Source organism: Phyllobates terribilis, unplaced genomic scaffold, assembly GCF_046119375.1.
Source record: "Phyllobates terribilis strain yellow unplaced genomic scaffold, ASM4611937v1 Scaffold_9__5_contigs__length_417890890, whole genome shotgun sequence".
In the NCBI taxonomy this organism is placed as follows: domain Eukaryota; kingdom Metazoa; phylum Chordata; class Amphibia; order Anura; family Dendrobatidae; genus Phyllobates; species Phyllobates terribilis.
The window spans coordinates 382,722,426-382,866,604 of NW_027362769.1; the positions used below are offsets into that span (position 1 = coordinate 382,722,426).

At 48.6% G+C, this 144,179-nt stretch overlaps 1 protein-coding gene across 2 annotated transcripts; it reads left to right on the top strand.

Moving 5' to 3' along the window:
- Window positions 1-8,171: 8,171 nt before the first annotated feature.
- Window positions 8,172-95,705, top strand: LOC141162424 (NXPE family member 4-like). Of its 2 annotated transcripts, XM_073648534.1 has the most exons (6): window positions 8,172-8,529; window positions 52,610-52,726; window positions 60,655-61,376; window positions 61,917-61,978; window positions 93,807-94,025; window positions 94,807-95,705. In XM_073648534.1, the coding sequence occupies exons 2-6, from the start codon at window positions 52,637-52,639 to the stop codon at window positions 95,349-95,351; spliced, it is 1,638 nt and encodes a 545-aa protein (XP_073504635.1). In that variant the 5' UTR covers window positions 8,172-8,529; window positions 52,610-52,636; the 3' UTR covers window positions 95,352-95,705. The 2 variants fall into 2 exon arrangements, with proteins under 2 accessions (XP_073504635.1, XP_073504636.1); XM_073648535.1 differs by lacking the exon at window positions 93,807-94,025.
- Window positions 95,706-144,179: the final 48,474 nt, after the last annotated feature.

Genomic DNA, 144,179 nt, shown 5'->3' on the forward strand with positions numbered 1-144,179 from the left:
CAGAGGGCGTGCTATAGTGATGTCATCGCACACTCTGCGCTGAGACGTCACAATGCTCAGACGCAGAGAGGGAATGATGAGGGAGTGAGCGTCAACTAGTGCTCCCTCTTCCATCACTGTTTAATTCTGTCCAGGATGCTGATACAGATGACAGTACGATGTGGGGAGGAGGCAGTGCCCTCGACTCATGGGCCCCATAGCAGCCGCGTGGTCTGCCGCTGTTGGCTGTACGCCTCTGGATGGGAATAGATGGCTGTAAGGATACAGACATACTGCCCACGTGTTATGTGGTGTAATGTGAAATATCATGTGTAATGTAATACGTGTTAATGATATTATCTTTCCCGAGTTCCCCAGACTAGAAGCTCTCGGCTCTGTGTTCTCTATGAGAGTCGCTGCCAGACTCCTATGAAGTGCTGGAGATAAGTAATTTAAAGTGGTGATGAAAGTCCCATTAAAGATCTGTGCGGTCAGAATCCCTCCTGCATGAGATGGCTGATAACAGAGAAAAATACATTCTATGCACTTGTCCTACAGGAAGCTTCTTCTTATCTTTAAATGACTGATAAGAAAACAACAGTTTGCATTTACTTTTTGCATTAAAAGTATAGAATAGTAAGTTCCTAATCCACTCGGCACAGCCATAGGCGGATTATAATGAGGACTATCTGGGCTACCGTCTGCGGCCCGGGGGGCCCTTGGCCAGATTGCCCTCATTATAATATGTGTGGCGCAGCAGCGCCAATGCGGCACACACAGGCAGGCAGAGGCGGGGGGCACCCGGACCGATCCCCCAGCAGCGGCGCAGGGCCGCTGCTTCTTCTTCGACCGGGCCAGCACTACACCTGTTAACGTCCCTGGGTGCTTGTGCTAGCCCAGCGGCGTCACAGCTAGGAGACACGGCCCTGTGCGCGGCCGTGTCTGCTAGTGTGACATCACACAGTGTGCGCCCTGCACTGCTGCACTGGAGAGGAGCTGGACAACGTCTGGATCCGACCCTGGGGGATGGTGAGTGACCTATGTGTGAGTGTGTGTGCGCATGCGTGCTTGTCACAGTGTGTGTGTGAGTGTGCAGGCAGATATCATTGTGTGATGTCTGTTTATATGTATTTTTGTGTTTCAAATGTGTTTATGCGTGAATGTATATGTCTGTATATGTTTCCTGTATCTGGGGGGCGCGGAGCGGCCTCCTACCACTGTATCTGGCAGGCGCCGTGTGGTCTCCTCCCGCTGTGTATAGATGGCTACGTGCGGCCTCCCGCTGTGTATAGATGGCTACGTGCGGCCTCCCACTGTGCATAGATGGCTACGTGCGGCCTCCCACTGTGTATAGATGGCTACGTGCGGCCTGCGCTGTGTATAGATGGCTACGTGCGGCCTCGCGCTGTGTATAGATGGCTACGTGCGGCCTCGCGCTGTGTATAGATGGCTACGTGCGGCCTCCCTCTGTGTATAGATGGCTACGTGTGGCCTCCCGCTGTGTATAGATGGCTACGTGCGGCCTCCCGCTGTGTATAGATGGCTACGTGCGGCCTCCCGCTGTGTATAGATGGCTACGTGCGGCCTCCCGCTGTGTATAGATGGCTACGTGCGGCCTCCCGCTATGTATAGATGGCTACGTGCGGCCTCCCACTGTATACAGGATGTGGTAGGACGACTCGCTCGGCCACTTCCGGAAGTAGGCTCAGGAACCCGGGTTTTCTTTGCAGGCTTTATTAACAGCATAAAGCTCTGCACTCCTGAAAAATAAATACAGCCTTACTTGGCTTAACAACAAAACGAAAGATAAACTATAGCACAGTCCATATATGTGTGTGGGTCGCGCACACAGGTTATGTCCAGCCTTCAGCTCCCTCCTGAGCTATGGCTGTCCAGTCTGGAGACCTTGCCTCTCCAAACACAACTCTCAGAAAAAAAACAGGGCTGAACATTTAAACGATGCTCAGCCACACCCTGAGGTGGAGGTATGGGGAATGATGTCCCTCCCATCACTGTGATTCCCCTAAAACCATGCCCTTTAAGTGAGTTAACCCACCAACATATAACTTGCTGGTAGAAAGTCCATTGGTTTCAGTTCACACAGGCTAGCAACCTGTGCGACACATACCACCCCTCATAAGTCATACCAGTGACTCTGTCACATATTCCTCCCCTTTGCCCAAATCCTGGGGTTTGGGCACCTTCTGATACCAGACAGGGAATTCTAGAAAGGGCATCAGCGTTCCCATGTAACTTCCTGGGCCTATGCTCTAGTGAAAGTTGAAGTCCTGAAGAGCTAGGAACCATCTAGTTACCCTGGCATTTTTACCCCTCTTTTCCCTCAACCATCACTGTTGCTACTGGGCTGGCGAAAGGGTCTCCGCTATCGTGACATCTTCCACCTGGCCTTCGGGAGTGGCTCAGAGGCAAGGAGTTCCCATGGGTTCCCGATCTCGCCATGGCTTGAGCAGGTTTACATGGTACACCTGGTGTGGCTTTCTTCGGCCAGGCTGGTAGACTCTGTAGTTCACTTCACCGAGCTTCTCCACTACCTCATATGGGCCTTGCCACTTGGCCAGAAACTTGCTTTCAACGGTGGGAATGAGAACCAGAACACGATCCCCAGGTTGGAACTGTCTCAGCCTTGCCGACCTGTTATACACCCTCGCTTGGGCTTCCTGCGCCTGGAGGAGATGTTCCTTCACGATGGACATCACCTTCGCCATTCTCTCCTGTAACTGGGTGACATGTTCAATGATGCTCCGGTGGCGTGTAACACAGGTACATTAGATGCAGTGACACAGAAACACAGAGTAGCCAGTACAGGGTTAATAAACAAGGGGGAATTTACTGAACAGGGTCAATCTCTACGCAGAGAGAAACAGGGGAAATATGGAGACAACAAGGGGAGTAGCAGGTAACAAACTATAAACGACAATTCACATTTTGGATAGATGTAGCAGAGTCGACACGGTTGTAATAGGCAGTTTTACACTTAGCTGACTCTTGTTCCCAACAAGGCAGATGCCGGCTGATGCCGGTGTTGTTTTTCTTCTGGCTTCCCCGCCTAAACAATGCTCCATCTTCTGGCGGCAGCGGGCGGTCTCCGGTTTGACCCGCTGAGCCCCTAGTCCATAACACTACACCTCACTTGCTCGGCTCCATGGACCCTGCGTCTCTTCTCCCTCTAGTCGGGCTTGACTCCCACTGTCAATTGCCTGCTTTCCCGCGCAAAACTCCTTTTTCTCCCTCTTCCTAAACACGCTTCCAGCTCCCTGGTCACCTGACCCCTGAGCTCTGGCTCTGGACACGCCCCCAGCTTCCCGGTCACCTGACTCCTGTGCTCGCAGACTGTCTTCCCCCTGCAACCAGAGGCACAGCCCCAGCAGTTCCGGATCCCTTGTTCTGAAAGTACTTACACCCCGGTCTTCCCCCTTACAGGGGCGTGACCTCGGCTTCCTAGATTTCCTTGGCGATGTCTAGGAGACCTCTTGGATGCAGTCCATACAGGAGCTCAAATGGAGAGAAGCCAGTGAAGGCCTGAGGAACTTCTCTGACAGAGAAAAGCAGAAATGGGAGCAGGTAGTTCCAGTCTCGCCCATCCTTTTCAACGACCTTCTTGAGTATCACCTTTAAGGTTTTATTGAAGCGTTCCACTAAGCCGTCCGTCTGCGGATGATAAACTGAGGTCCGAATCTGGGCAATCTAAAGGACTCTGCATAGCTCCTTCATCACCTTGCTCATGAAGGGGGTTCCTTGGTCTGTCAAAATCTCTTTTGGCAGACCTGTCCGAGCAAAAATATGAACTAGCTCTCGGGCTATACTTTTACTGGACAAGTTCCTTAGGGGTACCGCTTCGGGGTACCGGGTCGCATAGTCCATGACCACCAGGATGTATTGGGGCCTCGGGCCGATTTAACTAAGGGACCCACAAGGTCCATGGCAATCCTCTCAATGGAAACCTCTATGACAGGTAGTGGAACTAAGGGACTCCGGAAGTGGGAGGTGGGCGCGGTTATCTGGAAGGTGGGGCAGGACCTACAATAGTTTAAGATTTCCCGATAACATCCTGGCCAATAAAACCTCCTTATTATTCTCTCCTGGGTTTTCTCAACCCCTAGGTGTCCCCCTAGAATATGTGAGTGTGCCATGTTTAATATCCTCTGACGGTATGAACCTGCAACTAACAGCTGTTCCACTACCTCTTCACTTTTTAGTTTGGTCACCCGGTATAATAGCTCCCCCTGAACTGCAAAGTGTGGGTACCTGGTGTCCGCCCCCAGCTCTTGAGCAACACCATTACAAACAGTAACATTATCCCACGCCCCTTTCAAGGTCAAGTCCTGAACCTGAGCTGACCCAAAGTTCTCTCCAGGCACCTCTAATTCAGGGAGGTCGACCACCTCAGACCCAGTCTCGTCCTCGTCGCCGACAAGGACACATAGTGGGAACTCATCCACTTCCGATGTTGACCGGGGTATTTCTCTTTAGGGTCCCGGCTTTTAACCACGGGACTCGGTCTGGATCCCTTCCCCCACAAGTCCCAGAACAAGGGAAAATTGCGCCCCAAAATGAAGGGATGTATCAGGTTCCTGACCACCCTGACCTCATGGGATTGGGGGCCACAGTCTGTTCTGACTGTCACTCTGGCCACCGGGTAGTTCTTGGCGTCCCCATGTATGCAGCGGACGCCCACAGATTTGGTAGGGATCAGCTGGTGGGGAAGGGTGGCACTGATTAAGGTTACCAGACTGCCAGAATCCAACAGCCCCAGGACCATCACTCCGTTAATGGATACGGTACATGCCTGCAGGCCCTCGCTGGTTTGACAGGCCACACTGCAGGCTGGGTAAGCATAATATTAACATCATCTGCCTAGGCTGCAGTCCATTGGCTCAGCAGACGTATGACACTGGGCGACTACGTGTCCCGGATTGCGACACTGCCAACAGATCACATCCTTAACAACAGTCCTTGCGGCACCTTCAGTGGAAGTGGGACGCCCACCCAGTTGTGGCTCTGAACCCCTTCCGTGGTGAACCCGCCCCCTTTTGGGCACTCCAGTAGGGGGAAGTGATTATGTAGGGTTTCCCTATGGATGTTTCGACCACTTGGTACCTCTCTACCAGGCCAACAAGGTCGTCCGCATTCCGAGGGTCACCCTGGACAACCCAGGTCTGCACTGGCCTGGGTAGGGAATGGATGAACCTGTCCATCACCACACACTCAACCATCTGGGCAGGAGTGGAAGACTCTGGCTGCAGCCACTTCTGGGCTAGATGTAACAAGTCGAACATCTGTGAGCGTGGAGGTTTGTCGCCAGCATACGCCCAGTGGTGGACCCTTTGCGCTCTGACAGACATTGTCACTCCTGAGCGTGCCATTATCTTGGTTTTTAATTTCGCGTACTCCTTTGCGTCTTGTAAAGTCAGATCATAATAGGCTTTCTGCGGCTCCCCGGTCAAATATGGCGCCAGAACCTCCGCCCACTGCTCCTGAGGTAATCTCTCCAGTTCCGCCACCCTTTCAAAAACAGTCAGGAACGCCTCAAAGTCATCCCCCGGGGTCATCTTCTGTAAGGTTCTCCTTACCGTTTTCCTGACGTGTGCATCCTCACCTGGATCCATTTGTCATTGCTGCTGCTGGATTTGCTGCATCAGTAGTTTATTTGTCTCCTGCTGCTCCCGTTGCTGCTCTCTGTGCTGCTTCTGCTGCTGCTGCATGCTCTGCTGGGTCTGCTGCATGCTCTGCTGGGTCTGCAAGTGCAGTTGCTGCATGCTCTGCTGGCTTTGGGCCAGGTGCTTAACAAGCTCCTCCATGCTGCCGGACTTCTCTGGCTGGCTGGCGGCCTTTACCCAGGACATCCACTGGTCTCTGTGGCAGGTACACGTGTTCCTGGAATCTTGCACGCACTCTCGCACCAACTGTGGTAGGACGACTCGCTCGGCCACTTCCGGAAGTAGACTCAGGAACCCGGGTTTTCTTTGCAGGCTTTATTAGCAGCATAAAGCTCTGCACTCCAGAAAAATAAATACAGCCTTACTTGGCTAAACAACAAAACGAAAGATAAACTATAGCACCGTCCATATATGTTGTTTGCACGTCGCACACAGGTTATGTCCAGGATTCAGCTGCCTCCTGAGCTATGGCTGTCCAGTCTGGAGACCTAGCCTATCCAAACACAACTCTCAGAAAAAAAACGGCTGAACATTTAAACGATGCTCAGCCACACCCGGAGGTGGAGGTAGGGGAATTCCCTCCCATCTCTACGTCATTCCCATAAAACCACGCCCTTTAAGTGAGTTAACCCACCAGCAAATAACATGCTGCCAGAAATTCCATTGGTTTCAGTTCACACAGGCTAGCAACCTGTGCAACACATACCTCCCCTCATATATCATACCAGTGATCCTGTCACAAGGAGGATTATGTGGCAGCTCATATTGTGTGTAGGGTCTCACACTGTATATAGGGGATGTCAGCATACTTAATTGTGCTCAATATTAAGTCATACAATTAATGTACAAAAATCATTATAATACACTGTGTTCCAAATTATTATGCAAATAATATTTTCTCAGATTTTCCCAAATTACCTATATGAATTGCAGTCATTGTAATTTTCCAGTCAAATAACTATTAGCGTACAATTGAAATGTTTTTGTACAAACTGCCTATGATAACAGTATATTTTTTAAAAAATAAAAAACTCAAACTGCACTCAAAATGCATGTTCCAAATTATTATGCACAGCAGAGTTTTCAACCTTTTCATTTTAATAAAGAACAAAAAAATGGTCATTTTTGAAATTATAAGCATTAGCAGGTTATTACAAACTGAAATCAAACAGTTTTCAACTCAAAACTTTATTCTAGGTGATGTTACATTTGCACATAGGACCATTTTCGAAAGGAGCTTCTGAACTCTCTCGTCCATTGAATTTGTCAGGTTTAGGATGGTTTCTGCTTTAATTGTTTTGCATGAGGACAGAATACCCTCCCAGAGCTGTTGCTTAGATGTGAACTGCCTCCCGCCATCATAGACACTCCTTTTGATGATGCTCCAGAGGTTCTCAATGGGGTTGAGGTCAGAGGAGCATGGGGGCCACACCATAAGTTTGTCCCCTTTTATGCCCATAGCAGCCAGAGATGCAGATGTGTTATGTGCAGCATGAGACGGGGCATTATCATGCATGAAATGATCTCGATGGTCCAGATGGATGGAGTGGAGGATGGCTGGTTGATGGACACCCCATGCAAACACGGCTACGGCGCTAACAAGGAGGAGGTGGAGTAATGTTTTGGGCTGGAATCATGGGGTGAGAGATTGTCGGCCCTTTTAGGATCCCTGAAGGGGTAAAGATGAACTCCATAATGTATGTTGAGTTTCTCAAACAGCACTTCCTTCTATGGTTCAAGAAGAAGAACCGTGTATTCTGCAGCAAGATCATTTTCATGCATGATAATGCCCCGTCTCATGCTGCACATAACACATCTGCATCTCTGGCTGCTATGGGCATTAAAGGGGACAAACTTATGGTGTGGCACCCATGCTCCTCTGACCTCAACCCCATTGAGAACCTCTGGAGCATCATCAAAAGGAGTGTCTATAATGGCGGGAGGCAGTTCACATCTAAGCAACAGCTCTGGGAGGGTATTCTGTCCTCATGCAAAACAATTGAAGCAGAAACCATCCAAAACCTGACAAATTCAATGGACGAGAGAGTTCAGAAGCGCCTTTCGAACAAGGGGTCCTATGTGCAAATGTAACATCACCTAGAATAAAGTTTTGAGTTGAAAACTGTTTGATTTCAGTCTGTAATAACCTGCTAATGCTTATAATTTCAAAAATGACCATTTTTTTTTCTTTATTAAAATGAAAAGGTTGAAAACTCTGCTGTGCATAATAATTTGGAACATGCATTTTGAGTGCAGTTTGAGTTTTTTATTTTTTAAAAAATATCCTGTTATCATAGGCAGTTTGTACAAAAACCTTTCAATTGTACTCTAATAGTTATTTGACTGGAAAATTACAATGACTGCAATTCATATAGGTAATTTGGGAAAATCTGAGAAAATATTATTTGCATAATAATTTGGAACACAGTGTATATTAATATTGTGCAACATTAATTTCATTTGAACTATCACATGATCTATCACAGGGGATCATGTGACATGTCACGTGATACATCAGGTGTGTGTGTGGTGGGGGGGGGCCTGCGCCTTCTAAACTGCCCGCAGCCCTTGCTACTCTTAATCCACCCCTGGGCACAGGTCATACCCGGCAACGATGCGTTATTAGTACTCAGGCTCTGTAATTTACTGTCTCCTCTCTTCTCACTGGATCTAAAAAAGCTTCTACAGAAACCTACCTGCTGTGAAAGGTGCAGCGGACTTATCACGGAGCAATTAACACTTTCAGTACTGCAATTATCTCTGCAGGGTCCTATTGGAGCCACCGGGTGCAGCGGACTTATCACGGAGCAATTAACACTTTCTGTACTCCACTTATCTCTGCAGGGTTCTCTCGGAGCCACCGGGCGATTAGGTCAGTTCTGGAATTCTTTATTTTTTATTATCTTTTGCTATTTTCTTTGGAGCTAAGTTCACTTGGGAAAGGGGAATATAGATACGTAAGGAAGAACAGTGATTGCAGTCATTCTTCTATAGATGAGAACATTTAGTGTCTTTCTCTGTGTCTTTTTCTATAATTTTTTTGTTATTTTTTAACATATAGTATGCTGTTTTATATCTATTTTTATTGTTTTTATGTGTTTTTAAATTATGTATTATATTGCTCATGTTTTTAGTACCCATGGAACATATTTACTAAGAGAAAAACTTAATATAATTTGTTGCTCCCTATTATCGGCCATCTCAGGTTTAGGAGACGCCATAGGCGGATTATAACGAGGGCAATCTGGGCTACCGCCCAGCACCCGGAGCTCCGGGGGGGCCCTTGGCCAGATTGCCCTCATTATAATATGTGCAGTGCGGCGGCGCCAATGCGGCAGACACCGGCAGGCAGAGGCGGGGGGAGGCCCCGGCCGCTGCATCTTCTTCGGCCGGTCGTGTCTGCTAGTGTGACGTCACACAGTGTGTGCCCTGCATTGCTGCACCGGAGAGGAGTTGGACAACGTCTGGATCCGAGCCGGGGGATGGTGAGTAACGAACGTGTGCAGGCGTGTCACAGTGTGTGTGTGTGTGCAGGCAGATATCATTGTGTGATGTCTGTTTATATGTATTTTTGTATATCAAATGTGTTTAAGTGTGTATGTATATGTCTGTATATGTTTGTGTGTATGTGCGTGACTGTGTGCGGCTTCCTCCCGCTGTATCTGGGGAGCACCGTGCAGCCTGCTCCAGCTGTATCTGGGAAGCGCCGTGCATCCTCCTCCCATTGTGTATAGATGGCTCCGTGCGGCCTCCCGCTGTGTATAGATGGCTACATGTGGCCTCCCACTGTGTATAGATGGCTACGTTCGGCCTCAAGCTGTGTATAGATGGATACGTGCAGCCCCATGCTGTGTATAGATGGCTATGTGCGGCCTCCCACTGTGTATAGATGGCTACGTGCGGCCCACTGCTGTGTATAGATGGCTACGTGCGGCCTCCCACTGTGTATTGATGGCTACGTGCGGCCTCCCGCTGTGTATACATGGCTACGTGCGGCCCCCTGCTGTGTATAGATGGTTACGTGCGGCCCCCTGCTGTGTATAGATGGCTACGTGTGGCCTCCCACTGTGTATTGATGGCTACGTGCAGCCTCCCGCTGTGTATAGGTGGCTACGTGCGGCCCCCTACTGTGTATAGATGGCTACGTGCGGCCCCCTACTGTGTATAGATGGCTACGAGCGGCCTCCCACTGTGTATTGATGGCTACGTGCGGCCTCCCGCTGTGTATAGGTGGCTACGTGCGGCCTCCCGCTGTGTATAGATGGCTACGTGCGGCCCCCTGCTGTGTATAGATGGCTGCATGCGGTCTCCCACTGTGTATAGATGGCTACGTGCAGCCTCATGCTGTGTATAGATGGCTATGTGGGGCCTCATGTTGTGTATAGATGGCTACGTGCGGCCCCCTGCTGTGTATAGATGGCTACGTGCGGCCTCCCACTGTGTATTGATGGCTACGTGCGGCCTCCCGCTGTGTATAGGTGGCTACGTGCTGCCTCCCGCTGTGTATAGATGGCTACGTGCGGCCCCCTGCTGTGTATAAATGGCTACATGCGGTCTCCCGCTGTGTATAGATGGCTACGTGCAGCCTCATGCTGTGTATAGATGGCTATGTGCGGCCTCATGTTGTGTATAGATGGCTATGTGCGGCCACCTGCTGTGTATACATGGCAATGTGCGCCCTCCCACTGTGTATAGATGGCTATGTGTGGCCCCCTGCTGTGTATAGATGGTGCCGTGTGGCCTCCCACTGTGTATAGATGGCTACATGCGGCCTCCCTCTGTGTATAGATGGCTACGTGCGGCCTACCGCTGTGAATAGATGACTACGTGTGGCCCCTTGCTGTGTATAGATAGTGCAATGCGCCCTCCTGCTGTGTATAGATGGCTACATGCGGCCTCCTGCTGTGTATAGATGGCACCTTGCGGCCTCCTGCTGTGTATAGATGGCTACGTGCAGACTCCCGCTGTGTATAGATGGCTACGTGCGGCCTCCCGCTGTGTATAGATGGCTACTTACGGCCTCCTGCTGTGTATAGATGGCAACATGCGGCCTCCCGCTAAATACAGATGGCACCGTGCGGCCTCCTGCTGTGTATAGATGGCACCGTGTGGCCTCCTGCTGTGTATAGATGGCTACGTGCGGCCTCCCACTGTGTATAGATGGCTACGTGCGGCCTCCTGCTGTGTATAGATGGCTACGAGCGGCCTCCTGCTGTGTATAGATGGCTACGCGTGGCCTCCCGCTGTGTATAGATGGCGCCGTGCAGCCTCCCGCTGTGTATAGATGGCTGCATGCCGCCTCCTGCTGGGTATAGATGGCTACATGCAGCCTCCCGTTGTGTATAGATAGCACCGTGTGGCCTCCTGCTGTGTATAGATGGCACCGTGCGGCCTACTGCTGTGTATAGATGGCTACGTGCGGCCTTCCGCTGTGTATAGATGGCTACGTGCGGCCTCCCTCTGTGTACAGATGGCTATGTGCGGCCTCCCGCTGTGTATAGATGGCTATGTGCGGCCTCCTGCTGTGTATAGATGGCTACGTGCGGCCTCCCGCTGTGTATAGATGGCTACGTGTGGCCTCCTGCTGTGTATAGATGGCTACATGCAGCCTCCTGCTGTGTATAGATGGCACCGTGCAGCCTCCTACTGTGTATAGATGGCTACGTGCGGCCTCCTACTGTTTATAGATGACTACGTATGGCCTCCCGCTGTGTATAGATGACTACGTATGGCCTCCCGCTGTGTATAGATGGATACGTGCGGCCTTCCGCTGTGTATAGATGGCTATGTGCGGCCTCCCGCTGTGTATAGATGGCTACATGCGGCTTCCTGCTGTGTATAGATGGCTACGTACGGCCTCCTGCTGTGTATAGATGGCTATGTGTGGCCTCCCGCAGTGTATAAATGGCGCCGTGCGGCCTCCCGCTGTGTATAGATGGCTACGTGTGGCCTCCTGCTGTGTATAGATGGTTACATGCGGCCTCCCGCTAAATACAGATGGCACCGTGCGGCCTCCTGCTGTGTATAGATGGCACCGTGTGGCCTCCTGCTGTGTATAGATGGCTACATGCGGCCTCCCACTGTGTATAGATGGCTACGTGCAGCCTCCCGGTGTGTATAGATGGCTACGAGCGGCCTCCTCCTGTGTATAGATGGCACCGTGCGGCCCCCCGCTGTTTATAGATGGCTACGCGTGGCCTCCCGCTGTGTATAGATGGCGCCATGCAGCCTCCCGCTGTGTATAGATGGCTGCGTGCCGCCTCCTGCTGTGTATAGAAGGCTACATGCAGCCTCCCGTTGTGTATAGATAGCACCGTGTGGCCTCCTGCTGTGTATAGATGGCACCATGCGGCCTCCTGCTGTGTATAGATGGCTACGTTAGGCCTTCCGCTGTGTATAGATGGCTACGTGCGGCCTCCCGCTGTGTATAGATGGCTACGTTCGGCCTCCCGCTGTGTATAGATGGCTACGTGCGGCCTCGTGCTGTGTATAGATGGCTACGTGCGGCCGCCCGCTGTGTATAGATGGCTACGTGCGGCCTCCTGCTGTGTATAGATGGCTACGTGCGGCCTCCTGCTGTGTATAGATGGCACAGTGCGGCCTCCCGCTGTGTATAGATGGCTACGTGTGACCCCCTGCTGTGTATAGATGGCTACATGCGGCCTCCCACTGTGTATTGATGGCTACGTGCGGCCTCCCGCTGTGTATAGGTGGCTACGTGCTGCCTCCCGCTGTGTATAGATGGCTACGTGTGGCCCCCTGATGTGTATAGATGGCTACATGCGGTCTCCCGCTGTGTACAGATGACTACGTGCGGCCTCCTGCTGTGTATAGATGGCTACATGCGGCCTCCTGCTGTGTATAGATGGCACTGTGCGGCCTCCTGCTGTGTATAGATGGCTACGTGCGGCCTCCTGCTGTTTATAGATGACTACGTATGGCCTCCCGCTGTGTATAGATGACTAGTTATGGCCTCCCGCTGTGTATAGATGGATGCGTGTGGCCTCCCGCTGTGTATAGATGGCTATGTGCGGCCTCCCGCTGTGTATAGATGGCTACATGCGGCTTCCTGCTGTGTATAGATGGCTACGTGCCGCGTCCTGCTCTGTATAGATGGCTACGTGCGGCCTCCCGCTGTGTATAGATGGCTACGTGCGGCCTCCCGCTGTGTGTAGATGGCTACGTGCAGCCTCCCGCTGTGTATAGATGGCTACGCGCGGCCTCCTGCTGTGTATAGATGGCTACGTGCGGCCTACCGCTGTGAATAGATGACTACATGTGGCCCCTTGCTGTGTATAGATAGTGCCATGCACCCTCCTGCTGTGGGCAACATGCGCCCTCCCACTGTGTATAGATGGCTATGTGTGGCCCCCTGCTGTGTATAGATGGTGCCGTGCGGCCTCCCACTGTGTATAGATGGCTACGTGCGGCCTCCCGCTGTGTATTGATGGCTACGTGTGGCCTCCTGCTGTTTATAGATGGCTACGTGCGGCCTCCTGCTGTGTATAGATGGCTACATGCGGCCTCCTGCTGTGTATAGATGAGTACGTGTGGCCTCCTGCTGTGTATAGATGGCTAAGTGTGGCCTCCCACTGTGTATAGATAGCTACGTGCGGCCGCCTGCTGTGTATAGATGGCTACGTGCGGCCTCCCGCTGTGTATAGATGGCTACGTGCAGCCTCCCGCTGTGTATAGATGGCTACGTGCGGCCTCCTGCTGTGTATAGGATGTGGTAGGATGATTTGCTCGGCCACTTCCGGAAGTAGACTCAGGAACCCGGGTTTTCTTTGCCGACTTTATTAGCAGCATAAAGCTCTGCATTCCAGCAAAATAAAAACAGCCTTACTTGGCTAAACAACAAAACGAAAGATAAACTATAGCACCGTCCATATATGTTGTTTGCGCGTCGCACACAGGTTATGTTCAGGATTCATCTCCCTCCTGAGCTATGGCTGTCCAGTCTGGAGACCTTGCCTCTCCAAACACAACTCACTGAAAAAAAAATAGGACTGAACATTTAAAAGATGCTCAGCCACACCCTGAGGTGGAGGTATGGGGAATGAAGTCCCTCCCATCACTGTGATTCCCCTTAAACCAAGTCCTTTAAGTAAGTTAACCCACCAGCATATAACATGCTGGCAGAAAGTCCATTGGTTTCAGTTCACACAGTCTAACAACCTGTGCGACACATACCTCCCCTCATATATCATACCAGTGACTCTGTCACAAGGAGGATTATGTGGCTGCTCATATTGTGTGTAGGGTCTCATACTGTATATAGGGGATGTCAGCATACTTAATTGTGCTCAATATTAAGTCATAGAATTAATGTAAAAAAATTACTATAATATATTAATATTGTGCAAAATTAATTTCACGTGAACTATCACATGATCTATCACAGGGGATCATGTGACATGTCATGTGATTAATCAGGTGTGTGTGTGTGGGGGGGGGGCGTGCCTTCTAAACTACCCGCGGCCCTTGCTACTCTTTATCCACCCATGGGAGACACTATTAAGCCATGTAATTATTTTGGAAACTTTTCTTGTTATTATGCTTTTAAAAAAAAAAAAAAATGTATTCTATTTTTTTACTGTTTTTTTACTGCTGTTTTTATATGATGTATGTGACATGCAGAAGTAGTGCTGTTGCTTCAAAACCATCCAGCAACTGTAAGCGTTAACACAGTCAGAAGAGACAGGAAGTGTTGTGCTTCAGAAGCATCCAGCAACTAGATGGGTTAACACAGTCACAGGAGAAGGGAAGTGTTTAGCAGAGCCACAGGGGGATTGTGGGGAATGTGTTTATTAGTCTGGCTGGAGCCTAAGACAAAGGTGGTGTGTGATCTGTATCTCACAGAAGGCTAGTGAATTGAATTCAGGTCAGGAGGGAAGCTAAAAATGGGTCAGATAGACTCCCTGAACTAACAGTGCAGAGTATTATCGGGCAGGTAGATAATGACTGGAAGGAACTGTGTCACAGGGATCATCTCCCTCATCAAACCCTCCCCCCTCCATCTCCATGCAAGATAAAGAATGCTGTGTACCATTGTGTCCTTATGAAGGAAAAACCTGTGGTTGTGTATACATAGAAGTGTGCTGCTAAGAGATCTAATCTGTGCTGAATTATACTACTGAAGAGATTGTAATACTGTGCCTTGTGAAGAAACTACTGTATTGTTACTGGAGCTGGTTGCTCAAGAAACTCAGAATGTATTGTAATGAAGATTGTTGCTGTAATATCCCTGAATTGCACTGGCTGTGCTTCAGATTAAATTCCACTGTTAAACTGTTGAAAAAGACTCTTGTCAGATGTGTCTGGTCAGCAATTGAATCTATCGTGTGCCTGAGAGAAGCTGCCGTCTATGGTCGCCCTGAGTAACGGTTCCCCCAGGATTCCAAAGAATTCATGAAACCCGTCTCACCCTATCTGAACCTAGCGGTGTGCGTGTAACACTGATCCTATGTACAAGAATATAACTACTATAATACTGCCCCCTATGTACAAGAATATAACTACTATAATACTGCCTCCTATGTACAAGAATATAACTGCTATAATGCTGCCCCTATGTGCAAGAATATAACTGCTATAATACTGCTCCTATGTACAAGAATATAACTGCTATAATGCTGCCCCTATGTACAAGAATATAACTACTATAATACTGCCCCCTATGTACAAGAATATAACTGCTATAATGCTGCCCCTATGTACAAGAATATAACTGCTATAATACTGCTCCTATGTACAAGAATATAACTGCTATAATGCTGCCCCTATGTACAAGAATATAACTGCTATAATGCTGCTCCTATGTACAAGAATATAAGTACTATAATACTGCCCCCTATGTACAAGAATATAACTACTATAATACTGCCCCCTATGTACAAGAATATAGCTACTATAATACTGCTCCTGTGTACAAGAATATACCTACTATAGTACTGTCCTGATGTACAAGAATATACCTACTATAATACTGCTCCTATGTACAAGAATATAACTACTATAATACTGCTCCTATGTACAAGAATATAACTGCTATAATTCTGCCCCTATGTACAAAAATATAACTACTAAATTACTGCCTCCTATGTACAAAAATATAACTACTATACTTCTGCTCCTATGAACAAGAATATAACTACTATAATACTGTCCCTATGAACAAGAATATAACTACTATAATACTGGCCCTATGTGCAAGAATATAACTACTATAATACTGCTCCTATATACAAGAATCTAACTACTATAATACTGCCCCCTATGTACAAGAATATAACTACTATAATACTGCTCCTATGTACAAGAATATAACTACTATAATACTGCCCCCTATGTACAAGAATATAACTAATATAATACTGCCTCCTATGTACAAGAATATAACTACTACAATACTGCCCCTATGTACAAGAATATAACTACTATAATACTGCTCCTATGTACAAGAATATAACTACTATAATACTGCTCTTATGTACAAGAGTATACAGTGGGAACGGAAAGTGTTCAGACCCCTTTAAATTTTTCACTCTTTGTTTCATTGGTAAATTCTAAAAAGTTCATTTTTTTCTCATTAAAGTACACTCTGCACCCCATCTTGACTGAAAAAAACAGAAGTGTAGAATTTTTTTGCAAATTTATTAAAAAAGAAAAACTGAAATATCACATGGTCATAAGTATTCAGACCCTTTGCACAGACCCTCATATTTAAGTTACATGCTGTCCATTTCCTTGTGATCCTCCTTGAGATGGTTCTACTCCTTCATTGGAGTCCAGCCGTGTTTAATTACACTGATAGGACTTCATTTGGAAAGGCACACACCTGTCTATATAAGACCTCACAGCTCACAGTGCATGTCAGACCAAATGAGAATCATGAGCTCAAAGGAACTGCCCAAGGAGCTCAGAGACAGAATTGTGTCAAGGCCCAGATCTGGCCAAGGTTACAAAAGAATTTCTGCATTACTCAAGGTTCCTAAGAGCACAGCGGCCTCCATAATCCTTAAATGGAAGAAGTTTGGGACCACCAGAAGTCTTCATAGAGCTGGCCATACAGCCAAACTGAGCAATTGTGGGAGAAGAGCCTTGGTGAGAGCGGTAACGAAGAACTCCAAGATCACTGTGGCTGAGCTCCAGAGATGCAGTAGGGAGATGGGAGAAAGTTCCACAAAGTCAACTATCATCGCAGCCCTCCACCAGTCGACCTTTATGGCAGATTGGCCCGATGGAAGACTCTCCTCAGTGCAAGACATATGAAAGCCAGCATAGTTTGCTCAAAAATACATGAAGGACTCCCAGACTATGAGAAATAAGATTCTCTGGTCTGATGAGATGAAGATAGAACTTTTTGGTCATAATTCTAAGTGGTATGTGTGGAGAAAACCAGGCACTGCTCATCACCTGCCCAATACAATCCCAACAGTGAAACATGGTGGTGGCAGCATCATGCTATGGGGGTGTTTTTCAGCTGCAGGGACAGGATGACTAGTTGCAATTGAAGGAAACATGAATGCAGCCAAGTACAGAGATTTCCTGGATGAAAACCTCTTCCAGAGTGCTCTGGACCTCAGACTTGGCCGAAGGTTCACCTTCCAACAAGACAATGACCCTAAGCACACAGCTAAAATAACAAAGGAGTGGCTTCAGAACAACTCTGTGACCATTCTTGACTGGCCCAGCCAGAGCCCTGACCTAAACCCAATTGAGCATCTCTGGAGAGACCTGAAAATGGCTGTCCACCAACGTTTACCATCCAACCTGACGGAACTGGAGAGGATCTGCAAGGAAGAATGGCAGAGGATCCCCAAATCCAGGTGTGATAAACTTGTTGCATCATTACCAAGAAGACTCATGGCTGTACTAGCTCAAAATGGGGCTTCCACTCAATACTGAGCAAAGGGTCTGAATACTTATGACCATGTGATATTTCAGTTTTTGTTTTTTAATAAATTTACAAATTTACAAAAATGTCTATATTTCTGTTTTTTTTTCAGTTAAGATTAAGAGAAAAAAATTAACTTTTTAGAATTTATCAAGTGACTGCAATGAAACAAAAAGTGAAAAATGTAAAGGGGTCTGAATACTTTCCATATCCACTGTAACTACTATAATACTGACCCATATGTACAAGAATATAACTACTATAATACTGCTCCTATGTACAAGAATAGAACTACTATAATACTGCTCCCTATGTGCAAGAATATAACTACTATAATACTGCCCCTATGTACAAGAATATAACTACTATAATACTGCTGCTATGTACAAGAATATAACTACTATAATACTGCCCCCTATGTACAAGAATATAACTACTATAATACTGCCCCTATGTACAGGAATATAAATACTATAATACTGCCCCTATGTACAAGAATATAACTACTATAATACTGCTCCTATGTACAAGAATATAACTACTATAATGCTGCCCCTATGTACAAGAATATAACTACTATAATACTGCTCCCTATGTACAAGAGTATAACTACTATAATACTGCCCCCCTATGTACAAGAATATAACTACTATAATACTGCTCCTATGTACAAGAATATAACTACTATAATACTGCTCCTATATACAAGAATATAACTACTATAATACTGCCCCCTATGTACAAGAATATAACTACTATAATACTGCCCCCTATGTACAAGAATATAACTACTATAATACTGCTCCTATATACAAGAATATAACTACTATAATACTGCCCCCTATGTACAAGAATATAACTACTATAATACTGCCCCCTATGTACAAGAATATAACTACTATAATACTGCTCCTATGTACAAGAATATAACTACTATAATACTGCCCCATTTGGAGAAGAATATAACTACTATAATACTGCCCCTATATACAATAATATAACTACTATAATACTGCCCCTATGTACAAGAATATAACTACTATAATACTGCCCCCTATGTACAAGAATATAACTACTATAATACTGCCCCCTATGTACAAGAATATAACTACTATAATACTGCCCCTATGTACAAGAATATAACTATTATAATACTGCCCCTATGTACAAGAATATAACTACTATAATAGTGCCCCCTATGTACAAGAATATAACTACTATAATACTGCCCCATATGTACAAGAATATAACTACTATAATACTGCCCCTATGTACAAGAATATAACTACTATAATACTGCCCCTATGTACAAGAATATAACTACTATAATACTGCCCCTATGTACAAGAATATAACTACTATAATACTGCCCCCTATGTACAAGAATATAACTACTATAATACTACCCCCTATGTGCAAGAATATAACTACTATAATACTGCCCCTATGTACAAGAATATAACTACTATAATACTGCTCCTATGTACAGGAATATAACTACTATAATACTGCCCCCTTTGGAGAAGAATATAACTCCTATATTACTGCTCATATGTACAAGAATATAACTTGCCGGTTCACACGCGAACCATCATTTGCTTTCTTAGGCTATGTTTTCACGATGAGTTTTTGGTGAGTTTTTAACTTTTTACACTTTATATTTTCGAAAAAATGCATGTAATCTATTTAATTAAATGGGTGCAGAAAATCAGCAAAATCAAAAAGTCACCAAAACCTTTCATTGTGGAAGCCTCGATCTGAGTCCCGTAGATTTACATTGAAAAAGAAGAAAACGTGACATCTGGTCCACACTTCTGATGTATTGTGTTCTAGCTGGTCACAATTGCGGTCACAAGATGCAGTTAAGGATTGGAGCAGCTCTAGAAATGACAGAAGACAGTGATGTGTAAGTATTTTAATGCCCATATAGTGCACACATTACTGATGGTGTTCTTTAATATCACTGTCCAAATGTTGAGGGAGGGCACCAACGTCCCTTCACGGTTGACGAAGTGAGTGTCAAATTATTATGTTGATTGCGCAATCCAACAGGGAACCAGACGGAGGCAGTGCTCTGTATGGGAGGATTCAGAGAATCTCTAATCCCGTTTATTTCTACTTAGCATTTTATATTGTTTTGAGTATATCAATAACCAATCACCTACAGCCATACTACAGGCTTGAACCAATGTTAGTACAATTATTACGGAAACACACATATGGTCATATTATCGTTAGTTCGGTGCATGGTGGAAAGTTACAAGGTTATACATCCCGGCTCAGACTAGCTAGATAGCAGGAGCGGGGTGTTTCATGGAATGTTCCTGAGAGAAAAGGTTAGTGTGGGAAAGTTGCTTGTGAATCAAGAGGAAAGAAGGAAAGAATGTATGTTATGCAAAGAGTATAATAACTTGATTTTGAAGCAAGAAGACAATGGAGTTGCCATAGCATGAATATTAATATGTCCTTTACACAAACACCTTGAGAAAACACCAGTAAAAAAATAGAAGTAAAAACACCATAAACTTTTCTGCTGTTTGCATAAAACACAGCTAATCTTTCATGACTTTCTCCATAGTTGTGACGTATTTTAGAAACTTGTTACTACTTGTTCAACTATGGAACGTTACCAAAAAGTGTGCTAACATTTCTGGCACAAAGTAAACTGATAAGTGGTGTAAACTTACATTTTTTTTAAGCTACTTTTTTTTTGTTTATTGGTATTCGTGGCTCTTGAATTCTGCACAATATAAAAAAATTTTCTTTATGTTTTGTCTTTAACGCATTTTGTAGCTTTTAAGAGCAAACAAGAAAAGATAAAAAATATCAGACAGAAAGAAAAACACTCCAAAGGGTACTTGGAGTACATTTGTGCAAAAATTTTCCATCTTTAAAAAAAGTCAAAATTGATGAATCAGACAGAAACTTCCGGAAAACAAGATACATGTGCACCTTAGCAAACAAAAACATAACAGTTGAAAATATATCATAGACTTAAAAATAAAGGTGCAAAAAATAAAAAATATTTGGCGCAAGTTAAAAAAGGGCTAAAACCTAGACCTTTTGGCAGATTTTCCTTCTGGATCTGCGAGCAGATAATGGCGAAGGAAACAAAATTGCTGCAAGGTTTAACAAATCTCAAAAAAGCGCCGAGATGAAATTTACGCAGTGAAATTGTCATTTTAAAATCTGCTGCCTCTGATATTTTATTTGCAGATTTTTATCATTGGTATCCAAAATGGATATTTGCAATCCTTTTGAATGTGGAAAATGCCCATTGAAGTTTATGGGGAATAATATTTCGTTATGAAATGATTACTACATTCATCTGGTCGCAAATTGTCTTCGAAATTTTCCATTTAATTTAATTATCTGGATTTTTATTGGAGATTCCAGGAAATCTTTACGTCGTATAATCATATTAATTTGCATGTTGTCTAGTTGTGCCAAATACCTGGCCTTTCACTGAGCATTTAAAAAAAAAAAATTGGCCCAACTTAATTTTGCATTTGCGCCTTTTTTATTTTTTATTTTTCTTTTTTTTTTATTTGCACCTTATTCTTTTCAAACTTGTGCCTTTTTTAAAGTTTGCTTTGTGTTCAAATGTTTTTTTGTTTTTTTTATGTTCTTCATTGTGGGTGCGGTGTTTCTTTTCCAAATGTTTGCGACTTATTAAAAAGTTAAAATTTTTTTGCGCATCCAATTTCCCTTGAAGCAATTTTGTGTACGTTTTGGAATTTTTAGCAAAAATTTTTGCAACATTTTAGTTGAATATTTGACTTTTTGAACAAAAAAAATATTGCAGAACAGGTTAAGCAGAAAAATAAAAGCGCTTTTTTGATCTTGCACAGAATTCATGAACCATGTGCACCGTTATGAAGGATTTGGCGCAAAAAAAAAAGTCAACAAATAGCACAGGAGAACAAAAAGAAGGGTCCCATTAACTATTGTATTTGCAGCTGTTTTTTAGCATGTTTTTGCTGTTTTGCGCCATATTCATCTTTCCATTGACGCCTTTTTTTAAAGTCACTTTTTTATGTGGTTTTCTTTTTTTTTTTTAAGTTCACCATCCTTGGCAGCATTTAGAGTTTCCAAATATATTCAGCAAATTTAATAGTGACTTTTTGAAAAGGTCGCAATTTTTTTACGCAAATGTATGCCAATCCCACCCCCACAGTAAGTTTATGTAAGCCTGAATTTTTTGCACAAATTTTGTAACATTTAGCAGCACATGTGACTTTTTGCATTTTACATTTTTTATTTTGCACAGAATTTATGATCCGTGTGTGCCTGCTGAAAAATATGGTGAAAAAAAACGTCAATAAAGTCCACAAGAAAAAAAGAAAAATGCAAATGAAGAATCGGGCCCGAAATGCTGCGTGATAAAATGTAGACCCCAATTCATCAAACAAATCTAATATAAAACAGTTGGAAATGTCGCAAATTTTGAAACTTATTGGGCCTAACTTATTGTTTGCGATATTTCAAAGTAATTTTTCTTTCTTATTTTTTTGTCTTGTGGTATTTGCTGAACTTTTTTTTTGCCCCAAATTCATCAAAATGAATCATGAATTTTGGGCAAACTAAAAAATCATTATTATTTTTGTCTGTAACCTGTTTTGAGACTTTTTAGTGCAAAAAACGTAGCAAAATTTGTGCAAAAATGTCAGGTGTAAATAACATTATTCCGGAAGGGGGTAAGGGGAGGGATTGGAGTACATTTGCGACAAATCGTGCGACTTTTCATAAAGTCCTAAATGATGAATAAACCAAAAACATCTTAAAACTCTAAATTCCATCCACAGTGGTGAATTAGAAAAAAATAACAGGGAAGACATAAAAATGTGACCTTAAAAAAGGCGCAAGTAGAAAGTTCAATGAAAAACTCAACAAGAAAAAATGTGCAAAAATAATAATGAATTGGGCCAGATTTAAGCCATGTCTACCATTTGTTTATATATTTTTTTAAGTGGGCTTAGCATTGAAAAGGGCATGGCTGAGCCGGACCAAAACAAATCATAATTTACGTAAAATGAACTCCATTCCAAGACTGGAGTACACTTCTGACAGCTGAAAGATGTGCCAAATTCGTTAATATGTGCACGCCTCTTAATGAATTTGGCACATTTCACTCCCCCAGCGTGCCCTTCATCAATAATGTGCACAATGGAAGACTTGATAAAACGGGGCCTTATGTCTACAGGAAGATCTGTTTTTGCAGTCCATAGCAACCAATCACAGAGCAGCTTTCATTTCAAATCCTGCTTCTGAAAAATGAAAGCTGCTATTGACCCACCCCTGGGACGTGGGGTACTCGGTAGCCAGGCTGGTCGATGCTGGGGGATGTCACAGTGGCGGTGACCCACTCCGTGACCCAGGGCGGTCAATAAAAGGGGGTTATTGAAAGGGAATATAGTTTTTATATATAATGTTCGTGACGCCACCTGTGGTATGCGGCTATATGGAGCCGCTGCTACGGTGCAGATCCTCTGGAGCTGATGATGACGCAGCAGAGTTGGTTCAGCTCTCCACAGGCAGAGCTTAGCTCCAGGGCAGGAAGAGTTGATGTGATAGATGTTGCTGTGCAGTGTAGTGCAGGGGATGGCGCAGATAATAACTAGTCCACAACTTAATGGCGGTTTCCTCTTAACTTCACTTGCGGTGGTTAGGCAGACCGGGGCACGGGTACTAGCTGGTAGTAGAGGTCCGGGCAGCCTGGAAGCAAGTTGGGAATCCACCTCGCCAGGTGAAGTTGGAGGCCTTCCCTTTGCGCTAATCTCTTTGGCCCTGCTGCTTATTGCTACGTTGCGGCCCTTGTCCCTGAGTAATACGTCTTTGTGCTCACCAGTATGGCAGGCAGCTCGGGCCTTCCTGGAGTGTCGCTCCCACGTGGCAGTGCTGGGCCCTATGTGCTGCTTAGCCTCCGGGTATCTGATGGGGCCAGGAGACCTGCAGTCTCCTGCCCTCCGGTTTCTGCTGCTGGGCCTTCAGTGCCCCACAACCTCGGACTCCGGTGTCCGGTTCTTCTGCGCTTCTCTCTGGGGTGAGCTGCCGTGCAGCTCCACTCCCCAGGTCTTTCCTCTTCACTGTCCTGTCTTCAACTCCTCTCACTAACTCTAACTAACCCCACCCCCAGATCCCAGTTGCTAAGGGGAGGAGCTCCCCTTGCTGGTCTGGAGCCAGGAAAGTGTTGCATGCTATTGACTCGCCCCCTGGGCCTTGGGGCACTCAAGACCGGGCTTCAGGGCAATGCTGGGAGTAGTAGTGGCGACCCGGTCCCATGGCTCAGGGTGGTCAGACCAGTGGTAGTCTACTATGTGCTTTAGGTAATGTCCGACTACGCCACCCGTGGATTGCGGCTATCATGAACCGCCGCTGCAAGGCAGTCCCCTGAGGCTGATGGTGTGTGCAGCTGAGTTAGTATAACTCCCCACGGGAAGAGTGTAGCCTCAGGGCAAGGTAGTAGATGGTGGGGGTGATGGTGCAGGGAGTCCCAGTACCGTTAGTGCTGGCGAAGTAAGAAGCACAAAGACAACATGTTGCAGTCCAGGGTCTTTTGCTCACAGTTCGTATACTCCAAGCCACTTCTGCACAGGTAGTGACTGCCCGAGCCGTGCCGTGTCCACCAGGTGAGGGGCTCGGTCAACCCCCAGGCAATTCCGGAGTATGGCACAGGATTCCCTTTTATCCTTCCTCTGGCTCATGCCCCACCAGTGACCAAGCTTTTGTCCAGCTGCCGCGGATCTATGCGGGTAAACGTGGGCCCCATTTCCCGCTATCCTATATGGTGCCTTCCTAGCAAGGTTTAGTAGGGGGTCGCACCAAGTAATGATCACGACCTCCGGTTCTTGGCTGAGGGTAGTTTCTCCTCCACCAATTTGGGATCCAGTACCCTTTTCTCGCCTGACCCGTCACCCGTAATTTCCTGGGTCCTTAGGGTGCCTTCTGCCTTCTTGTTCCTGAGCCCTTCTACACTTTGGGTGCTTCTCTTCCTTTTCTGTTCCTTTCTGTTTCTGTTCCTTTCTGTTCCAGTTCTCCTCTCCTCTCTGGCTCCGGCCTTCACCCTAGGCCTGCCAAGTGGAGCTGGGCCCAGACTGAGCCACAGCTCCCTGTCAGCCCTCTCTGGCTGAACTCCTTCTCTCACTGAACTCAACCCAGAATTAAGATGGTGCCCACCTTATATACCCTCCCCTAGTGTGTGAGCTCAGGTGACCTGCAACCAATGAGCTCCTACCTATGCTCCAGAAACCGTCCCCTTCTGCTCCTACATCACTGGGTTTTCCTCCCCCCTCCCCACTCCAGCGAGGGACATAGTCTGTCGTGCCTGCATTACTGTATAAATGGGAGCACCGTTGAGCTGTTCCCCGGAAATGGGATGTGTGTGATGCATGCAGCTAACTGAGTCCCGGTCCATACTACATCCTTACCCGGGAGTGGAATATCACACCTCTGGCAGAGGTGCAATACCCCTGTAGTGGCCGAACCCTCGGGGCGCTACACTAGTATACCTGATTAGGGGACCCCTGCTTGCTTCCAGGCATGGCATCACCCCTTGTGAGGGAGGCAATGCCACTGTGGCAACCGGACACCTGGGGTGCCACACTATGTGATTGGTTGCCATGTAGAGATGAGCGTTGTTCTACTCGAACTGTTCACCAATCTCAAATTCGAGCTGTTTTGGGCGGTGTTCGAGCCGTTCGGCGAACACGAACGATTTGAAAAAAATTCGGCTGTTCGAGGTTATGTTCGATAACTGTTCGTGCACCAAAATCATAACTGGATTTTTTCTCAGTAATGCTGAAAATTAATGTTAATACGCAGTTTGAGTGTACAGCGGGGCGGGGGGAGGGGCAGGGGATGGATCTCTGCAGGAATAATGAAGATCTCCATTTTTTTTTCTCTTTCCTGCATTTACAGTGGGGAGGTGCAATCTGTCAGCCTATCAGCAGCGCACACACGGAGCGAAGTGCTTTTTTTCACACAAGCAAGGGCATGTGTCATTGGCAGTGTATGTCACATGTCCTTGCCCTATAAGACCCAGCCATTTTCCCCGTCGCCACCATTTTCTCACTGCTGCAGCTGCGTGTTAGACGGCACCGCTGTTGCTGTGTGCGCTATACTTTGTTAATTTCAAGCCAATTTTCGCACAAATCTACAGATAGCTTGGGAGTAGGGAATATTTGTGATTGCAGTCCTTTTAAGGACTAGGTTACAGCATTTCCTACGACTTTTATCAGGCAGGTCTGTGCTCTTAAATAGATAGGTTGGGAGTAAAGACTAATTGTAATTGCAGGCCTTTTCAGGACTAAGTTACATCAGTTCCTATCAGTTTTTGCCAGGCAGGTCTGTGCCAGTGCTGTGCAAGTTTTTTTCACAGCATTTGGCTAAATCTAGCCAAGCAAATCCTTTTTGGCCTATTGCAGAGTGTGTTAGTCAGTGGAGTAGCCTATCTGTGTTGCAAGCTACACCACCTGTGTATAGAATACAAATTTTTTACTGCAACTAGTGAAGTAAAACCTTTAGGGCATAGCATCATTCTATTAGTCCATCTATACTGACCTCCATCAGGTTGCAAATTGAATATAATTTTTTTCTGCATCTAGCTCTGAAAAAATATTTGGGCTTCAAGCAGTGTGTGGGACTTGTTCTATTAGTCCATCTATACTGACCTCCATCAGGTTGCAAATTGAATATAATTTTTTTCTGCATCTAACCCAGCCAATAGTTTTGGCCTAATACCACAGTTTGGCCACTCAGCTCTGCTCGGTTCCCATCCATTGTTTTTTTGTGCAAACAACTCCAGAGTTGTGAATAGAGATGAGCGTTGTTCGACTCGAACTGTTCGCCAATCTCAAATTCGAGCTGTTTTGGGCGGTGTTCGAGCCGTTCGGCGAACACGAACGATTTGAGAAAAATTCGGCTGTTCGAGGTTATGTTCGATAACTGTTCATGCACCAAAATCATAACTGGATTTTTTCTCAGTAATGATGAAAATTAATGTTAATACGCAGTTTGAGTGTACAGCGGGGTGGGGGGAGGGGCAGGGGATGGATCTCTGCAGGAATAATGAAGATCTCCATTTTTTTTTTCTCTTTCCCGCATTTACAGTGGGGAGGTGCAATCTGTCAGCCTATCAGCAGCGCACACACGGAGCGAAGTGCTTTTTTTCACACAAGCAAGGGCATGTGTCATTGGCAGTGTATGCCACATGTCCTTGCCCTATAAGACCAAGCCATTTTCCCCGTCGCCACCATTTTCTCACTGCTGCAGCTGCGTGTTAGACGGCACCACTGTTGCTGTGTGCGCTATACCTTGTTAATTTCAAGCCAATTTTCGCACAAATCTACAGATAGCTTGGGAGTAGGGAATAGTTGTGATTGCAGTCCTTTTAAGGACTAGGTTACAGCATTTCCTATGACTTTTATCAGGCTGGTCTGTGCTCTTAAATAGATAGATTGTGGGAGTAAAGACTAATTGTAATTGCAGTCCTTTTCAGGACTAGGTTACATCAGTTCCTATCAGTTTTTGCCAGGCAGGTCTGTGCCAGTGCTGTGCAAGTATTTTTCACAGCATTTGGCTGAATCTAGCAAAGCTAATCCTTTTTGGCCTATTGCAGAGTGTGTTAGTCAGTGGAGTAGCCTATCTGTGTTGCAAGATATACCACCTGTGTATAGAATACCAATTTTTTTACTGCACCTAGTGAAGTAAAATCTTTTGGGCATAGCATCATTCTATTAGTCCATCTATACTGACCTCCATCAGGTTGCAAATTGAATATAATTTTTTTCTGCATCTAGCTCTGAAAAAATATTTGGGCTTCTAGCTGTGTGTGGGACTTGTTCTATTAGTCCATCTATACTGACCTCCATCAGGTTGCAAACTGAATATAATTTTTATCTGCATCTAACTCTGAAAAAATATTTGGCCTTCTAGCAGTGTGTGGGACTTTCTCTATTAGTCCATCTATACTGACCTCCATCAGGCTGCAAATTAAAAATAATTTTTATCTGCATCTACCTCTGAAAAAATATTTGGCCTTCTAGCTGTGTGTGGGACTTGTTCTATTAGTCCATCTATACTGACCTCCATCAGGTTGCAAACTGAATATAATTTTTTTCTGCATCTAGCTCTGAAAAAATATTTGCCCTTCTAGCAGTGTGTGGGACTTGTTCTATTAGTCCATCTATACTGACCTCCATCAGGTTGCAAATTAAAAATAATTTTTTGTCTGCATCTAGCTCTGAAAAAATATTTGGCCTACTAGCAGTGTATGGGACTTTCTCTATTAGTCCATCTATACTGACCTCCATCAGGTTGCAAACTGAATATATATTTTTTCTGCATCTACCTCTGAAAAAATATTGGGCGTCTAGCTGTGTGTGGGACTTGTTCTATTAGTCCATCTATACAGACCTCCATCAGGTTGCAAACTGAATATATTTTTTTTCTGCATCTACCTCTGAAAAAATATTGGGCTTCTAGCAGTGTGTGGGACTTGTTCATTAGTCCATCTATACTGACCTCCATCAGGTTGCAAATTAAAAATAATTTTTTGTCTGCATCTAGCTCTGAAAAAATATTTGGCCTTCTAGCAGTGTGTGGGACTTTCTCTATTAGTCCATCTATACTGACCTCCATCAGGTTGCAAACTGAATACAATTTTTTTCTGCATCTACCTCTGAAAAAATATTTGGGCTTCTAGCTGTGTGTGGGACTTGTTCTATTAGTCCATCTATACTGACCTCCATCAGGTTGCAAATTGAATATAATTTTTTTCTGCATCTAACCCAGCCAATAGTTTTGGCCTAATACCACAGATTGGCCACTCAGCTCTGCTCGGTTCCCATCCATTGTTTTTTTGTGCAAACAACTCCAGAGTTGTGAATTAGTTAACCACCAAAATGAGTGGAAAAAGGCCTGCTGCTGGTGGAAAGGGGAATAGGCGTGTTGGGAAGGGGAAAAAAGGTTGTGTCCGTGGGGTAGGTGTTAAAGCAACAGTAACATCTGCAGAAGAAAGACCATCTTCCAGCCAAACTAAAATGTCTACTTCTTTTAGCGGACAATGTGATAAGATCCCTTTCTTACGGCCACGCCAATCGCTACAAATTCCAGATGAGGCACAAAAACAGCAGGTGCTTCAACGGATATCAAGTGCTCCTTTAAGTGGGCTCTCCTCCACATCAACTTCAACATCACAAATACTCCAGTCCTCAAAGGTGTCATCCCAATCGCATTTGCTTCCTCACAGCTCCCAAATCTCCAGCTGCCCGTCTGAGTATGAGGTAGAACAGATGGTTGAGTCTGCAGAGCTGTTTACTCATACTATAGCCTGGGAATCAGAGGTCGACTCCAGCGCTTCTGTGAATCAGACGAGGAAATGATCTGCACTGATGCCCAGAATCTTTATGAGTCGGATCCAGGACCAGACGCAGAAGGTTCTGACCATAATGTAGACCCTCGTTCCCAAACTGTAACTCCTGTTGGTGGAGACAATGAGGAAGACGATGATGAGACTCAAATACCTGATTGGAGCGACAACTTTAGTTTTTTGTCAGGGCAGGAACAGGTTGGCTCTGAGGACGACGGGTGTGATAACGCACAGGTTGATGATGATGAGGTTGGAGATCCCACTTACTGTCAACCCACAGTCAGCCAAGAGATGAGGTCAGCAGAGGAGGTGGAGGAAGATGCTAGTGACGACGAGGTCAGGTTGCGCCTTCCTGGACAGAGACGTAGTACTGGAAGCACGTCAACAACTGCATCCTCAAACACAACTCTGCCTCTCACCACAAGTCGTGGTGGCTCTTCAGGTCGCATGGGTGCTAAGCCTTGCATAGCCTGGGCATTTTTTCAGATCGATAAAGATGACCCAACTCGTGTTATCTGTAACATTTGTCAGCAAAAGCTAAGTAGAGGCCAAAAAATACATAGTTTGAGTACTTCATGCATGAACCGGCACATGGACATGAAGCATAAGTTGCAGTGGGAAGCTCAGTGTGCTACAATGCGGTCTAGCCGGCCGGGCCAACCACCGTCTGCCATATCTTGTGCATCCGCGGCCTCTTCATCCTCTGTGACTGGGGGGACAGCAGTCACACCTGTTTTGGGGCGCAGACCTGCCACCTCTTTACCCGCAACAGCCAGCGTGATTGGCAGGTCATCATTTTCTTTGGAGGTGGTAACACCAGCTGGTGTTGAGCGCTGTCCGACATCGATAGCACCACCTTTGGATCAAGGCAACCTAACATGTCCGCCTGCATCTTCCTCACAGACCGGCAGTTTGCCGGGGACACCCTTATCAACCCCGTCTAAGCACAATAGCCAGCCCCCGGTCCCTCAGATGTGGACAAGTAAAAGACCATTTCCTCCTAGCCATGAGAAAGCTAAGAGGTTGAATTTCACCATCTGCAAGCTCTTGGCTACAGAAATGCTGCCTTTCCGCCTGGTGGACACAGAGGATTTTCGAGACCTTATGTCCGTCGCAGTGCCCCAGTACCAGATGCCCAGTCGGCACTACTTCTCAAAGAAAGGTGTGCCTGCGCTCCACCAGCATGTCGCACACAACATCACCGCTTCTTTGAGAAACTCTGTGTGTGACAGGGTGCATTTCACCACAGACACTTGGACGAGTAGGCATGGACAGGGGCGTTACATGTCGCTGACTGGGCACTGGGTAACTATGGTGACAGCAGGACAAGGGGCTGCTGTCCAAGTCTTGCCGTCCCCACGAGTTGTGCGTCAATCCTCTTTATGTCAAAGTTCCTCCACTGCTTCTGCCTCCTCAACCTCCTCTCGGTCTTCCACCTGCACCCAAAGCCTGTCTGGTCATGCCACAAGCTTTCTAACTGCGCAGAAGGGATCCTGCACACCTCCTTACTATGCTGGCAGTAGGGCTCAACGTCATCAGGCGGTTTTTACTTTGAAATGTCTGGGAAATGTGAGTCACACAGCTGAGGAGTTGTGGTCAGCTCTGGAGAACCAATTTCATGAATGGTTGTCTCCACTGGACCTGAAACCAGGGAAGGCCATGTGCGACAATGCTGCAAACCTGGGTGCGGCCCTTCGCCGGGGCAATGTCACACACGTGCCTTGTATGGCTCACGTGTTGAACCTGGTTGTCCAGCAATTTTTAGCCCACTATCCCAGACTAGATGGCCTTCTGCAGAGGGCACAGTCGCTGTGTGCTCACTTCCGCCGTTCGCATCCCGCAGCTCAGCGACTTACATCTCTACAGAAGTCGTTGGGCCTGCCACTTCACCGGCTAAAATGCGATGTGCCTACCCGGTGGAATTCAACTCTGCACATGTTGCAGCGACTGTGGCAGCACCGACAAGCCCTGGTGCAATACGTTCTGACGTATAGCCTGGGCCAACGAGATCCAGAGGTGGGGCAAATCACGCTGGAGGAGTGGTCTCAGATCAGGGACCTATGCACCCTTCTGCACAGTTTTGAAATGGCGACGAAGATGTTTAGTGCTGACGATGCCATTATCAGCATGACTATTCCGGTGATTTACATGCTGGAGCACATGTTAAACAAAATTCGGGGTCAGGTGGTGGCACAAGAGGAGGTGGAGGAAGTAGAGGAGGAGGAGTTGTATGCGGAAGGGCTAACATCTGAAAGGTCCAGACGGTCGGCAGCATCAAGGCGGCAGGCATGTGAGGGTGGGGGAGATGGTTTTACCAGGGCGCATGGTAGCAGCCAAACTAGTGAGGAAGGTGCAGGAGCCCAGGAAGAAGTGGAGGATGAACTGATGGAAGACTCATCAGATGAGGGAGACCTTGATCACATTTCTGTTGTGCGAAGTTGGGGGGAGAGGACAGAGGAAGGAAGCATGATTGTTACCTCGCCACCAACACAACAGGGACTTGGTGCTCCTGGATGCGCAACACACATGAGTGCCTTCTTGCTGCACTACCTGCAACATGACCCTCGAATTGTGAGAATTAGAAATAATCCTGACTACTGGGTTGCCACACTGTTAGATCCCCGGTACAAAAGTAAATTTGCAGAAATTATTCCTGCCATAGAAAGGGATGCACGCATGCAGGAGTATCAGCAGAGACTGTTGCAGAATCTTACATGTGCTTTTCCACAAAACACCAGTGGTGCACGTAGTGAATCTCACAGTTCCAACTTGCCAACCGTGGGACCGTCAAGTGTTCAGCACTCAAACCATAACAGAACCACAGTATCTGCTGGTAACATCAATTTTGCGGAATCATTTCACCACTTTTTTAGCCCATCCTTTGCAAGGCCACAGGAGACAAGAAGTCTGACACATAGTCAACGCCTAGAGACGATGGTACAGGAGTATCTCCAAGTAAACATTGAAGCCATGACTGTGTCACTGGACCCTTGCTCTTTTTGGGCTTCCAATCTGGATAAATGGCCGGAGCTAGCCACTTACGCCTTGGAGATCTTGCCATGCCCCGCAGCCAGCATTCTGTCTGAACGTGTGTTCAGCGCTGCTGGTGGTGTGCTGACAGATAAGCGCACGCGTCTCTCCACTGATAATGTAGACAGACTCACGTTCATAAAGATGAACAAATCATGGATCCGAAACGACTTTTCTACCCCTGTGTCATCCTGGGGAGAGTAAAAGCTTGATGATTGGTTAAAATCACCCTACCAACCGTTTTAAGCTTTCAAATTACTAATCATGTTTATCTGTATCTTGGCTGGAAAATAATTTGGGCTTTGTAGCAGTGTGCAGCACTGATCCTATTAGGCCATCTATACTAAGCTCCACCAGATTTAAAATTAATAATAATTTTTAGCTGCATCTAGCCCGGAAAATAATTTTGGGGCTCCGAGATGCGCAAGACACATAAGTGCCTTCTTGCTGCACTACCTGCAGCATGACCCTCATATTGTCAGAATTCGAAGTAATCATGACTACTGGGTTGCCACACTCTTAGATCCCCCAAACTTTTCGATCAACCTTTTCATTTTAATAAAGACCAAAAAAATGGTCATTTTTGAAATTATAAGCATTAGCAGGTTATTAGAAACTGAAATCAAACAGTTTTCAACTCAAAACTTTATTCTAGGTGATGTTACATTTTCACATAGGACCCCTTGTTCGAAAGGCGCTTCTGAACTCTCTCGTCCATTGAATTTGTCAGGTTTTCGATGGTTTCTACTTCAATTGTTTTGCATGAGGACAGAATACCCTCCCAGAGCTGTTGCTTAGATGTGAACTGCCTCCCGCCATCATAGACACTCCTTTTGATGATGCTCCAGAGGTTCTGAATGGGGTAGAGGTCAGGGGAGCATGGGGGTCACACCATAAGTTTGTCCCCTTTTATGCCCATATCAGCCAGAGATGCAGATGTTTTATGTGCAGCATGAGATGGTGCATTATCATGCAAAAAAATGATCTTGCTGTGAAATACACGGTTCTTCTTCTTGAACCATGGCAGGAAGTGCTGTTTGAGAAAATCCACATACATTATGGAGTTCATCTTTAGCGCCTTCAGGGATCCTAAAGGGGCCGACAATCTCTCTCCCCATGATTCCAGCCCAAAACATTACTCCACCTCCTCCTTGTTGGCGCTGTAGCCGTGTTTGCGTGGGGTGTCCATCAACCAGCCATCCTCCACTCCATCCATCTGGACCATCGAGCGCTGCACGGCACTCATCCGTGAACAAAACAGTTTTGAAATCAGTCTTCATGTAATGTTTGGCCCACTGGAGTCGTTTCTGCTTGTGTGAAGTGGATAGAGGAGGTTGACAGGATGCAAACCTCTGAAGGACCCTGCATCTTGTTGTTCGGGGGACGTTGGAGGCACCAGCAGCTTCAAAAACTTGTCTGCTGCTATGACAAGGCTTTCTTGCCGCTGCTCTTTTAACCTGACGTAATTGCCTGTAGGAAAGAGTCCTCAATTTGCCCTTATCAGCACGCACACGTGTGTACTGTGAATCAGCTACATACTTCTTGATTGCCAAGACACTTCATCCTGATCATCGCACAATGTTGATTGTAGTCATGCCTTGACCTAAACACTCTACAATTTGTTGCTTCTCAGCAGCCGACACATCCTTTTTCTTTCCCATTTTGGCAGAAAATGTAGGCTGCTTAATAATGTGAGACAGCCTTCTTATGTAGTCTTGTCATTCATTGGACACACCTGCCAAACTAATTAGCACAGGTGTCTGCAATTGCTTACAGTGATATAAAGAGCCCTGACACACATCACCATCAATGAGTTTAACTGACAAACAAACAAATTCTTCCCTTATCACTCCTAAACACTTTTTGCATAATAATTTGGAACGCAGTGTACATGTGCTTTTCCACAAAACACCAGTGGTTCACGTAGTGAATCTTACAGTTCTAACTTGCCAACCGTGGTCTGTATGGAGTTGTTCAATAAAGGGCCCAAAATTAAGATAACATAGACGGGAGAGGTCTCTATGAATAGGAATTCCTAAGTATTTGATACCCTGTGAGGGCCAGGCAAAGGGAAAGTTGGACTGGATGGAATCCTGTATGGATTTGGGGAGGGAGACATCGAGGGCCTCAGACTTCGCTGCATTGATTTTAAAATTTGACCATGTAACAAAGTGATCTATTTCAGCCATAACAGCATGGATGGATATATGTGATTGAGTGATATATACTAGGACATCATCAGAAAATAGAGAGCACTTGTACTCGGTGCCTCCCACCTCAATCCACCTAATATTGGGGTTATGGCGAATTGATGAGAGCAGGTGCTCCGTCACTAGGATGTATAAGAGAGGGGACAGAGGACATCCCTGCCTTGTCCCATTGGTGATTATGAAAGGTGATGAAAATGTTCTGACGCGCCCCCTGGGCCTTGGGACTCCCGGAGCCGGACCCTTTTTGGTGGATGCTGGTGGTTGTAGTCTTCGTGGCGGCGACCCGGTTCCGTGGCTCAGGGCGGTCAAACCAGTGGCGGAACTATTTATGTGGTTTTGATGTTTAAACGTCCGACTACGCCACCCGTGGATTGCGGTCAGAGTGAACCGCCGCTGCAGGGCAGAACGCTGAGGCTGGTGTTGTGGGTGCAGCAGAGCGTAGCATAACTCCCCACGGGAGGAGTATAGCCTCAGGGCAGTGTATGCGGAGGATGGGGGAGATGGTGCAGGGCAGCAGCAGTAACGACACGGAGTCAGTGATGCAGTCCAGGGCCTTTACTCACAGTTCTTATTTTCCAGACCACTTCTGCAGGTAACGGCTGCCCTTGTCGTACTGTGCTTACCAGGTGAGGGGCTCAGACAACTCCCAGATAACTTTGGAGCGCTTCACAGGACCCCCTTTGTGTGTCCTTTGTCTGGCCTTTCTTACCAACGCTTCTGTCCAGCTGCCTCGGGCCTCCTCTTGGTAAACTTGGCGCCAGTTTCCCTGACCCTATGTGGTGCCTTCCTAGTGGGTGTAGCGAGGGGCTGCGCCACATAAAATGTCACAGCCTCCGGTTTCTAGCTGAGGGTCGTTTCCCGCCTCCACTAGTTTCGGGGACCGGTCTCCCCCTTTGGCCTGACCCCTCCACGCAGGTGGATTCGGGCGTGCGGTGGTGACTCGCCCGTCCGCACCCCTGGGATCCCTTCGTTCCTCGTTCCTGGAGCCTTCTCCGCTCCTCTTCCTTCCTTCTCCCTCTTCCAGGCCTGGGCCTCTGTTACTAGGCCCGCCTCCGGAGCAGAGCTCATGCAGAGCCCCTGCTCCCTGTCACTTCTGCTCAGACTTCTCTGCACTGAACTAAGATGGTGCCCACCTTTTATACTTCCTTCTCAATGCACCCAGGAACTGCTTCCTCCCTGCTCCTGCACTACAGGGTTCCCCTTCCTCAGTGTTCCCTCCCCCCACTCCAGCCAGGGACAGGGACTGTTGTGCCCATCTCAGGGGCATATTGGTCGCCCTGCCCCACAGCAATGTGGTGTAATGCATGCAGGTGTCGGGGTCCTGATCCACACTCCATCCTTACCTGAGAGTGAGATATCACACCTCTGGGTGAGGTGCAATACCTCTGTAGCAACCGAGCCCTCGGGGTGCTACAGTTCCATTTATCTTCAGCCTAGGTGACGTATTGCGATACAGGGCTGTGATTTTGGCTATAAAAGGGACCCCTAGACCCCTACCCCAAGCTTTTTAAGAGAATAATATATGGCGTTCCAGGAGACTCTATGGAATGCTTTCTCAGCATCCAATGAGAGTATCTAATTACAAATTTTTAACTGCATCTGACTCGCCCCCTGGGCCGTGGGGCACTCGGATCCGGGCAGTAGGGAACGATGGGAGTAGTAGTGGCAACCCGGTTCCGTGGCTCAGGGTGGTCAGGCCAGTGGTAGTCCGTTATGTGCTATTGATTATGTCCGACTACGCCACCCGTGGATTGCGGTTATTAGGAACCGCCGCTGCAAGGCAGACCACTGGGGCTGATGATGTATGCAGCTGGGATGGTGTGACTCCCCACGGGAATAGTGTGGCCCCAGGGCAGTATAGTGGATGTTGGGAGTGATGGTAGTGAGAGTTCCAGTGCTGATAGTGCTGGAGGAGCAAGGAGCACGCAGACAACAGGTTGCAGTCCATGGTCTTTACTAGAACAGGTAAATTGACCCACAAACAGTCCCAGCTAGGAGGGGACCTGGATGTCTGAGAGCAACGGGGAAATTGGCCCTGGTCAGGGTGAGGATGTAGGCCTACCATGCTTTCTGCGCTCCTTCTGGCTATCTCCTCCTTATAGGGTAACAGCCCACGTTTCCGAGCTCTCCATGTACTCTCGCCTGTATGGCCTGCGACGTGGGTTCCTTTCTGCTCCCAGCCTTTACGGCTTTGCCGGTCCCTTCTGTTGTGGCAGGGCCTCCAGGCTTCTTAGGCCAAGGAATATACAGTCCCCTGCGGACTGGTTATCTGCTGGGGGATGTGGAATCCTCCCAGCCTCAGACACCAAAGTCAGGTAAATTAAGTCCATTATCTGCCAAGACAGGCTCTCTTCGCCTCTTGTCTCTGGCTTGTGGCTCTCCTCCTGCCACACTTCCTCTTAGGTGCAATACAACTTTCTGTCCCTGCTCTGCTCCGGGACACGTCTCAGTGCTGAGACAGGCCATCCAGTTCTCCCTAACCCTGCCCCCAGCACCAGCTTTTATAGGGGCAGCCTGCTCCCCCTACTGGCCTGAGACAGGAGGTACTGCATGCTAATGTTCCCCTGACTAGAGAACCTCCCCCTTGCTCTCAGACACAGCTTTATTACATTTTGTGGCATCCAGGCCAGGGTGACACATTCCCCCCTAGTAAAATTTAGTACTCCGGGACTAAACAATAAACAGAGACAATATGCATGACCATAAAACATTATCAGGAAAGTGATGCACAAATTGAGTTCTTAAGGTCACAGTGTGGTCTGTGACCGGGTGTCCATATCACCAATACAACGGGGAGCCTTAACCAGGTGGGGGTCTGTCCTACCCCAAGTCCTTCACAGTCTTAGTTCATTCCTTGGTCAGGCTCCGAACGCAGTCCATACAAGGTCCCGGTTATAAAAAGTCCATAACCTGTGAGTCCTTACGGTAGCTGCAAGAAACTGAAACACAGAATTACCAAACAGGCATGTAACTTGGCAAACAATTCAACATTTGGCAACAGGGTCATTTACAATCTTAGTACACTCTATATTCTCCAGCGAGCGGGTGTCTGCCCCTTTGTGCTCCTGGTTGACCTACGTAGCCCACTGTCTGGTGGTGGACCAACCTGGCTTTCCCCACTAGCGTTAGGGGTACAGCTACTAGCTGGGTGTACAGGTAGGGCAGGCAGCTGTCTGCGGGTCCTTTGGCTTACCGCAGGCATGGCAGGCTCACTGTCAGCAGAGGGTTGACTCTCCTGGGCTGCTGGTACAGGCTCTTCTGCCTCTGGATCCGCTTGCTCCTCTTCACCTTCCGGCTCTGGTGTTGGTTGTTGCTGTGCCGGTTGCAGGAAATGCAGGACGGGTACCACTATGGCATCATTTATGCGAGTCCAGGACTGAGGGAACTCTCCGAGAACGGTGCTGATCATTTCTTCCTTGTCCTCTGTGGGTTCAAGGTCACTCTGATCCTCTTCTGCACTACGGAGTTGCTCGGGGCACCTTTTGAGGTGGTCTCTGGAGACGACACTAGTGGTTTCTCCTCCGTCCTTAGTGCTCACGCACACCTTCGGGTTGTCGTGGTCAGACTGCAGTACGGTGTAGGGTTCCCTTTCCCACTGGTCGTCCAACTTATGTAGCCTTCTCTTCCACTTCAGGACTTGCTCACCAGGTTCTAGGGGACCAGCAGGGGCGTGTTGGTTGAAGAGTTTTTCTTGCCTCTCTCTCACCTGGGCCAGGCTCTTCTCCACACTCTCCTGTACCTTCTTGTACTGCAGTTGCCTTTCCGTATCCCAGTCCGCATCCGGGGAGGTGTCCTCAGGTATTAGGACTCCCATCTCCAGGTCAACGGGCAGCTTACCTGGTCTAGCTCGCATCAGGTAAGCCGGGGTGCAGTTTGTAGCATTCACCGGGATATTGTTGTATAGGTCTATCAGGTCCGGCAGTTTTTCTGGCCACAGGCTGCGTTCCTCCAGGGGCAACGTCTTCAGCAGATCAATGACTATATTGTTCATCTTCTCACACATCCCGTTGGTTTGGGGGTGGTAAGGCGTTGTACGAATCTTCTTACAGCCATAGAGGTTGCAGAACTCCTGGAAGATTTCAGCCTCGAACGCTGGACCCTGGTCTGTCAGGACCTGTTCCGGATACCCGTGTGGACGGCAGAAATATTGCTGGAAGGCTCTGGCCGCTGTTTGGGCTGTCAAGTCTTTTACCGGGACCACCACGAGAAAACGGGAATAGTGGTCCACGATTGTCAGGGCGTAGATGTACCCTGACCGGCTTGGAGCCAACTTGACGTGGTCTAGAGCTACCAGCTCAAGAGGCTGCGTGGTGACGATGGGCCTCAAGGGTGTCTTCTGGCTGGTGCGGTCCTTCCTCCTTAGGTGACAAGGGCCACAGTCTCTGCACCACTTTTCTACAGCTCCTCTCATGCCGACCCAAAAGAACCTTCCTCTTAGCAGGAACTCCAGTTTCTTCCAACCGAAGTGTCCCGCTCTGTCATGGTAAGCCCCCAGGACCATAGCTGCATCCCGCCTTGGGACCACGACTTGCCAGGTCAGCTCGTGCGTCCGGTGGTTAACAATCCTTCTGCACAACTTGCCTTCGTAGAGGAACAGCTTGCTCTTCTCCTTCCATAGCTGCTTGGCTTCCTCTGGGGCATCTGGATCTAGGCGGGCGTCTTCCCGGGTCAGCAGATTTTTCACCAGGCGGACTGCAGGGTCACTATCTTGGGTCTCGGCCCAGCTGTGGTGAGGTAGGGGATTGATCATCACAGTTGTTAGATCCTCCTCCTTCACGCGGTGAGAGTGTTGAGCGGCTCCATACCGGTGAAACGCGGGGAGTTCTACCTCCTCCAGCTCTTCTGGGTCTTCGTCACCCTCAGGTAAGTGAGGCATTCTTGATAGGGCGTCCGCGTTGGCATTGGTTTTGCCTGCCCGGTACTTGATCACGAAGTCATAGTTGGAGAGACGGGCCATCCACCGCTGTTCCAGGGCACCCAGTCTTGCATTGTCCAGGTGTGTCAACGGGTTGTTGTCCGTGTACACGGTGAACTTTGCGGAGGCCAGGTAATGCTTGAAACGTTCCATCACGGCCCACACCACCGCCAAGAATTCTAGCTTGAAGGAGCTGTAATTCTCCGGGTTCCTCTCGGTGGGCCTCAGCTTCCGACTGGCGTATGCGATCACCCGTTCTCTGCCCTGTTGGTTTTGGGACAGTACGGCTCCCAGTCCCACATTACTAGCGTCTGTGTGGAGAATGAAAGGCTGGCCGTAATCAGGGTAGGCCAGGATCTCATCCCCCGTGAGGGCCATCTTTAGCTGGCGGAAGGACTCCTCTTCTGGTTTATCCCACTTGAAGGGTGGCTTTTGACTTCGGGACTTAGACTGTCCGATCAGGAGGTCCTGCATAGGAGCTGCCATCTTAGTGAACCCGGGGATGAACCTTCGGTAGTAGCCTACCAACCCGAGAAACTGTCTCACCTCTTTGATGTTCGAGGGGCTTGGCCAGCTCTTGATTGCCGTGACCTTGTCAGGGTCGGGGGCCACTCCTTCCGCGCTTACCACGTGCCCTAGGTACTGGACCTTTGGTTTCAGCAGGTGACACTTCGATGGTTTTACCTTCAGGCCATAGCCTGCCAGGGCTTCGAACACCTCGGCCAGGTGCTTTAGGTGGTCCTCATAGGTCTTCGATCACGTCGTCCAGGTAAAGGAGGACCGTCTCGAAGTTTCGGTGCCCTAGACAGCATTCCATCAGCCGCTGGAAGGTCCCTGGTGCGTTGCAGAGCCCGAAAGGCATACAGTTGAACTCGCTCAGTCCCATCGGGGTGGTGAAGGCGGTCTTCTCCTTGTCAGCCTCTGCCACAGGAACCTGCCAGTACCCGCTAGTAAGGTCCAAAGTAGAAAAGAAGTTAGCTGATTTTAGTGCGGCTAAAGACTCCTCTATTCTAGGCAGCGGATATGCGTCTTTGTGGGTGATACGGTTGATTTGTCTGTAGTCCACGCACATTCTCATGGTGCCGTCTTTCTTTTTCACCAGAACCAAGGGGGCTGCCCAGGGGCTACAGCTATCTCGAATGACCCCAGCTTCTTTCATTTCTCTTAGCATGCCCTTTGTGTTCTGATAATGTGCAGGGGGTACAGGCCTGTGTCTCTCTTTTATTGGTGGGTGGCTCCCTGTGGGGATGTGGTGTTCTATCCCCTTTACTCTGCCGAAGTCTAGCGGGTGCTTACTAAAGACTCTCTCGTACTCCTGTACCACCCGGTAGACTCCTTGTTTTTGGTGCAGGGGAGTGGAGTCAGCACCCACATGGAGTTTCTGGCACCAGTCCTCCTTTTGTTTCTGGGAGCCATTACCCTCCGCCTGTGAAGATGGAGGCAAGGGTTCCACGGCCCTGATAGCTTTGTGTTCGACAACAAACAGTTTGGCGAGTGTAGCGTACCTGGGTAAGTGTACTTCCCTCTCCCCAATGTTGAGGATGCGGATGGGCACCCTCCCATGACGGACATCAACCACCCCCCTGGCTGTCAAAATGGTGGGCCTGCTGTCTGAGTACAGGGGTTCTACCATGGCTTGGTAGTCTCTACCTCTCAACCCGATTGCAGTCCGACACCAGATCATCATTTCACTTTTGGGAGGCATGGAAATGGGGAATGGGTCACTCAGTCTTACGCTACCGATCTCACCACCAGACAGTTCTACCTGCTGCCGTCTCATCAGGGCTTTTATCTCCTTGTTGAGGACTCTCTGTTGGCTGGAACTAGCATTCACCGCCACCTGTTGTAAGATTACAATTACCTCTGAAAGACAATTTTCAATCACGTTAGTACCCACAGTTATTTTAGGGTGACTTTCACGACTGTCAATGTCCACAATAATCACTCCCTGTGCCGGTAGTTCAACTTATCTTAATGGTCATCTCCTTGAACCCCATCTGCGGCACGGGTAAGCCATTACTGGCTATGATGCTCAAGTTACTGTCTGGATACCGTGTGATATCAGCATCAGTCCAATACTGCTTGAAAAGTACATAAGGGATTGTGGTTACTTGCGACCCAGTATCCAGCAAGGCGCTCATGGGGATACCGTCCAGCACCACGGGTAAAACCGGGCGCCCCCCAACGTACTTATCACACCAATTATAAGGGCCTGGTGATCTTATGCCTGGGGGTCGGCCCTCTGACCTAGGTTGGACCCGTTTAAATTACAGTACCTGGAAATGTGTCCGGGCTGGTTGCATCAACGGCAAATGGGCTGTCCATCCTCTGCGTAGCGGTCTGTGGGCCTCCCTCGGAACGACGGGATCCTCCTCTGTCGACGCCATGGGACATCCTCCGGACTTGAAGCCAGCTCGATGGGTCTTGACGGGTCCACTTGCAACGCCTGGACGGTTCTGGTCAACGCCGCGACACTCCTGGTCAGCTCTTGGACGTGGTGGTGCAGGTCTTTCGACGGGGCTTGGTTCAGGGCCTGTGCATCAGCCCCCACGGGGTCCATGGAGAAGGGCGCCGCCTCCTGGTGGTAGGTGAGAGCAGGGCGCCGGGGGTTTATGGCGCCACTGGTTGCAGATTCACGGAGCACCCTTATGGCCCTGTCCTTAAATTGAGCAAAGGTCAGGTCGGGGTTCTGAAAGAACATGAGGCGCAGTTGGGCTCTGTGGGCGCTAGACAGCAGACCTTCTATGAATTGTTCTGTTAGCAGTTTATCCGTTTCCTGCGCACTGCCAGGGTCAGTTTGTTGAATAGCCCTCAAGGCTTCCTGCAGATTTAGGGCATAGTCTCTGATGCTGTCCTGTGCCCGCTGCTTACATCCATAGAACCTCATTTTAATCTCAGCGGAGGTACGTGTGTCAAAGGTACCCCGCAGCCGGGCCAGAATACCCTTCACAGTCCTTTTCTCCTCAGTGGGCCATGATTTTAGCTCCCTTTGGGCTGCGCCAGTTAACTGTCCTGTTAGTATGCTGACCTTCTGTTCCTCTGTCAGGGGGTAAACGTGGAACAAACTGTATAGCCTTTCCTTGAAGTCAGTTAGGGCATCGGGCTCCCCTGAGTATTTGGGCAGCCAGGCCGCTCCAGGGATGTAGGGCAGGGAAAAGGGCATCACCGCTGCTGCAGCTGCGTTGGTGGTAGTGGGCGCCTCTGTGTCCGACATCTTCCTCCCCCCTAGTTAAGCGTGGCCTACCTTCCGACGATCCTCTTCTGTAGGCCGCGGCTCCGCTGCTGCTGCTATGGACGAGGACCTGGCGTCGCGTCCTGATGACGTCAGCGTCGCTCTCTCTCCCTTCCAGGACCTTGCACAGCGTCGGTGCGTGGGGCGGAGCTTCGGATCTCACGCGGTTTTGACGTCCACGCCCCTCTTCTTCCCGCGCGGCATCCTGAAGATGGCGTCCGATGGTGGGAAACAGCTGCGGATGGCGGGAAGACGGCAGAAGATGGCGGGAAACGGTCCAAGATGGCGTCTGATGGCGGGAATCTGCTCCAGATGGCGGGAAACGACTCCGGACGGCAGGAAACTTCGCCACAGGTAAGTTACAAAAGTCTTTTTCAGGCACGCAGTACCCGGTGGTTGCGGGCACGAAATCCTGCCGACTACGCCAAAGCTGACTCGCCCCCTGGGCCGTGGGGCACTCGGATCCGGGCAGTAGGGAACGATGGGAGTAGTAGTGGCAACCCGGTTCCGTGGCTCAGGGTGGTCAGGCCACTGGTAGTCCGTTATGTGCTATTGATTATGTCCGACTACGCCACCCGTGGATTGCGGTTATTAGGAACCGTCGCTGCAAGGCAGACCACTGGGGCTGATGATGTATGCAGCTGGGATGGTGTGACTCCCCACGGGAAGAGTGCGGCCCCAGGGCAGTATAATGGATGGTGGGAGTGATGAGTCCCAGTGCTGATAGTGCTGGAGGAGCAAGGAGCACGCTGACAACAGGTTGCAATCCACGGTCTTTACTAGAACAGGTAAATTGACCCACAAACAGTCCCAGCTAGGAGGGGACCTGGATGTCTGAGAGCAACGGGGAAATTGGCCCTGGTCAGGGTGAGGGTGTAGGCCTACCGTGCTTTCTGCACTCCTTCTGGCTAACTCCTCGTTATAGGGTAACAGCCCACGTTTCCAAGCTTTCCGTGTATTCTCGCCTGTATGGTCTGCGACGTGGGTTCCTTTCTGCTCCCAGCCTTGTACGGCTTTACTGGTCCCTTCTGTTGTGGCAGGGCCTCCAGGCTTCTTAGGCCAAGGAATATACAGTCCCTTGCGGACTGGTTCTCTGCTGGAGGATGTAGAATCCTCCCAGCCTCAGACACCAAAGTCTGGTAAAGTAAGTCTTTTATCTGCCAAGACAGGCTCTCTTCGCCTCTTGTCTCTGGCTTGTGGCTCTCCTCCTGCCACACTTCCTCTTAGGTGCAGTGCAACTGTCTGTCCCCGCTCTGCTCTGGGACAAGTCTCAGTGCTGAGACAGGCCATCAAGTTCTCTCTAACCCTGCCCCCAGTACCAGCTTTTATAGGGGCAGCCAGCTCCCCCTACTGGCCTGAGACAGGAGGCATTGCATGCTAATGTTCCCCTGACTAGAGAACCTCCCCCTTGCTCTCAGACACAGCTTTAATACATTTTGTGGCATCCAGGCCAGGGTAACACACATCTAGCCCAGGAAATACTTTGTGCCTAGTAGCAGTGTCTGCTAGTCAGCGGATTATCCCAGCTGTTAAGCAAGCTACACCACCTGTAGTTTGGCCACTTAATTTTTTCAAAGGAAATGCTTCGGGACCCCGGGATACTCAGTGAAGAGCATCAGGAGGCACCCGAAGGCATAGGGGCTGGGACTGGCAGTAGGATGCCTTGCGGTGGACAGCCAAGCTCGATCCTTATAAAAGCTTTTTAACTGCAGCAGCTTTAGTGGATGCTACTGGAGCTGGAATTACGCGGCTGCTGGCATGAGACTTGCCCTCCAATAGATCCTTGTAAATGGATTTAAAGTGTATTCATTCAAATTAGAGAGACAATTTAAATTAAAAAGCTTAGAGCTGCCTCCACCACAGGGGGGGCTCGCTCGACCCATCAGCAGACAGGCACCAGTATTGGGAGAGGGGGGCTGGCCGTCAGGGTCCACCGCGGCTCTGGCACAAACCTGGCGACACGGAGGTGGCACGGGCAGGAACGGACTGGCCGTGTCGGCTTCTCACTTTTTGGATTTTAGAAGGGCATGACATGCCTATATCTGTGTCTCCCCCTCCTTTTACTCCTCCACCTCTTTTCTTTTCTCATGACTATATGTACTTGTCACTTTTCCATGTGTTAGTTGTGTCTTCTGAGCAGTTTGTCAGCTTTTGGACACCTTTGAAGGTGTTTTCTATGTGTTTCTATGTGTTTTTGTTTGCCTGCCATTGGTTTTAACGGTGTTCGAAGGTGTTTGACGAACAGTTCGGCGAACACACGGGTGTTCGACGAACCGAACCGAACTCGAACACTACGGGGGTGGCTCAACACTATTGCCATGGACAACAAGGACAGTTCCTTCTTTAGACAACTGCGGCCTAGTATTTTCCTAGATTTTATAGACAAAGCCAAAGTGGATTCAACAATTATGAGAAATACTTCTCTCTTTTTTCGTAGATCCACTTCTGGCTTTGGCTCAAATGACTATATAAAAAAAAAATTCAGTTACCATCGTTACCGAATTTCTGGGATTTTCATAATATTTCGGGGGCATTCTCAGCAGATTTTGGGTTGACCAGGACTGAAAAGGAGCGTGATTTGTGGAAGTTCTGTGTGGTCTCTCTTTCGGCAGTGTCCGCCATTTTGAGGGAGGCACAAAAGTGTTGTCAACTATGCTTTAGTGCCCCGACTCAAGAACCAATGGGGTTGCGCTTAAATCAAGTTTTCAGAGCTTGAGACAGAGGCACCTGATGGAGCCACAATGTGAATACTGCCCAATCTTTTTTTCACTTCATTTGCTTTTTTTTCTATATTGTGGGTTTTTTTTTAACAATATAAATCTATATTATGTAGCAAGCACAGAAATATACAGTAGTCAAGACAAATAAAAACACTGAATCTTTCTTCAGACCTAACATCTTGCACGATAGCCTTCCTGCGAGTCTGAGTTTCTTGTCCCACTTCTTCAGGCCATGTATGTGGTATCAGATGGAAAACCTCCCTCAACCACCTACAGTTGTTTCCAATGCAACCAGTCACTCACCACAGCAATACTTGCAAATTTGGTGACGACATAGTCTCCCCTCTACACCACTGTCAGTGCAGAGATCTGGAGCTGCTTGCAACCACTTTTTTCCTGTCCACTACTCCTCAAGTCTACTACAGTCCTGCTCATCGTTTTTGACAACCATGATGTTAAAGTACATAATGTGGAATATTTCCTGAAAAAAATGAATCAAGTGAAAGTTTTTTTTGTATAGCGCACCCGTGTTAAATACAAAAGAACAAATGATAAACAAATGAATGATGATTTCAGTGTTTTAAAAAGCCACACGGTAGGCCCTGTTCCTTTGTCTCAATGGTGAAGACAAAGGAGCTGTCTGAGGACATCAGAACTGCTATTATTAGCAATCACAAGACTTCCAAAGGGTATAAGGCCATCGCCAAAGTCCTTAGTATCTCAGTTTCATCAGTGCGCAGTGTTATTAAGAAGTTTGCCAAGCATGGAACCGTCAGAAACCTCCCTGGACTTGGGGGAAAGAAGAAAATTGACAAGAGATGTCTTCGAAAGTTGGTGCGAATGGTGGAAAAAACACTACACTCAGAGTATAATTTGTTTACCAAAAAAAGGGGAGTAGAAAAAAGTGTAAATATAAACCCTTTAAAAGATTTTTATTTTTAATTTAAATTTATTAAAAAGCACCACAAATCCCAGGTCTATAGTGAAGAAAAAAGTGAGAATATAAATGTCTGCTCAAATGCTCAGAGACATAGAATGGTATAATCAGAGCACATAAATGACAAAAAATAGGGAAGCAAAGATTTAGACAGTCAAGATTATCCCTATATCGGATGATTATTGTGATGTGAAAGATAATAAAGGCCACCAAAATGATCGAACACTCAAGTTGTGCACAATTGATATGATCAGAGTTCATGTAGCCAATGTTGACAGGAAAACATTTATAAGTCCTACCAATAATAGTCACCCCTATGGCAGCCAATTATCGTGTATAAATCGATTGCACAAACCACAACATAAATGTCTGATTCAATATTCATAGCCAATAGATGGTATCGTCAGAATGGATACAAGTGGTATAAACAGGGAGACAGATATAAAACCTGTCAAAGACACTATCCCTGGATATACCAATTATTATGTTTTAGATGCATATTAATAATACAATAAATATTTATAAAATCCCAGGTCATAACACAATAAATGGGCCTGTGTCTCCCTAGGATAGAAGCCAGGTTGCACCTGCCTAACAGCGGAGGTTGGCACCCTAGTAATACAGGATTTGGAGCCCCCGGTCCTCGGCGGCTCTCCTTCGCTTGTCCTAGTTGTCCCTGCTAAATACAACAATAAAATGCTAGACTACAAAATTCCTATACTAGGAGATATACAACCCCTGGCAAAAATGATGGAATCACCGGGCTCAGAGGATGTTCATACAGTTGTTTAATGTTGTTGAAAAAAGACAGATCACAGACATGGCACAAAACTAAAGTCATTTCAAATGGCAACTTTATGGCTTTAAGAAACACTAAAAGAAATCAAGAAAAAAATGTGGTACTCAGTAAGGGTAATTTTTTTCAGACCAAGCAGAGGGAAAAAAATATGGAATCAATCAATTCTGAGGAAAAAATTATGGAATCACCCTGTAAATTTTTATTTCCAAAACTAACACCTGCATCAAAATAGATCTGCTCGTTATTCTGCATCTAAAATGAAGTGATCACACCTTGGAGAGCTGTTGCACCAGGTGGACTGACATGAATCATGGCTCCAACACGAGAGATGTCAATTGAAACAAAGGAGAGGATTATCAAACTCTTAAAAGAAGGTAAATCATCACGCAATGTTGCAAAAGATGTTGGTTGTTCACAGTCAGCTGTGTCTAAAATCTGGACCAAATACAAACAACATGGGAAGGTTGTTAAAGGCAAACATACTGGTAGACCAAGGAAGACATCAAAGCGTCAAGACCGGAAACTTAAAGCAATATGTCTCCAAAACAGGAAATGCACAACAAAACAAATGAGGAACGAATGGGAGGAAACTGGAGACAATGTCTGTGACCGAACTGTACGAAACCGCCTAAAGGAAATGGGATTTACATACAGAAAAGCTAAACATAAGCCATCATTAACACCTAAACAGAAAAAACAAGGTTACAATGGACTAAGGAAAAGCAATCGTGGACTGTGGATGACTGGACGAAAGTCATATTCAGTGATGAATCGCGAATCTGCATTGGGCAAGGTGATGATGCTGGAACTTTTGTTTGGTGCCGTTCCAATGAGATTTATAAAGATGACTGCATGAAGAGAAAATGCAAATTTCCACAGTCATTGATGATATAGGGCTGCATGTCAGGTAAAGGCACTGGGGAGATGGCTGTCATTACATCTTCAATAAATGCCCAAGTTTACATTGATATTTTGGACCGTTTTCTTATCCCATCAATTGAAAGGATGTTTGGGGATGATGACATCATTTTTCAAGATGATAATGCATCCTGCCATAGAGCAAAAACTGTGAAAACATTCCTTGAAAGAAGACACATAAGGTCAATGTCATGGCCTGCAAATAGTCTGGATCTCAATCCAATTGAAAATCTTTGGTGGAAGTTGAAGAAAATGGTCCATGACAAGGCTCCAACCTGCAAAGCTGATCTGGCAACAGCAATCAGAGAAAGTTGGAGCCAGATTGATGAAGAGTACTTTTAGTGTTTCTTAAAGCCATAAAGTTGCCATTTGAAATGACTTTAGTTTTGTGCCATGTCTGTGATCTGCTTTTTTTCAACAACATTAAACAACTGAATGAACATCCTCCGAGCCCGGTGATTCCATAATTTTTGCCAGGGGTTGTATAAGCACATCAAGATAGAATAGAAAAAAAAGCACTTATCATATCAGTTGATAGTCATTCATGATACACTGCACATCTACACGTTTCGCCATATGCTGGATCATCAGGAGGCTATCTTCAAGTATTGGTATGATGCCCAGATGATGTGCAGTAGTCAAAGGCCCATTGTGGTATTACATGGTCCAGAGTATGGGAGTTAAATACCTTTAAACAACACATAAACGCGCCCCCAATTGTTGCCATGTGACAAGGTCCCATGTGTAATCCTGTGACTACCAGGTCCTGGTCTCTTATATTATTCCTATGTACTGCGGGGATAGGGCAGATCACATGTCCAAGGTGCCCTCTTCTCCCCTTAATGTTTCCCCACCACCCTAGGGGGCATGATACGGAAGAGTCCTGCCAAGGATGTCCAATACATTGGACCGCGTGCATGAATTTTTCCACGCGTTTTACGCTGGAGCGCATGCCGCGGCCGGAAGTGACGTCATATGAAAGGGGAGGCAGTCAATCTCCTGCGTTCCACGCTGAGGCACAGACAGAAACGCTTCCAGCGTGGCAATGCCTGATGCCTACGTGCCACGCTGGAGCGCACACTGGAACCGGACATGGCGTAAGCCGGAACCGGAAGTATTGTGCACCTATGCGTTCCACGCTGGAGCGCAACCAGAGGCGAACACAGGCTGTCACTTTGGGATGCCTGTATATCGCACAGGGGCGTATAGTGGAGAGCCAGAGGGTGCACAAGTCAGATGGGGGATCAAAGTTCACCACGTGTAGAGGAATGGGACATGAGAATAACAACCATTAGAGGACAAGATTTTAGTTAACATATGTGTCTGCTGTGTAGTAATTTATTCTAGTAAGATCTGGCCTATTGTGGTTATTTAAGCAGTATGTGGTGATATTATTTACACACTGATAGATATTTTATTTTGGCACTGTATGGTAAAATTGTTTAGGCAGTATATGGTGGTATTATTTATTTATTTCGTTTTATTCATACCAATATTTTTCAGCTCTGTAAAGATATCATCATCACTGTCCCCACGTACTGAAAAACATTTACCTGTGGTGGGTATAAATATATATATGTAAGAGTATTGTAGAGGTAGGCCTCATAAACGTACTGTAAAAATTATGAAAGAGGGCATCATACACACACTGGAAAAATTATAAGCGAGGGTCGCATGATGACCCTCTAAAACTTATGAGCGAGGGCTGCCTGTTTACCCTCTAAAAATGATGAGTGAGGGCTGCCTGATGACCCTTTAAAAATTATGAGTGAGGGCCGCCTGATGACCCTTTAAAAATTATGAGTGAGGGCCGCCTGATGACCCTCTAAAAATTATGAGTAAGGGCCGCCTGGTGACCCTCTAAAAATTATGAGTAAGGACAGCATGATGACGCTCTAAAAATTATGACTGAGGGCCACCTGATGACGCTCTAAAAATTATGAGTGAGGGCCGCCTGATGATCCTCTAAAAATTATGAGTAAGGGTAGCATGATGACCCTCTAAAAATTATGAGTAAGGGCAGCATGATGACCCTCTAAAAGTTTGGAGCATGGGCTGCATGATAACCCTGTTGATATGGTGGAGGAGGACAAGAAAAAGAAGAAACCATGAACAGTATACCCTTTTTTGGGTGGGAAGGGGTGCATGGGAATGCACCTGAAAAGAAAGGACCATTTGAATTGGCTTTATGTGTGTCACCCAGGGGGAATATAGGGGACTCGGTACCCGGGCCTTTTACCTTGTTTAGGAGATCACGGCAGTCGGCTCCCGGGCCCGTACTCTGGGTCTCTCTTTAAAAAGGGGTTTTAGTGTACAGTTTTGTCTCGAGACGCCACCTGTGGTTTCTGGTAATGGTTACCGGCGCTGCTGCAGACCTCTGGGGGTGAAGGGATGGCAGCTGGGATGTTTCTGCTCCCCACAGGCGGAGCGGGCCCCCGGCACAGTGTAGGTGCAGATGGTGGTGATGCTGGGGCTTGTGGTGCAGGAAAGATGGCGCAGCAGGAGTAACTGACAGAGACAGGGGATTCACTTCAGTACCTTTACTGGTGCGGATGTCAGGTACGATCCAGGGTACTCGGTAGGAAGGGTGCACTTCAGGACTTCTCCCCAGTGAGCGGGTATAGGGCGTCCTGGTCCGTGTCTCCCTCTCTCTAAGCTCCTGGCCAGCCTGCAACTGGGCCTAGCTTCTGTGTCGTGCTGTTCCTTTACCTGTCGCTTGGTAGTAGGACCTTTTTCTGGCAACCACTATCCCTGGACGCCGGGGCCTTCGTGGTTCCTAGTCTTGTCAAGGGTTTAGCTTCAGGTCGACCAGGGACTTGTAGTCCTCCTGGTATGCCGGTGATCCCTACTGGGTATAAAGGACCCTGTAGGCGTGGACCCGGTGTCCGGTTTGTGTCTTGGGGTGAGCCTATGATGCTCCTCTGCCCCCTCAACTCCTCTCTCCTCTCCTCTTTGCCTCCGGCCACACTCGGGGCCGTCAATGCAGCAGCAGCAGACGTGCTGCGTCTTCACTGCTCTCAGTGGCAGCACACTCTTTGAACAACTAACTGAACTGCCTGGCTCCACCCTCCATATATATATATCCCTAACGGGCTCCCTCTGGTGGTATGAGGTGGAAGGGTGGAGGTGTTTGTTTGTAACGAGGGCCTCTTGTGGAGAAGTCCATCCATGCACCCTTTTGGGTCCTGTGGTACCTGTGAACAGCAGGGTGCCACATATGTCCCGCTGCTGTCATCCAGTTAAGAAGTCTGGGCCCACGACCTTGGCCTCTGTGCGCACCATCAGCAGCATGTCTACTTCCTTGTCCCTTACCTCACGCCCTACGAATTTTTAATTAGGTATATAATATATGCCTGCAAACTTTCCGGTATTAATAGGGAAAAGAAAATATGTAGTCCTGAAAAGGACTTTTGTTTTTAGGTTGCAGCAGCAGTATACCTTTAGAAGGACTGCAAGGCAATAAACCCTGCCTATATGCCTCTAATCCAAAACTATCCCTCCTCCACCAGCTATCCCTACACTGAATGCAGGTAACAGCAGTATTACTTGAGAAGGGACAGTATGTAGCCCTGAAAAGGACTTTTGTTTTAATGGTGCAGCAGCGTTATACAAGTACCACAATAACAATTAAACACTGCCTATATGCCTGCTCTAATCTAAGCTCTCCCTCCGAGATCAACTCTCCCTGAACTGCTTCCAGGGGACAGTGTGCCGAGCATTGTGTCACCGGGTCTTATATAAGACCCCATGACGTGATGCGGCCGATCAATCATAGTAATGGCAGTAGCCAACATGGCTATGACATTACTGTGTATTGCAGCAATCCCTGCATATTCATTGGTTGTTTAATAGCCGTGAAACATGCAGGGCGGGGACTCGAGCATAGCGCTCGAGCACCCGTGATACTCGATCAAGTAACAAGCGTACCCGAGCACACCAATTGGGTATCAAGCAGTGATGAGCACGCTCGCTCATCACTACTAATGACCAAGCCACCATATTGCCCTGTATTATGTTGACACTATTACATTGTTTTATTTGAGTACTGTATGGCAGTATATTTTATGCACTATGTGGTGGTTGAATACACATATTATTTCTAGATAATGGTTGGCAAGACTGTATTGTTGGTGGTATTGTTTCAACATTTTATGGTTGTACTATTTAGACACTTTTAAATGATATTATTTTTCAATTGTATTGTATTCTTACAGCATTATATGGCAGAATTATTTAAGTTCAGTTACATAGTATTATTTGGCAATGGTATGGTGGTATTGTTTCAATATTCTATGGCGCTACTATTTGTACATCTCTAAATGGTATTATTTTGCAACTGTATTGTAATTTATGAGGGAGTATATTGCGGTATAATTTGAATACAATCAAGCAATATTATTTAGCAATGATACGACAGTATTGTTTTACCACTTTACGGTGGTATTGTTTTAACATTATATGATGGTACTATAGAGGCGGCACATTTAAATGGTATTATTTTACAACTGTCTTCTTTTTTAGGCAGTATATAGCAGTGTTATTTGGATATTGTTAGATAGTATGATTTGGGAACTGTATGACGGTATTGTTTGACAACTATATGGTGGTATTGTTTCAACTTTGTATGGTGGTACCATTTAGACACTTTTAATTGGTTTAATTTTGCAATTGTATTGTAGTTTTTTTTTAGGCAGTATTTGGCGGTACTATTTGAATACAATTAGGAATTAGTTTTTGGGCCCTGTGCAAGGATATTGTTTGACCACTGTATTTTGATTGTTTTGGCACTATTTAGTAGTATTCTTTAGACCTTGCTGGTGTTAATACTGTATGTAAGGTAGCCCCTGCATGGTTTTACTGTATGATGTACAGTGTATACTACTGTATATAATTTGCACTAAACTTTCACAAAATTCTCTCGCAGGGACTCCATTATCTTTCCCCTTCCCTGATGGCTCTAATGAGGAACAAAACCATTACGCCATTGTTCTTAGCTGCCGTTTTCCTGCTGAGCTTGTTCTGGTACAAAAGCAAGTTCCAGGTGAGGAATACATTGTATGCTAAATTGTTCCTGCGCACTCTGTGGCACGTATCCCAACCTACTATATATCCATGTGACTGTAGGTCGTGGCGGTAATACTCATCCCATACTTTGTAAGGTGCTGAGTCCCATTGGCTTAAGCAGGAATGAGCTGCAATAAAAATTCTGTGAAACTTGTTCATTCATTCCAATTCCTGCTCATTCCGGGCTCATGAGTCCAGTGGGCGGTCCTAATAGTGATTGATGGTCTTCTTTGTACCAGTATACCTATAGAGAGCATTTTATTACTTTAAATATCTTTTTTTTTCTATTCTTAAGAGTCTATTTAGGGATTGACAACTATTTATCTATTTAACTATTGAAAACTATTCGCCCGGCTTTGCTCAGTACATGACTTTACTAACTCTCCCCTTCCACTGTCTGACCACAACCTTCTTTCTTTCTCTAACAAGAACTGTGACTCTACTCAAGACCCCCCCACTTTCCACACTTATAGAAATTTACGCGCCATTAACACCCAGAAATTTATGACAACGTTGCAATCATCATTGGCCCCAATCTCCTCCCTCTCATGTCCCGACTCTGCATTGAAGCATTATAACAAAATAATGCTATGCGCCCTGGATGAAGCCGCACCTCCTACACAAAGAAAAATTCGGCACAGACGGCGACAACCCTGGCACACGCCTCAAACACGTCTTCTCCAGAGGTGCTCCAGGTGTGCTGAAAGGCTGTGGAGAAAATCTAATCTGCCCGAAGATTTCCTCCATTATAAATTTATGCTTAAAATCTATAACTCCACCCTTCACCTCTCCAAACAAACCTACTTTAACAACCTCATAATCTCACTTTCCAATAATCCTAAACGCTTCTTTGACACTTTTCACTCTCTCCTTAATCAAACAACACAGGCCCCGATCACCAACCTCAGTGCTGACGATCTGGCCAATTATTTCAAAGAAAACATTGACCATATCCGACAGGAAATTTTCTCCCAATCCCCAAATGTTTTGCATGCTCTCCCCCGCCACATTGTATCTTGCTCACTCTCTGACTTCGAACCAGTCACGGAAGATGAAGTGATCAGGCTCCTTGCTTCCTCTCGCCCTACCACCTGCACCAGTGACCCTATTCCCTCACATCTCCTTCAGTCCCTTTCTCCAGCTGTCACCACTCACCTAACTAAAATTTTCAACCTCTCCCTCTCATCCAGTATCTTTCCCTCTTCTTTTAAACACGCCAGCATACAACCATTACTTAAAAAACCATCCCTTGACCAGAACTGCACGGCCAACTACAGACCTGTTTCCAATCTTCCCTTTATCTCTAAACTCCTTTAACTCTTGCTCCACTCTCTATAATCCGCTATCTCTCAGACAACTCTCTTCTTGACCCTCTACAATCTGGTTTCCGCTCTTTACATTCTACTTGAATCTGCCCTCACTAAAGTCTCTAATGATCTACTAACAGCTAAATCTAATGGTCACTACTCCCTGCTGATTCTCCTGGATCTCTCCGCAGCATTCGACACTGTGGATCACCAGCTCCTCCTCACTATGCTCCGCACTATTGGCCTCAAGGACACTGTTCTCTCCTGGTTCTCCTCCTATCTCTCTCACCGCTCCTTCACTGTGTCTTTTGCCGGCTCCTCCTCCTCTCTCCTTCCCCTTATTGTCGGGGTTCCTCAAGGATCAGTCCTAGGCCCCCTTCTTTTATCCTTATACACTGCTCCTATTGGACAAACAATCAGCAGATTCGGTTTTCAGTACCATCTCTATGCTGATGACACCCAATTATACACCTCTGCTCCGGACATCACCCCTGCATTACTACAAAAGACCAGTGATTGTCTTTCCTCTGTCTCTAACACTATGTCCTCCCTCTATCTAAAACTGAATCTGTCAAAAACTGAACTACTCGTCTTTCCTCCTTCCACTAACCTTCCTGTGCCCGATATTGCCATTTCCGTTTGTGGCTCAACCATTACTCCCCAGCAACAAGCCCGCTGTCTTGGGGTCATACTTGATTCAGATCTTTCCTTCACTCCTCACATAAAATCACTCGCTCGTTCATGTCATCTACACCTCAAAAACATCTCAAGAATCAGGACATTTCTCACCTTTAACTCGGCAAAAACTCTTACTGTAGCTCTTATTCATTCTCGCCTGGACTATAGCAACCCTTTACTAATCGTTCTCCCTCTTACTAAACTTTCCCCTCTTCAATCCATCCTGAATGCAGCAGCCAGGATCATATTCCTCTCCAACCAATACACCGATGCCTCATCCCTGTGCCAGTCATTGCATTGGTTAGCCATCCAGTATAGAGTTCAATATAAACTTATCACTCATACCCACAAAGCTCTCCACGATTCAGCACTGCCATACATCTCTTCCCTCGTCTCAGTCTACCACCCTACACGTGCCCTCCATTCTGCTAATGACTTAAAGCTAAAATCCTCCATAATCCGAACCTCCCACTCCTGTCTCCAAGATTTCTCGCGTGCTGCGCCAGCTCTTTGGAGTGCACTACCCAGGACAATTCGATTAATTCCCAATACTCACAGCTTTAAGCATCCCCTAAAAACACATTTCTTTAGACTGGCCTGTCGCCTTAACATACTTGTCTAACTGTCCCAGTTTGGCCCATATCAAAATTTTCTTCAAAATCATGTTCATACCATCCATGCACTGATTAGCCTCTGTCTGTACTGTACACATACTGGCTGGCGACCAGTTCATGTAGTGTTATGTACTTACCCTATTTAGTATATTAAGGCTGTATTATACAATATATGTACATTTTACCTTTTGTGTCCACCCCCCCTATTTCCTCATAGACTGTAAGCTTGCGAGCAGGGCCCTCACTCCTTTTAATATCTGAGTTATGCTTATTTTGTAATGTCTTTTTGTCTGTTCAAGCCCTCCCCTAAAATTGTAAAGTGCAGTGGAATATGTTGGCGCTATAAAAATAAAAATTGTTTATTTATTTATTTATTGATGTACTAGATGGTGGCCCGATTCTAACGCATCGGGTATTCTAGAATATATATGTGGCCGACCGGGCGCAATCAGCACAGCGGTGTTTAAATTTGGCGCCAATAATGCTGATTGGTTGCGACCGGCGGTCGTGATCAATCAGCAGAGCGGTGTTTAAATGTGGCGCCAATAATGCTGATTATTCGTGACCGTTAACCGCGACCAATCAGCAGAGCGGTGTTTAAATTTGGCGCCAATCTCTCTGATTGGTCGCGGCTGGAGTCCGCGACCAATCAGCAGAGCGTTGTTTTAAATTTGGCGCCAAAATCGGTGATTGGTCGCCGCCGCTATTTAAATGTGGCGCCCAAATCGGTGATTGGTTGCGGGCAGCGGCCGCGACCAATCAGCACAGCGTTGTTTAAACTTTGCGCCAAGATCACTGATTGGTCGGATGCGGAGACCGCGACCAATCAGCGAATCGTATTGGTGAGGACCGGGGATCGGAATCGTATTAGTGAGGACCGGGGAGCGCCACTGCCTGTGCGGCTACTTCCACTGTGAGAAGCCGGGAGATGAGCGACTGCTCGCAGAAGAAGTATCCCGACCCGCAGCGCCGCTCCCCGGTCCTCCCTTGACACGCTAGCCGCTGATCTCCCGACAGTAGCTGCATGGTGTTACTAAGGTCCGGACATTTGTGTTCAAAATCGCTGATTGGTCGCGGGCGCTGCCTGCGACCAATCACTGATTTGGGCGCCAAATTTAAATATCGGCCGCGACCAATCACTGATCTTGGCGCTACATTTAAACACCGCTGTGCTGATTGGTCGTGGACGCTATTTAAATGTGGCGCCCAAATCGGTGATTGGTCGCGGGCAGCGTCTGCGACCAATCAGCACAGCGGTGTTTAAATGTGGCGCCAAGATCGGTGATTGGTCACGGGCAGCGTCCGCGACCAATCAGCACAGCAGTGTTTAAATGTGGCAGCCAAATCGTTGATTGGTCGCGGGATTTGTGCGCCACATTTAAATAGCGGCCGCGACCAATCACCGATCTTGCAGAGACATTTAAACACCGCTGTGCTGATTGGTCGCCGACGCTACCCACGACCAATCACCGATTTGGGCGCCACATTTAAATAGCGTCCGCGACCAATCAGTACAGCGGTGTTTAAATATTGCGCCAAGATCGGTGATTGGTTGCGGCGAGAGATCGCGACCAATCAGCGAATCGTATTGGTGAGGACCGGGGAGCGCCGCTGCCTGTGCGGCTACTTCCGCTGCGAGAACCCGGGACATGAGCGGGCGCTCGCAGCAGAAGTATCCCGACCCGCAGCGCCGCTCCCCGGTCCTCCCTTCACACCCTAGCCGCATGGAGGTCAGCGCCGCCGGCGGTCGGGAGATGAACGCCTCGCACCGTTCATCTCCCGGCTGCATCGCTGCTGAGCTCCGTCCTGCAGATGAGCCGCTAACGGCCGCGGCTGATTGGCCGCTGCCGGACCAATGAGTGACGCGGGATTTCCAGGACAGACAGACAGACAGACGGGATAAGACGATTATATATATAGATGAATATAAAGTAAAGCTGTCAATCAGTAAGAAGTACCGCCCACTGGACTCTCAAAATCTGAATGAGTAGAAGATGAAAAAAATTACAAATTGTAACAAATCTTTTGCCACAAACTGCAGATCAATTTGCTCTGTTCTTCCCGCTCTATAACCTGACCACATGTCCAATGCGACAAGTTCCCTTTAAGGCTCATGCACACTGCTGTATTACAGCTGTATACAACCTCCAAGATATATAGTGACATTTTATTACATCAAAAATATTTGGACGCCATGTTACGGTACGTAAGCATTGCTCCTAGAAGAAAACATCTCTCTATTGCGGTGCCATACAGAGCAGCATGTGGTGGCACACAGAGTGCCCACAACTTGGAGCTTCCCGGAGTTGGTTTTTCTCCATTCACCTTCTTGTACGCGGCTCCGAGGACGGGACACTCTGCATTATATATTGTACAGACCATATTACTTTAAGTCGCCATTACAAGTAATTTATGGCATAATGCGGACTAAGATTACTAAACGCAATGAAAGTACAAAAAGGTCAATGTTGTCGTAACGCAACCACACCGAAAACCAAGGAGACGAACATCACTTCCAGGGTGATGACTGACACAAGTACAATGAACCTCTCACAATTACTTTGACTAAACATTTTTTCAAAAGGTAAATAAATAACCAAGAATAGAAAGACAATCCTCAGTAAAATCATCAAAAGTTCAAGGTATGGAAAAAGAGAGCAAACAGCTCTAGCATGGAGGTGGAGCAAACCCAACAGTCTTTATATGATCCTCAAGAGCTTTGCTCTTCTAGTTGAGACCTCAGAGAAGTGAGAATCAAAAGACTTAAGCCTGCCATATGCCTTGGATGGCTGTACCCCAAACCATCGTTTGCCCATCTCTCTCATACAGAGGAGCACTCTCTCCAAATGCTCCTGTGTTCTCTTCAAGAGAGCTGCTGTCAGGCATATCCAATGGCAGCTTATGTCAAGGAGAACAAAAGACTCAGTTGTCTGAAATAAGACATGGTAGACCCTTCTCTACCCCTACATCATCAGTTCATACACATCAGACTGTTGGCCGAATCCATTGATATCGGTGGCTTTGGTCAACGTTACTGTAATGTGTATGGGAGGGTTTAGACTGGCCCAGAACCCTTACCCATTACATATGATGAAATGCGGCAACAAAGTAGTGGAACAAAGTTGGTAAATTTGCGCTGCTGGTCCAGTAGATCAAAAGATGATGTAGAGATGTCAATATGCTTTTAATTTCGTTTTGAAAGCATTTTGAACTTAGAAACCTTCTTCCTCAGGAGAACCACAATGAAACATGTTCCTCTCAGTAGGCACATGGCTTAGTGCGTAATCACAGCAATAAAATGGTGGAGGAGTGCTATCGTCCATGAGTTTCTAAGAACCATAAATGTATCCAAAACTGAAACTATAATTAGGGGACAGATTTAACAGTTGTGACGTCACAAAGGCTCTGGCATATGTGGTGGATTATGGTGCCACCTTAAATTCCATAAAGACAATGGTGTCAATGGAAGATGGTAAGTTCTCCTTCAATGGAAGTCTTTAAACAGAGGCTGGACAGAGATTTGTCTGAGATGGTTTAATGAATCCTGCATTGAGCAGGGGGTTGGACCAGATGACCCTGGAGGTCCCTTCCAACTCTACCTTTCTATGTTCAAAGGGGTGGAAATCTGCCGAAAGCTATCAACTTTAGCATACAAAAAAATCGACTGATTTTTGTCCAGAAAAGAAATGGATGATTTTTCATCTGCATCTTGACATCCATTTTTCTTCATCAACAATGGATACAATTTACAAGACCAAATACAGTTTCCAATGTTAACAGTTTCAATTAGAGATGATCGGATCAATTCGCGGGACTCCGCTCCAGTGTCCAGGTCAGCGGTACCTGGTGGCTAACTGTGAGTCCTGCAAATATTCTACCTTCTGGTGTCACACTATCATCTTTACACAGACAGACCACTTTAGAGATACAAACAACCTCGCCTTTGACATGAAACCAATTTTCAGTTAGGTGATATCAACTCTTGACACAGTAACATCTTTGGTGACTTAATGTCCCACGTGCCACCTGCACGCAGCTCTAAGGAGGAGACGTTCTATATTTAACATCCATTACAAACACTGTTACACATAAACTATGGCATACATACCTATGTAACGGAAATGCATAATAGTCAATTCTACAAATATCCCGCAGTACAGTAAAGTCAATGTCGTTGTAACCTAATCACGCTAAATGCCATGGAGACACATATAACCTCCAGGAAGATAAATTACACTGACACAATTCACCCTCACAATCATCTTGACTAAACTTTTAAAAAGAATAGAAGGATAATCCCTGGAAAAATCAAAGATCAATGTACAGAGAATAGAGAACAAATAACATTAGAGTTTAGGTGGACAAAGCATAATACTCTGTATGTTCCTCCAGAGCTTAGCCTTTCTAGCAGAGACTGGAGAGCAGTAGTAGTCCGAAGACATAGACTGACCAAGTGCCCTTACCCATTACTTATCGTGAAATGTGTCAATTTCAACAGGGACATGGCTTAGTGTATAATGGTGCCAATAAGGTGGTGGAGAGATGTTAAGGTCCACCTGATAGCATGAGCTTCTAGGAGAGGTACATTTATCTAAAGTTGAAACTATAATCGAGGAGCAAATCAAAAAGAAAAAAAATGTGCAGTTATGGAGTTTTCAAAGGTGCATTTCTGTGCCTCTTTACCGTCCATACAGACAATAGAGTGAAGAGGTGGACATTCATTTCAGGGGAACTGACCTTCTAACGTGCATAAAATGGGTAGCCAACATTCTTTCGACATACGTTGGACATGTTGAATATCAAGAGAGAGAGATCTTACCTTACCATCCTCCTTTACAGTTCGCTATGCCGAGTGCCTACAATACCCAAAATGATACTAAGAGGTTGACATCAACCCAAAATTGTTTATAGAAGAGATGACGTCCAACTTTATTTGTAGTTATTAACAAGCTGGACCTGCATTAGTTGTTATCAACACAGGCACAATCACATCCCTAGGGGCTTACAGTCCCACCTTCTACTCCATGCATAAATTGGTGCCGAAAATATACAGATGCCAAAACTGTGTATAGAGGAGAGGACATTCAATTTGACTGGTAGATTTTGACAGTAAAGTAGTCCCATATTGGGTTTCATCAAAATCAGACATGGTGGTGACACTTGAACCAACTAGCCCCATTGTATTTCTCCCTTGTACCTCGCATAGTATGCAATAGGTCAATAAAGCAGTGTAAACCCTATATCAAGTGGTCATGTTAATCTCAGTCCTGTGGTGTCTAAGCCTTCTTCTTCTTTCATATTTGCAGGTCTCCCTTAGATACATCATCGGAAACTGTCGTGGTTCTGTTAAGATAGAACAGAATGTAACTACGACTGAAGTGAGACATTTTTATCTTCAGTCAGAAATTAATTCAGTCTTTGAAAAAATCCAAAATATCATTCCAAATATTACGTTTAAAGACTTTAAGAATAGCACGAGTGGGAAGAACAGTAAGGTGTCCATAGTCAACAAAAAGGAAAGGTACTGTCTTGGAGAAGACCTTGTGGTACAAATTGATATGTACGATCACCAGGGTATCCGGAAGGCCTATGGAGGAGACTTCATCAGATCAAGACTCTTTTCTCCAACTCTTGGAGCAGCTGTGTCTGGTAGAGTGGAAGACTTTCAAAATGGATCTTACCATATCCATTTTCCATTACAATGGGTCGATGATGGTCAAGCCAAGGTTTCCATTCGACTGTGGCATCCCAGTGAAGCAATTGCAGCTCTCTGGAGAGCACGACATGCCAGTCTTGGGGTTCTTGGTTTCCAAGGAAGATATGTATACCTAGGCAAGGATGCTATCTCTACCTGCGGTTTCCAGTTGAAGACAACCAAAAAGGTGTGCGAGTACAGAGATGAGCTTTACGAAGAAGTCTTCTACTGTATCAAGCCTCAGAACTTTCCATGTGAATGTCTGAATAACATGAGGGCTGTGGACCTACACGTGTCCTACCTTACATCGGGGGAGAAGTCACTATTTCAAAGGTATGATCTAAAATCTTTCATCAGGTTCTGAGTGATAACTTACAGAGCTAAAAGATGTTATTGTGCCTATAAAATACCCATTCAAAGCCAGAAAGAGTCAAGCCATTTCCCTCAAAGCATAAAAGGGAGGTTTGTCATGAAAAGACCTTGAAGAGCAGTTTGGGATGCTGTTCACTGGGCTAATGTCATTTATATAGTCTAATTGTCACCCAACTGCTCCATGGGCCAATTTATCTTCTTGACCCCTCAAAAGTGTATAGGTAGAGAATAGAGGAGAGGGGTTTACAAAAATTTAAGCCCCTCCCCTTTACTGACGCTGTTTACGGGTGCAACCTCTTAGGGAAAATGGCTTGGATCTTCACATAATAGAGCCTCGACCCTTTGTGATGTCAAATTTGTGATCCCCCAAATTTTGCAATGCCACAGCTGGGAGGTCCCTGGGAATAATTTCACAATCTTTTTATTTCTATTTTAACAATGGTTTATTATTATTTTTCATAATATTGATGGAACGACTGGTATCTTAATAATTTCTTAAAGGTCTAATGTTGGGGTGGAAATGGCCCAAAGTTTGGAGACCGTTGTGGTTACCGATTGTGGAAGTAAGTCATTTGTTAGATTGTACTTGTTTCTAGCTTAAGTGGATTCTTTGGTCAATTAACTGATTAATTGGAGTAGGACTGGCAGCACTTAACGTGTATTAAAGGGAATCTATCAGTAGGTTTTTGCAATTTAATCTGAGAGTAGCATAATATAGAGCAAGAGAGGGTGATTCCAAAGATATGTCACTTAATAGGATGTGTGATATAGTTTCAAAACAATCAGTGTGTTATCAGCAGGAGATTATCACTGCAGGACTACATGTCTCTTGCCAGGCAGTCCAGTTAATCTCTGTAACCCCGCCTCTACCACTGATTGGCAGGTTGATGACAATTCACAGTGTACACAGGAAGGGGTGTGGGCGGGAATATACACAGCCCAGAAGTCTTAGCTCTATTACATCTACATCAGACAAAACAAGTATTCTATCAAAACTACAGCAAGCAGTCCAGTAAGTCAGGGTTCCCCAACTCCAGTCCTCAAGGCCCACCAACAGGTCATGTTTTCAGGATTTCCTTAGTATTGCACAGGTGATGGAATTATTGCCTGTGCAGGTGATGCAATTATCACCTGTGTAATACTAAGGAAATCCTGAAAACATGGCCTGTTGGTGGGCCTTGAGGACTGGAGTTGGGGAACCCTGCAGTAAGTGATACATTACTGGAATCAGGCTCTCTGTCTCTACATTATGCTGTTATAAGATTCCATATCAAAAACCTACTGACAGATTCCCTTTAAGACATTTAGGCATGATATATATTAAAAAAAAAAAAGTCACATCAGTTCACCCTGTCCAGGTATCGTTCAATCTAATAAGGGTGCGGTGAATGGACAGAGAGACCATGGGTGAAAATGATCAGGAAGAAGGCAGGACGACAACAGCAACCGCAATGGAAAGGATTCTAAAAACATTATTTACTAGTAACTATTAAAGTATCAAAAGGGATATTTGATTAAGAGCCTTAGTGCTTGAAACGAGTAGGATAGCGTGTTTGTTTTTATTTTTTCCCTTTTGATATTTTAATAGTTATTAATAAATAATGTTTTTAGAATCCTCTCCATTGTGTTTGCTGGGTGTCGTCCTGCCTTCTACATGATATAAAGTGTTAGCAGAAACAATGTCTTTTTTATCCATTGATTAGCAAACAGAATAGTTCCAATTTCCATCTGTCCAACAATACAGTGTTCCCTAAACAAATAAATTAGTTTCATCTGTGTGATCCGGAGATGAAAGATAAACTTCCTGATTCACTAACATTACCGAGGAAATCATAGAAGAATACATAGAGATAGATAGATAATAAATAGATATTAGATAGATAATAGATAGCTAGATAGATAACAGATAGATAGATGATAGATAATAGATGATAGATAGATAATAGATAGATAATAGATACCGTAGATAAATAATAGATAGATAATAGATACCGTAGATAAATAATAGATAGATAATAGATAGATGATAGATAATAGAGAGATAGATAATAGATAATAGATAGATAATAGATAGATGAAAGATAATAGATGATAGATAGATAGATGATAGATAATAGATAGATAATAGATGATAGATAGATAATAGATAGATAATAGATAATAGAGAGATAGATAATAGATAATAGAGAAGAGAGAGATAGATAATAGATATATAATAGATAATAGATAGATAGATGATAGATAAATAGATAATAGATAGATAATAGATGATAGATAGATAATAGATAAATAATAGATAGATAGATAGATAGATAATAGATAGATAATAGATGATAGATAGATAATAGATAATAGATAGATGATAGATAATAGATAGATAATAGATAGATATAATAGATAGATACTAGATAGATAATAGACAGATAATAGATGGATAAATAATAGATAGATAATAAATAGATAATAGATATATAATAGATAATAGATGATAGCTAATAGATAGTGATGAGTGAGCATGCTCGCTACTGCTCGTCGAGTATTTCCGGGTTGCTCGACGGGAGCTCGGGTCCCCTCCCTGCATGTTTGGCGCTCTAACATGCAGGGATTGCCTGCCATGCACTGTAATACCGTAGCCATGTTGGTTGTGGCATTACAGTGATTGGCTGGCCGCACAGCATCATCGGCTCTACATCAGACCTGGCACCGCCATGCTCGTCACAGTCACTCCGGATCAGACAGTGTAGGGAGAGCAGCTGCTGAGCTAGGGAGAGATTTGCTTGTGTATTAGGTAGTGTAGGAGAAAAACCGTACATTACACATATCCATCTTAACAAACAGTCCTTCTGAGGACTAATCCATCTGCAGAGATATCAGGCAGGCAGTGTATATAGGCAGGCAGGGTATATAGCAGACTGCAGTGTATATAGGCAGGCAGGCAGTGTATATAGCAGACTGCAGTGCATATAGCACAAGAGGCTCCATTCCAGTTCTGCCTTCTGCTGCTGTTAGATATTTCTATACAAAGGCCCAGGTCTCAGGGGCCAGGAATAATTTTTTTTGGATCTTAATCCTCATTATTTGCTTAAAAAGCAATCCAGAGAACACCGTTTTTCTGCCCCATTTGCTTGTTGGCACTGCAGAATACAGCCAGGTCCTTTCCATATTACAGCGCTAGAAATCCAGCTATTTAAAACGGTGTTTTCTCCGTCACACGGATCACATATACGTTGTCAGAAAATACTGCCATTTCTGGCCTCCATTAAAAATTTCCTTTGTGTGTCAGTGAAGCAATTCACCGCAGTTTGCTGTTAAACTACTTATCTACAGGCCAGGTATTTAAAACTCTGTTTTCTCCATCACACGGATCACATATAAGTTCGCTCCAAACTCAGTCATTTGTAGTGAGCGTGGAAGATACTGTCCTCCATTTAAAATGGGCAAGGCACGTGGCAAGGGACAGGGAACTGGACGTGATGGTAATGGTGCATGCAGAGGCCGAGGAGAAGGCCGTGGGCAAGCCGAAATTGTGCCACAACAAACACCCACATCTTCTCGCCTGACCTTCCTGTCCCAATTCCTAGGGAACCACAGCACACCACTATTGAACCCAGAGCAGTGTCAAAAGGTTGTTCATTGGATGGCGGATAATGCTTTCAGTCACTTAGCCACCACCACCACCACCACCCTGTCTTCCACACAGTCAAGTCTCAGTAGCCGTGAGTCTGGACCGCATATTCCTCACTCTGATCCTCCTTCCTCTCATCATGCCGAGTGCCCGGAAACAACTGATCCCACACTTGGGCACTCTGAAGAGCTGTTCACGTTTCCATTTATAGATTCGGGCCTCTCGCCCGGTCCACTTGAAGAGGGGCAAGAGGAGATCGCGTGTAGCAATGCCCAAATATTTGAACAGCCACGGTCACACGAAGGCGACGGTGGGAAAGTTTCACAAGAGGTGGACGATGATGAGACACAATTGCCAGAAAGTCAGGAGGAGGACCAGGGTGCGAAAGTGGAAGACGAGGTGATGGATGATATAGTAACTGACCCAACCTGGCAGGAGGACATGCAGAGCGACGACAGCAGCACACAGGGGCAGGGAGGCAGAGCACCCCAACAGGCAGGAAGAAGCAGTGTGGTGGCCGCAGACAGAAGGCAGGCAACCGTTCCCCATAACATCAACACAAAGGAAGTTGCCAGTACAACTGATAGGTCTTCCCAAGTCTGGTTGTTTTTTAAAGACTCTGCCAATAACCCAAAAAGGCTATTTGCACCACCTGCCAGGCCAGCATCAGCAGGGGTGGCAAAACGACCAGCCTGACCACCACCAGCATGATCAGGCACATGTCAGCAAAGCACCCGACTTTGTGGGCCGAACCCCAGGGTCCAGGAACAGTGTCTGCAGGTGGCACCATTGCTTCTTCCGCTGTTGTGCATGCAAGCCAATCCCCTGTCTATGGTGCATTGCGAAGATGCCTCCTGCCCTGCACCTGTCGTTGCGCAATCTCAAGTAGCAGCGTTCAGTTATCCATATCCCAGTCTTTGGAACGCAAGCGCAAATATGCAGCCAACGCCCCACAGGCCACACTACTAGTGTTGAGCGAGCACTAAAATGCTCGGGTGCTCGAAGATCGGGCCGAGCTCGCCGTGATACTCGGGTGCTCGACCCGAGCAACGAGCCCAATGTTAGTCTATGGGAGACCCGAGCATTTTTGCGGCAGCACCCCCGGTAGTCTTTTAAAAGCATAACAAGTGCCCAAAACGATAGTGACAGTGCTCAAATGACATGGGGACAGCATGGGGATCGCCCCAGGAAGCATTTCTGACCCCCAGGTCACTGCTGTCAACAACGTGGTCAGAGGTATTAAGCCACTTTTACAGGCTCACAATAAAACGTTCAAAAACTAAACTGAAACTGCTTTCCTGTGAAATATGTTAAGGAAGTTCCTTTCCAGGGTAAAGACTTGTGTATAAGGTAAAATAAATAACCCTCCCAAAAAATACTCCTCCACACCTTGGGCTATGTTAACAAGTAGCATTTCTTATGCATTTTTGCACTTTTGTATTGCTTTCAACCGTGACAAATGCATTCACCGGGAAATGTCATTTTAACATTTTACAACCTTATCTGGCCATGTGCTGTGTGACACATGCATACAGTGCTGAAAAGACATGGGAACAGCATGGGGAAGACCCCTGGAAGTATCTCTGACACCCAGGTCACTGCCTAAAAGTGTGCCCATCAGAAGTGATCCATGCCGCATCAGAAGATGCAGACTTGCAACTATCCCCGTGAAAGTCCTTCTCCCAGAGCAGTGTTCAATTGTACCTCCCCCATTCCTTGCTGCAATACCATACTGCTTGCTTGCACTTGAAATTGGGCCTTTTAGGTATGTGGAGGCGGAATCTGGCCATCACGTCATGACTGCATTGGCGGCCTGGTATCCATACTCAGTCCCCAGCCGCCCGGCGGCCGGGTGTCCACACTCGGTCCCCAGCCGCCAGGGGATGGCCGGGTGTCCATACTTGGTCTCCAGCCGCACCATGGCCGGGTGTCCACACACGGTCCCCAGGAGCCTGGGGGCAGCCGGGTGTCCATAAACGGTCCCCAGCCGCCCCTATTTCACCTGTCAACTTCCCCCCACACACTTTTCTTAGCCCGGCCTGCTTTAGGGCAGCATTGGACGAGCCCACAAGAGAACCAGACTCCTCCGGTGGGCCCTGGCTTCTCCATCAGGGGAGTTGAGAGTGCCAAGGTGAGGAGCATGATGATGATGATAGAAGTTAGCGTCTGCTTTGTTTTCTTGGAATGCAAGCGCATGTATGTAGTAGCGGCTAGGCTTGAGGTGGTCAGCGTTTTGGCGCATATCCTACCTCCTCCGAGGATTGCTAGATGTTTTCCTGCTACTATCCCAGTTCTATGACTCCCGTTAAAACAAAGCTTCAGGTGATAAATGATGGATGAGGTGGTGGCAAAGGAGAAAGAGCAGGAGGAACAGGGATCATTCACATCAATATCAGGCCAGTCAACCACACATGTCTTGTAGGATATGTTTCTGTACCAAAAGGAGCAGTTCGGCTACACAGTTATAGGTCATGCAGTGAGTGCAATGCCTACCAAAAATTTCGAGGCACTCCAATGCCCCTTGGAAATGACATGGAGGTCAGAGGGCCTTAACTAAACCGTTTTTTTCCATTTATAGCAACTTGGTCTCCTGTACACTGTTGGCCTAAGCAGTGAATGGAAGGCTTTCCAAAAATTATGAGGAACTGCAATGCCCCTTGAAACAGACGTGGATTACAGCGTACTAAAAACCTTCTACCTATTATTGGGGAGTGGGTCTCCCTTAGTTTTCGGCTTTGCATTGAAAAGCAAAAGCTGACTAAAATTAGGAGGGAATGCAATGCCCATTGGAAGAGTCGTGGAGGTTGGAGGTAATTAAAGACAACATTTCAATGCCCCTTGGAAGAGCTGTGGAGTTCAGAGTGGCTTAAGAAGACGCTTTTAATGCCCCTTTGAAGAGACGTGGAGGTCACAGTAGCTTAACAAGACTGTTTAAATGCCCCTAGGAAGAGACGTGGAGGTCCCAGTAGCTTAACAAGATGGTTTTAATGTCCCTGGGAAAAGTGGTGAAGGTCACAGTAGCTTAACAAGACTGTTTTAATGCCCCTCAGAAGAGACGTGGAGGTCCCAGTAGCTTAACAAGACGCTTTTAGTGCCCCTAAGAAGAGACGTGGAGGTCCCAGTAGCTTAACAAGACGGTTTTAATGCCCCTCGGAAAAGTGGTGGAGGTCGCAGTAGCTGAACAAGACGGTTTGAATGCCCCTTGGAAGAGACGTGGAGGTCCCAGTAGCTTAACAAGACGGTTTTAATGCCCCTCGGAAGGGACGTGGAGGTCCCAGTAGCTTAACAAGACGGTTTTAATGCCCCTTGGAAAAGTGGTGGAGGTCACAGTAGCTTAACAAGACGGTTTGAATGCCCCTTGGAAAAATGGTGGAGGTCGCAGTAGCTTAACAAGACGCTTTTAATGCCCCTCGGAAGAGACATGGAAGTCCCAGTAGCTTAACAAGACGGTTTTAATGCCCCTTGGAATAGTGTTGGAGGTCACAGTAGCTTAACAAGACTGTTTGAATGCCCCTTGGAAAAGTGGTGGAGGTGGCAGTAGCTTAACAAGACGGTTTGAATGCACCTTGGAAGAGACGTGGAGGTCCCAGTAGCTTAACAAGACGGTTTTAATGCCCCTTGGAAGAGACGTGGATGTCCCAGTAGCTTAACAAGACGGTTTTAATGCCCCTTGGTAAAGTGGTGGAGGTCACAGTAGCTTAACAAGACGGTTTGAATGCCCCTTGGAAAAGTGGTGGAGGTCGCAGTAGCTTAACAAGACGCTTTTAATGCCCCTCAGAAGAGACGTGGAGGGCCCAGCAGCTTAACAAGACACTTTTAATGCCCCTCAGAAGAGACGTGGAGGTCCCAGTAGCTTAACAAGACGGTTTTAATGCCCCTTGGAAGAGACGTGGAGGTCCCAGTAGCTTAACAAGGCGGTTTTAATGCCCCTTGGAAAAGTGGTGGAGGTCACAGTAGCTTAACAAGATGGTTTTAATGCCCCTCGGAAAAGTGGTGGAGGTCGCAGTAGCTTAACAAGATGCTTTTAATGCCCCTCAGAAGAGACGTGGAGGTCCCAGTAGCTTAACAAGACGCTTTTAATGCCCCTCAGAAGAGACGTGGAGGTCCCAGTAGCATAACAAGATGCTTTTAATGCCCCTTGGAAAAGTGGTGGAGGTCACAGTAGCTTAAAAAGACGGTTTTAATGCCCCTTACAAGAGCCATACAGTACAGCATCTTAAAAATATTATTCCCATTATTGGGGAGTGGGTCTCCCACAGTCTTAGCTTATGCCTTCCAAGCAAAAGCTGCAAAAAATTAGGACGGAGGAACTTGCAATGCCCCTTACAAGAGCCATGCAGTACAGCATATTACAAACATTATACCCATTATTGGGGAGTGGGTCTCCCACAGTCTTTGCTTATGCCTTCCAAGCAAAAGCTGACAAAAATAAGGACGGAGGAACTTTCAATAATGGCAACACGGACCACGGTCACCTTGGTGGTATAGTGGTGGTGGGGCCTGAGGATAAGGAGAAGAACATAAAACAGCCAAAATGAGGAAGCGTATACCCATGTGTGGGTGTGAAGTGGTGCATGTGAATACACCTCCTGAAATAACACAGTGGATTTGACTTTACGTTACTCTGCTGTCATTTGGTGGTAATGAGAAGTCTGGCCCAATCCAGCCCTAGTTCATTTTGATAAGGGTCAGCTTGTCAGCATTGTCAGTTGACAGTCGAGTGCACTTATCAGTTATAATTCCCCCAGCGGCACTAAAAACACGCTCCGATAACACGCTAGCGGCAGGGCAGGCCAGGGCCTCCAAGGCATACAGAGCGAGTTCATTTCAAGTGTCCAACTTGGATACCCAATAATTAAAAGGCACAGAGGAATCACGGAGGATGCTGGTACGGTCGGCAAGGTACTCCCTCAACATCTTTTGAAACTTTCCACTTCTTGTGAGAGTACCCCGCACCTCAGGGTCTGTCCGAAGGGAGGGTCTGAGAAAACTGTCCCAGAATGTTGACAGTGTTCCCCTGCATCTGCTGGATTGGAGTTGCGTCTCTCTCGCATGTACACCTTGGTTGGGCAACGAACTGTGACCTCTGCCGCTAGCGTGTTCAGATGGGAATTTTTTTAACAGTTCTGCAGCAAGGGCCTTCTGGTACTGCCCCATTTTTGTAGACCTCTCCACCTCAGGAATAAGAGAGTGAAAGTTGTCCTTGTAGCGGGGGTCTAAAAGTAATGACTGTCACCCAACATTTTGACAACGCGAGGGTCACGGTTAAGGCATCGTAACATAAAGTCAGCCATGCGTGCCAGACTGGTAACGGGCAAGACTTCCGTTTCCTCACCAAGATGATGACTGACCATGCTCTCCTTCTCCTCCTCCTCCTCCTCCCCCCTGTCCTCAGGCCACCCATGCTGAACCAACGGTATGACAGTTGTACAGGTACTACCGTGTACAGCGCATGATACAAGCTCCTGTTCTTCCTCCTCCTCCTCTCCCTCATTGTCCCCAATGCACATTGGGATGAGATGAGGCTGGGCTGGGTGTAATCGACCGCTACGGCTTCTTGATCCACCTCTTCAAACTCTGGCTGCAATGCCTCCTCTTTAATTCTCTGCAGAGAGCGTTGCAAAAGACAGACAAGTGGAATGCTGACGCTAATGATGCCGTCATCGCCACTCACCATCTTGGTGGACTCCTCAAAGTTTGTCAAGATGGTACATATGTCAGACATCCAGGTCCACTCCTGAGGTCTTATGTGTGGAGTCTGACCTGAATATCGACGGCCTTGTTGCAGCTGGTACTCCACAACTGCTCTCTTCTGCTCACAAATCCTTTGCAACATGTGGAGGGTAGAGTTACAACGTGTGGGGACATCACACACCAGTTGGTGTGACGGAAGCTGCAATCGCTGCTGCAACACAGCAAGGGTGGCGGAAGCTGTAGCTGACTTGCAAAAATGAGCTGACAGGCGGCGTACTTTGACGAGCAGATCTGGCAACTCAGGGTACAATTTAAGAAACCGCTGAACCACGAGGTTAAGCACATGAGCCAGGCATGGTACGTCGTGATCTCGCCTCGCCTCAGAGCCGCCACCAGGTTACGGCCATTGTGACACACGACCATGCCTGGATGTAGGTTCAGCGGTCTCAGCCACAGATCTGCCTGCTCTTTCACAGCTGTCCACAACTCACAAGCAGTGTGAGGTTTCTCACCTAAGCTTATGAGTTTCAGCACAGCCTGTTGCCGCTTGGTGGAGGCAGTACTGCAGTGCTTCCAGCTTGTAACTGATGTGGTGATATCAGAGATGGAGGCTGAACATGAGGAGGAGGATGATGTGCAGGGGCTGTACACTGTGGGGGCAACTCTGACTGACATAGCGCCCGCAATCCTCGGTGTGGGGAGGATGTGTTCCGTCCCAAGGTCCGACTGGGTCCCGGCTTCCACTATGTTTACCCAGTGTGCCGTCAGGGAGATGCACAGTCCCTGGCCACAAGAACTTGTCCACGTGTCCGTTGTCAGGTGGACTCTCCCAGTAACTGCGTTGTTGAGGGCACGGCAGATGTTTTGGGACACGTGCTTGTGTAGTGCGGGGATGGCACACCGGGCAAAATAGTGTCGGCTGGGGACCGAGTACCGAGGGACTGCCACCGCCATAAGGTTGCGGAAGGATTCCGTCTCCACCAGCCTAAAAGGCAGCATTTCCAACGCAAGCAGTCGTGAAATGTACGAATTTAGGACTGTGGCCTCTGGGGCGTTGGTTGCGAATTTCCGCTTTCGTTCAAAGGTCTGGGATATGGACAATTGAATGCTGCGGTGGGACGTGGATGTTGATGCTGTTTCTTGAGAAACTGCCATAACAAGTGAAGACTGAGAGGAGGAGGCATCTTTGCATGCAGTATGGACAGGGGATTGCCTTGCACACACAACAGGGGGTTCTATTGCACGCACAACAGCGGAAGAAGCAGTGTTGACACCCGCTGACACTGGTTGTGGACCCTGCGGTTCACCCTACAAAGTCGAGTGCTTTGCTGCCATGTGCCTGATCATGCTGGTGGTGGTCAGGCTGGTAGTTTTGTCACGTCTGCTGATGCTGGCATGGCAGGTGGTACAAATGGCCTTTTTGGGGTTATCAGCAGAGTCTTTAAAAAAATTCCAGACTCTGGAAGACCTACAGGTTGTACTGGCAACGTCCCTCGTGTTAGTGTTACGGGGAACTGCTGCCTGCCTTCTGTGTGCGGCCACCACACTGCTTCTTCCTGCCTGTTGGGGTACTCTGCCTCCCTCACCCTGTGTGCTGCTGGCCTCGCTCTTCATGTCCTCCACCACGTTGGGTCAGTTTCTAGATCATCCACCACCTCCTCCTCTTCCACTTGCGCACCACGATCCTCCTCCTCACTTCCTGGCAATTGTGTCTCGCCATCGTCCACCTCTTGTGACAAATTGCCAGCGTCGACTTCCTGTGGCCGTGGCTGTTCAAATACTTGGGCATCGCTACATGGGATATCCTCTTCCACCACTTCAAGCGGAGCAGGCGAGGGGCACAAATCTGGAAATGGACCAGTGAACAGCTCTTCAGAGTGTCCAAGTGTGGGATCAGTTTCTGTCTGACGACACTCGGCATGGTGGGAGGAAGGAGCTACTAAGATTTGAGCGTGTGGAAGACAGACCGGAGGTGGTGGTGCCCAGGTAACTGGAAGTATTATCTGCTATCCAATTAATAACCTGTTCACACTGATCAGTTCGCAATACTGGTGTTGTTCTGTGCTTCCCTAGTAATTCGGTCAAGAAGTGGGAGCGAGAAGATGTGGCTGTTGGTTGTGGCACATTTTCACCTTGGCCACGGCCCCGTCCTCTGCACGCACCATCACCAGAACGTTCAGTTCCATGTCCCTTGCCTTGTTCCTTGCCCATTGTAAAGGAAGTAAAAGAGCTTACACTCGCACTATCAATGGAAAAAGGGTAACAAAAAGTAGATTAGAACCGTGGAAGAGGAAAACCACAGTTCTATTTCTCTGGCCTACACCCGACTCTTTTAAACAATCTGAACAATCAGGGAGAAACTATTACTGTTTTTCTTTATGGAAAAAATACCAAAAGCTGAATAATAGATATTTTTTACCGTGGAATGGCAAAACCACAGTTATTGTTTACTGGGGTATACCAGACAATATTAAATTGATATATTTGCGGCTGAACAGTGAGCGACACACTCAAACTGTTTTTTTTTAGGTTAAAATGGCCCAAAAGTGGATAATACAGAGCTTTGAACCGTGGAACTGCAAAACCACACTTCTATTTCTCTGGCCTACACCAGACTATTTTCAACAAATATATTTGTCTGAACAATCAGGGAGACACCATTAAATTGTTTTTTTTACGACAAAAAGTGCCAAAAGCAGGATAATAGAGATTTTTTACCGTGGAACGGCAAAACCACAGTTATAATTTACTGGTGTATACCAGACTCTTTAAAACAGATATATTTGTGTCTGAACAATCAGGAGACACTATTACTGTTTTTCTTTACGGCAAAAAATGCCAAAAGCAGGATAATACAGAGATTTGACCCGTGGAACTGCAAAACCACACTTCTATTTCTCGGGCCTACACCAGACTATTTTCAACAGATATATTTGTGCCTGAACAATCAGGAGACACTATTACTGTTTTTCTTTACAGAAAAAATACCAAAAGCTGGATAATAGAGATTTTTTACCGAGGAATGGCAATACCACAGTTATAATTTACTGGCATATACCAGACTTTTTTAAATAGATATATCTGCAGCTGAACAGTTAGCTACACACTCAAACTGTTTTTTTTTAGGTAAAAATGGCCCAAAAGTGGATAATACAGAGGTTTGAACCGTGGAACTGCAAAACCACACTTCTATTTCTCTGGCCTACACCAGACTATTTTCAACAAATATATTTGTGTCTGAACAATCAGGGAGACTCTATTTCAGGTTTTTTTAGAGCAAAAAAAGAAAAAAGCAGTATAATAGAGATTTTTTACCGTGGAACGGCAAAACCACAGTTATAATTTACTGGTGTATACCACACTCTTTTAAATAGATATATTTGCCGCTGAATAGTGAGCGACACACTCAAACTGTTTTTTTTTAGGTAAAAATGGCCCAAAAGTGGATAATACAGAGGTTTGAACCATGAAACTGCAAAACCACACTTCTATTTCTCTGGCCTACACCAGACTCTTTTAAAAAAATATATTTGTGTCTGAACTGTCACAGACACACTTTTTTTGTGTGTGGGGGGGGGGGACACCAAAAGGTTAATATGGGTATTTGTACAGTGTGAAGGAGGGAAAAAAAAAAAGAGGATTTAGATGAAAAAAAAGGATTTTTACTGGCCCCCGAGACCTGAAGCTAAGTCCAGCAATTTCAGCAACAAGAGCACACAGGACTGTAATGCAGCGTTTGCTGGTATAACCACTGCGTCTCCTATACAGCCTGCCTGCCTGATATCTGGGATGGATATTAGTCCTGAGAAGGACTGTTTGTTTGATCTGGCAGCCTTTACAGACCCTACACTAACTATATCGCAGTATAGATCTCTCCCTAGCTCAGCAGCGCTGTCCCTACACTGTCTAATCCCAGCCGTCTGTGGCCAAGATGGCGGCGCCCGGTTTTAAATACTTGAGGTGACGCTGTGCGGCCAGCCAATCAATGTAATGCCCACAACCAACATGGCTGCGGCATTACAGTGACTGGCTGGCAATCCCTGCATGTTCATTGGCTCTGTAAAGAGCACCAAACATGCAGGGCGGAGACCCGAGCTCCCGCCCGAGTAACCCGGAAATGCTCGGTGCTCGCCGAACATCCCGAGTAGCGCGATGCTCGGGCGAGTACCGAGCAGTGTCGAGCATGTTCGCTCAACACTAGTACAGCGGCTTACGCATTTCGGATACGTAGATCCTTATTCATAGCAGACTCTCTCCTTTCTAATGGGAATTTGTCGTTATTGTGGCCCTGCTCTATGTGTCTTTAATTTCTTAGTGGGGTTTTTCCTAAATTTGGTCAGCCGTTGGACTCACTGCATACCCTATAACTGTATAGCAGACTCTCTCCTTTCTAATGGGAATTTGTCGTTACTGTGGCCCTGCTCTATGTGTCTTTAATTTCTTAGTGGGGTTTTTCCTAAATTTGGTCAGCCGTTAGACTCACTGCATACCCTATAACTGTATACTAGACCCTCTCCTTTCTAATGGGAACATGTCGTACTCGTTACTTTGGCCCTGCTCTATGTGTCTTTCAGAGTCCCTTCATCATCAATGAAACAGGATGTGTCTGATGATGTGTCACACACCACATTGCCAGATAAGGTTGTAAAGTGTTAAAATGATATTTCCCGGTGAATGCATTTGCCTTAAAAAATAACGTAAAAAAAAACAGTAGGATCTTTCTTTAGTATAAAAACAGAGTCGCCAATGTAACCTCAATGTAATCACATTGTTCAGCTCCTGCACCTCCTCCTCCATCTCCGAAGTGATCACATCAGTCACAAGCTGAAAGCACTGCTGCACTGCCTTGGCCAAGCGGCAACAGGCTGTGCTGAAGATAACATGCTTAATGCTTAGGTGACAAACCGCCCAGCGCTGCAGAGTTATTGAAAGCTGTAACACAGCAGCTTGATCTGTGTCTCTCACCGCTGAACATGCAGCCAGGCATGGTCGTGTGTGACAATGGGCGGAACCTGGTGACGGAGAAATGACAGCTGGAGTAGATACGGTTTCTCTCTATGCCAGTCTTTTCACCGAGCTAAAGAATATGGCTGTGGTGAAATACAACTCCCAATGAGAAGCTGTTTCAGATTGAAAAACATTGGGCCCACCAGAGGATTTGATTCTGAAGGCTCACCTTTCTTCCCCGCTCAAGAGCCCCATAGCAGCTGCAAAGTTAGCGCTATCATGAACTCTCCTGATGTAGAAGCCAGGGCACACCAGAGGATTCTCTGGTGGGACCATCCGACCCTGCCGAGAAGCAGTCCTGTCTTAGAATTGTGTGTGGGAAGGTTCCAGGACACTCTATGGCTGCTTTTTTACTGAGGTGGAAACCCACCAAACATGGGGAGAACATACAAAGTCCTTGCAGATTTTGTTCTTGCTGGGATTTGAACACAGGATCCCAGTGCTGCAAGGCTTCAGTGCTAACCACTGATCCATTGCGCTGCCGTTCACCCTCTAATATCTAACAGGCTGGAGAAATTTGTGTGACACCCCAGGGGTCTGGTTGCCACAGTGATAGAGATATTACGTCTGAGAGCAGGTGGGAGGTCCTTTGGTCAGGGATCCTGTGCATGCCACACCTCCTGCCCAGTCTTGGGAGGGGAAGGACTTCCCCTATATAAACCCGGGGCTGAGGCAGAGTTAGTGAGAAAGAAGACAGAACAAGAGTAGAGAAGAGAAGCAGCATAGCAAGAAACATCAGGAGCTCTGTGGGGAGCAGTGTTACAACGAGTCAGGGGCTGGCAGCTACAGAGCTCGCCCTGACTGAGAAGATTTCTTACCGGACCCGGAGTCCGAGGCTGTGGGGACTAACTCCTACCCAGCAGCAGAAACCGTCCGGCAGAGGATTTCAGGTCCTCTGGCCCAGAAGCCCGAAGGCACGGTCACACGCGTGGGACCAGCACCGCCATCGTGGAGCGGAAGCCATTAGAAGGCCCCGAGTCACCGGCCATACGGGTGAGCACCACACGGTACACTCAGGGACGTGGGCTACTTATATCCGCTTCTAGCAAGGTAGCCAGAAGAGTACAGTCAGTTTGGGAGGCCTACAACTCCGCCTGGCCAGGGGAGATCCCATCTGCTCAAGGACTGACCAGGCCCCGTTCGCTAGCAAGTACTCCGGGAGGGTCTATCGTTGTTACCAGTAAAGACCCTGAATTACACCGCACCGTCTCTGAGTGGTTCCTGCTACCCCCATCATCCACGTCGGCTGCCCTGAGGCCATACCCCTCCCATTGGGGGTTATACCATCCCCGCTGCACCATCCATCCACCGGCCTCAGCGGACTGTCCTGCAGCGGCAGCTCCATAAGCTGCATTCAACGGGTGGCGTAGTCGTACTACATCTACTGCCGTCCAGTTTGACTCCCTGGGCACGGACCGGGTCACCGCCACGAGACTACAACCCTCAACAGATCCGGCTCCGGGTAAGCTCCCGCGTGCGCAACGCAGCGCGACACAGGCCCAGGGGCGCGTCAACTTTGGCGTAGTCGGCAGGATTTCGTGCCCGCAACCACCGGGTACTGCGTGCCTGAAAAGCAAAGACTGTTCAAACTTACCAGTGGTGAAGATTCCCGCTATCCGTGGAGGTTTCCCGCCATCCGGCGCCATCTTCTACCTTCTTCCCGCCATCCGCGAAGTTTTCCCGCCATCCGGCGCCATCTTCGACCTTCTTCCCGCCATCCGTGGAGTTTTCCCGCCATTGGACGCCATCTTGAGGACGCCGCGCGGGAAGAAGAGGGGCGTGGACTCCGAAAGCGCGCGAGAACTGAAGCCCTGCCTCACGTCCGGACGTTGCGTAAGGTCCTGGAAGGAGCCCAGCAGACGCCGACGTCACAGGAGCGCGACGGAAGGTCCTCAACCCTGACGATCCACTGCGGAGCCGCGGCCTACGGAACAGGATCATCGCAAGGTAGGCCACGGTCCACTAGGGGGGAGGAAGATGTCGGATACGGAGGAGAGCTTCACTGCCTCAAACCCCGCCAGCGCTACCGCTGCTGCAGTTATGCCCTTCACCATGCCCTATATCCCGGGAGCAGCTTGGCTACCCCAGTACTCAGGGGAGTCACATACCCTGCATGACTTTAGAGAAAAGCTGGATAGCCTCTTCCAGGTGTACCCCCTCACAGAAGAGCAAAAAGTGAGCATCCTGGTGGCCCAACTAACCGGGGCAGCCAAAAGGGAAGTAAAGTCCTGGCCACCTGGGAGGAAGACTGTCGCAGGGATACTAACCCGGCTGAAGGACACCTTTGATACCCGCACCTCAGCCGAGATTAAGCTTAGATTCTACGGGTGCAAGCAGCGAGCGCATGAGAGTATAAGGGACTATGCACTAAACCTACAAGAGGCCCTGAGGGCCATAAAGCAGACCGACTGTTAGAACCTTGCTGTTAGGTTTTTTTTTCCTTTGCTGGTCACATGACCTTGTTGGCCTATTTAATCCTGCTCCGCCCTTCTGGCTTTGCTGGACTTCATTGTATATCTTTTTTCTAGCTAGCCTGTGCTCTGTATCTAACTCTGTTAGTTTGCTTGGTCTACGGACCTCTATGTTCTATCTATTTTGTTTGTTCGTCTGTCTGCTACTATTTCTGTTAGGAGGTGTCCCATATTCCTCCCAGTCCTTAGTACTTGTAGGGATTCCCTCCCCAAATCTATAGGTCTCCGTACAGACTAGATTAGGACTTTAGCAGGTCTGATCGCAGGATCAGGTTCCCTGTTACATCGTAGGGATTCAGTTGAGTCTTATAGTAGGGACAGATCTCCTCTCTTTCCTTAGCTTTGGTAGCAGAACATAACAGTAAGTCCAGCCAGTAAATTCTCTAAGGAAAGATTTTTTTTTGTTCCATCATGGTGTCGGTTCAGGATTTGGCTAAACACCTGCAGGGACTCTCTCTGGAAGTGGCCGAGCTCCGTCAGCACGTGAGTAACTGTCCTGGAGCACATTTCTTGGAGCCTAAGGTATGTTTGCCGGATTTATTTTTTGGTGAACATCGAGAATTTTTTTCATTTAAAAATGCTTGCTTATTGTATTTTCGTTTGAGACCCAAGTCCTCTGGGGATGAATCCCAGCGCGTAGGGTTCATAATGTCACTTTTGCGCAAAGAGCCTCAGGAGTGGGCCTTTTCTTTGCAACCTAGTGATACATGCTTCAGATCAGTGGATAGTTTTTTTTCTGCTTTAGGACTATTATATGATGATCCTGACCGTGTCGCATCAGCTGAGACTGAGTTGAGACGTTTAAAACAAGGATCAGGTAATATGGAAAAATATTGTACACATTTTCGTCGTTGGTCCACTCAAACAGGGTGGAACGATTCTGCTCTGAAAAGTCTATTTCTTGCTGGGCTCAGTGAAAAGGTTAAAGACCTGCTAATTGCTTATCCTACACCTGAGGATTTGCAACAGGCTATGCAATTAGCTATACGGGTGGATAGGAGACTGCGTGCAAGGGTTAATGAGAGCAAATCCTCTGCTATGTCAGTTTCTGGTTATGATAATGTGTGTACTAACAGTGGTGAACCGATGGAGATTGGATCGGTGGCACCTCGCTCTCAAGAAAAACACCGTCGTTTTTCAGAAGGCTTGTGTTTCTATTGCGGGAAATCTGGTCATTTGATTAAAGGCTGTGAGCTTCGTATGAAGAAAGAAAAAAAAATGGTCAGTCACGCCCGTATTGCCTGTTTAAATTCCAAGGGTATATTTTTAGCTGCTTCCACGATTGCTCAGGAAAAATTAATGGAATTTCGGGTGTTTGTTGATTGCGGGTCTACACTGAATGTTATTGATGGGGGATTCGTGGAAAAACTCAATTTAAAACCTGAACCTTTATCATCCCCCATTGCTGTGGTTTCTGTGGATGGCTCCCCTTTGAAGAATATTACTCTCAAGGTCAGTGAATTTCCTCTCACTATTAATGGTGTTCACCATGAGAAATTGGATTTGGTAGTGTTGAATAACTTGCCTTCTCCAGTAATATTGGGTTTGCCCTGGTTAAAATTGCACAATCCTGTACTGGATTGGTCTACCAGTGAAATTAAATCCTGGAGCCATAAATGTTATGACAAGTGTTGTAACGGGCGTATTGCAGCTTTGGATAGGGGAGAATTGCCTGTTCCTATTCAGGATTTTTGGAGAGTTTTTTCTGAGAAGGAATCGCAGGTTTTGCCTCCCCATAGAGACTATGATTGTTCTATTGAATTTGTCCCTGGAGCGACTCTTCCTAAAAGTCGTTTATTTAACCTTACTATTCCTGAGAGGAAGGCTTTGGAGGAATACATACAGACAAGTTTGGCCGCCGGTCACATTAGGCCCTCTAAGTCTCCTGTGGCGGTTGGATTTTTTTTTGTAAAAAAAAAGGACGGCGGTTTACGTCCTTGTCTGGATTTTCGTGAGATTAACAAAATTACGGTACGCAATCCTTACCCACTGCCATTGATTCCTGATCTGTTTAACCAGTTATTGGGGGCCAAGTGGTTCTCTAAAATTGACCTTAAGGGGGCATACAATCTGTTGCGCATGAAGGAGGGTGATGAATGGAAGACTGCTTTTAACACTCCTGTGGGTCATTTTGAGAATCTGGTTATGCCTTTTGGTCTTACTAATGCTCCTGCATTTTTTCAGAATCTGATTAATGACATCCTTAGACCTTTGATCGGTAAAAATGTGGTTGTGTATTTGGATGACATTTTGATTTATTCGCCAGATCTGGAGTCTCATTGGCGGAGCGTACGTGAGGTATTACAGTTATTAATGGACAATTCGCTTTTTGCTAAGCTGGAGAAATGTGAGTTCGCTGTACAGAGAATTAGTTTTTTGGGCTACATTATCTCCAGCAAAGGTTTTGAGATGGATCCGGTTAAGGTTCAGGCTGTGCAGGAATGGCCTAGGCCTATTGGTTTGAAATCGATACAGAGGTTTTTGGGTTTCGCCAATTACTATAGAAAATTCATAAAAAATTTTTCTAGTATTGTCAAACCTCTGACTGATCTCACTAGGAAAGGTGCTGATGCGGTTCAGTGGTCTTCTGAGGCCATTGAAGCTTTTGTGTATCTCAAGGAGAGGTTCACCTCTGCTCCCATCCTTATGCAGCCTGATGTTACTAGGCCGTTTTTGGTTGAGGTTGATGCTTCCTCTGTGGGGGTTGGCGCAGTATTGTCTCAGGATAACGGGGATGGATTACATCCCTGTGCATTTTTTTCAAAAAAATTTTCGGAGACTGAATTGAATTACGATATTGGTAATAGGGAATTATTGGCTATTAAACTCGCATTTGAACACTGGCGCCACTTCTTGGAAGGTGCGGAATTTCCCGTTCAGGTTCTTACGGATCATAAAAATCTGATATATCTTGACGCTGCCAAGCGCCTGAATGCCCGTCAGGCTAGGTGGGCACTGTTTTTCTCGCGGTTTAATTTCTCCGTTACTTACATCCCTGGTACTAAGAATGTTAAGGCGGATGCCTTGTCTCGCAGTTTTTCTCCCATAGTCGGTGCTGAGAAAGAGGAAAACATTTTACAAGAAGGTGTTGTGATAGCTGCTTTAGACTCCGTTTTGGAAGATGAGATTCTTAAAGCTCAGGAGAATGCCCCATCTAACACTCCTCATGGGAGGTTGTTTGTGCCTGGGACCTTTAGGAGAGATTTGTTTGTTGAGTGTCACGAATCTCGGTTGGCAGGTCATCCCGGAATCTCTGAGACCAAGAGACTGGTGGGTCGCAGTTTTTGGTGGCCTGGATGGCAGAAGGAAGTCATTAAGTGGGTGCGCCAATGTACTATATGTGCTAGATCTAAGTCCTCACATACTCCTGCTGCGGGGTTGCTTTGTCCTTTGGAGGTCCCCAGTGCTCCTTGGACACATTTGGCTATGGACTTTATAACTGACCTTCCCTCCTCTGAGGGTTTTACTGTCATCTGGGTGGTCGTGGACCGTTTTAGCAAAATGTGTCACTTGGTTCCCTTCGTCAAACTGCCCTGCGCTAAAACTCTCGCTAAGGCCTTTGTCAAGGAAATTGTCAGACTTCATGGCGTTCCTACTGACATTGTTTCTGATAGGGGTCCTCAGTTCGTGGCTCGTTTTTGGCGTGCCTTTTGTGACAGGTTGGGAATTCATTTGTCGTTTTCGTCCGGATATCATCCTGAATCTAATGGCCAGACAGAAAGGAAAAACCAGGATGTTGAGCAGTTCTTGCGTTGTTTTGTGGCAGACAATCAAGAGGGGTGGTCTGAGTTTCTGCCACTTGCCGAATTTGCTCTGAACAATCATACATCTTCTTCTGCTGGTTGTTCGCCTTTTTTTTGTTGTTCTGGGAGACATCCGTCGTTTGGGTCGTTCTCCAAGTTGGGATCTGCCGTGCCTGAGGAGGAGAATTTTTCCGGTGATTTGGAAAGAGTTTGGACGGATGTGCGTGGTAATCTTCAGGAGGCCAACAGAAAATCTAAAGACTACTTTGATAGGAAACGACAGGAGGTTTTGTTCGCTGTTGGTGACATGGTTTGGTTGTCCTCTAGGAATCTGCGGTTGAGGATTCCTTCTAAGAAATTGGGTCCCAAGTTTGTAGGGCCCTTTAAGGTGCTTCAGGTTGTCAACCAATCTGCTGTTAGGTTGGAGGTTCCTACCTCCTGGAGAATTAATCCGGTCTTTCATGTCTCTCTGTTAAAAAAAGCTGTTGTGTCGGATGGTGACGCCTCTGCCTCTGTTCCTCCGGTGGTGGAGGACGGGGAATATGAAATTTCTCGCATCCTTGACTCTAGACGGTATAGAGGTAGTTTGCAGTATCTGGTGGCCTGGAAAGGTTTCGGACCCGAGGATAACTCTTGGGTGAGGTCAGATGATGTTTCCGCGTCCAGACTTATCAGAGCGTTTCACAGGAGATTTCCTGATAAGCCTGGTCCTAGGGGATCCGGAGGATCCTCTTAGAAGGGGGGGTACTGTTAGAACCTTGCTGTTAGGTTTTTTTTCCTTTGCTGGTCACATGACCTTGTTGGCCTATTTAATCCTGCTCCGCCCTTCTGGCTTTGCTGGACTTCATTGTATATCTTTTTTCTAGCTAGCCTGTGCTCTGTATCTAACTCTGTTAGTTTGCTTGGTCTACGGACCTCTATGTTCTATCTATTTTGTTTGTTCGTCTGTCTGCTACTATTTCTGTTAGGAGGTGTCCCATATTCCTCCCAGTCCTTAGTACTTGTAGGGATTCCCTCCCCAAATCTATAGGTCTCCGTACAGACTAGATTAGGACTTTAGCAGGTCTGATCGCAGGATCAGGTTCCCTGTTACATCGTAGGGATTCAGTTGAGTCTTATAGTAGGGACAGATCTCCTCTCTTTCCTTAGCTTTGGTAGCAGAACATAACACCGACCCTGATGGGGTGGGAAACGAGGACAGGCTGTTGACTGAACAATTTATAGAGGGTTTATATTGCAATGCCCACCGAACCCAGTTGCGGGCAATGGCCTTACAGGATCCCCATCTGGACTTTGCACAGTTCAAGGACAGAGCCATCCGGGTGCTCCGAGAACCGGCACCGGGTGGCGTTGTGACCCACAGGCGCCCAGCTATCACTTACCACCAGGAGGCGGCGCCCTTGTCGGCAGGGCCTGTGGGAGCTGATGCGCAGGCTTTGGACAATGACCCGGCTCCAGACCTACGCCATCAGGTCCAAGAGCTAGCTAAGAGCGTTGCTGCGCTAACCCGAACTGTGCAGTCTTTACAGGTTTCCACCCCAGGGAAGATCCAGCTGGCATCCGGACCGGAGGACATCCCGTGGCGTCGACCAAGGAGGACCCCACCGGCCAGAGGAAGACCCAGTGACCGATACAGCGAGGACGGACGACCCATCTGCCGCCGCTGCAATCAACCCGGACATATGGAAAGGTACTGTTCTTTAAACGGGCACAACCTGGGGTAGAGGGCCAACCCCCAGGAAAAAGATCACCAGGCCCATCGAACTGGCGCGACAGATATGTGGGAGGACGTCCAGTCTTGCCTGTGGTACTGGATGGCATTCCCATGAGTGCCCTACTGGACACCGGGTCACAGGTCACCACTATCCCGTACGTGCTCTTTAAGCAGTACTGGAATGACTCGGATATTACCCGCTACCCTGACGACGACTTGAGTATCATCGCCAGCAATGGCCAGCCCGTGCCACAGATCGGATTTAAAGAGGTGACCATCAAAATCGGTAGAGTCGAACTGGCAGCACAGGGACTGATCATTGTAGACATTGACAAACATGAGAGCCACCCAAAAATAACTCTAGGAACTAATGTAATTGAGAATTGTCTTGCAGAGGTGATTTTCCTTCTACAGCAGGTTGCCAAGAACGCCAGCTCCGGCGAGCAGCGAGTGCTCCAGAAAGAGATCCGGGCACTGATGCGACGGCAACAGGTGGAACTCTCCGGCGGTGAGATTGGTAGCGTAAGAATGTGTGACCCTTTCCCTATTGCCATGCCCCCAAAAAGCGAAATGATGATTTGGTGCCGGGCAGCTATTGGTCTGAGAGGTAGAGATTACCAGGCAATGGTAGAACCAGTTTACTCAGACAGTAGGCCCACCATTTTGACAGCACGGGGGGTGGTCAATGTACGCCATGGGAGGGTGCCCGTTCGCATAATCAATATCGGGGAGAGGGAAGTGTACCTGCCCCGGTATGCCACGCTAGCAAAATTATATACCATCAACCAAAACTTTATACAGTCTGTGGAACCCTTGCCTCCATCTCACCCGGAGGAAGGTAACGGCTCTAAGAAAGTAATGGAGGATTGGTGTCAGCAACTACACTTGGGAACTGACTCCACTCCCTCCCACCAGAAACAGGGAGTCTACCGGGTGGTTCAAGAGTATGAGAGAGTGTTTAGTAAACACCCGTTAGACTTCGGGCGAGTCAAGGGGGTAGAACACCGCATCCCCACGGGAGATCATCCTCCCATAAAAGAGAGGTATCGACCCGTACCCCCTGCACATTACCAACACGCCAAGGGGATGCTTAGAGACATGAAGGAGGCTGGGGTAATCCGGGATAGCTGTAGCCCCTGGGCAGCCCCGCTAGTTTTAGTCAAAAAGAAAGACAACACCATGAGGATGTGTGTAGATTACCGGAAAATCAACCGTATCACACACAAGGAGGCGTACCCCTTACCAAGGATAGAGGAGTCATTGGCTGCTTTAAGATCTGCTAACTTCTTCTCTACCTTGGATCTCACTAGCGGGTACTGGCAGGTTCCTGTAGCAGAGGCGGACCGGGAGAAGACCGCATTCACCACCCCGATGGGACTTAGTGAGTTCACCTGCATGCCGTTCGGACTCTGCAACGCCCCAGGAACCTTCCAACGATTAATGGAGTGCTGTCTGGGCCACAGAAACTTCGAGACGGTCCTGTTGTACCTGGACGATGTCATCGTATACTCCAAAACTTATGAGGACCACCTGAAACACCTGGCGGAGGTGTTCGAAGCTCTGGCGAGTTACGGCCTAAAGGTGAAACCCTCCAAGTGTCACCTCCTGAAACCAAAGGTGCAGTACCTGGGACACGTGGTGAGCGCTGACGGAGTGGCTCCCGACCCCGATAAGATCACCGCAATTAAGGGATGGCCAAGCCCCTCCAGCGTAAAAGAAGTGCGGCAGTTCCTCGGGTTGGTAGGCTACTACCGAAGGTTTATTCCCGGTTTCACCAAAAAGGCAGCGCCTATGCAGGACCTCCTGATAGGCCAGTCCCGGAAGGCCAAGAACCAGAAGCCGCCCTTCAAATGGGAAGAGCTAGAAGAAGAGTCCTTCCGCCAGCTGAAGATGGCCCTCACGGGGGATGAAATCTTGGCGTACCCGGATTATAGCCAGCCCTTCATCCTCTACACCGACGCCAGTAACATCGGGCTAGGAGCCGTACTGTCCCAGATCCAGCAGGGGAAAGAACGAGTAATCGCCTACGCCAGCCGAAAACTGCGACCCACCGAAAGGAACCCCGAGAATTATAGCTCATTTAAGCTAGAGTTCCTGGCCGTGGTATGGGCAGTCACTGAGCGCTTTAAGCATTACCTTGCTTCTTCCTGGTTCACCGTGTACACGGATAACAACCCGTTGACACACCTGGACACGGCAAGACTCGGTGCCCTGGAGCAGAGGTGGATGGCCCGTCTGTCCAACTACGAGTTCATAATCAAATACCGGGCAGGGCGCTCCAATACTAACGCGGACGCCCTGTCCAGGATGCCCAACCTGCCGGACGAAGGAGAAGATCCGGAGGGACTGGAAGAAATTGAACTCCCTGCGTTCCACCGTCATGGGACTATCCAGTATTCCCACCGGGTAAGGAGTAAGCAGGCTGCTACGTTGAACCCCTTACCTCACTACAACTGGGCGGAAACGCAAGACAGCGACCCTGCCGTCCGACTGGTGAAGGAGATGCTGACTCGGCCGGAGGCTCGCCTTGAACCAGACGCTCCGGAGGAAGCCAAACAACTATGGGCAGAGAAGAGTCGACTGTTCCTTTACAAAGGGAAGTTGTGCCGCAGAATGGTTAACTCCCGGACGCATGAATTACTCTGGCAAGTAGTGGTGCCACGAAGAGACGCAGCCATGGTGATGGAGGCATACCACGACGGAGCTGGACACTTCGGGTGGAAGAAGCTGGAGTTCCTGCTGCGCGAGCGATTCCACTGGGTAGGCATGAGGGGAACCATTGAGAAGTGGTGCAGAGACTGTGGCCCGTGCAACCTGAGAAGGAAGGACCGCGCCAGCCAGAAGACTCCCCTGCAGTCCATCGTCACCCGGCAACCGTTGGAACTGGTAGCCTTGGATCATGTAAAACTGACCCCAAGCAGAAGTGGCTACGTCTACGCGTTAACCATCGTGGATCATTACTCCCGGTTTCTGGTTGTCGTCCCCGTCAAGGACTTAACGGCTCAAACAGCAGCTAGAGCCTTCCAGCAGCACTTTTGCCGTCCACACGGGTACCCGGACCAAGTGCTGACGGACCAGGGACCTGCCTTTGAAGCGGAGGTCTTCCAGGAATTCTGCAATCTGTATGGCTGCCGGAAGATAAGGACGACACCTTACCATCCGCAGACTAATGGACTTTGTGAAAAAATGAACCAGGTGGTAATGGATCTTCTAAAAACATTGCCCCTGGAAGAACGCAGTCTGTGGCCTGAAAAGTTGCCCGATCTGGTGGACCTATACAACCACATCCCGGTAGGTTCCACCAACTGTACCCCGGCTTACCTAATGAGGGCAAGACCTGGTAAGTTACCTGTTGACCTGGAAATGGGAGTCCTGACACCCGAGGACACTTCACCAGAAACAGACTGGGACACAGAGAGGCAGCAGCAGTACCGGAGAGTACAGGAGAGCGTGGAGCGAAGTCTCTGTCAGGCTAGGGAAAGACAAGAGAAAACTTACAACCAGTATGCTCCCGCTGTTCCCCTGGTACCCGGAGAGCAGGTCTTGAAGAGGAAGAGACGGCTCCACAAGTTGGACGACCAGTGGGAGAAGGACCCGTACACCGTACTGCCCTCAAGCCACGAAAACCCGAAGGTCTGTACCATCAGTAAAGACGGAGGGGAAACCACAGCCATTGTATCCCGGGACCACCTGAAGAAGTGTCCCGAACAACTGAGGAACCCTGAAGAGGAACAAGAAGACCATCGACCCGTAGAGGAAAGGGAAGATATGGTTAGTACCGTGCTCGGGGACTTCCCTCGGTCTTGGACTCAAGTCAATGGTGCAGTTGTGGTACCCGTACTCACCTTCCTCCAACCATCATCCCAAGAACCTACGGAGCAACCGGTAGAGCTGGAAGAACAGCCGGTCCAGGAGGCAGAAGACTCTACACAAGCAGACCCGGAAAATCAACCCTCTGCTTATAGTGAGCATGCCATACCCCTAGTGAGCCAGAGGGCCCATGGACAGCTGCCCAGTTTACCCTTGGCAGCTCCTACACCCTGTAGTTCAGGGCCAGACAGTCAGCTCCGTAGGTCCACTAGGGCCACTAGAGGCCAGCTACCCGCACGTTGGAGGATCTAAATGTTTAAGCTATCTTATAATGTTTACTTGTTTATAGTTGCTTGTGTATAATTTTGTGTTTCTAGTTCTTTTTAGGAGTCCTTGGTGGATTTACCGGGGATCCTTGTACATAGTTGGAGCGTAACCCAGGATGGACTAAAGACTGTTAAGGACTCGGGGCAGGACAGGCCCCTACCTGGTTACGTCTCCCTGTTTTGGTGAAATGGACACCTTGCTTTTCAAAACTGCACCCGGTTGCGGACACGCCGTAACCATCTTATGTGTTTTTCTTATTGTATTGTCATTGTTATACCTTGTTATGTTTTTCTAAAAAAAATATGTTTAGTCCCGGAGTACTAAATTTCACTAGGGGGGAATGTGACACCCCAGGGGTCTGGTTGCCACAGTGATAGAGATATTACGTCTGAGAGCAGGTGGGAGGTCCTTTGGTCAGGGATCCTGTGCATGCCACACCTCCTGCCCAGTCTTGGGAGGGGAAGGACTTCCCCTATATAAACCCGGGGCTGAGGCAGAGTTAGTGAGAAAGAAGACAGAACAAGAGTAGAGAAGAGAAGCAGCATAGCAAGAAACATCAGGAGCTCTGTGGGGAGCAGTGTTACAACGAGTCAGGGGCTGGCAGCTACAGAGCTCGCCCTGACTGAGAAGATTTCTTACCGGACCCGGAGTCCGAGGCTGTGGGGACTAACTCCTACCCAGCAGCAGAAACCGTCCGGCAGAGGATTTCAGGTCCTCTGGCCCAGAAGCCCGAAGGCACGGTCACACGCGTGGGACCAGCACCGCCATCGTGGAGCGGAAGCCATTAGAAGGCCCCGAGTCACCGGCCATACGGGTGAGCACCACACGGTACACTCAGGGACGTGGGCTACTTATATCCGCTTCTAGCAAGGTAGCCAGAAGAGTACAGTCAGTTTGGGAGGCCTACAACTCCGCCTGGCCAGGGGAGATCCCATCTGCTCAAGGACTGACCAGGCCCCGTTCGCTAGCAAGTACTCCGGGAGGGTCTATCGTTGTTACCAGTAAAGACCCTGAATTACACCGCACCGTCTCTGAGTGGTTCCTGCTACCCCCATCATCCACGTCGGCTGCCCTGAGGCCATACCCCTCCCGTTGGGGGTTATACCATCCCCGCTGCACCATCCATCCACCGGCCTCAGCGGACTGTCCTGCAGCGGCAGCTCCATAAGCTGCATTCAACGGGTGGCGTAGTCGTACTACATCTACTGCCGTCCAGTTTGACTCCCTGGGCACGGACCGGGTCACCGCCACGAGACTACAACCCTCAACAGATCCGGCTCCGGGTAAGCTCCCGCGTGCGCAACGCAGCGCGACACAGGCCCAGGGGCGCGTCATTTGCACCTACTGCCACTCTATCTTCAGCTCCTTTGTGAGAAACTAATGTATTTGGGCAGCCACTCAGTCTACCAAAAAAAATTCCTGAGAAGGAAATTGGGGATGGCTTCGCTACTGTTACTGGGGGCAGTGCTAATACCATGGCATCATACCATAGTTTACTGGAAATATTCCAGGCTGGTTATTCCAGGCTGGTAGGAGGCAAGCAAATTCCCACAGAAAAGTACCAGCAGTAATGTTCACAGACCCCCGCTTGTAGAAGGCGGAGACAACACCGGGAGAAATAGTGACGGCTGGGGACCGAGTATGGACACGAGGCATGAGGCAAGAGGTTGTGAAAAGCTCCGCCTCCACGAGCCTAAAAGGCCACATTTCAAGTCCAAGCAGCTGCCCAGAAATCTGGCAGTTTAGTATTGCAGCCTGTGGGTGGGTGGCTGGCTGCATACTAGCGCTTGCATTCCAAGTAACAGAAAACTAAGCAGATGGTGGCCTCTATCATCATCATGGCCTCACCTCGGCACTATGAACTCTCCTGAAGGAGAAGCCAGGGCCCACCGGAGGAGTCTCCGGTTTTCTGGTGGGTCTGTCCAACCCTGCCGAGAAGCAGCCCTGGCTAAGAAAAGTGTGGGGAAAGGTTCCCGGACACTCTATGGCTGTTTTTTTAATGTGGATCAGACGTGCTTATGCATGTTATTTCTCAAACCGGATTGCAGATCAGGCCATTGCCCAACTCTGTAGTCATGAAATTAAATGCGCAAAGAAAGATGTTTGTGTGTCAAAGCACGACCGAGAAGTGCGAGTTGATGTTGGACGGGCTGCCATTGCTTCTGCAAAAGCTGCTTTAGAGGACTTCCTGGGAGAAATGACACCCAGAGTAGATATGGTTTCCCTCTATGTCAGTCCTTTCACTGAGCTAAAGAATATGACTGCGGTGAAATACAACTCTCAGCAAAAAAATCTGTGCACTGGCTTCGTACCGTCCCTGGCCGCATTCACTTGTCCACATGTTTGTGGTTAGGCGGTCCTTCCCAGTAAGTGCACTGGGGAGGGCACAGGTAATGTTGTGGGACCCGTGCTTGTGGAAGGCAGAGACGATACCAGGAGGAACAGTGGCGACTGGGGACCGAGTATGGACACCCGGCCGCCGCCGGCATGAGGTTATGAAAAGCTTCCTCCTCCACAAGCCTAAAAGGCCATATTTCAAGTGAAAAAAAAAAGGAGAGAACAGGGCGCAATGGGTGACTCAGTAATGCAATTTGTAGAGGGGTGTGGGAATGGCTACTAACCTTATGGAGTTGTGCACCTCTGCACAACCCCAGTGTAAAGCTCCACAAGCTCCGCTCTGTTGGTAGCTGTCATCCACTTCCAGTGGCGTTCACAGATCCCAATCTCACGATGGTGGGTCACGTGATCAGGTTAGTTGCGCATACCACCGAGATGGACGCCCAGCTTCACCACCACTCCCGGCTGCGTTCCAGAGGGATTAGGGCAGCGCAGCCTGGAAACCAGGGTAGTAACTATTAATTAACTTCCTCCCACAGCTGGATGAACAAGTAAATAAAGGCAGCTCTACCGCACCCCAGCAGGGGGAAATAGACAATCAGTGAATGTGAATAGCAGTATCAGAGCCCCAATAACAGGGTAAAAATTAATTAAAATGACTGATTTATTAATACACACAACGCATTTCGGTGGACAAGGCCACCCTCATCAGAAACCTGATGAAGATGGCCTTGTCCACCGAAACGCGCTGTGTGTATTAATAAATCAGTCATTTTAATTAATTTTTACCTTGTTATTCGGGCTCTGATAATGCTATTCACATTCACTGATTATATTTCAAGTGAAAGCAGCTTTAGAGAACTACCTGGGAGAGATGGCAGCTGGGTAGATATGGTTTCCCAAGTCCTTTCACCAAGCTAAAGAAAATGGCTGTGGTGAAATACAACTCAGCAAAAAAAGCTGTGGACTGGCTCCGTACTGTCCCTGGCCACATTCACCTGTCCATGTGTTTGTGGGTAGGCGATCCTTCCCAGTAAGTGCACTGGCGAGGGCACGGGTAATGTTGTGGGACCCGTGCTTGTGGAAGGCGGAGACGATACCGGGAAAAATAGTGGTGGCTGGGGAACGAGTATGGACACCCGGCCGCCGCCGGCATGAGGTTATGAAAAGCTTCCGCCTCCACGAGCCTAAAAGGCCACATTTTAAGTGAAAGCAGCTTTAGAGGTCTTCCTGAGAGAAATGACAGCTAGGTAGATATGTTTTCCGAAGTCCTTTCACCAAGCTAAAGAATATGGCTGTGGTGAAATACAACTCAGCAAAAAAATGGATACTCGGTCGCCGCCACCATAAGATTGTGGACAGCTTCCGCCTCCATGAGCCTAAAAGGCCACATCTTAAGTGCAAGCAGCTGTCAAAAATTTGGCAGTATAGTATTGCAGCCTGTGGGTGGGTGGCTAGCTGGCTGCATACTTGTGCTTGCATTCCAAGGAATGGGGTAGGGACAACTGAACGCTGCACTGGGACAAGGACGTGGACGGTGATTGTTGCAAGTCTGCAATGACAGGTGCATGGCGGGAGGCGTCTTCGCATGCGCCAAGGATCACTTATGATGGGCATACTTTTAGGCAGTGACCTGGGAGTCAGAGATGCTTCCAGAGGTCTTCCACATGCTGTTCCCATGTCTTTTCAGCACTGTATGCATGTGTCTGATAATGTCTCACACACCACATGGCCAGATAAGGTTGTAAAATGTTAAAATGACATTTTCTGGTGAATGCATTTGTCTTGGTTGAAAGCAATACAAAAGTGCAAAGACGCATCAAAAACGCTACGTGTGAACATAGCCCAAGGTGTGGAGGAGTATTTTTGTTTTTGGTTATTTATTTTGCTTTATATACAAGTGATTACCCTGGAAAGGATGTTCCTTAATATATTTCCCAGGAAAATCCATTTTGGTTTCGTTTTTGTATGTTTTATTGTGAGTCCATAAAAGTGGTGTAATACTCTAACAACATTGTTGACAGCAGTGACCTGGGAGTCAGAGATGCTTCTGTGGTGCCCTGCTACGCACAGGTGCCACAGAACCCAGTAGGGTGCATGGACGGACTTATCCACAAGAGGCCCTCACACATTCACACATCTCCACCCTACCACCTCAGACCACCAGAGGGAGCCCTGATAGGGATATATATAGGGAGGGTGGAGCCAGGCAGCTCAGCTAGTTAGTTCAGTGAGTAGTCAGAAGTTAGTGTGCTCAGAGAGAGAGCAGCATGCAGGCTGCTGTGTGAGGCAAGTTCAGGCCTACAGCGCGCACTGAAGCCTAGTGAGGGCTCTGAGTGTGGCCAAAGGCGAGAGGGGAGAAGAAGCAATGAGGGGGCAGAGGAGCGTACCAGGCTCACCCCAAACTATACACCGGGTCCGCGCCTACAGCGTCCCTTTATACCCAGTAGTGACCACCGGATACCTGGAGGACTACAAGTCCCAGGTCGACCAACTCTGACTACCGTACCAGGGCTAGGAGTCACGGAGGCCCCAGCGTCCAGGGAGAGTGATCTCCAAGAGAAGGCCCTACCACCAGGTCAGCAGGTGCAAGAGAGGAAGAGAGACAGTAATAAAGCCAGGCCTAGCTCCAGGCAGGTCAGAAGCTTAGCAAGTGAAAGCAACGGATCAGGAGGCCCTATACCCGCTCACTGGGGAGAGTCCAGAAGTGCACCCTTTGTACCGAGTACCCTGGACCATACCTGCATCTACACCAGTAAAGGTACCGAAGCAAACCCCCGTGTGAGTGTCTGTCATTTCTCCCTGAATCGTCCTGGCCGTCTCTCACCTATACCACCATCCATTTCCCCACGCTGCCCTGAGGCCCGCTCCACCTGTGGGGAGCCGTTCCATCATAAGCTGCCCTAACATCTGCCTCAGAGGACTGTCGCAGCGTTGGTAGACCTTACCAGGCACCACAGGTGGCGTCACAAACTATTCCAAAACCCCATATAAACCCAAACCCCCCTTCCTTTTTGGTTGACCGCCCTGGCACCGTGATATCCCCCGCTAGCATCCATAGGCCCGGCTGCCGAGTACCCCACAGCCCTGGGGGCGCGTCAACTTCCAGGGGTCTTCCCCATGCTGTTCCCATGTCATTTGAGCACTGTTCCCATCGATTTGGGCAATTTTTAGGCTCTGTGCAGACTGCCGGGGGAGCCGCCAGAAAAATGCTCGAGTTTCCCATAGACTTACATTGGGCTCGTTGCTTGGGTCGAGCACCCGAGTATTCCAATGTGCTCGACCCGAGCAACGAGCACCCGAGCATTTTAGTGCTCAGTCATCACTAATAATAGATGATAGATAATAGATAGATAATTGATAATAGAGAGATAGATAATAGATAGATGAAAGATAATAGATGATAGATAATAGATGATAGATAGATAATAGATAGATAGATGATAGAAGATGATAGATAATAGATAGATAATAGATAATAGATAGATGATAGATAATAGATAGATAATAGATAGATAATAGATAGATGATAGAAAATAGATAGATAATAGATAGATAATAGATAGGTGATAGATAATAGATAGATGATAGATAGTTGTTGGATGATATATGCTCTAATATTACCTATAATACATATATTTGCCTTTTTTTTATCTCGTTAAGATCTTCCACCATCGTCAAACAGAAAATGTGAGACGGGGATGGACTCACCATTCCCCAGCGGATACTTCTTCAATAACGTCTGGCGCCCCATGTATTGCAATATGACAGTGTATAAAACAGGGGATGACTTCATTAAGTGTCTGCGGGGGAAGAAACTCTTCCTCATCGGAGATTCCACATTACGTCAGTACATCATGCACTTCACCGAGGGAATTAGGAGTAAGTGTTGTCCATGTCCCATTCTCTCCTCATTGAATGTAACTATGATGTGCTCTAGACCAGGGTTCCCCAACTCCAGTCCTTATGGGCAGAAACAGGCCATGCTTTCAGGATTTCCTTAGTATTGCTCAGGTGATAATTGCATCACCTGCACAGACAATAGTTACATCACCTGTGCAATACTAAGGAAATCCTGAAAACATGACCTGTTGGTGGCCTTGAGGACTGGAGTTAGTGAACACTGCTCTAGACCACCAGGGATGCTATCATTAACCATTTTACTGCCTTATCACACCAGGTTTCCATGACTGCATCAAGTGAATGTTACCCTAACTTACTACCTCCTTAGCCCCATGCCACCAGGGCTCTGTGCTCTAGCCCACCAGGTCTTATCATTAATCTACTGTATTTTACTTCCCTCACCTAGCAGGGCAGGTATTATGCACTAGGATGTGATTATTAACCATTTACTGCCCTATTCTACCCTATCTCTGCTTTATTTCAGCAGATGTCATCATTAACCTTTTCTGTGTCCTAGCCCACCAGGGCTCTGTACCCCGACCCAGCAAATGTTATTAATCTCTTTTGTACAACAGCCCACCAGGGATCTCTGCCTTAGCTTAGCAGAAATGATGAGTCACAGCCCACCAGGGATCTCTGCCGCAGCCCAACTGGACCTCAGCTGTTATTTTAGCTCACCTTCAAAACCTTTGCAAAGGCAAACCATGTAAAATAGCAAAAAATAAAAACTTACATCCCTTTTTTGTCTTTTGTCGCTCAGTAGTGAAATATTTTCTTTACCACGAGGGAGGGTGGAAGTCATGGGAGAAGACACTTGAGGCTTTGAACATGGATAAGGACATCTATGTCTCCTACAAAAGGCACGGCTTCCCTCTCGAGAGCTTCAGGTTCTATTACTTCAAGGAGGACATGTACACCAGTCGTCAGATTGACCAACGCGGTGGAGGGAAGGACACCATCTTTGTTATTACAATGGGACAACACCTTAGACAGTTTCCACTTCCACTCTACATCAGACGAGCTATCAACATACGTAGAGCGGTGGAACGTCTGTTTCTAAGAAGTCCAGATACCAAGGTCATCATCAAAACCGAAAACACCAGAGAAGGCATGGCTCCTCAAGAAAGAATTGGTGACTTCCATGGTTATACCCAGTATCTGGTGCTTAGGGAAGTCTTCCAAGGGATCAATGTGGGCTTTGTGGATGCCTGGGACATGACGGTGGCTGCCTCCACAGAATCTGTTCATCCTCCGGGATCCACTTTTGAGAGTATAATGAGTTTGACTTTTTCGTTTGCTTGTTAATAAATGTATATTTTTTCTAGACCAGTGGGTTGTTCTTGTGCCTAAGATATTTTCATGTGGGATCAGTTCTCATCGTTTTGGAACCATAACCATCAAGATGGCACCAAGGAAGCCATGTTGGTCGGTTCTTTAGTTCTTGGTCATGGACCGGTTCTCATCCTTTTGGAGCCATAGCCATCAAGATGGCACCAAGAAAGCCATGTTGGTCGGTTCTTTAGTTCTTGGTCATGCCAGCATTTGATATTCTATGATGTTCAGTAGAGAGAGAGGGGGAGTCTATAGTTTTGGCAGGGTCCGAATATTGTGAGAACTACGCACAAATGTGGGACTCTTGGAGGCCCACCTGGGGAGGTAGAAGCCAGAAGAGAGGGTGCTGTGGACATTTGACCAAAGGAGTCGGGAACTGCGCACGTGAATGGGGTTCCCAGAGTCTCCTCTTGCAGTGAGTGAGTGAGCATGTGTAACCACAGTCTATAGGAGCGGTGGTCGCACATGCTCACAACCACTCCATTCACACAGGAGAATTTGGTCTCACCATTCAGTAGGGATCTCAGCAACTGGATCCCTAGCGATCATACATTTGCCATCTATGCTGTGGACAGGTTACAAATATTTGTTAGGGGGTCAACCCCTTTAAGGTGTATGGGAGTCCCATTCAAAACCCCCCCTTCAAAAATCGAAGCTGTCAAATAAAATCAGCTCCAGCTCTCACTCTGCCCTGTCCACCTATATTATTATATGGTCTCTAGATAATAATAATAAAGTGATAACCCCTGCAGAGAAAATGTGCACATATTACTGCCATATAGTGCTAATACAACACTTCCATATACATCCTCCATAATACCATCATTAAATGTCTAACAATTAGACTGACCAATATAAATCATGTATAATACCACAATATAGTAAATAAAATAATATATAGAACCCACCATAATACTGCCATATAATGCCAAGACAATACTTCCGTATACATCCTCCATAATACCACCAGTGCCAAAATATTATAGAGACCACTTAATATACAGTACAGACCAAAAGTTTGGACACACCTTCTCATGTAAAGATTTTTCTGTATTTTCATGACTATGAAAATTGTACATTCACACTGAAGGCATCAAAACTATGAATTAACACGTGGAATTATATACTTAACAAAAAAGTGTGGAACAACTGAAAATATGTCTTATATTCTAGGTTCTTCAAAGTAGCCACCTTTTGCTTTGATGACTGCTTTGCACACTCTTGGCATTCTCTTGATGAGCTACAAGAGGCAGTCACTGGAAATGGTTTTCACTTCACAGGTGTGCCCTGTCAGGTTTAATAAGTGGGATTTCTTGCCTTATAAATGGGGTTGGGACCATCAGTTGTGTTGTGCAGAAGTCTGGTGGATACACAGCTGATAGTCCTACTGAATAGACTGTTAGAATTTGTATTATGACAAGAACAAAGCAGCTAAGTAAAGAAAATTGAGTGGCCATCATTACTTTAAGAAATGAAGGTCAGTCAGTGCGAAAAATTGGGAAAACTTTGAAAGTGTCCCCAAGTGCAGTTGCAAAAACAATCAAGCGCTACAAAGAAACTGGCTCACATGAGGACCGCCCCAGAAAAGGAATACCAAGAGTCACCTCTGCTTCTGAGGATAAGTTTATCCAAGTCACCAGCCTCAGAAATCGCAGGTTAACAGCAGCTCAGATTAGAGACCAGGTCAATGCCGCACAGAGTTCTAGCAGCAGACACATCTCTTCAACAACTGTTAAGAGGAAACTTTGTGCAGCAGGCCTTCATGGTAAAATAGCTGCTAGGAAACCACTGCTAATGACAGGCAACAAGCAGAAGAGACTTGTTATGGCTAAAGAACACAAGGAATGGACATTAGACCAGTGGAAATCTGTGCTTTGGTCTGATGAGTTCAAATTTGAGATCTTTGGTTCCAACCACCATGTCTTTGTGCGACGCAGAAAAGGTGAACGGATGGACTCTACATGCCTGGTTCCCACCGTGAAGCATGGAGGAGGAGGTGTGATGGTGTGGGGGTGCTTTGCTGGTGACACTGTTGGGGATTTATTCAAAATTGAAGGCATACTGAACCAGCATGGCTACCACAGCATCTTGCAGCGGCATGCTATTCCATCCGGTTTGCGTTTAGTTGGACCATCATTTATTTTTCAACAGGACAATGACCCCAAACACACCTCCAGGCTTTGTAAGGGCTATTTGACCAAGAAGGAGAGTGATGGGGTGCTACGCCAGATGACCTGGCCTCCACAGTCACCAGACCTGAACCCAATCGAGATGGGTTGGGGTGAGCTGGACCGCAGAGTGAAGGCAAAAGGGCCAACAAGTGCTAAGCATCTCTGGGAACTCCTTCAAGATTGTTGGAAGACCATTTCCGGTGACTACCTCTTGAAGCTCATCAAGAGAATGCCAAGAGTGTGCAAAGCAGTCATCAAAGCAAAAGGTGGCTACTTTGAAGAACCTAGAATATAAGACATATTTTCAGTTGTTTCACACTTTTTTGTTAAGTATATAATTCCACATTTGTTAATTCATAGTTTTGATGCCTTCAGTGTGAATGGTCAATTTTCATAGTCATGAAAATACAGAAAAATCTTTAAATGAGAAGGTGTGTCCAAACTTTTGGTCTGTACTGTAAATCCTTTATAATACTTTCATATAGTGAAAAAATAAAAAAATATATTATAAAGAGCCCACATAATACTGCCATAGAGTGCCAACATAATACTTATATATACATCCTCCATATTACCACAATATAGTTCCAAAATATTATAAGGAGTCGACATAATACCACTATATGGTGCAAAACAGCGTAGAAACCACTTGGTACTGAGAGATTGACCCCATATAATACTTCCATATAGTCCCCAAATAATACTGTAAATCAGATCTTAATACTATATAACTGCATAATAAAGTGAGATACTAGGGGGCATAGAACCGGCCATTTATTGTCGAAGTGAATGAACATCTTCTAACACTGCAGACTCGAGGCTTTAGTGGATCAAGGAACGACAATCTTTGTTTGTCTTTGTCCGCTCTACTTCACCCATAATATTTTATAATCTCCCATAAATAAATTTCCATAAACCTTGTTTGAGCTGTACAAACACATAAAACATTCTGTTGGGTCCTGATGCATGAATGTCCCGAGATACAAATGGCTGTTCGCCTGGAATCTAGTGAAGCGAAGGAAAGTAGCCCGAGACTCTATTGGAAATTGAATGACCTAAATGCCTCCATTGGGGCCCCTATACATAGTGAACGTTGTGGCCCCTATACAGAGTGAACATTGCAGCCTCTATACAGAGTGAACGTTGCGGCCCCTATACAGAGTGAACGTTGCGGCCCCTATACAGAGTGAACGTTGCGGCCCCTATACAGAGTGAACGTTGCGGCCTCTATACAGAGTGAACGTTGCGGCCCCTATACAGAGTGAACGTTGCGGCCCCTATACAGAGTGAACGTTGCGGCCCCTATACAGAGTGAACGTTGCGGCCTCTATACAGAGTGAACGTTGCGGCCCCTATACAGAGTGAATGTGTCCCAATTGCTGTTTCCTGGACTCCTGCCATCTATAAAACTAAGATTGAAAATGCTTAAAAAGGAGTCCATCACTATATGCCAAAAATTGTGTACCTGAAAGTTAGGAAGTTAAATATTCCGGCACCACCCGAACAAGGGCTAACCTCCCGTAAGAGGACAACCATGAGGATGGGTTTTTGATCTCCGAATTCAAAAATGTAGCGATTGGCTATAATGGCATCATCCCTTAACAAGCCACTCGTTTTAAAATGGGAAGAGGACACAAGTTCACCTATCCTGAGGGCCCCAAAAATGCATTACAAAAAGTGGGTCTAAATTATACAATTTCAAAAGTAGATTTCTGTAGTGGCCCCTAACAGAGAAGATATACTCAACATACTCTTTCCTTGCAATTTATTTTCTTGACTTATAAACGATTCTTACTCTGATAATCCACAATCTCTCAAAAACAGAAAATCAGCTCTGGTGACTACTAAGCCAACCGCACCTTTTTCAACCTGCGCCCACCATTCCTGCCGCGCGTCACCGTATGCATTCCACATGGCTAGGGGCAAAGAACTCCGCACCAAAGGCATTATGAGGTCCTAACCAGATCCAAAAGTGTTAGGGACATACCTGAGCTTCTTCCGCTGAATCCGGCAACAGCCTCTGGGTTTCCTGCTCAATATAAGGAAAGAGAACATCAGAAATGGAATTACTCACACCCAGGACATGGCAAGAACAAAACCAACTGTTAAATTCCAGACTAGCTGACGCAGTTCGGACAACACCGGTAATGAAGAAGGAGAACAAAAGACTTACGCAGCCATGGTGTAACCAGAGTCCGATGGGCCCATGTGCAAAATTTGTACCTGAGCCGTCCCATGCAGGTTGGTCAGATATATGGGCCCTTGTAGCATTCTAGATCCTATAAAGGCATATGTGTTCACCCCCCAATATAATGATGTCCTCCATCCTGGGCTACTTCTTGGTATAATGTTCACTATCCTGAGCCTCTTCTTATAATAATGCCCTCCATCCTGGCCGCTTTCTATAATAATGTCCCCCATCCTGGGCACCTTCCTGGTATAATGTCCCCCATCATGGGCCCCTTCCTATAATAACGTCCTTCATCTTGGTTCCTTCCTATAATAATTTCCCCATCCTGGGCCCCTTTCTTGAATTATGTTCCCCTTCCTGAGCCGCTTCCTGGTATAATGTCCCCCATCCTAAACCCCTTCCTGTAATAATGTCCTCCATCGTGGCCCCTTCCTATAATAATGTCCCCTCATCCAGGGCCCCCTCCAGTAATAATATTCCCCGCTGTTCTCCAACACATGTAAAAATACCCAAATAATTATTCTTATCTTTCTCTGCCCCCACTGTCACCAGTGTGTCAGGTGTGACAGACAGTCGCTCTGGATCCGGCTGTAGAAGGTCACTGCGCTTGGCATTGCAGACACCTTCTTGAGCCTCTCATCTCTGTACTGTAGTTATATCCTTCTTCCTTTAGGACCCAGCAGCAACCCCTACCTTCTGCTGCTGATTGACACACCCTTGCTTGGTAGTTAAAAACTCTCAGTTTATCCAGAGAGTCTCCGGTGATAGTTATATGTACCTCTGTGCTGACTTGGAGTACTGGCAGTCAGCTAGTCTTGACTTTGGTGCCCTTGGAGAACAGTTGGTGTTATCTCTCTGGTGTCTGCTCAAGCTAAGTGTATCCCCTTTGTCTGTTAACCTTATTGTCTTAGTTTGTAGTGGGACCTGACTAGTGCTCATCCCATCCCTTCCCTATCTAGGGCTTAGCTCTAGAGACATTCAGGGTTTAGGTTCCTGCTTGGCAATAAGTACAGAACCTATATAGGGACTATAGGGTAGGCAGTGTGATGTTAGATCTGCCTAGGGGTCTCCACTTCCCCTTTCCCTAGTTGTTGGGCTCCCTTCCCCCTCTTCCCGTTGTTGTACACTTATTCCTTCCCTCACCTTACGTGACACCAATGATGTGCGCCGTCCTCTTCTATAGCCGACGCAGGAGACAGCAGTTGACTTGTCACTTCCATGCGCAGCCCGTGTCATGCAAGCCGACATCAGCTACTAGTGCGACGTTCACAGTCCTCCCTGGGAGATGGGGTACTCGGAGCCGGGTCAGATGTTGGGGGAAGCAGTCGTGGCCTGGACCCGCTCCGTGCCCAGGGCCGTCACATTAAAAAGGATGTAATGGGCTATCAGAGTTGAGTGGTTGCTAACGACTACGCCACCTGTGGTACCTGGTGAAGGCCACCAGTGCTGCTGCAGTCCTCTGAGGCGTGATGTTGTGGCAGCCGTAGTTGACACTACTCCCCACAGGCGGAGCAGGGCCTCAGGGCAGAGACGAGGATGGAGGGAGTTGCAGTATAGGAGGTCTGGTGCTGCGCGGTGCGGTGCAGAAATAAAGAGTCCGGAGGTCATAGGGGTTGACTTCCAGGGTTTTTACTCACGGTGGAGAGTGCAGCTGAAAGGCTTCTCCCTGCTCCTCACAGAGTTCTGCGGTCACCAGGGACGGGGGTCCGACAACCTCCGAGTAATTCAAGTGCTTAATCAGGACCCCTCACCCGAGTGTTCCTAGACTTCAGACCGAGTCCTTTCCTGTCTGTGTAGATAGGCCGGGTCTCCCTCTGGACTATGCTCAGAAAAAGAGTACGGGTGGCAGGTCCACTCCTTCCGTTACTCGGTGGGAGCCTCTCGGCCTGCCGGGCTTCCCTGACTAGGACGTGGAGTAGCAAAGTCAGGTGTCGGGGGTCGGTACGCCTCTTGCAGCCGGAAACCCTCTGACTAGGCCAGAATAGCGAGGACAGGTGGCGTATACCGCTCCGTCTGCATCCCCCTGGGATCCTTTTGCGGTGGAGCTACACTCCTAAGCTCCAGGCCTTCTTGGGTATGGTCCTTGACCGGGTTGAGACATTCGTTAACTCCAATCTGCCCCTCGACTCAAGGCCGGAGTACGAGGGCCGTGTCTCCATCCGCTGCAGGTTCACCCAGAAGCTACATTCAGGGATGGAGATCACAATCAAAGAACCATGAGCCCAAGATAGCTGTTTATTAAATATGAAATATTAAGTGTAACTAAATGTGCGTCCTCCACCCTCACCCACTAAATGGTTCCCTCTATCTCTTGGTTCCCCAGTCTCCATTTTCCAGTAGGGGCAGCGCACTGGTGCCTAATAGCCCCCTCTGGTGGGAGAAGTGTGGTGTTGGATGTGGAGGTGGGGTCCTGACCATTGCACCGTTCTTACCTCGAAGGAGGAACACCACACCCCATTGAAGAGGTGCAGCATCCCTGTGGCGGTCGAACCCTCAGGGGCGCCACATTCCCCCCTGGTGAAACACAGCACTTCCGTGGGCTGCAAAGAGAGCAAAACCTGGTACAGTCTTTTTAAATTTTTGTATAACATTATAACAATCTTCCTTTTATGGGAAGCACCTCTTCTTAAACGTTACAAACTGTAAATATTATAAAAGTATAAAACCATCCAGAGACATTATGCATGTAGACAGACGGGTTAAAGAGCAAGGAAGAAGAGTCAGTTCAGAAGGGCGAGGGACCTGTTCCAAACCCTCAACGTAGGCTCTGGGGTGGCTGCAGGGCATGAAGATTCCGAGTTGGACCTCCAAGAGAGCCACTCCAGACAGGTTTTTCTTCCGAGGTCTGAGGTAAAAGTATATGCGGTTTTATATAAAACCAATAGTGAGCACCTAAAGAGATGAAAACTATATACAAAGGAAGAGTCTGGCTTCTGCAAGTCTGCAGGGACAAATGTCTCTAGATAGACCGGGAGAAAAAACATGGCAAACATAAAACATAACATCTTAACTGCAAACAAGTTACAGCCGCCGGGGCCGCTTAATCCTCGGGTCCCCACCAGGGAAAAGGCTCATTCCTCCCGACGGAGGCTGGTCGGTCCTCCACTGTCGAGCGCGAGGGGGCGTCACTCCTGGACACCTTATGAACATCCAGAGCGTACCACCCCCACACCCCGTGGTGGCGGGTGTATGAAACAAAGTCACCCGGGAAGAGGTTCCGACCAGGGTGCCCCTTTTTCAGCTGCGGCTCGACGTCCCGCCGGCTGACGAAGACGTCCTGCTGAAACTGGGGACTCCTGATGAAGCCCCATCCCACCTCATGATGGAAGCGGACGACTTGTCCTCACTCCCGGTGGCTTGGACGGGCTGCCTCCTCCTGGCAGGCCCTGGACTTTGCAGCCTTGGCGCGCACCTCGAGGCGCTCGCAGCGAACTTCCCTTTGGCGTTGCTCACGCTCGAGCTGGAGAATCTGCTGGCGACACAGCTCGCTCCTCCTACGCGCTTCAGCCTGGGTCTCCCGGGGGAAGCCCATCAGGTCCCCCCCCTGGTTGTCCCAGGCCCACTCTTCAGCCGCCGGCCAGGTGACTGTAGGTGCTGGCAGCGGTGACAGCAGGGGCTGCTGCAGGTCCTCAAGCAGTGCGGACCAGTCCTGGTTGGGGTCGGTGGATACCCGAGCAGACTCAGGTTATTCCGAGTCGGGAGTTGGGAGGCAGTGCAGGTCCCCGCCGATAGCAGAGCCTTCAAGCTCCGGGGCAAAGACCTGCTCCCAGGTGACCGCGCAGGGCAGCAGGTACTCGGTCATGAGGTCCAGGAGGGGCATGGTGGGCTCAGCAGCCGGGATAGGGGCACCACACTCACCCACTCCTGGGCTGCACGTGACCTCTGTTGCTGCCTCCTCCTGAGCTGCTGCTCCTTGGCGGCGGGTCCGGATTCGCAGCAGCATTTCTTCCCGCCAAGCAGCGGATGCCGCTTGCTGGGCCTCAGCCACTCTCCGAGCTAGGTCCGAAGTTTCCTGGCGGAGAAATTCCATATCTCCCGCTGTTAAAGTTATGCCTGTCCGTTCACCGACGGGAGAAGAACCTGGGCCGGGTTCAGAAGGCTCCGATAGACTCGCTTCAGCATCGTCCATGTCCGCTCCTGAGGATTGCAAGTCTCCAACTGCTATGGCCGCACCTTGTTGTTTTTCCATTCTCTCCTCTTTTTGGGGCGGCTCCAGGGCAGTAGGCTGACAGGCACGCCTTAGTTCAGCCCATCCGTTTTGACGGGCATTACCCTGCGGATAGTCTCTGATGGAATGGGCGGTCTGCTCTTTTGGTGCCATGGGAGAGCCAGGCCCATGATAGGAGGTGCTAGGAGACTGTCTTTTTGGGGAACTATGGTGTCCGCTCTTCTTGGTTGGGCGCCATTTTAAGTGGAAACGACAGTCTAAGGTGTAAGGCACACAATACCCGGTAGCAATGGGCAATTTCCTTCCGTTGCTGCGGGCACGCGATCCTGCCGACTACGCCAAGTATGTGACACTCACAGCCCTCCCTGGGAGATGGGGTACTCAGAGCCAGGTCAGATGTTGGGGGAAGCAGTCGTGGCCTGGACCCGTTCTGTGCCCAGGGCCGTCACATTAAAAAGGATGTAATGGGCTATCAGGGTTGAGTGGATGCTAACGACTACGCCACCTGTGGTACCTGGTGAAGGCCACCAGCGCTGCTACAGTCCTCAGAGGCGTGATGTTGTGGCAGCCGTAGTTGACACTACTCCTCACAGGCGGAGCAGGGCCTCAGGGCAGAGACGAGGATGGAGGGAGTTGCAGTATAGGAGGTCTGGTGCTGCACGGTGCGGTGCAGAAATAAAGAGTCTGGAGGCCATGGGGGTTGACTTCCAGGGTTTTCACTCATGGTGGAGAGTGCAGCTGAAAGTCTTCTCCCTGCTCCTCACAGAGTTCTGCGGTCACCAGGGATGAGGGTCCGACAACCTCCAAGTAATTCAAGTGCTTAATCAGGACCCCTCACCAGAGTGTTCCTAGACTTCAGACCGAGTCCTTTCCTGTCTGTGTAGATAGGCCGGGTCTCCCTCTGGACTACGCTCAGAAAAAGGGTACGGGTGGCAGCTCCGCTCCTTCCGTTACCCGGTGGGATCCTCTGGGCCTGCCGGGCTTCCCTGACTAGGACGTGGAATAGCAAAGTCAGGTGTCGGGGGCCGGTACCCCTCTTGCAGCCGGAATCCCTCTGACTAAGCCAGAATAGCGAGCACAGATGGCGTATACCACTCCGTCTGCATCCCCCTGGGATCCTTTTGCGGTGGAGCTACACTCCTAAGCTCCAGGCCTTCTTGGGTATGGTCCTTGACCGGGTTGAGACATTCGTTAACTCCAATCTGCCCCTCAACTCAAGGCCGGAGTACGAGGGCCGTGTCTCCATCCGCTGCAGGTTCACCCAGAAGCCACGTTCAGGGATGGAGATCACAATCAAAGAACCATGAGCCCAAGATGGCTGTTTATTAAATATGAAATATTAAGTGTAACTAAATGTGCGTCCTCCACCCTCACCCACTAAATGGCTCCCTCTATCTCTTGGTTCCCCCGTCTCCATTTTCCAGTAGGGGCAGCGCACTGGTGCCTAATATCCCCCTCTGGTGGGAGAAGTGTGGTGTTGGATGTGGAGGTGGGGTCCTGACCATTGCACCGTTCTTACCTCGAAGGAGGAACACCACACCCCATTGAAGAGGTGCAGCATCCCTGTGGCGGTCGAACCCTCAGGGGCGCCACACTAGTCTCTGACTAGCTGGCAGAATGTATTGCAGCGGTTTCAGTGCCACAATACTTTTCAGCTGAACACTCATATTGTCTGCGCAAAAAAAAGCCATTTGAAGCTGTTCCACCAATATCTCAAAAGACACAATGATCACAAAAAGTTCAAGGATCATTATAATTCTGCAATGGCAAAAATCCAGTCCCCGCCCACACTATTCCTTATGGTACATAGCACCAAAGCCAACTGAGCCCACCACACCTATGGACTATTGAATGTCCTGACTTAAAACCTCCGATAACGACCAACAAATGTGGCCACTATAGCTTCTAAGGAATTCCTTCCCAACCTTTGGATCATCTTTTAATTCAAGTATTAATCAAATGTTGTGTTCAGGTTTTCGGCCAGCGACAAACTTTGAAGAAAAAACCCCCAGAGCCTTCAGTCTGCTCTTTTAAAACGGGAACCCGTAAGGCATCCATTAGCGATAGAAAGGTCTCACGTACAAAACCAATCTGATGGTTACCGCAGGGGGCTACAAACATTAAGTCATCCATATAGTGAATAACAGAATGAAAACCAGTTTTATCACGCACCACCCGCTCAAGAAAAATACTAAAGGTCTCACAGAAATGGAAGGAGGTTGAACACTCCATAGGTAAACAGGTATAATAATAGTACAACCCTCAACCTGACAACCCAGTAGGTGTTTTTAGAGTAGCATGATCTACTCCATAAACGGTCACCTCTTCAGATCGTGTTCAGCATGTGCGACTGGAGAGCACTTAGACATCACTCTTTGGTCTCCAAGGAAAGTCCTAGAGTCATCATTTATAACGGAATACACATGCAATTCCAGCAAATAAGTAACGTAAGAAAAGTCAGGGTCTCTTGGAGTACTGTCACCACATCTACCCACATGTCTGCACATTTGCGGGGTGAATCTAATCAAGAAATATTTTATCAAGCATTACAGATTAGCAGTGATAACAGTCAGGGTGGAAGGAGCCGAAACCCAGATTCAATGGCTGATTTTGTCACAATCACATCCCGCCTTAATAAACATCGCTCTAATATTAAGAATGGGTATGTGCAGCGTAGTGTTTCTAAGCACTTTCTGACTGCCCACCAGAGAGATCCCATTAGATTGAAACTCACGATTTTAGAACAAGTACCTGATAATGTAACAAATCGGCTTAATTATCTTATGAAGAGAGAGAATTTTTGGATTTTTAAATTGGGTACGTTATATCCGGAAGGTTTGAATTTAGCGATTGATAATGTGTGCAGATGAATTATTAATATTTATATATTTTTGGGGGGATAAAAACTGGTTGAGGGGTATACTCAGAATATGCCTCACCAATTTTTATGTAATATGCTTATTTACCCTCATTTATACATGCATTTTTATATTATGTATTTTCAAAGCATTGCCGTTAATGTCTGCATCTTGCATCTTCATAGTAAGTTTATAATGTGTAGTTATTGACCTGTAATGCTTTTTTAAGTTCCTTTGTTATTAAATTGTAATTGTCTTTTTTAATGGTGATTAAGGGGTTAAGTACCAAATTCTCCCTTGGCACCTCCCATTGAGTTCCTTTGTTTTATGTATAAAAGTGCCTGTTTCTGCCATTTTCCCATAACTCCACCTGATGGAGGCAGCAGACCGCTGCAGAAATGCGTTGTGGGCATTAGAACTTCAATAAAGAGGTTTGTTTTATCCTTTTCCAGCGCCTTATTCAGTTTCTAGCGCCCCACTGACCACTTCAATTTGCACACTGTTCACTTTTCCCTTGGGAGTTGTGGCTGGAGGCTGCAGAGAACTGGATACAATTTCAGCTGCAGGACCTGTAGGACCTGTGATGATGTCATCACCCATGTGACCCCACCCGGAATCACATGATTGGAAGCTCCATCTGCTAATCCAGAGGAAACACTGAAGGCATCGTGGCAGCGCTATCAGCGCCAGTAGCTGTTTAACCTGGGTTGTGCGGTCTGCACAACCCACTCAGGTGAGCAGACCACTGTATCTGCACGTATATTCTATTTCCATACAGGTTCACACAAGCACTGCGCTTTTCCACCCCACCCCCTTTTTTGTCTTTCCTGGTCAGTGAACGGCCTTTGGTTCCTGTGAGCTTGTTAAGAGGGAGACAACTTCTGAGTAGTGATGGGCGAACCCGAAAACTAAAGTTCGGGGTCCGTACTGAACACCTACTGTTCGGGCACGGACCACAAACACGGACTTCCTCAGGACTCCGTGTTAATGTTCGGATTCGTGTTCGGGTGTTTCTGTGTTGTAACTTGCGTGACAGTGCAGGAAACACAGACTTTTATCGGCAGTAATAGCATTACCATGGTCAAAGCACTGTGGCATCATGTTGACAGATGTCAGCATGATGCCAGAGCTGTGACAGTGACCCGCGACTACTACCACCATCAGCAAGGCGCCTACTGCCATAGTCTCCCATCCGCCGACGCCTGTGCTCTGCTGAAAGTAAAAAAAATTTTTTTTAATTAATAAAAAAAATATTAAAATAAAAATAAAACCCATTATACTCACCTACACCTTGTCCTCAATGTTCTCTGCCCCTGAAAAAAGATAAAAAAAGTAAAAAAACACCATATACTCATTAGTGTTGAGCCACCCCCGTAGAGTTCGAGTTCTGTTCGGTTCGTCGAACACCTTCGGACACCATTAAGGCTATGTGCCCACGTTGCATTTATGAAGCAGAAAATTTCTGCTGCATAAATGCAAGTCCTCTCCCGGAAAAACGCATGCGGAATTCCGCACGCGTTTATCGCGCATTTTTTGCGCGTTTATCACGCGTTTTCCACATGCGGAATTGCCTTGCGTTTTTTATGCATTGGACAAAGGCAATTCCGCTTGCGGAAACGCAAAATTAAATGACATGCTGCGGATTTTTGAACGCGGCATAAACGCTGCGGAAAAATCTGCAGCATGTGCATAGAACTTGCGGAATCCCATTGGGGACCATGGAGTGCGGATATACATGCGTTTTTCAAGCGTTTACGCTGCGGAAATTCCGCAGCATATACGCTTGAAAAATGCTACGTGGGCACACAGCCTTACAGGCCTGGCTCCAATTTTTTGTGGGCCCCGTGCGAAAGAGTCTCAGTGGGCCCTTTGAGCACATTCCATGATTCATGATGCACAGATATGGCAGAGAAATTATACATATACACATCATACGGACACATGACCTACACATTATACATATACACATTGTACGGACACGTGACCTACACATAAACACATTATACAGAGACATAATCTGTTAGCACATTATACAAATACATTACCAATATACACATGACCATATAACTACACACATTATACTGGGACATGACATATACATACTTACTCTCTTCATCAGCATTTACCCAGTGGCAGCAGTGGGGGATTCCTGACCTTGGAAATCAGCAGTAGGAGCGCGGCTTGTACACCCTGTCAGCCCAGCTCACCCTCCCCGTCACGACTACTGAGCTGTCTGTAACATTACAGGAGGTGGGGGATGGGGTGCTGTGCAGACACAGAGGAGAGAGTGGTGATCTCTATCCCCTCTCCCTAAAGCCGGTGGCTATATTCCCTGACAGATCTGGCCTGAGGCCTCATTAACCTCCTTCCTCCCCCATCCAACATATACTCCCCCTGGGTGGCGCTGTGCAGTTGCTCCGCACATGGATCCTGTAGCGCCCCGAGGGTTCGGCCGCTACAGGGGTATTGCACCTCTGCCAGAGGTGTGGTATTCCACTCCCGGGTAAGGATAGAGTGTGGACCGGGGCTCGGTTAGCTGCATGCATCACACACACCCCATTTCCGGGGGACAGCTCAACGGTGCTCCCACTAGTACAGTAATGCAGGCACGACAGATCATGTCCCTGGCTGGAGTGGGGAGGGGGGAGGAAAACCCAGTGATGTAGGAGCAGGAGGGGACGGTCTCTGGGCATAGGTAGGAGCCCATTGGTTGCAAGTCACCTGGGCTCACACACTGAAAGGGAGGTATATAAGGTGGCACCATCTTAGTTCTGGGTGAGTTGAGAAGGAGAGTTCAGTCAGAGGAGTGAGAGAAGGAGTTCAGCCAGGAGGGCTGAGAGGGAGCTGTGGCTCAGTCTGGGCCTAGCTCCACGAGGCAGGCCTAGAGTGAAGGCCAGGGCCAGAAGGAACAGAAACAGAAAGGAACAGAAACAGAAAGAGAAGTACCCAAAGTGTAGAAAGGCCCAGAGACACGAAGGCAGAAGGAACCCTAAAGACCCAGAAGATTGCGGGTGACGGGTTGGCAGAACAGGGTACCGGATCCCAAGTTGGTAGAGGCGACTAATCCTTAACCAAGAACCGGCGGTCGTGATCATCTCTTGGTGCGACCCCTCGCAACACCTACTAGAAAGGCACACCACATAGGGTCAGGGAGGTGAGCACGAAGCCCTCCCAAGAGAAGGCCCGCGGGAGCTGGACAGAAGTAGTGTCACTGGTGGGGCACAGCCAGCGAAAGGAATAGAAGGGAGTCCTGTGCCACACTCTGGAATTGCCTGGGGGTTGACCGAGCCCCCGCACCTGGTGGACGCAGCACGGCTTGGGCAGTCATTGTCGGCGGAGTGACTTGGAATATAAAGAACTGTGAGTAAAGAACTTGAACTGCAACACCACGTCTCTGTGCTTCATCGCCGCACCAGCACTACTAGTGCTGGGACGCCCGTGCACCATCACTCCCATCATCCACATTCCCTGCCCTGAGGCTATACTCTTCTCGTGGGGAGTTATCCCATCTTTTGCTGCGCACACCACATCAGCCTCAGCGGACTGCCTCGCAGCGGCGGTACACCCTGACCGCAATCCACGGGTGGCGTAGTCGGACAATTAACCTAAAACCCATAAAAGACTGCCACTGGTTTGACCACCCAGAGCCACGGGACCGGGTCGCCGCCACGGAGACTACAACCCCCAGAGACCCGGCTCTGGGTATCCCACACACGTCCACACTAGGCCCAGGGGGCGCGTCAACTTTTGGCGTAGTCGGCAGGATCGTTACCAACCCGCCGCAAACGGGTATTGCGCGCCTGAAAAGAGACTGTTTTATTGTATTAAAGATGGCGCCCGCCCCAGAAGAACGAGCGCCATAATGTGCGCGCCAAAAGACAACAGGAAGCCACCTCCCATCGTGGGCCAGGTCCCAGAATGGCGCCAAAGAAGGAGCCCGCCCCCAACAGCCATGAGTGCGACTGTACAGATGTCCATCAACGTGGGGGGGGCTGCCCCTGAAGGTGATTGTCAGCAGGTGGCCCCAAGACCACCCCCAATGGGGGCGGACAGAGAAGAAAACTGTGGGGCAGGGTGCGGTCTGGATCAGTCTGGACAGACCGCACCCGGGAATGGAAGGAGAAATGAGCTCCACCAGCACCTTGGCCCGGAGCCTGCTGCAGGCCGAGCCACCATGCAGCCTCACGGAGCTGCTGGCACGTCTCCCCAGAGACCCGGAGTGCGCGCGAGCTGCGCTGGAGGATTTGGACCGGAGGATGGTCCGGGCGCAGCGGGATGTGTTTGCCGGGTGGAGGGAGGAGTTGGCCCGGCAGCCTGTAACCCACCAGCAGGAGGCGTCACCGGCACCCAGCAGCACGCCTGCCTCCGAGGGCGGTGAAGGTGGACCGGTGGCCGAAGACGCCGCCGCGGAGGAGGCCACAAAGACCGAGGCAGGTAACGGGGACATCATCACCCCAAGCCCTGAGGCCGCAAGCCTGCCCCCGCCTCCAGTTGCGGGACCCGAAGCCCCGGGAACCGTACTTGCCACCGCGCCTCCGCTACTCCCGGCTAGGCCTCAGGCGGCAAGAGCCGCGGCTACGCCCCGCCCCCGCGCCGTGCCCTTTAACCTCGGGTGCGGTCGAAAGACAGACGTCACAGGCCTGGTCGTGAGGCCTAGTGCACCCGGGCGCCGCTGCCTCACCAGCGCCCCCTTCCCTGACTGCGCCACTCCCGGGCACGATCGGAAGACCACCGGCCTGGTCGCAAGGCCGAGTGCCCCCGGGCGCTGCTCCCCAACCGGGGCCCCCTGCCATACTACCCCTGGGCGCGAATCTATTCGCCCAGCACACCGGCCCGGATGGACTGCCCCTGGTGTGGCCAACCGAGCTGATCAGCGGCCGCCCATGGAGAGTTCAACCCCCACGCGAGCCCCTGATACCTGCTCCGGAGCCTGTGGAAGTCACCCAGCCCTCACTACAGGATTTCCAGTTCGAGTGGGACCCCACCGGCGAAAACCTAATGGGGTTCACCCAGCAAACCCGGGCGGACGCAGCCCGTCGCCTGGAGTCCTGCCGTCAGCAGCTGGCGACCTTTGAGAGAGAGCGGCGTATCAGAGAGGAGCGACTCCAAGCCCGGAGCGCAGAACAGAAGCGAAGAGCCCATCAGGATCCCCAAGCCGCCCGCGGTCCCCGAGCCACCGGGACCGTAGTAAAGTTTCAGCTGGAGCACGGCTGGGGCTTCATTAGAGACCCGGAGGCCACGAACGACGTCTTCGTGACAAGAAGGGACGTCAAGAGTCACCTGCCAAAGGGACATCATGGACGTGACCTGTACCCTGGTGACGTGGTCACCTACACCCGGCACAAGGGCGCAAAGGGATTATATGCCCTCCACGTCCACCGGCTCATAGAGGAGGAGCTGCAATACAACTATGGAGAGAGTCAAGAGGGTCCGGACGGGCCTGAAGACTACCCGGAAGAAGATGCGCAAGGAGTACACCGCTACTGAAGAGTGGCAGCGCACAAATGTAAATAGTTACCCGTCAGGGTAAAGGAACTGTTGTGGGACTGTTTCCACTGAAAGTGTGGTCCCCGTTGGGACTGATATAGGACTGTTTGAAAGTTGCCCCATCCCCTATGTTACCTGGCTGGGGACTGAGAACAGCCATCCCTCTTCCCTACCTGGCTGAGGACTGAGAGCAGCCATTCCCCCCTTTCCAACCGGCCGAGGACTGGGAGCGGCCAATTCCCTGTAAATAGTTGCGCTTCCTAAAGCGCCCACTACTGGTTTTATAAAAAGACTGCAACGTTTACCTCGGGACAGAGAGCCCCTCACGTTTAAAAAGTTTACTGAAGTTTTTGCACTTAAAAGAAGACTGAACAAGTTGCACCGCGGCCAGGATCCAAGAATGTGTTTTACTTAGAAAATGTTTTATATGAAAAAGTTTTATATGCTGCTAAAGTAATGATGCAAATTTTTATATGATGTTTTATATGACAAAAGAGTTCCGGTAGTATTGACCATATTTAGTGAAAGAAAAATGTTAAAAAAAAAAAAAAAAAGTTTTGCATGTCTTGTAAAATCAATTGTCTTAGCTCTCTTCCAGCCCGAGGACGTGCTGTGGTTTACCAGGGGGGAATGTAGCGCCCCGAGGGTTTGGCCGCTACAGGGGTATTGCACCTCAACCAGAGGTGTGATATTCCACTCCCGGGTAAGGATAGAGTGTGGACCGGGGCTCGGTTAGCTGCATGCATCACACACACCCCATTTCCGGGGGACAGCTCAACGGTGCTCCCATTAGTACAGTAATGCAGACACGACAGATCATGTCCCTGGCTGGAGTGGGGAGGGGGGAGGAAAACCCAGTGATGTAGGAGCAGGAGGGGACGGTCTCTGGGCATAGGTAGGAGCCCATTGGTTGCAAGTCACCTGGGCTCACACACTGAAAGGGAGGTATATAAGGTGGCACCATCTTAGTTCTGGGTGAGTTGAGAAGGAGAGTTCAGTCAGAGGAGTGAGAGAAGGAGTTCAGCCAGGAGGACTGACAGGGAGCTGTGGCTCAGTCTGGACCTAGCTCCACGAGGCAGGCCTAGAGTGAAGGCCAGGGCCAGAAGGAACAGAAACAGAAAGGAACAGAAACAGAAAGAGAAGTACCCAAAGTGTAGAAAGGCCCAGAGACACGAAGGCAGAAGGAACCCTGAAGACCCAGGAGATTGCGGGTGACGGGTTGGCAGAACAGGGTACCGGATCCCAAGTTGGTAGAGGCGACTAATCCTTAACCAAGAACCGGCGGTCGTGATCATCTCTTGGTGCGACCCCTCGCTACACCTACTAGAAAGGCACACCACATAGGGTCAGGGAGGTGAGCACGAAGCCCTCCCAAGAGAAGGCCCGCGGGAGCTGGACAGAAGTAGTGTCACTGGTGGGGCACGGCCAGCGAAAGGAATAGAAGGGAGTCCTGTGCCACACTCTGGAATTGCCTGGGGGTTGACCGAGCCCCCGCACCTGGTGGACGCAGCACGGCTTGAGCAGTCATTGTCGGCGGAGTGACTTGGAATATAAAGAACTGTGAGTAAAGAACTTGAACTGCAACACCACGTCTCTGTGCTTCATCGCCGCACCAGCACTACTAGTGCTGGGACGCCCGTGCACCATCACTCCCATCATCCACATTCCCTGCCCTGAGGCTATACTCTTCCCGTGGGGAGTTATCCCATCTTTTGCTGCGCACACCACACCAGCCTCAGCGGACTGCCTCGCAGCGGCGGTACACCCTGACCGCAATCCACGGGTGGCGTAGTCTGACAATTAACCTAAAACCCATAAAAGGCTGACACTGGTTTGACCACCCTGAGCCACGGGATCGGGTCGCCGCCACGGAGACTACAACCCCCAGAGACCTGGCGCCGGGTATCCCACACTCGTCTACACTAGGCCCTGGGGGCGCGTCAGATCCTCTGCTCTGACTTGCCGGAAGGATGAGCAGGGAGAGAAGCACATCCACTGCACTGCACTGCACGGCACGGCACGCAGGGGAGCCTGAACCCTGCGTGTTGTGTGGTGCGTGCACTCGCACTTACGATCCAGTCCCCGGATCTAAGTGCATAGCGACGCCCCTGAGTGGTGGAGCAGCAGCACATGAAGCAGAGCAGGGCTCGGACAGCACCGACGGCCCTGCACTGATGCCGGTGAAGCGGCCCAGGCCCCCTGATGGTCCAGGGCCCCGGCACTTGCCCGGGTATGCCGGGTGCTGACGCCAGCCCTGACCGTTAAAACCAATGGCAGGCAAACAAAAACACATAGAAAAACATAGAAAACACATAGAAAACACTTCAAAGGTGTCCAAAAGCTGACAAACTGCTCAGAAGACACAACTAACACATGGAAAAGTGACAAGTACATATAGTCATGCGAAAAGAAAAGAGGTGGAGGAGTAAAAGGAGGGGGAGACACAGATATAGGCATGTCATGCCCTTCTAAAACCAAAAAAGTGCGAAGCCGACACGGCCAGTCCATTCCTGCCCGTGCGACCTCCGTGTCGCCGGGTTTGTGCCAGAGCCGCGGTGGACCCTGACGGCCAGCCCCCCTCTCCCAATACTGGTGCCTGTCCGCTGGTGGGTCGAGCGAGCCCCCCTGCAGTGGAGGCAGGTCTAATCTTTTTAATTTAAATTGTCTCTAATTTGAATGAGTACACTTTAAATCCTTTTACAAGGATCTATTGGAGGGCAAGTCTGATGCCAGCAGCCGCGGGAATTCCAGCTCCAGTAGCGTCCACTAAAGCTGCTGCAGTTAAAAAGCTTTTATAAGGATCGAGCTTGGCGGTCCACCGCAAGGCGTCCTACCACCTGTCCCAGCCCCTGTGCCTTGGGGTGCCTCCCCGATGCTCTTCACTGAGTGTCCCGGGGGCCCGAAGCATTTCCTTTGAAAAAATGAAGTGTCCAAACTACAGGTGGTGTAGCTTGCTTAACAGCTGGGATAATCCGCTGACTAGCAGACACTGCTACTAGGCTAAAAGTATTGCTTGGGCTAGATGCAGTTAAAAATTTGTAATTCGATACTCTCGTTGGATGCTGAGAAAGCATTCCATAGAGTCTCCTGGCACGCCATATATTATTCTCTTAAAAAGCTTGGGGTAGGGGATCCTTTTATAGCCAAAATCATGGCCCTGTATCGCAATCCGTCAGCTAGGCTGAAGATAAATGGAACATTATCATCACCTTTCATATTCACCAATGGGACAAGGCAGGGATGTCCTCTGTCCCCTCTCTTATACATCCTAGTGATGGAGCACCTGCTTTCATCAATTCACGATAACCCCAATATTAGGGGGATTGAGGTGGGAGGCACCGAGTACAAGTGCTCTGCATTTGCTGATGATGTCCTAGTATATATCACTCAATCATATATATCCATCCCTGCTGTTATGGCTGAAATAGATCACTTTATTACATGGTCAAATTTTAAAATCAATGCAGCGAAGTCTGAGGCCCTCGATGTCTCCCTCCCCAAATCCATACAGGATTCCATCCAGTCCAACTTTCCTTTGCCTGGCCCTCACAGGGTATCAAATACTTAGGAATTCATATTCATAGAGACCTCTCCCGTCTATTTTATCTTAATTTTGGGCCCTTTATTGAACAACTCCATAGAGATCTTACTTCTTGGCCAGTGAAGGATTTTTCCTGGTTCGGCAGAATAAATATACTAAAACTGAACGTCCTACCTAAACTCTTATACCTCTTCCAAACCATTCCCGTGGTAATTTTTGGAAAAGACTGCGCAGTAGCTTTTGCAGATTTATCTGGGCAAGTGGGCGTCCACGCATTCGGGGGGACTTTCTGATAAGACACAAACAAAAGGGGGGCCTTAGCCTTCTGGATTGTAGAAGGTATTACATGGCAGCAGTACACGCTAGAATCCTGGACTTCTTCCATCATTCGGAGGGGAAATTGTGGGTCAAAATAGCTCAATCCATTTGTCCTAAAGCTCTTACCACTCTCCCATGTTGCTCCCATTTAATTGTCCCCTCTCTTGGCCTCATGTCATATAGTACTTATTCCACTGCTTTGGCTTTGAGATCCCAAAAAAAAGCTTATCCTCAATTGACCCCCAGAGCCCCTTGCTCCTGATTTCAGATAATCCAGATTTCCCACCAGGACTATCTGCAAATAGATTTCTCGGTTCAAATAAATCCCATCCGATATTCTTTTCTCATGTCATCTCCAATACTTTGCTGCTCCCCCTCAATGACTTGTTACAGGGAAGAGCCACTTCCCCGAAGGCTAACTTTGAATATAGCCAGTTACAACACTTCTATTCAACTGTGAAGAAGCGCACACATCTTCATAGAGATCTCACAAACTTTGAAAAATTGAGCCCATCATTGTCACCCCCTACACACTCCATCTCCCTACTGTATAATCTCCTCATTGCCCAGGTAACTGACAATAGGCCAGGATTCTGCGGTGCATGGGAAAGGGAACTGGGGAAGTCCTTCTCTGACTCACAATGGGATAAATGTTTCTTCCTAACACATAAAACCTCAATAGGGTCCAAAGCTCAGGAAACCTCCTTCAAAATTATCTCTAGATGGTACCGGGTACCAGCAGTCCTTCATAGATGATATCCAGTGGTCTCAGATAGATGTTGGAGATGTGGGGAGGGGGAAGGGACAATGTCACACATATGGTGGGCATGCCCTATAATAAATGCATTTTGGGCAAAGGTGGTTCCCATGATTGAGAAAATAACTGGTTTGACTATCTCTAATACGCCAGAAACCCTCCTTTTATGTTACCAATAAGTAAACTTAGTTATAAAAGGTCATCAATAGGCTACCTAATACAGGCGGCTAAGAATGTCACGACACTGGAAAAGCAGAGACCCACCCACTGTGGAGGAATGGTTTGCGGAGATCTCCCTCCTTAATAGGATGGAGCATCTGATTGCCATCTCACCGGCTGATGTTGATAGATACTGTGTGATTTGGAGGGATTGCATTGATTTGCAAAACTCTGACGCCTACCATCTAGCCCCCAACTAAAGTTATCCGTGATGTCGGCACAACAATTGTAGCGCTGGCGTCCCTGCCCTCTGCTAGGCAGGGACGCTGCTCCCCTCACCGCTCTGCTCCGTGCCCGGCGTCCTCTCCCCGCTCTGCTGTCAGCGCGCGCTCCTTCCCGGCGTCCTCCTCCCGCTCTGCTCTCAGCGCGCGCTCCTTCCCGGCCCCTGTGCTTAGGGCGCGCGCTCCCCTCCTCTTAAAGGGGCCGCGCGCGCCGTCCTAAGGAGTCCCCGGCCAATGGCCGGAGGACTTCATCATATATAAGGCACCTCCTCCAAAATGGAGGTGCCCGAGCAATGTTGTTTGCACCTGTGTCTCACCTGTGCTTCAGCCCTCAGGTCCCGCTGCCAGTTACCTGCCAGTTTCCTGCCAGTTACCTGCCTGATTCCTGCCTGAATACTTGTTACCTGTCTGCCAGTCTGAGGTCCGACGGTCTGCCTTACTACTCCTGTCAGTCTGTCTAAAGGACCAGCCTGCCCGCTCACCTGGGAGCGCACATCAGCTACCTGCCTGCTTTCCTGAGGTCCGACGGTCTGCCTTACAACTCCGGTCAGTCTGTCTATGGACCAGCTTGCCTGCTCACCTGGGAGCGCTTCTCCGTTACCTGCCTGCTTGCCAGCCCGGAGGCTCCGTTGTCACGTGCTGTGACCACCAGCTATTCCAGACTCTTGCCCGCTCACCTGGGAGCGCTTCTCCGTTACCTGCCTGCTTGCCTACCTGGAGGCTCCGCCGTCACGTGCTGTGACCACCAGCTATTCCAGACTCTTGCCCGCTCACCTGGGAGCGCTTCTCCGTTACCTGCCTGCTTGCCTGCCCGGAGGCTCCGTTGTCACGTGCTGTGACCATCAGCTACTTCAGACTCTTGTCCGCTCACCTGGGAGCGCTTCTCCGTTACCTGCCTGCTTGCCAGCCCGGAGGTTCCGCCGTCACGTGCCGTGACCACCTGCTATTCCAGAGACTCTCGCTTGCTCACCTGGGAGCACACATCTACCATCTGCCTGCTAGCCTACCCGGAGGCTCTGCCATCACAGGTCGTACCTACCCTTTACCCAGAGACTGCCCTGATCACTTGCCGTATCTCCCTGTCCGTTCATCCAGAGACTGCCACCTGCTCCCTTACAAGGGCCGCCCCCTTGTATAGTAGCTCAGAGGTTCCGCCTCCCAGACCCGTTACAGTTTGCTCGGGCCATGGAACCCGGTGGCACCCAAGCTCCCTCGCTCTCGGACCTCTGTCTTGAACTGTCCCGTCAGAGGTCCCAACAGGAGTCCATCCTGGGTCACCTGCGGAATGTTAATACTCGCCTGAACACTCTGTCTGATCCACCAACAACCTCCGCCAGTGCCATATCTTGCAATCCGGCAGCTCCGCTGCCCACTAATACCATGGTATCCTACCCCGGACCCCGGCTTTCTGCACCTCCTCGCTTCGGAGGCGACTCCGTCCAGGCTCGGGGCTTCTTAAATCAGTGCACCCTGCATTTCGAACTTTTGTCCTACCAGTTTAACTCCGACCGGGCCAAAATTGCCTTCATCATGTCCCATCTCACCGGGGAGGCCCTGGCCTGGCTAAATCCTCTATGGGAGAGAGGAGACCCCCTGGTGTCCAACTTGCCTGCTTTTCTCACGGCTTTCCGGAAAGTCTTCGACGAACCCGGACGGAAGACCTCATCTGCATCATCGTTGCTACGCCTCCGTCAGGGGAGTCTCACCGTGGGCCAATATGCCATACGGTTCCGTACCCTTGCCTCGGAGCTGGCCTGGGATAACGATGCTCTGGTTTCCGTCTTCTGGGAGGGTCTGTCCGGCCGTATTAAAGATGAACTTGCCGGTCGGGACATTCCTACCACTCTCGATGACTTAATAACTCTTGCCACCCGGATTGACCTACGGTTCCAGGAGCGTGCCAGAGAGGTCACCCGTGAGAGGAGGTTACCACGTCTAGCTCCTACTTTTCAGAAACCCGTCACTCCTTCTGTCTCTAACCAGGTACACCCTCCTGAGCCTATGCAGGTCGACCAGACCAAGATGGTCAAGACCCATCAGGACTTACGCCGTGCCGAGGGGACCTGCTTCTACTGTGGCAGTAAGGAGCACCGGATCCGTGCCTGCCCGGAGAGGTCGGGAAACGCCTGTGTCTAGGTTCGCTCAGAGAGGTCCACCTAGACAAGAATAAAACCTCTCCATCCCTGCTGTTGTCAGTTTCAATCGTCTACGGGGAGAACCGTTATTTCGAACTAGCCCAACTGGACTCTGGAGCAGCCGGGAATCTTATTTCACAGTCCCTGGTAGAGAAATACCGCATCCCCACCAAACCTCTGGCTGTACCCTTGTCTGTGGCTGCCGTGGATGGGGGTCTCTTACCACGCCCCATCCAACTCATCACCGAATCCATTACTCTGCAGGTGGGAATGCTGCATTCTGAGAGTATCTCCTTTCATGTTCTGCCTGGACTCTCTCACGCCCTCTTGCTAGGTCTGCCTTGGCTCCAGAAACATGCACCCGTGCTTGACTGGCAAACCGGAGAAGTCCTTCGCTGGGGACAAGACTGTCATAAGACCTGCCTGGTTCCCGTCCATCCCGTCCGTCCCTCTCCTACCCCAGCTAATCTACCTGGACTTCCAATTCCTTATTGGTCTTATGCTGATGTCTTTAATAAAAAGGAGGCAGAGACATTACCCCCTCATAGACCATACGACTGTCCCATCGACCTGTTACCCGGTACTACTCCTCCCCGTGGGCGTATTTATCCTTTATCCGCTGCTGAGACCTGGTCGATGTCCGAATATATTGAGGAGAATCTGGCCAGGGGATTCATCCGGAAATCTACCTCCCCGGCGGGAGCAGGCTTCTTTTTCGTCAAAAAGAAGGACGGCTCTCTCCGTCCCTGTATAGACTATAGAGGCCTAAACCAGATCACGGTGAAGAATAAGTATCCCCTTCCGCTCATTCCAGAATTATTTGATCGTCTGAGAGGGGCTAGAATCTTCACCAAACTAGACCTCCGTGGGGCGTACAACCTGGTTCGTATCCGTCAAGGGGATGAATGGAAGACGGCATTCAACACCCGGGACGGCCACTATGAATACCTGGTAATGCCCTTTGGTCTCTGTAACGCTCCTGCCGTCTTTCAAGAGTTGGTCAATGACATCTTCCGGGACCTTCTCTACTCCTGCGTAGTGGTGTACCTGGACGACATCTTGGTCTTCTCTCCGGATCTCCAGACTCACCGGAGGGACGTTCGTCAGGTCCTGCTCAGGCAGAATCACCTCTTCGCTAAATATGAGAAGTGCCTCTTTGAGCAGACCTCGCTTCCGTTTTTGGGCTACATTATTTCTCAGACCGGCCTACGAATGGATCCAGAGAAACTGTCTGCCATCGAGAAATGGCCTCGACCGGAGGGGCTGAAGGCCATTCAGCGGTTCCTGGGCTTCGCCAACTACTACCGCCTCTTCATACCACACTTCTCTTCCCGGACTGCCCCAATTTCCGCGCTCACCCGTAAGGGTACTAATCCCAAAGAGTGGCCGCCCGAAGCAGAAGAAGCCTTTCTTTCCTTAAAACAGGCCTTCTCTTCCGCCCCGGTGCTGCATCGCCCGGACGGCAACAAGCAGTTCTTCCTGGAAGTGGACGCCTCCTCCTCTGGAGCTGGAGCGGTACTTACTCAAAAATCTTCTTCCGGGAGGATGGTAACTTGCGGCTTCTTCTCTAAACTCTTCTCCTCCTCAGAGCGCAATTATTCCATAGGAGATCGAGAGTTATTGGCCATCAAACTGGCATTGGAGGAGTGGCGTTACCTGCTTGAGGGGGCTCTTCACCCGGTAATAATTTACACTGACCACAAGAACTTGGCTTACCTCCAGCATGCCCAGAGACTTAACCCGCGCCAAGCCCGGTGGTCCTTGTTTTTTGCTCGTTTTGATTTTGTCCTTCATTTTCGCCCGGCTGACAAAAACGTCAAGGCGGACGCCTTGTCTCGATCCTTTCTGGTATCTGATCTCGAGGAAGATCCGAAACACATCATCGATCCCGCCAGAGTAATGCAGGTGGCTCCCGTGAGTCTAAATCGTCTCCCTCCCGGAAAGACGTTCGTATCAGTACCTGATCGGGAGAAGATCCTTCACTGGGGTCACTCGTCTAAACTGGCTGGCCACGCTGGTCAGAAGAAGACCCTCCAGCTTATTTCCCGGCACTACTGGTGGCCTACCCTGCACAAGGATGTAATAGACTTTGTTTCTGCCTGTGTGTCCTGCGCCCGCAACAAGGTTCCGAGACATCTGCCAGCCGGTCGCCTCCTTCCGCTCCCAGTACCTGCTGCCCCCTGGCAGCATATTGCAATGGACTTCATAACTGACCTCCCACTCTCTGCCGGTTGTACGGTCATTTGGGTGGTCGCTGACCGCTTCTCCAAGATGGCTCATTTCGTTCCCCTGCCAGGCCTCCCGTCTGCACCCGAGCTAGCTAGAGACTTTATTCGTCACATCTTCCGTCTTCATGGCCTGCCCCTCCACATCGTGTCGGATCGTGGGGTACAGTTCACCTCACGCTTCTGGAGAGCCACTTGTAAACTACTAGACGTCACCCTGGACTTCTCTTCCGCTTACCACCCACAGTCCAATGGTCAAGTGGAGCGGATCAATCAAAACCTGACCAGTTACCTCCGGCACTTCGTTAATGCCCACCATTCTGACTGGGTGGATCTCCTACCATGGGCCGAGTTCTCTTACAATAATCACGAGAGCGAATCCTCCTCCAAATCCCCGTTTTTTGTAGTCTTTGGTCAGCATCCTCGGATTCCTTTTCCTGTCTCCACCTCGGTGGACAACCCGGCTGCGGAATCTCTCGTTAGCAAATTTTCCTCCATTTGGGAGAGTACCCGATCCGCACTCCTTCAGTCTTCCGAGCGTATGAAAAGACACGCTGACAAAAAACGTCTGGACCCTCCTCAATTCCGTCCTGGGGATAAAGTCTGGCTCTCGTCCAAATATGTCTGGCTCAAGATCCCTTCCTATAAGTTAGGGCCTCGGTTCATCGGCCCACTGGAGGTCATCAGTCAGATCAACCCGGTGGCCTATAAATTGAAACTCCCGGCCAACTTACGGATCCCTAACTCCTTCCATGTATCTCTCCTCAAACCTGTGGTACTTAACTCTTTTTCCAAGTCTACAGGTACGTCTCCTGCTCCGGTTTCTGCTGAGGACGAGTTTGAGGTAGAGAACATTCTTGCCACCAAAAGGGTAAGAGGAAAGACCTTTTTTCTGGTAGATTGGAAGGGGTTTGGTCCTGAGGAGAGAACGTGGGAGCCCCGGGAGAACATCCATGCCCCTCTCATCCTAGCTAAATTTCTATCTGGCCTAAAAAAGGGGGGGCCTAAAGGGGGGGGTACTGTAGCGCTGGCGTCCCTGCCCTCTGCTAGGCAGGGACGCTGCTCCCCTCACCGCTCTGCTCCGTGCCCGGCGTCCTCTCCCCGCTCTGCTGTCAGCGCGCGCTCCTTCCCGGTGTCCTCCTCCCGCTCTGCTCTCAGCGCGCGCTCCTTCCCGGCCCCTGTGCTTAGGGCGCGCGCGCTCCCCTCCTCTTAAAGGGGCCGCGCGCGCCGTCCTAAGGAGTCCCCGGCCAATGGCCGGAGGACTTCATCATATATAAGGCACCTCCTCCAAAATGGAGGTGCCCGAGCAATGTTGTTTGCACCTGTGTCTCACCTGTGCTTCAGCCCTCAGGTCCCGCTGCCAGTTACCTGCCAGTTTCCTGCCAGTTACCTGCCTGATTCCTGCCTGAATACTTGTTACCTGTCTGCCAGTCTGAGGTCCGACGGTCTGCCTTACTACTCCTGTCAGTCTGTCTAAAGGACCAGCCTGCCCGCTCACCTGGGAGCGCACATCAGCTACCTGCCTGCTTTCCTGAGGTCCGACGGTCTGCCTTACAACTCCGGTCAGTCTGTCTATGGACCAGCTTGCCCGCTCACCTGGGAGCGCTTCTCCGTTACCTGCCTGCTTGCCAGCCCGGAGGCTCCGTTGTCACGTGCTGTGACCACCAGCTATTCCAGACTCTTGCCCGCTCACCTGGGAGCGCTTCTCCGTTACCTGCCTGCTTGCCTACCTGGAGGCTCCGCCGTCACGTGCTGTGACCACCAGCTATTCCAGACTCTTGCCCGCTCACCTGGGAGCGCTTCTCCGTTACCTGCCTGCTTGCCTGCCCGGAGGCTCCGTTGTCACGTGCTGTGACCATCAGCTACTTCAGACTCTTGTCCGCTCACCTGGGAGCGCTTCTCCGTTACCTGCCTGCTTGCCAGCCCGGAGGTTCCGCCGTCACGTGCCGTGACCACCTGCTATTCCAGAGACTCTCGCTTGCTCACCTGGGAGCACACATTTACCATCTGCCTGCTAGCCTACCCGGAGGCTCTGCCATCACAGGTCGTACCTACCCTTTACCCAGAGACTGCCCTGATCACTTGCCGTATCTCCCTGTCCGTTCATCCAGAGACTGCCACCTGCTCCCTTACAAGGGCCGCCCCCTTGTATAGTAGCTCAGAGGTTCCGCCTCCCAGACCCGTTACAGTTTGCTCGGGCCATGGAACCCGGTGGCACCCAAGCTCCCTCGCTCTCGGACCTCTGTCTTGAACTGTCCCGTCAGAGGTCCCAACAGGAGTCCATCCTGGGTCACCTGCGGAATGTTAATACTCGCCTGAACACTCTGTCTGATCCACCAACAACCTCCGCCAGTGCCATATCTTGCAATCCGGCAGCTCCGCTGCCCACTAATACCATGGTATCCTACCCCGGACCCCGGCTTTCTGCACCTCCTCGCTTCGGAGGCGACTCCGTCCAGGCTCGGGGCTTCTTAAATCAGTGCACCCTGCATTTCGAACTTTTGTCCTACCAGTTTAACTCCGACCGGGCCAAAATTGCCTTCATCATGTCCCATCTCACCGGGGAGGCCCTGGCCTGGCTAAATCCTCTATGGGAGAGAGGAGACCCCCTGGTGTCCAACTTGCCTGCTTTTCTCACGGCTTTCCGGAAAGTCTTCGACGAACCCGGACGGAAGACCTCATCTGCATCATCGTTGCTACGCCTCCGTCAGGGGAGTCTCACCGTGGGCCAATATGCCATACGGTTCCGTACCCTTGCCTCGGAGCTGGCCTGGGATAACGATGCTCTGGTTTCCGTCTTCTGGGAGGGTCTGTCCGGCCGTATTAAAGATGAACTTGCCGGTCGGGACATTCCTACCACTCTCGATGACTTAATAACTCTTGCCACCCGGATTGACCTACGGTTCCAGGAGCGTGCCAGAGAGGTCACCCGTGAGAGGAGGTTACCACGTCTAGCTCCTACTTTTCAGAAACCCGTCACTCCTTCTGTCTCTAACCAGGTACACCCTCCTGAGCCTATGCAGGTCGACCAGACCAAGATGGTCAAGACCCATCAGGACTTACGCCGTGCCGAGGGGACCTGCTTCTACTGTGGCAGTAAGGAGCACCGGATCCGTGCCTGCCCGGAGAGGTCGGGAAACGCCTGTGTCTAGGTTCGCTCAGAGAGGTCCACCTAGACAAGAATAAAACCTCTCCATCCCTGCTGTTGTCAGTTTCAATCGTCTACGGGGAGAACCGTTATTTCGAACTAGCCCAACTGGACTCTGGAGCAGCCGGGAATCTTATTTCACAGTCCCTGGTAGAGAAATACCGCATCCCCACCAAACCTCTGGCTGTACCCTTGTCTGTGGCTGCCGTGGATGGGGGTCTCTTACCACGCCCCATCCAACTCATCACCGAATCCATTACTCTGCAGGTGGGAATGCTGCATTCTGAGAGTATCTCCTTTCATGTTCTGCCTGGACTCTCTCACGCCCTCTTGCTAGGTCTGCCTTGGCTCCAGAAACATGCACCCGTGCTTGACTGGCAAACCGGAGAAGTCCTTCGCTGGGGACAAGACTGTCATAAGACCTGCCTGGTTCCCGTCCATCCCGTCCGTCCCTCTCCTACCCCAGCTAATCTACCTGGACTTCCAATTCCTTATTGGTCTTATGCTGATGTCTTTAATAAAAAGGAGGCAGAGACATTACCCCCTCATAGACCATACGACTGTCCCATCGACCTGTTACCCGGTACTACTCCTCCCCGTGGGCGTATTTATCCTTTATCCGCTGCTGAGACCCGGTCGATGTCCGAATATATTGAGGAGAATCTGGCCAGGGGATTCATCCGGAAATCTACCTCCCCGGCGGGAGCAGGCTTCTTTTTCGTCAAAAAGAAGGACGGCTCTCTCCGTCCCTGTATAGACTATAGAGGCCTAAACCAGATCACGGTGAAGAATAAGTATCCCCTTCCGCTCATTCCAGAATTATTTGATCGTCTGAGAGGGGCTAGAATCTTCACCAAACTAGACCTCCGTGGGGCGTACAACCTGGTTCGTATCCGTCAAGGGGATGAATGGAAGACGGCATTCAACACCCGGGACGGCCACTATGAATACCTGGTAATGCCCTTTGGTCTCTGTAACGCTCCTGCCGTCTTTCAAGAGTTGGTCAATGACATCTTCCGGGACCTTCTCTACTCCTGCGTAGTGGTGTACCTGGACGACATCTTGGTCTTCTCTCCGGATCTCCAGACTCACCGGAGGGACGTTCGTCAGGTCCTGCTCAGGCTCAGGCAGAATCACCTCTTCGCTAAATACGAGAAGTGCCTCTTTGAGCAGACCTCGCTTCCGTTTTTGGGCTACATTATTTCTCAGACCGGCCTACGAATGGATCCAGAGAAACTGTCTGCCATCGAGAAATGGCCTCGACCGGAGGGGCTGAAGGCCATTCAGCGGTTCCTGGGCTTCGCCAACTACTACCGCCTCTTCATACCACACTTCTCTTCCCGGACTGCCCCAATTTCCGCGCTCACCCGTAAGGGTACTAATCCCAAAGAGTGGCCGCCCGAAGCAGAAGAAGCCTTTCTTTCCTTAAAACAGGCCTTCTCTTCCGCCCCGGTGCTGCATCGCCCGGACGGCAACAAGCAGTTCTTCCTGGAAGTGGACGCCTCCTCCTCTGGAGCTGGAGCGGTACTTACTCAAAAATCTTCTTCCGGGAGGATGGTAACTTGCGGCTTCTTCTCTAAACTCTTCTCCTCCTCAGAGCGCAATTATTCCATAGGAGATCGAGAGTTATTGGCCATCAAACTGGCATTGGAGGAGTGGCGTTACCTGCTTGAGGGGGCTCTTCACCCGGTAATAATTTACACTGACCACAAGAACTTGGCTTACCTCCAGCATGCCCAGAGACTTAACCCGCGCCAAGCCCGGTGGTCCTTGTTTTTTGCTCGTTTTGATTTTGTCCTTCATTTTCGCCCGGCTGACAAAAACGTCAAGGCGGACGCCTTGTCTCGATCCTTTCTGGTATCTGATCTCGAGGAAGATCCGAAACACATCATCGATCCCGCCAGAGTAATGCAGGTGGCTCCCGTGAGTCTAAATCGTCTCCCTCCCGGAAAGACGTTCGTATCAGTACCTGATCGGGAGAAGATCCTTCACTGGGGTCACTCGTCTAAACTGACTGGCCACGCTGGTCAGAAGAAGACCCTCCAGCTTATTTCCCGGCACTACTGGTGGCCTACCCTGCACAAGGATGTAATAGACTTTGTTTCTGCCTGTGTGTCCTGCGCCCGCAACAAGGTTCCGAGACATCTGCCAGCCGGTCGCCTCCTTCCGCTCCCAGTACCTGCTGCCCCCTGGCAGCATATTGCAATGGACTTCATAACTGACCTCCCACTCTCTGCCGGTTGTACGGTCATTTGGGTGGTCGCTGACCGCTTCTCCAAGATGGCTCATTTCGTTCCCCTGCCAGGCCTCCCGTCTGCACCCGAGCTAGCTAGAGACTTTATTCGTCACATCTTCCGTCTTCATGGCCTGCCCCTCCACATCGTGTCGGATCGTGGGGTACAGTTCACCTCACGCTTCTGGAGAGCCACTTGTAAACTACTAGACGTCACCCTGGACTTCTCTTCCGCTTACCACCCACAGTCCAATGGTCAAGTGGAGCGGATCAATCAGAACCTGACCAGTTACCTCCGGCACTTCGTTAATGCCCACCATTCTGACTGGGTGGATCTCCTACCATGGGCCGAGTTCTCTTACAATAATCACGAGAGCGAATCCTCCTCCAAATCCCCGTTTTTTGTAGTCTTTGGTCAGCATCCTCGGATTCCTTTTCCTGTCTCCACCTCGGTGGACAACCCGGCTGCGGAATCTCTCGTTAGCAAATTTTCCTCCATTTGGGAGAGTACCCGATCCGCACTCCTTCAGTCTTCCGAGCGTATGAAAAGACACGCTGACAAAAAACGTCTGGACCCTCCTCAATTCCGTCCTGGGGATAAAGTCTGGCTCTCGTCCAAATATGTCCGGCTCAAGATCCCTTCCTATAAGTTAGGGCCTCGGTTCATCGGCCCACTGGAGGTCATCAGTCAGATCAACCCGGTGGCCTATAAATTGAAACTCCCGGCCAACTTACGGATCCCTAACTCCTTCCATGTATCTCTCCTCAAACCTGTGGTACTTAACTCTTTTTCCAAGTCTACAGGTACGTCTCCTGCTCCGGTTTCTGCTGAGGACGAGTTTGAGGTAGAGAACATTCTTGCCACCAAAAGGGTAAGAGGAAAGACCTTTTTTCTGGTAGATTGGAAGGGGTTTGGTCCTGAGGAGAGAACGTGGGAGCCCCGGGAGAACATCCATGCCCCTCTCATCCTAGCTAAATTTCTATCTGGCCTAAAAAAGGGGGGGCCTAAAGGGGGGGGTACTGTAGCGCTGGCGTCCCTGCCCTCTGCTAGGCAGGGACGCTGCTCCCCTCACCGCTCTGCTCCGTGCCCGGCGTCCTCTCCCCGCTCTGCTGTCAGCGCGCGCTCCTTCCCGGTGTCCTCCTCCCGCTCTGCTCTCAGCGCGCGCTCCTTCCCGGCCCCTGTGCTTAGGGCGCGCGCGCTCCCCTCCTCTTAAAGGGGCCGCGCGCGCCGTCCTAAGGAGTCCCCGGCCAATGGCCGGAGGACTTCATCATATATAAGGCACCTCCTCCAAAATGGAGGTGCCCGAGCAATGTTGTTTGCACCTGTGTCTCACCTGTGCTTCAGCCCTCAGGTCCCGCTGCCAGTTACCTGCCAGTTTCCTGCCAGTTACCTGCCTGATTCCTGCCTGAATACTTGTTACCTGTCTGCCAGTCTGAGGTCCGACGGTCTGCCTTACTACTCCTGTCAGTCTGTCTAAAGGACCAGCCTGCCCGCTCACCTGGGAGCGCACATCAGCTACCTGCCTGCTTTCCTGAGGTCCGACGGTCTGCCTTACAACTCCGGTCAGTCTGTCTATGGACCAGCTTGCCCGCTCACCTGGGAGCGCTTCTCCGTTACCTGCCTGCTTGCCAGCCCGGAGGCTCCGTTGTCACGTGCTGTGACCACCAGCTATTCCAGACTCTTGCCCGCTCACCTGGGAGCGCTTCTCCGTTACCTGCCTGCTTGCCTACCTGGAGGCTCCGCCGTCACGTGCTGTGACCACCAGCTATTCCAGACTCTTGCCCGCTCACCTGGGAGCGCTTCTCCGTTACCTGCCTGCTTGCCTGCCCGGAGGCTCCGTTGTCACGTGCTGTGACCATCAGCTACTTCAGACTCTTGTCCGCTCACCTGGGAGCGCTTCTCCGTTACCTGCCTGCTTGCCAGCCCGGAGGTTCCGCCGTCACGTGCCGTGACCACCTGCTATTCCAGAGACTCTCGCTTGCTCACCTGGGAGCACACATCTACCATCTGCCTGCTAGCCTACCCGGAGGCTCTGCCATCACAGGTCGTACCTACCCTTTACCCAGAGACTGCCCTGATCACTTGCCGTATCTCCCTGTCCGTTCATCCAGAGACTGCCACCTGCTCCCTTACAAGGGCCGCCCCCTTGTATAGTAGCTCAGAGGTTCCGCCTCCCAGACCCGTTACAACAATGATGATAATCGCACTCTATTGATTGGTGGTCTGCCGTGGTCCGCTCCCTCTCTCTCGATCTTTCATATAGAAAAATACATGCTTGATCTGGATATTGATGGAAAACCCTCCCTGTACGCCCGAATGTACTGTAGTTATGCATAGATTTATAGTTATACTACCCCTTTTACTATGTATATTGTATTTTGTTGTACTTTTTCAACACAAAAATAAAAAAAAACTTGAATTTGAAAAAAAAAATTGTAATTAGATTTACAGGCCGTGGCTACTCCGCTGACTAGCAGACACTGAAGCTTTGGTGCAGACCTCTGATTCCCAGGCTATAGTATGAGTAAACAGCTCTTCAGACTCAACCATCTGTGTTACCCCAAGCCATAGTGTATGTAGTTTCTTAAGGTTAAAGTGGGGGGGGAGACCCAACCCACCTGTAATTGACGATGCCAACGTCACGTAAAACACAGCAAGGGGACTCCAAAAAGAGTCTCCATTTTTTCCAAAAATTTGGGGCACAGACACCACTTAAGTGGCATCAATTGCCCCAGAGTTGCTTAAAACGGTTGGTGAGGTGATTTTAAAAAATCCTCAAGCTTTTACTCTCCCCAGGATGACACAGGGGTAGAAAAGTCCTTGTGGATCCATGATTTGTTCATCTTTATGAACGTGAGTCTGTCTACATTATCAGTGGAGAGCCGCGTGCGCTTATCTGTCAGCACACCACCAGCAGCGCTGAACACACGTTCAGACAGAACGCTGGCTGCGGGGCATGACAAGATCTCCAAGGCGTAAGTGGCGAGCTCTGGCCATTTATCCAGATTGGAAGCCCAAAAAGAGCAAGGGTCCAGTGACACAGTCATGGCTTCGATGTTCACTTGGAGATACTCCTGTACCATCGTCTCTAGGCGTTGACTATGTGTCTAACTTCTTGTCTCCTGTGGCCTTGCAAAGGATGGGCTAAAAAAGTGGTGAAAGGATTCCGCAAAATTGCTGTTACCAGCAGATACTGTGTTTCTGTTACGGTTTGAGTGATGAAGACTCGACGGTCCCACGGTTGGCAAGTTAGAACTGTGAGATTCACTACGTGCACCACTGGTGTTTTGTGGAAAAGCACATGTAAGATTCTGCAACAGTCTCTGCTGATACTCCTGCATGCGTGAATCCCTTTCTATGGCAGGAATTATTTCGGCAAATTTAGTTTTGTACCGGGGATCTAAGAGTGTGGCTACCCAGTAGTCAGGATTATTTCGAAATCTGACAATTCGAGGGTCATGTTGCAGGTAGTGCAGCAAGAAGGCACTCATGTGTCTTGATCATCCAGGAGCAACAAGTCCCTGTTGTGTTGGTGGCGAGGTAAGAATCATGCTTCCTTCCTCTGCCCTCTCCCCCCAACCTCACACAACAGAAATGTGATCAAGGTCTCCCTCATCTAATGAGTCTTCCATGCCCATCGCCAGTTTGTCCTCCACTTCTTCCTGGGCTCCTGCACCTTCCTCACTAGTTTGGCTGCTACCATGCGCCCTGGTTAATCCCTCTCCCCCACCCTCCCATGCCTGCCGCCTTGGTGCTGCCGACCATCTGGACCTTGCAGATGTTAGCCCTTCCGCATACAAGTCCTCCTCCTCTACTTCCTCCACCTCCTCTTGTCCCACCACCTGACTCCGAATTCTGTTTAACATGTGCTCCAGCATGTAAATCACCGGAATAGTCATGCTGATAATGGCATCGTCAGCACTAAACATCTTCGTCGCCATTTCAAAACTGTGCAGAAAGGTGCATAGGTCCCTGATCTGAGACCACTCCTCCAGGGTGATTTGCCCCACCTCTGGATCTCGTTGGCCCAGGCTATACGTCACAACGTATTGCACCAGGGCTTGTCGGTGCTGCCACAGTCGCTGCAACATGTGCAGAGTTGAATTCCACCGTGTGGGCACATTGCATTTTAGCCGGTGAAGTGGCAGGCCCAACGACTTCTGTAGAGATGTAAGTTGCTGAGCTGCGGGATGCGAACGGCGGAAGTGAGCACACAGCGACCGTGCCCTCTGCAGAAGGCCATCTAGTCCGGGATAGTGGGCTAAAAATTGTTGGATAACCAGGTTCAACATGTGAGCCATACAAGGCATGTGTGTGACATTGCCCCGGAGAAGGGCCACACCCAGGTTTGCAGCATTGTCGCACACGGCCTTCCCTGGTTGCAGGTCCAGTGGAGACAACCATTCATGAAACTGGGTCTCCAGAGCTGACCACAACTCCTCAGCTGTGTGACTCACATTTCCCAGACATTTCAAAGTAAAAACTGCCTGATGATGTTGAGCCCTATTGCCAGCATAGTAAGGAGGTGTGCAGGATCCCTTCTGCGCAGTTAGAAAGCGGGTGGCATGACCAGACAGGCTTTGGGTGCAGGTGGAGGACCGAGAAGAGGTTGAGGAGGCAGAAGCAGTGGAGGAACTTCGAGATAAAGAGGATTGACGCACAACTCGTGGGGACGGCAAGACTTGGACAGCAGCCCCTTGTCCTGCTGTCACCATAGTTACCCAGTGCCCAGTCAGCGACATGTAACGCCCCTGTCCATGCCTACTCGTCCAAATGTCTGTGGTGAAATGCACCCTGTCACACACAGAGTTTCTCAAAGAAGCGGTGATGTTGTGTGTGACATGCTGGTGGAGCGCAGACACACCTTTCTTTGAGAAGTAGTGCCGACTGGGCATCTGGTACTGGGGCACTGCGACGGACATAAGGTCTCGAAAATCCTCTGTGTCCACCAGGCGGAAAGGCAGCATTTCTGTAGCCAAGAGCTTGCAGATGGTGAAATTCAACCTCTTAGCTTTCTCATGGCTAGGAGGAAATGGTCTTTTACTTGTCCACATCTGAGGGACCGAGGGCTGGCTGTTGTGCTTAGACGGGGTTGAGTAGGGTGTCCCCGACAAACTGACGGTCTGTGAGGAAGATGCAGGCGGAAAAGTTAGGTTGCCTTCATCCAAAGGTGGTGCTATCGATGTCGGAGAGCGCTCAACACCAGCTGGTGTTTCCACATCCAAATGAAATGATGACCTGCCAATCACGCTGGCTGTTGCGGGTAAAGAGGGGGCACGTCTGCGTCCAAAAACATGTGTGACTGCTGTCCCCCCAGTCACAGAGGATGAAGAGGCCGCGGATGCACAAGATGGGGCAGACGGTGGTTGGCCCGGCCCGCTAGGCCGCATTGTAGCACAGTGAGCTTCCCACTGCAACTTATGCTTCATATCCATGTGACGGTTCATGCATGAAGTACTCAAACTATGGATTTTTTGGCCTCTACTTAGCTATTGGTGACAAATGTTACAGATAACATGAGTTGGGTCATCCTTATCGATCTGAAAAAATGCCCAGGCTATGCAAGGCTTAGAACCCATGCGACCTGAAGAGCCACCATGACTTGTGGTCAGAGGCAGAGTTGTGTTTGAGGATGCAGTTGTTGACGTGCTTCCAGTACTACGTCTCTGTCCAGGAAGGCGCAACCTGACCTCGTCGTCACTAGCATCCTCCTCCACCTCCTCTGCTGACCTCATCGACTGGCTGACTGTGGGTTGACAGTAAGTGGGATCTGCTACCTCGTCATCATCACCCTGTATGTTCTCACACCCGTCGTCCTCAGAGGCAACCTCTTCCTGCCCTGACAAAAAACTCAAGTTGTTGCTCCAATCAGGTATTTGAGTCTCATCATCGTCTTCCTCATTGTCTCCACCAACAGGAGTTACAGTTTGGGAATGAGGGTCTACATTATGCTCAGAACCTTCTTCATCTGGTCCTGGATCCGACTCATAAAAATTCTGGGCATCAGTGCAGATCATTTCCTTGTCTGGATTCACAGAAGCTCTGGAGCTGACCTCTGATTCCCAGGCTATAGTATGAGTAAACAGCTCTGCAGACTCAACCATCTGTTCTACCCCATACTCAGACGGGCAGCTGGAGACTTGGGAGCTGTGAGGAAGCAAGTGCGATTGGGGTGACACCTCTGAGGACTGGAGTATTTGTGATGTTGAAGTTGAGGTGGAGGAGAGCCCACTTAAAGGAGCACTTGATATCGTTGAAGCACATGCTGTTTTTGTGCCTCATCTGGAATTTGTAGCGATGGGCGTGGCCGTAAGAAAGGGATCGTATTACAATGTCCACTAAAAGAAGTAGACATCTTAGTTTGGCTGGAAGATGGTCTTTCTTCTGCAGATGTTACTGTTGCTTTAACACCTACCCCATGGACACAACCTTTTTTTCCCTTCCCAACACACCTATTCCCCTTTCCACCAGCAGCAGGCCTTTTGCCACTCATTTTGGTGGTTAACTAATTCACAACTCTGGAGTGGTTTGCACAAAAAACGATGGATGGAAACTGAGCAGAGCTCAGTGGCCAAATTGTGGTACTAACCCAAAAGGATTGGCTGGGTTAGAAGCAGTAAAACAATTTTATTAGATACACAGGTGGTGGAGCTTGGTATAGATGGCCTAATAGAATGAGTACCAAACACTGCTACAGGCCCAAAATTATTTTCCAGGCAAGATGCAGCTAAAAATTATTAGTAATTTAATAGCTGGTGGAGCTTAGTATAGATGGCCTAATAGAATGAGTTCCGCACACTGCTAATATGCCCAAAATTATTTTACAGGCAAGATGCAGCTAAAAAATATTAGTAATTTGAAAGCTGGTGGAGCTTAGTATAGGTGGCCTAATAGAATGAGTACCACACACTGCTACTATGCCCAAAATTATTTTACAGGCAAGATGCAGCTAAAAATTATTAGTAATTTGAAAGCTGGTGGAGCTTGGTATAGATGGCCTAATAGAATGAGTACCACACACTGCTAATATGCCCAAAATTATTTTACAGGCAAGATGCAGCTAAAAATTATTAGTAATTTGAAAGCTGGTGGAGCTTGGTATAGATGGCCTAATACAATGAGTACCACACACTGCTACTATGCCCAAAATTATTTTCCGGGCTAGATGCAGCTAAAAATTATTATTAAATTCAAAGCTGGTGGAGCTTGGTATAGATGGCCTAATGCAATGAGTACCACACACTGCTACTATGCCCAAAAGGTTTTACTTGGCTAGGTGCAGTAAAAAATTTGTATTACATACACAGGTGGTGTAGCTTGCAACACAGATAGGCTACTCCACTGACTAACACACACTGCAAGAGGCCAAAAAGGATTTGCTTAGCTAGATTTAGCCAAATGCTGTGAAAAACACTTGCACAGCACTAAAACAGACCTGCCTGGCAAAAAGTGATAGGAACTGATGTAACCTAGCCCTCAGAAGGGCTGGAATTACAACTAGTCACAACTTGGATATAGGATAACAAGACTTACATGTGTGGATAACAGGAATGTATGCCCAGGTGCTGTCACCCCTACGCGCGTTTCGGCGCTGTTCCTTCTTCTGACCCCCAGAAGAAGGCACAGCGCCGAAACACGCGTAGGGGTGACAGCACCTGGGCATACATTCCTGTTATCCACACATGTAAGTCTTGTTATCCTATATCCAAGTTTGCTATTTAATGGTGACCCATTTTCTTGTATTTAGCCATGCACTGTGCACCTTAGTGGCTCATTTGAGCCTGTTTGATGGTTTATATACTACCAATCTGGCTATGATACCGGCTATACATGTTCAAGTCTATATATGTCCCATTCTAGCGACTTTTTATACATTATCTGATATCATGTGTTGAACTTATCTGTGTCCTATTTTTGTGACTCTCTATTATCAATCAATATCACATGTGGGATTGTAGCCCTGTGTACTCAGTTTTTTGCCCACTGCTATTGTATTTGCACCAAATATACTTCTATCTATTTGTTAATTTTTAAATTTTGGATTATAATAAACTTTGTATGTTTACATCACTATGTTCTCGCACGTCATTGCTTTATATGAACTACTAGATGGTGGCCCGATTCTAATGCATCGGGTATTCTAGAATAGGTATGCGGCCGACGGGGCTCAATTAGCAGAGCGGTGTTTAAATTTGGCGCCAAAATCGCTGATTGGTGGCGTTCGGCAACCACGACCAATCAGCAAAGCGGTGTTTAAATTTGGCGGCAATATTGGTGATCAGCGAACCGTGTTAGTGAGGACTGGAGAGCGTGTTTAAATTTGGCACCAAAATCGCTGATTAGTCACGACCAATCAGCAGAGCGGTGTTTACATTTGGCGCCAATACTGCTGATTGGTCGAGGCCGCCGGCCGCGACCAATCAGCGATTTTGGCGCAAAATTTAAACAACGCTCCGCTGATTGGTCGCGGCCGTGAGCCGCGACTAATCAGCGACTTTGGGGCCAAATTTAAACCCCGCTCTGCATCGCTCTGCTGATTGGTCGCCGTCCTCGACCAATCAGCAGAGCGTTGTTTAAATTTGGCGCCAATCTGGCTGATTGGTCACGGGCGGCGGCCGCGACCAATCAGCGAACCGTGTTAGTGAGGAATGGAGAGCGTGTTTAAATTTGGCACCAAAATCGCTGATTAGTCGCGGCTGGCGACCAATCAGCAGAGCGTTGTTTAAATTTGGCGCCAATCTCGCTGATTGTTCGCGGCTGACGGCCGGGACCAATCAGCAGAGTGAGGTTTAAATTTGGCGCCAATACTGCTGATTGATCTCGGCCAACGACCGCGATCAATCAGCAGAGCGTTGTTTAAATTTGGCGCCAATCTCGCTGATTGGACGCGTCTGGCGTCCGCGACCAATGAGCACAGCGTTGTTAAAATTTGGCGCCAAGCTCGCTGATTGGTGGTCGCGGCTGGCGTCCGCGACCAATTAGCACAGCAGTGTTTAAATGTCGCGGCAAGATCGGTGATTGGTCGCGGCCGCTATTTAAATGTGGCGCCCAAATCGGTGATTGGTCATGGTCAGCGTCCGTGACCAATCAGCACAGCAGTGTTTAAATGTGGCGCTAAGATCTGTGATTGGTCGCGGCCGCTATTTAAATGTGGCGCCCAAATCGGTGATTGGTCGCGGGCAGCGGCCGCGACCAATCAGCAGAGCGGTGTTTAACTTTAGCGCCAAGATCACTGATTGGTCGGGTGTGGAGAGCGCGACCAATCAGCAAATCGTATTGGTGAGGAGCGGGGAGCGGAATCGTATTAGTGAGGAACGGGGAGCGCCGCTGCCTGTGCGGATACTTCCACTCCGAGAAGCCGGGACATGAGCGACTGCTCGCAGCAGAAGTATCCCGACCCGCAGCGCCGCTCCCCGGTCCTCCCTTCACACCCTAGCCGCTGATGTCTCCACAGTATCCGCATAGTGTTACAAAGGTCCGGACATTTGTGTGAAAAATCGCTGATTGGTCGCGGGCGCTGCCCGCGACCAATCGCCGATTTGGGCGCCAAATTTAAATATCGGCCGCGACCAATCACCGATCCTGGCTCCACATTTAAACACCGCTGTGCTGATTGGTCGCGGCCGATATTTGAATTTGGCGCCCAAATCGGTGATTGGTCGCGGGCAGCGCCAGCGACCAATCAGCGATTTTTAACACAAATGTCCGGACCTTTGTAACACCATGCGGATACTGTGGGGACATCAGCGGCTAGGGTGTGAAGGGAGGACCGGGGAGCGGCGCTGCGGGTCGGGATACTTCTGCTGCGAGCAGTCGCTTATCTCCCGGCTTCTCGGAGTGGAAGTATCCGCACAGGCAGCGGCGCTCCCCGGTCCTCACTAATACGATTCCGCTCCCCGCTCACCAATACGATTCGCTAATTGGTCGCTTGCGGAGAGCGCGGCCAATCAGTGATCTTGGCGCTAAAGTTAAACACCGCTGTGCTGATTGGTCGCCGACGCTGTGCACGACCAATCACCGATTTGGGCGGCACATTTAAATAGCGTCCGCGACCAATCAGTACAGCAGTGTTTAAATGTGGAGCCAAGATCGGTGATTGGTCGCGGCCGATATTTAAATTTGGCGCCGAAATCGGTGATTGGTCGCGGGCAGCACCCGCGACCAATCAGCGTTTTTTAACACAAATGTCCGGACCTTTGTAACACCATGCAGATACTGTGGGGACATCAGCGGCTAGGGTGTGAAGGGAGGACCGGGGAGCGGCGCTGCGGGTCCGGATACTTCTGCTCCGAGCGCCCGCTCATGTCCCGGGTTCTCGGAGCGGAACTAGCCGCACAGGCAGCGCCGCTGACATCCATGCGGCTAGGGTGTGAAGGGAGGACCGGGGAGCGGCGCTACGGGTCCAATTGGTCGCGGCCGCTATTTAAAATGTGCCGCACAAATCGTTGATTGGTCGCGGACTTGGCCCGCGACCAATCACTGATCTTGCGGCCAAAGTTAAACACTACTGTGCTGATTGGTCGCGGATGCTGCCCGCGACCAATCACCGATTTGGGCGCCAAATTTAAATATCGGCCGCGACCAATCACTGATCTTGGCTCCACATTTAAACACCGCTGTGCTGATTGGTCGCGGCTAGTGTTGAGCATTCCGATACTGAAATATCGGGTATCGGACGATATTCGCGGTATCGGAATTCCGATACTTAATTCCGATACTTTTACAATATCGAATACCGGAATCGGAAGTTCCCATAATGCCTGCGCTCTGCAGTGTCTCTGAAGGATGACAAGCTGGATGGCAGCGCTCAGCTGCGATCCAGCCTGTCATCAGAATGCCATCCCAGCGTGAGAGAATTCTCCTGATTGTTTAAAAGCCGGCGGGCGGTAAAAAGCCGCCGGCTTTTAAACAATCACACAGCCCCATACTGCTTCCCCGCAGCCTCCCACCCCGATCCTCCGCTCCCCTCGCCACCTCCCATCCCGATCGTAAGTTAGGACCGGGCGGGGAGCGCAGCACCAAGGAGCGGGGAGCGAAGGACCCGGGCGGGGAAGCCGGCAGTGAAAAGACTTCACCGCCGGCTTTCCCGTTCTGTGCTGCGCTTTCCCGCCGGTTATTTCAAATGAACAGCTGAGGTATCAGGTGATGCCGATCAGCTGTTCATTTGAAGTCGCCGCGGTGCCCTCAGAGGGTTCATGTGAGTTCATGCTTCACTGCATTGTATGAACTCACATGAACTTTCCCACGGCCGCACAGGTCAGCCTCACCTCCCAGACCCGTCATGATTAGTGTGTGCGGGTGTCTGTGCGATGTCTGCGAGTGTGTGCGGGGTGTCTGTGCGATGTTTGCGGGTGTGTGCGGTGTCTGTGCGATGTCTGCGGGTGTGTGCGGTGTCTGTGCGATGTCTGCGAGTGTGTGCGGTGTCTGTGCGATGTCTGCGGGTGTGTGCGGTGTCTGTGCGATGTCTGCGGGTGTGTGCGGTGTCTGTGCGATGTCTGCGGGTGTGTGCGATGTCTGCGAGTGTGTGCGGTGTCTGTGCGATGTCTGCGAGTGTGTGCGGTGTCTGTGCGATGTCTGCGGGTGTGTGCGGTGTCTGTGCGATGTCTCGGGGTGTGTGCGTGCAGGCAGACATAGGCCGATGTGACACTACTACTCCCATCGGCCTATGTCTGTCCCCCATCCACTCGTGCCAGCAGGATCAGCTCGATGGGAGCAGTAGTTCCCATCAGCCTGATCCTGCTATATAAATTGCCCTACTGTGTCCCCAATACATTTTAAATACATGTCATTGGTGGCCAGTGGTTACCTACAATAAATTAGTTCATACATTACCTGTCCCTGCCGATCGCCACCTAAAATAAAGTAAAAAATAAAAAACTACACCTATACTCACCTAGACACCTAATTCCCCAAAGCCATCGATCTCCTGTAATAAAATATAAAATAATAAACCACAACCTTATCCTTACCCCTCCGTAGTAGTCCACGAGTGTCCCACGATGATCTCCAGTTCAGAGCGGCCACATAGAATGTGACCGCTCTGAACCGCTGCCGCCGCTAGAATGATGGGGCCGTAAAGCAGCCCCGTCATTGCATAAGCGGGTTCGCCGGAGTTCAGGCAGCGCTGCTCCGGTTAGCTGCTTTACGGCCCCGCTGTATCGTGAGAAATTCCCACGGTACAGCAGTGCCGTAAAGGAGGTCTCCGGAGCTGCGCTGCCTGAATGCACTCCGGTGACCTCAGTCAGGGGCTCCCGCTGCCGGGAGCGGACGTGTTCCCGGCAGTGTGAGCTTACAGCAGCCATGCACAGCTGTCACCATCTCCAGATGTGACAGCTGTGCATGGGAGATCAGCGCAGGAACGTGGACAGGTAACTATTTTTTTTTAGTAAACTAAGAATTAAATAAAATAGTGTGTTTTATTTCAAATAAATTATTTTTTTCTGGGTGTAGTGTGTGTTTTTTCTTTTTAACACTTTGTAGGTTAGTAATGGGGGTGTCTTATAGACGCCCATCATTACTAACCTGGGCTTCAGGGCAGCTGGCGCTGACATGAACCCCAGCCCTATTACCCCACTGCCACCGCACCAGGGCAGCGTGGAAGAGCGAGGCTAAGTGCCAGAATTGGCGCATCCTATGGATGCGCCATTTCTGGGGTGCCTGACGGCTGGTGTTTCTAGCCTGGGAGGGGGCCAATATTCATGGTACCCTTCCTGGGCTATTAATATCAGCCCCCAGCTGTCTGCCTAGCCTTTGCTAGCTATTAAAATAGGGGGGATCCCACGTCATTTTTTTGGGGGGGTCCCCCATTTTAATAGCTAGTAAAGGCTAGGTATTCAGCTGGGGGCTGATATTAGTAGTCTGGGAAGCTCCGTGGGTATTACCCCCTTCCCAGGCTTCAAACATCTGCCCCAGCCGTCTGCTTAACCTCCGCTAGAGACTAAAATTATGGGGGATCCCACGCCAATTTTTTTTTTTTAAATAAATCCTTTATTTTAACACTAAATGACACTTGAGGAGTTAATAAAGATGCAGTCCCTAAATTATTATTTATTTTTTAATTAATTTTTCCCAAAAATTTTGATGTGGGCTTTGCCATATTTTTGTATGCCAGCCAGGTACAGCATCCAGCTTCTATGAACGCGCCATTTTCCGGGGTGGCTGCGGACTGCAATTTGCAGCGGATGGGGCCCAGAAAGCTTGGGTCTCCCTGCGCTGCAGATTCCAGCCCCCAGCTGCCTAGTTGTACCTGGCTGGACACAAAAATAGGGAGAAGCCCCACGTATTTTTTTTTTAATTATTTCATGAAATTCATGAAATAATAAAGAAAAAAGTGCTTCCCTATATTGTTGTGTCCAACCAGGTACAAATAGGCAGCTGGTGGTTGGGGGCAGCCCGTTCCTGCCTGCTGTACCTGGCTGGACACAAATATAGTGCGAAGCCCCACGTCAATTTTTTTTAAATTATTTCAGGAAATTCATGAAATAATTAAAAAAAAATTGATGTGGGGCTTCGCCCTATATTTGTGTCCAGCCAGGTACAGCAGGCAGGAACGGGCTGCCCCCAACCACCAGCTGCCTATTTGTACCTGGCCGGACACAACAATATAGGGAAGCCCTTTTTTTAAAAAATTATTTCATGAAATAATTAAAAAAAAATTGATGTGGAGCTTCGCCCTATATTTGTGTCCAGCCAGGTACAGCAGGCAGGAACGGGCTGCCCCCAACCACCAGCTGCCTATTTGTACCTGGCCGGACACAACAATATAGGGAAGCCCTTTTTTTAAAAAATTATTTCATGAAATAATTAAAAAAAAATTGATGTGGAGCTTCGCCCTATATTTGTGTCCAGCCAGGTACAGCAGGCAGGAACGGGCTGCCCCCAACCACCAGCTGCCTATTTGTACCTGGCCGGACACAACAATATAGGGAAGCCCTTTTTTTCTTAATTATTTCATGAATTTCATGAAATAATTTACAAAAAAAATACGTGGAGCTTCGCCCTATTTTTGTGTCCAGCCAGGTACAACTAGGCAGCTGGGGGCTGGAATCTGCAGCGCAGGGAGACCCAAGCTTTCTGGGCCCCATCCGCTGCAAATTGCAGTCCGTAGCCGCCCCGGAAAATGGCGCGTTCATAGAAGCGCCATCTTCTGGCGCTGTACCCAACTCATCCAGGGCCCTGGTGCGGTGGCTCACTGGGTAATAAAGGGGTTAAGGCCAGCTTGGCATCATCAGCTGGCCCTAAGCCCGAAATTCATGGGGTCACGCCAATATTAGACATGACCGCCATGAATTTCTAGTAAAGTATTTAAAAAAAACACAACACCCAGAATAAAGTCCTTTAATTGAAATAAAGACACAATTCTTTATTGTTCTAAATTAAACTATACTTACCATCACGCCCATTCCAGCTGAAGCCAACGATCTCCTGCAATAAAAGAAAAATAATTAACCAACCTCATCCTTACCTTTCCATGGTTCCCAGGACAGCTCCAGCTCTGCTACATCGAGATGACAGGCTGGACCGCAGCAGAACGCTGCCATCCAGCCTGTCATCCCGCAGACACTGAGAAGCGCAGGCTTGCTTGCGCTCCTCAGTGTCTCTCTGTGACGGCATAAAGATGAGCCGAGGTCATGCCCAATGAACTCGGCTCACCTCATGCACGTCACTGACAGCGTGGGAAAATTCTCCTGCACTCAGCGCTTCAGCGTGAGAATTCTCCCACGCTGTCAGTGACGTACATGAGGTGAGCTGAGTTCATTGGACATGACCTCACCTCATGCACGTCACTGACAGCGTGGGAAAATTCTCACGCTGAAGCGCTGAGTGCAGGAGAATTCTCCCACGCTGTCAGTGACGTGCATGAGGTGAGCCGAGTTCATTGTCGGCTCATCTGGATGCCGTCACAGAGAGACACTGAGGAGCGCAAGCAAGCCTGCGCTTCTCAGTGTCCGCGGGTTGACAGGCTGGATGGCAGCTTTCTGCTGCGGTCCAGCCTGTCATCTCGATGTAGCAGAGCTGGAGCTGTCCTGGGAACCATGGAAAGGTAAGGATGAGGTTGGTTTATTATTTTTCTTTTATTGCAGGAGATCGTTGGCTTCAGCTGGAATGGGCGTGACGGTAAGTATGGTTTAATTTAAAACAATAAAGAATTGTGTGTTTATTTCAATTAAAGGACTTTATTCTGGGTGTTTGTGTTTTTTTTTTTACTTTGACCATGGGGTTAGTAATGGGGGTGTCTTATAGACGCCTCTCCATTACTAACCTGGGCTTGATGTCAGCTGGCATTATAAGCTGACATCAACCCCAGCCCTATTACCCCACTGCCACCGCACCAGGGCAGCGTGGAAGAGCGAGGCTAAGTGCCAGAATTGGCACATCCTATGGATGTGGCATTTCTGGGGCGGCTGACGGCTGGTGTTTCTAGCCTGGGAGGGGGCCAATATTCATGGCTCCCTTCCTGGGCTATTAATATCAGCCCCCAGCTGTCTGCCTAGCCTTTGCTAGCTATTAAATTAGGGGGGACCCCACGTCATTTTTTTGAGTGGGGGTCCCCCATTTTAATAGCTAGTAAGGGCTAGGTATTCAGCTGGGGGCTTATATTAGTAGCCTGGGAAGCTCCGTGGGTATTACCCCCTTCCCAGGCTTCAAACATCTGCCCCAGCCGTCTGCTTAACCTCCGCTAGAGACTAAAATTACGGGGAACCCCACGCCAATTTTTTTTTAAATAAATCCTTTATTTTAACACTAAATGACAAGTACAGTAACCAACACTGTCACTGTACTTCTTATATATGTGACTGACATGTTTCTATCTAATCTATGTGTGATGCTCTATTCTGTCTGTTATAAATTGTCGGGTACCGCTGCTGAATTGCCGGCCGGCTTTTTTAAAGAGACGGTGCATGAAAACACTATTATTTTTTTTAATAAATCCTTTACACTAAATGACAAGTACAGTAACCAACACTATCACTGTACTTCTTATATATGTGACTGACATGTTTCTATCTATCTAATCTATGTGTGAAGCTCTATTCTGTCTGTTCTAAATTGTCGGGTACCGCTGCTGAATTGCCGGCCGGCTTTTTTAAAGAGACGGTGCATGAAAACACTATTATTTTTTTTAATAAATCCTTTACACTAAATGACAAGTACAGTAACCAGCACTGTCACTGTACTTCATATATGTGTTACTGACATGTTTCTATCTATCTAATCTATGTGTGAAGCTCTATTCTTTCTGTTGTAAATTGTCGGGTACCGGTGTATGCGCTGATGAATTGCCGGCTTTTCGCATAATACATTCTACATTATTCTTAGTTGTTTTACTTCGTGTAGAATTAACCTACAAGGAAAGAAAGGGTTTATTTTCATTCCGATATTAGTGTCCCATTGACTTGCATTGGTTTCCGGTATCGGAATCGGCGATATCCGATACTTTTTGAGTATCGGTCCGATCCAATCCGATACGATATTTCCTGATATCGGAAGGTATCGCTCAACACTAGTCGCGGCCGATATTTAAATTTGGCGCCCAAATAGGTGATTGGTCGCGGGCAGCGCCAGCGACCAATCAGCGATTTTTAACACAAATTTCCGGACCTTTGTAACAGCATGCAGATACTGTGGGGACATCAGCGGCTAGGGTGTGAAGGGAGGACCGGGGAGCGGCGCTGCGAGTCCGGATACTTCTGCTGCGAGCGCCCGCTCATGTCCCGGGTTCTTGCAGCGGAAGTATCCGCACAGGCAGCGGCGCTGACATCTAATTGATCGCGGACGCTATTTAAAATTGCCGCACAAATCGGTGATTGGTCGCTGTCTTGGGCCGCGACCAATGACTGATCTTGGCGCCAAAGTTAAACACTATTGTGCTGATTGGTCGCGGATGCTGACCGCGACCAATCACCGATTTGGGCGCCAAATTTAAATATCGTCCGCGACCAATCACCGATTTGGGCGCCAAATTTAAATATCGGCCGCGATCAATCACCGATCTTGGCTCCACATTTAAACACCGCTGTGGTGATTGGTCGCCGACGCTGTGCACGACCAATCACCGATTTGGGCGGCACATTTAAATAGCGTCCGCGACCAATCAGTACAGCAGTGTTTAAATGTGGAGCCAAGA

Bases quoted from the DNA above. Each gene is read 5' to 3' on its own strand.
- LOC141162424 (XM_073648534.1), top strand. From the start codon at position 52,637: ATGGCTCTAATGAGGAACAAAACCATTACGCCATTGTTCTTAGCTGCC. The intron at 52,727-60,654 runs GTGAGGAATACA...TCATATTTGCAG, and splicing joins GGTACAAAAGCAAGTTCCAG to GTCTCCCTTAGATACATCAT. The intron at 94,026-94,806 runs GTAAGTGTTGTC...TTTGTCGCTCAG, and splicing joins CTTCACCGAGGGAATTAGGA to TAGTGAAATATTTTCTTTAC.